Source organism: Saccopteryx leptura, chromosome 1 (genome assembly GCF_036850995.1).
Source record: "Saccopteryx leptura isolate mSacLep1 chromosome 1, mSacLep1_pri_phased_curated, whole genome shotgun sequence".
In the NCBI taxonomy this organism is placed as follows: Eukaryota; Metazoa; Chordata; class Mammalia; order Chiroptera; family Emballonuridae; genus Saccopteryx; species Saccopteryx leptura.
Genome location: NC_089503.1, coordinates 108,110,092 through 108,236,240, shown reverse-complemented (window position 1 = coordinate 108,236,240; position 126,149 = coordinate 108,110,092). Strand labels below are relative to the sequence as shown.

The window sequence follows — 126,149 nt, the reverse complement described above, 5'->3', positions numbered from 1 at the left end:
GTTTAGGAGTAATAAGGGAATGAGGACGGAGACTAAACTAACATCTGTTTCCATCTTGCTCTTAAGGTTCTCCAGCTACCAGCATATTTTTACTTAATATTTAGGATGTGGGGCAGATCTCCTTGGGGGAGTCTCTCCCAGCTGATTGAAAAATTCCTGTCATGCTTAGGTCAAATAATTCTCCATCTATTAATAAACATAGATCATAGCCCTTAGACTTTGAAATGTTTTAATTTACACACAAAAGTTTGAGGTCACTCTTTTCTCCTCATGCTGCCCTAAGCAGTCTTGGAGAATTATAAATAGGAACAAGTCGAATCTTAGCTTTTAGCTCCCACAGAACGGGTGCCAGACTAGAGACAGTGTGTTTCTTCCCACAGCACGCTCCCAGACGGGAGAAACATTCCTCCAGCAGATGACTTAGCCTAGCCCTTCGCATTGCTCCCTGTTTGGAGTCACTTGAAGCAACCTACTAGTATGTGTTAGTCATGTTTGTCTAACAGGTGCCAGGCGCATAGAAGAAATTCAATACATATTTTCACCTCAGTGAGTGAAATGGTATTAGACAAAAAGCAGCCTGGGAAGCAATTGATTAGTAAGCAGGGTAAGCAAGAGTTCAAACTCTAGGCCCCAGCCAGATAGCTTGGTTGGTTAAAGCATTGTTCCAAACACCAACATTGTGTGGGTTTGATCCTTGGTCAGGGCACATTCAAGAACAGACTGATGTTTCTCTTTCTTTTCTTTCCTCTCTCCCACAAATAAATCAATAAAAAAATTATTTTTTAAAAAAGGGTTTAGCCTGACCTGTAGTGGCGCAGTGGGTAAACTGTCGACCTGGAATGCTATTGTCACTGGTTCGAGACCCAGGGTTTGCTTGGTCAAGGCACATACGAGAAGCTACTACAAGTTGATGCGTCCCGCTCCTCCCTCCCCCCTGCCTTTCTCTTTCTCCTCTCTCTAAAATTCATAAATTTAAAAAAAATAAAAAGTTTAAACTCTAGCATCCAGGTTACAGCCTGTAGGGTTTTGTTTTTTTAATATTTTATTTATTGATTTTTAGAGAGAGGGGAGAGAGAGAAGGGGGAGGAAGGAGCAGGAAGCATCAACTCCCATATGTGCCTTGACCAGGCAAGCCCAAGGCCTTGAACCGGCAACCTCAGTGTTCCAGGTCTACACTTCATCCCACTGTGCCACCATAGGTCAGGCCTATAGCCTGTAGTTTTAAATTACTACTCGAATAAAAACTAGGACCTGATTTTTAAAATATATAAATAAAATTATATATTATTGTATATAACATATGGTATAATATATAATTGTTATGATAAATTCTTATATAATTATAAGTAAGTATATTATAGAACATAAATAAAATATAAACTTTATTTCTATATATGATATATGTATATAAAATAATCAAGGACTAAAATGTATGTGTTAGTTAATGGCCCTTTGTCAAACCTCAGTTTTCGCCAGTGGTCCAGATCTGAAGGCTGGCCCTCTTCTTTCACGGGAAACAGAAAGTTCTTAGCCTTGCTGTGACCCTGGGTCTTTCAGCCCTCCTCTGAAGATGGTGAAGAATAGACCTGGATTATGAAGCATTTGGGTTGTTCTGTCATAATATGAGGGCCTGCTGGGGAGACTCAGCAATTATAAACAAGGACTTCCTGGTGATCCCCCCACACATACACAAAACACATAATCTAAGCTGGTCACATGTTGGGGCCTTAATAAACCTATTCTATATAATCTGCATTTTGTCTTCTTAAAAACACATGTTCAGCCTGACCAGGCGGTGGCGCAGTGGGTAGAGTGTCAAACTGGGATGCGGAGGACCCAGGTTCAAGACCCCGAGGTCGCCAGCTTGAGCACAGGCTCATCTGGTCTGAGCAAGGCTCGCCAGCTTGAGCCCAAGGTCGCTGGCTCACACAGTCTGCTATAGCCGACCCCCTCCGGTCAAGGCACATACAAGAAAGCAATCAATGAACAACTAAGGTGATGCAACAAAGAATTGATGCTCCTCATCTCTCTCCCTTCCTGTGTGTCCCTCTCTCTGACTCTCCCTGTCTCTGTCACAAAATAAATAAATAAATAAAATTAAAATGCTTAAAAAAAAAAAAGAAGAATTAACTAAAAAAAAACACATGTTCATGCCCTGGCTGGATAGCTCAGTTGGTTAGAGTATCATCTCGAGATGCAAAGGTTGCAGGTTTGATCCCCAGTCAGGGCACATACATGAACAGATCAATGTTTCTGTGTCTTTCTCTCTCCCTTCCCCCCGCTCTAAAATCAATAAACAAAACTAAGAAAAATAAAAATAAAAACACAAGTTCATGGCCTGATTGATTTATTCATTAAATAAAGTTTTACTGATGGTTCATTTGACTCATCTCTCAGCCTATCCCAATGAGACTGGAAGTTCTTGGAAGCAGAGACAGTCTCCTCTATAACTAGGAACTCACCGTCTGTGCATTAGTACTACCATATTAAGTGAGCCTCAGTGAGGATGGGAGAAACAGGGATTACTATCATTACCATGGAGCAGGGGGAATTAGTGGGGCAAAGGGTGGACAGTTTTGCAATATCCATCAAAAATTATAGCAGGCATTTTGCTTCTAAATATTTATCCTACAGATCCATTTATACATGTGAATTGCCATATGTCCAAGCTGACTCACTGCAGCAATTTCTGTAACAGCAGCAGATTGGAAAAAGCCTAAATATCCATCAAGAGGGACATGTTGAAACAATTACGGCACAGACATAGCAGGGGATTAACATGCATCTGTAAAAAAAGAATGAAAAATTTCTTCAGGTAGGGGCCGTAAAGTTAAATGGTTAAAAGCGAACATTTTGAAGTTGGGCAGCCTGGGTTCAAGTCTTAGCTCCACTGATTACTAGATTGTGACCTTTAGCTAGGCATTTGTCTTCTTGGACCTTAACTTTCTTGCCTGTAGACATGAGGGTTATGAGGATTAAAATGGCATCTACTTCATAAGATTGTTGTGAGGATTAAATCAGTTAATAAGTACAAAGTGTTTAGAGTGTTGGGATAAAAGGTATGAGAGCCAGAATATAGTCAGTGATTAAAGCAGAACAGTATGCAGAATAGGCTAACATTTGCATCAAGAATGGAAATAAAGCCTGACCAGGTGGTGGTGCAGTGGATAGAGCGTCAGACTGGGATATGGAGGATTCAGGTTCGAGACCCCAAGGCTGCCAGCTTGAGTACGGGCTCATCTGGTTTGAGCAAAAGCTCACCAGCTTGGACCCAAGATCACTGGCTTGAGCAAGGGGTTACTCAGTCTGCTGTAGCCCCACGGTCAAGGCACATATGAGAAAGCAATCAATGAACAACTAAGGTGTTGCAATAAAAAACTGATGATTGATGCTTCTCATCTCTCTCCATTCCTGTCTGTCTGTCCCTATCTATCCCTCTCTCTGACTCTGTAAAAAATAAATAAATAAATAAAATCTTAAAAAAAAAAAAAAGAATGGAAATAAAGCCTGACCTGAGGTGGTGCAGTGGGTAAAGCATCAACCTGGGATGCTGAGGTTGCCGGTTTGAAACCCCGGGCTTCCCAGGTCAAGGCACATATGAGAGTTGATGCTTTCTGCTCCTCCCTCCCTTCTCTCTCTCTGTCTCTCTCTCTGTACTCTCTCTAAAATGAATAAATAAAATTTAAAATAAATAAATTAAAAAAAAAAGAATGGAAATAAAGACAACATATATCTAGCTCTTTATGTTTGCATAGGATATCTTTGGCTAAATAAAAGGGACCTATGAGCCTGACCTGTGGTGGAGCAGTGGATAAAGCATCGACCTGGAACTCCGAGGTCTCCAGTTCAAAACCCTGGTTTCCCTGGTCAAGGCACATATGGGAGTTGATGCTTCCTGCTCCTTTCCCTTCTCTCTCTCTTTCCTCTCTAAAATGAATGAATAAAATCTTTAAAAAATAAAATAAAAAGGGACCTATGACATTAAATGCGCTTTTTTTTTTTAGAGAGGAGGGGGGGAGGGAGAGAGAGAGAGAGAGAGAGAGAGAGAGAGAGAGAGAGAGAAGGGGGAGGAGCAGGAAGCATCAACTCCCATATGTGCCTTGACCAGGCAAGCCAGGGTTTTTTGAACCGGCAACCTCAGTGTTTCCAGGTTGATGCTTTATCCACTGCGCCACCATAGGTCAGGCTATTTTTATTTTTTTTTATTTGTTGGCATTAGTTGCTTTTAGAGGAAAGAACTGGATGTTTGAAGAAAAAATTGAAGAGTTTTTACAGGTGAAGGGATTAATAAGTACAAATTGATAGTTACAGAATAGTCACAGAGATGTAAAGCACAGCATAGGGAATATAGTCAATAATATCATAATAACTATATATAGTGCCAGATGGGTACTTGAAATATGAGGGGAGACCCTTTGTAAAGTATTGATTGTCTAACCATTACGCCATATGCCTGAAACTAAAAATAATATTAAATGCAAACTGCAATTGAAAATTTAAAAAAGAAAGAAGAGTTTTTATTGTATACTTTTTTACGTTTGGATTTTGAACCATGAGAATTATTACCTAGCTCAACAATAAATAAATTAAAATTTACACACATGCGTGTACCTATCTGATGTAGTTTTTTTTAATTGAGGCAAAAGTCACATAAGGTAAAATTAGCCATTTTAAGGTGATCAATTAAAACACATTGAATTTTACCCCTGGACAGCAGCTCAGGTGGTTAGAGTATGGTCCTGATATGCCAAGGTTGTGGGTTCAATCCCTGGTCAGGGCAAATATAGGAATCAACCAATAAATACATAAATAAGTGGGATGACAAATCAAAGTGTTTCTTTCCTCTCTCTCTCTCTCTCTCTCTCTCTCTCTCTTTCTGTAAATTCAATAAATATATCAAATTTTAATTTTAAAACAAGAGCCTTTAATAAGACTTTGCCATTTTCTGTCTCTGCTTGTCTTGGCATCTGTCCCCATCCATCAGGGCCTACTCCAAATGCCACCAACTCTTTGACATCTTCTTTAGAGAACATTGGAATCAGTCTAGGCCTCTTCTGAATCCCTAAGCACCCAGAGTCTGCTGTGTGCTGCTTTGGCTGGTAAACTTGAACAATCACTGCAGTAGGTTCAAGTCTTTGTCTTCTTCCCTAGAACTCTGCACAGAGCTTCTCACAGTCAGAACAGACCCTCCTGTGCTTCTTGATATCCCCACAGTATTGTCTCTGAAGAAATTATTGGCTGGACCCATAAGCCTTCAAAATGACTGAGTCTTTGACACTCCTCAACCCTGGGAGCTTCTGAGATAAGGAAACTGTGCCCTCTACAGGACTATTTTAAAAGTGGTGAGCCAGGAGGACAGTCTCAGGCACAAGTTGGGGAGTTCCCACAACTGGGGTACAGGATAAAGGCAAATACTAAAAGAGGCGGCTGGGACTATTCCTTCCTATCCTCCTTCACCAGGCTTCCTCTGGGCACACTTACAGGCCCACAACCACGTGCAGCATGCACCAGAAACTCGGCTTGAGTCAGCTGCTGGGCCGCCCCTAGAGGCTGTAGAACTACTGCCGGAGCTGGACAAAAATTCGTTTCGAAGAGCCAGGGGGCTGGGGGGCGGGGAAGTCACAAGGCCCAGAGAAGTAAGCAACCCGTCCAGAGCACACTGCTGGTCAGTGCCGCCCTGTAGCACAATCTGACTTCTGAACACGAATTCTAATCCTCAGTGGTCTGACTTAACCTGGCTGTTTCTGAGCGTTCTCTGTGTTGTGTCAAGTCCTCTAAGGCAGTCAGAAGCCGTTTCAGCCCCGCTCTGCGTTTGTTCCCTTGCTCTCTGGGCTGGCACAAAGCTCCAGCCAGGCCATGGGTGGGGCAGGGCAAGGTGCACGTGTCCCTGACTTGGTCCCATTGCTTGTCCTGTATGTTCCTGGGCAGGGAAGGTGCCAGCTTGGGGTCTGCAGTCACTGTGCCTGGCCCCCCCGCAGTGGGCTGGTAGGGCAGTTCCTCAGAGACGCAGCTAAGTCCCATTTCGGGGCTGCTTTGTGCCCGTTTCCCCTGCTGGAGCACCTTGGCTCTCTCTTCTGATTACTTTCTAGGGCTCACTCAGGAGCCATGAAAAACTGTGGATCATTTTCAAACTCCTTGGGAGACACAGAAGAGTCAAGGGGCTTTTGCAAGTTCTGGGCAGGCCATGCTGTTGTTTCAAGTACTCTATGCCTCGGAGCAGGAGCGGGGAGAGTATTAGCGGGGGCCACCGCACCCCAAACGTCCCAAACAGGGGTCAAACTCAGGCCCACTCACCTCAGTTCCCATAAAGAATAAGGTAACTGCCTGACCTGTGGTGGCGCAGTGGATAAAGCGTTGACCTGGGAATGCTGAGGTCGCCTGTTCGAAACCCTGGGCTTGCCTGGTCAAGGCACATATGGGAGTTCATGCTTCCAGCTCCTCCCCCCTTCTCTCTCTCTTCCCTCTCTCCCTCTCTGTCTCTCTCTCTCCCTCTCTCTCCTCTCTAAAAAATGAATAAATAAAATTAAATTAAAAAAAAAAGAATAAGGTAACTAACTGTGAGGCAAGGGGATAAGTACAGGGATGCTCCTTGCTTCTCACTCTCCCAGTTCAGCTCTCTCCCCAGCTGAGAGCCCTGGGTGTGAGTGAGTGTGTGTGTGTGTGTGTGTGTGTGTGTGTCTGGAGTGGGAGGGAGAGTGGGAGGGAGGAACCAGCAGGCAGAAAAACCTGCTATTTTGGTTGTCCCTCCATTTCAAATTTCTCTCGACTCATTCCAGGATAACAGCAGTCAAGATCTGGCATCTGATTCAGAGAGGACCAGCAGGAGAGAGGAAGGAAGAAAACTTGTCTTAAATTATTAAGATCGATGTAACATAATGCTTTCCATGTCATTCAATCATCTGAAGGTGATCACAAAATAAAAATGATGTGCTGTTCCTTCTTGAATTTTTACTGAAATCAAAGCACTGGGTTGTAACTCATAGTTCTGGTACAACAGAGCTGGCCGGGGAACAGTGAGGGACCTGGCGTCCAGGCTGTTTATTATCTGATTTGAGGGAAAGTGATACCAAGAGAATCTTCTCTCCCAACTTTTGCCTGGGGCTGAATCTGGTTAGAAAATCTGGCAGGACACGGGGAGGACACCTCTTTTCCACAGTGTTTGGAGTCTCACGATGATCTCAGAGGAGGAAGAAGGAAGTTGTTGCTGTCCTAGGAGCCAGGAGAACCTCCTCCAATAAAAACAGGCCAAGCATGGCTCCCCACTGGGCTGTTTGATCTTTGCTCCAAGTGCAGTCAGGCCTGTTCTGAGCTTGGCTAACCCATTCCCACTCACTGAAAACCTGAAAGGCTGTAAAAGAACAAACACAGGGGTTGTGAAAGATCCACTGTTTAATGTTTGAAACAGTCGTCTATCCCAGGGTTAAAATGTATTGAATGGAAACGGCTGAGCTGCAGAGAAACATCTCAGTCTTTTTTACAGTCACTTTCTCTGAGCGCCGTTAATGATCAGCCATTTCCCCACTTCCCGGAGAACAGTGGTGTTCATTCACCATTGATTCACCTGGTCCCGGGACGGAGTCCGAGGGCAGCCAAGTAAAGCGCCAAACAAGTCCGTCTCAGACTGCAAATATCTCACACAGGTTTAAGAAGTCTGAAAAGACGTTTTATGGCTCAGCTTAACTGGGGGCCCAGAAAGAAAGAGGGGGAAATCTATTCATTCTCTTACCCCATGTAAGACATCAACTGAAGGGAAAATGCTAGGAGAAACTTAATCAGGAACCACATAAAGCCAGTAAAATAACTGATTAAATTTTAGGAAAAAACCCTTTCTGCTCTACATTTTGCCTGCTCTCCTTGTATGCCAGGGACACTTTCCCTAATCTCAAAGGAATTATTATGTAGTAATTATTTAAGAATTATTAGGTAGGCCCTGGACGGTTGGCTCAGCAGTACAGCGTTGGCCCAGCGTGTGGAAATCCCGGGTTCGATTCTGGTCAGGGCACATAGGAGAAACACCCATCTGCTTCTCCACCCTTCCCTCTCTCCATTCTCTTTGTCTCTCTCTTCCCCTCCCGCAGTCAAGGCTCCATTGGAGCAAAGTGGGCCTGGGCGCTGAGGACAGCTCCATGGCCTCCACCTCAGGTGCTAGAATGGTTCCGGTTGCAATGGGGCAAAGCCCCAGATGGGCAGAGCATCGCCCCCTCGTGGTCATGCCGGGTGGATCCCGTTCCAGCACATGCTGGAGTCTGTCTGCCTCCCCACTTCTAATTTCAGAAAAATACCCCCCCCCCAAAAGGAATTTTATGTAGTTATTTACTATTATGGGGTAAAAGTTATAGAAACAGAGATCAGTCTGACCTGTGGTGGTGCAGTGAATAAAGCATTGACCTGGAACACTGAAGTCGCTGGTTTAAACCCTGGACTTGCCCTGTCAAGGCACATATGGGAAGCAATTACTAAGAATTGATGCTTCCCACTTCTTCCTCCTCTTTCTTTTTTTTTTTTTTTTTTTACTTCTCTTTCTTAAAAAAAATAAAAAGAAAATCAATAAAAAAAATTGAAAAAAGAAACAGAGATTAGCAAATCTCCTAATCAGATAGAAAAAAAAAAAAAGCTCCAAACTGAACTAGCCATAATCATACTACACAGAGGTAACCACTGGAAACATTTAGATTTTGGAAAATGGTCTCTCTCAGCTTATCTATTAAAACAAAAAGGAATAATACGTTATATGTGTTTTAATAATTTTTTCACTAAACGTGTTATTCTACTGCTTAGCGATTTTCAACTTCTTTCTAACCTGACATTCCTGAGGGAGCTGATACCTGCTCACGAGTAACAAGGCTTGAATAACAAAGATTTTTTTTATGTATGTATTTTTTACAGAGACAGAGAGTGAGTCAGAGAGAGGGATAGACAGGGACAGACAGACAGGAACGGAGAGAGATGAGAAGCATCAATCATTAGTTTTTCATTGCGCGTTGCAACACCTTAGTTGTTCATTGATTGCTTTCTTATATGTGCCTTGACCACAGGCCTTCAGCAGACCAAGTAACCCCTTGTTGGACCCAGCAACTTTGGGTTCAGGCTGGTAGGCTTTTGCTCAAACCAGATGAGCCCGTGCTCAAGCTGGCGACCTCAGGGTCTCGAACCTGGGTCCTCTGCATCCCAGTCCATCCACTGCGCCACCGCCTGGTCAGGCGAATAACAAAGATTTTTAAGGAAGCTGTACTCCCTTTTAGAATTACTGGTCTATAATATCATTTAGATTGTTGAGCTGTATTTCAGTAAAGTACTTATTGAACATTTCAATTGTTTCTAATCTTTAAAAAAAATTTTTTTTATTGATTTTTACCAAGAGAAGAGGGAGTTAGAGGATCATCGATCTGCTCCTGTATTGTGTCCTCACTGGGGACCAAACTGGCAACCTCTGAGCTTCAGGATGATGATCGAACCAACCAAGCTATCAGGCCAGGGCAGCTGTTTCTAACCTTACACACTTGCCAATAGTGCTTCAGTAAAATATTTGAATTTATAGTTTTGTATACTATTTGATTAGATTTAATTCTTTAAGATAGAGTTGTTGAGTTTAGTTGCTGAGTCAAAGACTCTCCCTCTATCTGTATATATATTTTATATACTTCTCACAAAAATTAGGGGATATTTCAAAATGAATATGAAGTGATAAAATATCCCCTAATTTTTGTGAGCAGTATATTTAAAGGACAAAAAAAAGATCATTTGAATGTCAACTGAGCTGCCTGACCTGTGGTGGCGCAGTGGATAAAAGCGTCGACCTGGAATACTGAGGTCGCCGGTTCAAAACCCTGGGCTTGCCCAGTCAAGGCACATATGGGAGTTGAAGCTTCCTGCTCCTCCCATCCTCTCTCTCTGTCTCTCTCTCTCTCCCCCCTAAAATGAATGAATAAATAAATAAAAATAATTAAAAAAAAAAAAAAGAATGTCAACTGAGCTAATGCTTTTTGCTTTTTGCCTTTGCAATCTTGGCATCCTAGCTCAGACCTGATTATTTTCAATCTTTTTATTTTTATTTATTTATTTATTTATTTTTCTTTTTCTGAAGCTGGAAACGGGGAGAGACAGTCAGACAGACTCCCGCATGCACCCGACCAGGATCCACCCAGCACGCCCACCAGGGGGCGATGCTCTGCCCCTCCGGGGCATCGCTCTGTTGCAACCAGAGCCACTCTAGCACCTGGGGCAGAGGGCAAGGAGCCATCCCCAGCGCCCGGGCCATCTTTTGCTCCAATGGAGCCTCGCTGTGGGAGGGGTAGAGAGAGACAGAGAGGAAGGAGAGGGGGAGGGGTGGAGAAGCAGATGGGCGCTTCTCCTGTGTGCCCTGGCTGGGAATCGAACCCGGAACTTCTGCACGCCAGGCTGACGCTCTACCACTGAGCCAACCGGCCAGGGCCTATTTTCAATCTTTATAATCGGCAATCTGGTTAACAAAAAGTCTATTACCTTTATTGTTTTTTAAAATTTGTATTTATTTGATAAGTTGAAAATTTTTTATATGGCTGTTGGCCATTTATATTTCTTTTGAGACTATACAGTTTTTTAAGAATAGTCCATCCATGTATGTTATTCATTTACTCTTTTCTTTTTTTAATTTTTTACAGACAGAGAATGAGTCAGAGAGAGGGATAGACAGGGACAGACAGACAAGAACGGAGAGAGATGAGAAGCATCAATCCTTAGTTTTTCACTGCGCATTGCAACACCTTAGTTGTTCATTGATTGCTTTCTCATATGTGCCTTGACCGTGGGCCTTCAGCAGACTGAGTAGCCCCTTGCTGGAGCCAGCGACCTTGGGTTCAAGCTGGTGGGCTTTTGCTCAAACCAAATGAGCCTGCACTCAAGCTGGCGACCTCGGGGTCTCGAACCTGGGTCCTTTGCATCCCAGTCCAATGCTCTATCCACTGCGCCACAGCCTGGTCAGGCTCATTTACCCTTTTTAAAAGGTTTTTCTTCTTCCCGTATGCTGCCTGAAGCAACCTCTGAAAATGGTTCACTATTCACTTGACCCAGAGAACTCCCCCACAATCATGCAAATCAAGAAGTTCAAATCTTCATGTTCACTTTAAGAACATTCGAGAAACTGCCCAGGCCATCACTGGTATTCATATCTGAAAAGCCACCAAGTATCTGAAGGATGTCACTTTACAGAAGCAATTCTGTGTGCCATTCCATCATTACAATGGCAAAGTTGGTAGGTGGTGTCCAGGCCAAACAGTGGGGCTGGATGCAGGGTCAATGGCCCAAAATGACAGCTCAATTTTTGCTGCATGTTTAAAAATGCTGAGTAATGCTGACATTAAGAGATTATACGTAGATTACCTGGTCCTTGAGCACATCCAGGTGAACAAAACTCCCAAATTGTGGTGTAGAAATTACAGTGCTCATGGGTGGATTAACCTACACACGAGCTCTCCCTGCCCCATTGAGATGGTCCTCACTGAACAAGAGCTGATGATTGTCCCTAAGTCGGAAGAGGAGGCTGCACAGATGAAAATGATAGCCCAGAAAACACTGACGAAATAAAAACTTATGGCCCAGGAGTAAATACAATATAAGATAAATGTTAATGAAAGTATCAAAAAAGTTTTTCTTACTATTATTACTTGTTTAGATTTTTTGAATTTATTTATTCATTTTAGAGAGGAGAGAGAGAGAAACAGAGAGGAGAGAGAGACGAGGGAAGAGCTGGAAGCGTCAACTCCCATATGTGCCTTGACCAGGCAAGCCCTGGGTTTCGAACCGGCGACCTCAGCATTTCCAGGTCGACGCTTTATCCACTGCGCCACCACAGGTCAGGCTACTTGTTTAGATTTTATTTATTCATTTTTAGAGAGAGAAACAGAAAGAGAGAGAGAGAGAAGGGGGGAGGGGCAGGAAGCATCAACTCTCATATGTGCTTTGACCAGGCAAGCCCAGGGTTTCCAACTGGTGACTTCAGCTTTCCAGGTCGACGCTTTATCCACTGCGCCACCACAGGTCAAGCTTTCTGATTAATATTACCAAAGTATTCCATTTTTGTTGTTAAAACATTTGTATCAGTTGAAAAAGTCACCCAGGATCTAGTAACCCAGAGATAACTAATGCTAACAGTTTTGAGTTAGGACTTTTTCTATGTACATGTGCGTGCATATGTAGATACATGCATTGCACAAGTGGACCCTTACACAGATACTAGTTTTACACATATTTTTTTTTTAAAGATTTTATTTATTCATTATAGAGAGGGGAGAGAGAGAGAGAGAGAGAAGGGGGGAGGAGCAGAAAGCATCAACTCCCGTATGTGCCTTGACCAGGCAAGCCCAGGGTTTTGAACTGGCAACCTCAGCGTTTCCAGATTGACACTTTATCCACTGTGCCACCACAGGCCAGGCATTTTACACATATTTGTGAACATCTCAGCTTGCTGATCAATATGTACTTACATCATTTGTAATGATCCACTATAGATGAATGTCCCATTTTTCCAACTTTTTTTTTTTTTAATTTTTTATTTATTCATTTTAGAGAGGAGAGGGAGAGACAGAGAGAGAGAAGGGGGGAGGAGCTGGAAGCATCAACTCCCGTATGTGCCTTGAGCAGGCAAGCCCAGGGTTTTGAACCGGCGACCTCAGCATTTCCAGGTCGACGCTTTATCCACTGCGCCACCACAGGTCAGGCCCATTTTTCCAACTTTTATTATTATTTTATTTATTCATTTTTAGAGAGGGGAGAGAGAGAGAGAGAGAGAGAGAGAGAGGAGGGAGGAGCAGGAAGCATCAACTCCCATATATGCCTTGACCAGACAAGTGCAGGGTTTTGAACCGGCGACCTCAGTGTTCCCAGGTCGACGCTTTACATTTTTCCAACTTTTTAAAATAATTTCCATTGTTTATTGAGCATCATCAATTTTATTTTATTGGTTTTTGTATTTATTCATTTTGGAAAGGAGAGAGAGAGGGAGAGGGAGAGGGAGAGGGAGAGGGAGAGGGAGAGAGAGAAGGGGGGAGGAGTAGGAAGCATCAACTCCCATATGTGCCTTGACCGGGCAACCCCAGGGCTTCGAACCAATGACCTCAGCTTTCCAGGTCCACACTTTATCCACTGTGCCACCACAGTCAGGCCTTCATTTTTCCAACTCTTGGCCATTTAGTTAGTAAATCTTTATGCCTGTGTCCAATTCTTTTACTAGAGGAATCAGATTCAAATGATTTGAACATATTATTATTTTTTTTTTTATCATTTTTCTGAAGCTGGAAACAGGGAGAGACAGTCAGACAGACTCCCGCATGCGCCCGACCGGGATTCACCCGGCACGCCCACCAGGGGCGACGCTCTGCCCACCAGGGGGCGATGCTCTGCCCATCCTGGGCGTCGCCATATTGCGACCAGAGCCACTCTAGCGCCTGAGGCAGAGGCCACAGAGCCATCCCCAGCGCCCGGGCCATCTTTGCTCCAATGGAGCCTTGGCTGCGGGAGGGGAAGAGAGAGACAGAGAGGAAAGTGCGGCGGAGGGGTGGAGAAGCAAATGGGCGCTTCTCCTATGTGCCCTGGCCGGGAATCGAACCCGGGTCCTCCGCACGCTAGGCCGACGCTCTACCGCTGAGCCAACCGGCCAGGGCTGAACATATTTATTAACATCAATTCTTTGGTCTATTATATTGTAGCAGCTCCGCCAGTTATTTCTTTAAACTTTATTTATTCTAAGATATTGTTAGTTTTATATTTTTAGTAGTAAAATTCTTGTATTAATTGGTTTTTATGTATTAAACCAGCCTCGCATTCTGAAGATAAAGTCCACTTGGTTGTGGTATGTTTTAATGTTTTTGGTATCAGGGTTACATTGAACTAAAAAAATGTTAAGCTCTGAAAAAATTATTCTAAAATTATTCACAAATAACTTTATGGGGTCCCTTATCCCAGCTCCCCTCCCTCCCCAATCTGTCTAGAATGTTCCAGTTTTCTAGGACTGTCCCTTTCTATCCTCTGACTAGATATCTGGGGCTTTGATGACCACCCCCCTATGGCTGTGCTCACATCCAAGGCTAAACAATGAGTTTTCCTCTGGAGGGAGAAATATGGCCAACTATCAGTCTGGTACCTCATTTGTGATCTCCAATCTGTCTGCCACTAATTATATTTCAGAGTCCTCAAGTTGCAGCTTTAAGCATTTTATTCAGATTTTAGAGTTGCATTAAGGAGACAGAGGACAGAGGGCGTTTACTTCATCTTCTCCAGAGCTGAAACTCAATGAGTTTCAATTAGTAATTTAGTTGCATCTCCGTTTCCACTTTACCATATATTAACCTCTCTCTTTTTCATCTTTTTGGATGCACACTAAGATTTCATGAAAAGAAAAAATATTGAAGAACGTAAACAAGAATTTGCCATCTAGAAAGTCATATTCCTTTGTTCTCCTCGACTCCACAGCCTTTATCTTTTACCTCTTTCTCTTCAGTCTAATGAAAGAGCAGACGGGACAAGCAGGCTGCTCTAATGTTACAATGAGATTTTCAGGAGATTGATTTTGGCCTCTATGCCGAAATAAAGGATTCCCTAAAGGCTGTAATTTGCTTAAATTTCAGGCCTTCTTTCTGACATTTCTCTGGAAACAATGAAAAAGAAGTACAAGTTTCTTTATGATTGCCCTTTACATTAAATGGGAGTAATATCAAGTGTACCAGGGTAGGAACACATGATCACGAACTGAAGAATTTTGGAACTGAAAGTAATTTTAGATTCTCTGTGCTTCAGTTTAACAAATGTAGTCACACACTAAAATTGGGCGAGTCCATAGGTAAAATGGCTGGCAACTGAGATGTAATGAAATGAAATGCTCAGAGCCAGCCTGGTAGGCTAAATCAGGAACAACAAAGAGGCTTTGTCACTAGGAAGCGGCCATTATGCTGTTTTAGTTAATTATTACCAAATTGTAACACGTGCCCTGTGTCATCAGATCTTCCAATTTTTCATGGGAAGTCAAATTAGGATTTTTGTGTGAAATATTTAATATTGGCTCAAAGTTTCTAACAGTGCTTGGGCCAAACAACACAGGGCTATATCCTGGATATAGTATGTAAGACATCCTTTCTGACTTCTGGCGCAGGTAAAGTTTAAAACACAGAGCAAAATATAAAATAAAATGCAGAGCAAAGGAGATAGGATTCCCTTTTTTCCCCAATCCTTATTTAACCATTGACCTTAGAAAGAGATACAGCTTTGTAAGTTCTTTAGAATAAAGGGGGATGAGAAAGGCCAATGGGTAGGCCTTTGGAGTAGACCCAAACTGGGATTTTTTTTTTTTTTTGCATTTTCTTTTCTGAAGCTGGAAACAGGGAGAGACAGTCAGACAGGCTCCCGCATGTGCCCGACCGGGATCCACCCGGCACGCCCACCATGGGGCGAAGCTCTGCCCACCAGGGGGCGATGCTCTGCCCATCCTGGGCGTCGCCATGTTGCGACCAGAGCCACTCTAGCGCCTGGGGCAGAGGCCACAGAGCCATCCCCAGCGCCCAGGCCATCTTTGCTCCAATGGAGCCTTGGCTGCGGGAGGGGAAGAGAGAGAGACAGAGAGGAAGGCGCAGCGGAGGGGTGGAGAAGCAAATGGGCACTTCTCCTATGTTCCCTGGCCGGGAATCGAACCCGGGTCCTCCGCACGCTAGGCCGACGCTCTACCGCTGAGCCAACCAGCCAGGGCCAAACTGGGATATTTACAATCTGTTTGCATGCCATGTCTTGAGCACTTAAATTCTACAGAAAGAGGATTGGCTGAAAACACATCTATAAGAGGTACATAGCATAAAGATTAAAAGCTTAGGCTTTGAAGTCAACAGAACTCGCCAAGTATGTAGCTTTCTGACGATCTGACCCAATTCAAGACTATATCATTCAAATGGTCTTTTATTATAGCAAGTTACTTAACCTGAAATGCTGACAAGGTGATGTGTATGTAATAAATACCCACCCATGTGCAATGATGTGAAGATGAACTAATATACACTGTTTAGCACAGTTATGTGGAGTCACGGGAGGGGGGGTGTTTTGAGCAGCAGTAACATGATCAAACATGCTGTAGGAGGACTAACCTAGGGTTTGTAGGCTGAATAGGGTAGATACTGGAGGCAGAAAGAAATAAACAAGACTGGAGTTTGGATAGAGACAATGTTTGGAAATAATTTTAACAAAGGTAGTAGTATCTAAAACTTGGAAGATGAATGACATAATAGCATGAACTTAGAAGATGTTGATGACAAAAGCATGGGAAGTGCCACTTAGAAGCAGCAGCGGCAGCAATGTTCAGAGAGAAGAAAAAACCCCACAAGAACTTCAGTGCCATGGAAAACAAGGGAAAAGTTAAGAAGGTATGTATAGCAAAATCGGCACCTATTTTTCCAAAATCTTATTTTGGATGCCATGAAATAATTCTTACCAACTTTGAGGCAATTGGTTATTTGAATCTTATTCAAGTGACCTTTAACAGGTACATGAACTAATACTATAATAGCATCTTAACCTTGGAAAAGATCCCGTCACCTTATATACTTTCATATTTAATGCCAGGACATTAACCAAAATCTTACACAGGTGGTTAGAATTATGAACATGGGCAACTTCTTCATTAAGTGACCTCCATCCATTTTATTGTTGCAGTTACCATTTTAAAAAAGCTGTTTTTTCAATGGACTTTCCCCCCCATAACTATTCATTTAAGATACAATCCATTCTCCCACATTATGTCTTGTCCTTCCTGTTCTGTAATTCCAACTACACAATATAGTTTCAAACAAATTCACTACACTGGTCATGCTCTTTTGAGTATCACTTAAAAACTAATGCCCAGTACTGAACACCATACTCCAGAAATGGTGTGACCAATGCCAAGTGTAAAATATATTACAGTAGTTCCCCCTTATCCATGGGGAGGAAATATTGATACATTCCACAAGCCCTGGTGGATACCTGAAACAGGCTAGTTCCAAACCCTGTATGTGCTATGCTTTTTCTATACATACATACCTACGATAGCTTAACTTATAATTTCAGCAAGGTAAGAAACAATAAAACAATTACAATATCAGAATAGGAGTTATGTGAATGAGGTGTCTCTTTGATAACCAATCTAACCAAAACAGCTAAGTGACCAACAGGCACAGTGTGGATTTACTAGACAAAAGACGATTCATGTCCCTGGTAAAACGTAGAGAGATGGCCTGAGAGTTCATCATGCTACTCAGAACAGTAAACAACTTAAAACTTATGACTATTTCTGGGATTTCCCATTTAATATTTTTGGGCCACAGCTGACCATAAATAACAATCTGTGGAAAATGATACCGTGGATAAGGGGGTTGCAGAACTGTTTCTCTCATTTTGGCATCATGCAGATAAAGGACACAAGAAAGCTCCTGTTAGTAGGGTTCCAATACTAAAATGAGATGATTGCTAATGTAGGTTTTAACTTTCCTCTGACCCCCCCCCCCATACATGAACAAGACAGGACTTCTGCTTTTGCCTGCATTATATTGCACACTAAAGTGCACTGAAATACAGTTCCTTCTTTTTAAACAGTGCATAGCAAAAGTCAAATAAATGAAAATACCCTCGACTTTTCCTCATCAGGATCCTGTGATACTGCATTACCCTGCATGTTTAATATAGAGCCTGCACTGATCCAAGCCATAGGTATGTTCTCTTTTCCCTTTCTTCGTCTGAACTTTTTAAAGATTTGTTATTGATATATTTTAGTTATATATATTTATATCAATAAAAAATATATATTTTAGAGGAGCAGGAAGCATCAACTCATAGTAGTTGCTTGTCATGTGTCTTGACTGGGCAAGCCTGGGGCTTCAAACCTGTGACCTCAGCATTCCCGGTTGACACTTTATCTACTGCGCCACCACAGGTCTGGTTAAACTCCTTAATATTCATGTATTTTAAGTGATTAGTCAGCTAAGATTGATTTAATTCTCTAGTCTGGGGTTATATTAGGATAGGTGGATATAGTGGCTTTGTATTTAATATGAGACCAGTTTTTAAGTATTGTTCAAAATCATTACACAGGCATTGAAAGACTAAAATTGCTTACAGCTAATTGCTCAGTGGCCCTGACTGGCTACTCGGTGGTAGAGCGTTGGCCCGGCATGTGGATGTCCTGGGTCCTATTCCCAGCCAGGGCACATAAGAGAAGCACCCACCTGCTTCTTCACCCTTACCCCTCTCCTTTCTCTCTATCTCTTCCCCTCCCGCAGCCAAGGCTCCTTTGGAGCAAAGTTGGCCTGGGCGCTGAGGATGGCTCTGTGGCCTCTGCCTCAGGTGTTAGAATGGGTTCGAATGCAATGGAGCCAAGCCCCAAATGGGCCGAGTATCAACCCCTAGTAGGTATGTCAGGTGGACCCTGGTCAGGCGCATGCGAGTCTGTGTCTTTGCCTTCCAGCTTCTCACTTCAGGAAAATACAATCAAACACAACTTTTTAGAGAATGCAGATACAGTATTATGATTTGCTGAATATTCCAATTATTGCTACATATATTGTATGGCTGATAAAACTTTTAATATTAAATTAAAATATAATTTGTTTTTGGAGTACATTACATTCCCTGCTATAAAGAATGTTTATTAAAGCATAATCCATGTACCACTTGCATCAGAACCACCTATAACTAAAGAAAAATCTAATTTGGAATGATCCTATAGTGCTTGTTAAAAGTGCTGTTTCTCTGTGTTCCCTGATATGGAACAATTTCCCAAGATTCCAAGATACAGTAAATGGAAAAAGGCAACATGCAGCACAATGTGCACAGACATGCACAGAATATACAAACAGGCAGCACTGACTGCCTCTGGAGGAGCCAAGGCAAGGGGAAGCAGGAGACCTTTTATGCTATATGCTCCATTATACCTTTTGACTGTCAAGTGTATAAGTGCTTAAGAGAAAGCCATCTTAAAAGTACATTCTCAGGCTTATTCTGGACCTCCTCGGTCAGAATCAGTGGAATTAGGATTTAGAAATCTTAATTTTTAAAATGTTCTCCAGAGAACTCTCATAAACAGTGAGTGATATCTGAGACCACTCTATGAACATTATCTTTCTACGGTACTATGAAGTTTTCCCTTTCTTGGGAATGTATAAAAAAATTAGCTCTATTAAATTCAGTATAAAAATGGTGTTTCTATTAAATGAACCATTTATAACTTAAATTTATAAAGAACAAAGCATGACTATGAAAAACAGAAATCTGCTTTTTGTCAATAAGCAGAAAAATGATTTACAATACTGTTGACTTAAAAAAATCAGGTATGTTTTGCTAGGCTGTTAATGTAATTTTGAACTTTTAATTCAAGCTTATTCAAAAAAATAGAAAAACAGTAGGAGTGAAGACAGAATTCTAATTTGCAATACATTATGTAATTGGGGGTGGGTGAGACATCAATTTATTCTATTTGGTATTATTAAATTACTGTAACATAAGTATACACTAATAACAGGGAAATCAGCCTGAGATGCAGAGAATAACAGACAAGTAAATTAGTTGTTACAACAATTCAGGAATATATCAGCAGGGTGTTAATGCTGCTTTTGACTGGAGGGCTTAGTTTTCTTTAAAAATTGTCACAACAAAAAAAACAGAAATACTGAAACAATTATTTTAGTAAATAATTTAAATGGTGTTAACTGTATATATGGATCAAGACACCTAAACCAAATGCAAGTTCTTGAAACACATAACATAATATTTCTAAAAAATAATTGCAAGATAATGAGAGCAGTAGGGCCAAGTGCTGAGCATGAATGTTGAAACCTCTCAATTTCAACTCTGTGTAACTTAAACTGAGTATGATCTTTAAGTAGCTATTCTGGACTTCAATTGCCTCATCTGAAAACTAAGGAACATAGCATCTTATTTATTGAGTTTTTTTTTTTTAGAAATTTTTAAATTTTATTGATTTTTAGAGAGGAAGAGACAGAGACAAAGAACATTAATCCGCTGTCCCACTATTTATGCATTCATTGCTTGACTCCTCTATGTGTGCTGACTAGGCATCAAACCTGCAACCTCAGCATGTCGGGACGACGCTCTCACCAACTGAGCTACCAGGCCAGGGCCTCAGAATATTTTAAACAGAAAAATATGTAAAAAGACCAAGCATGGTGTCTGTCATTAGTGTGTGATTAAATTTCAGTTCTTTTCTTCTCTATTAAGAGAACTGTTAAAAACAAAATTCCAAAATTTTACTGGGTGTCTAGAATAATTAAAAGAATAAAATGAGACTCAGAAATATTAAAATATAAAAAGGAAAAGGTTTGCCCAAGTTACATAGATAGTATGTTAACAATTTTGGAAGAATTATCTCCCAAAGTCTCCTGGACCTCTAAGAGTTCAGGTGCAAATTCTAACTCAAGAAAGAAAATGAATCCAGTATTGAAAATTATAAAAAATTTTGGAAATCATGTGCTTAGGCAACAAACATTTGTCAGGAATAACAAGATGTAAGTACCCAATACGTTTGAACATGGTTTTACTAAATAAAGCATGAGTCATTTCAAAGCAAAAGTAGTTTATGATATCAATTCTAACATATAATACATTTAAGTCACTATATGAATTTAAGTTTTTATTTGTGTATTTCACTGTAGTGCTGTGACAACAAAATGACATCTGTGTATCAAAGCATACACACATCAACAGTAAGATGTAACTTTACATTACACCACTGCTAGAATATTTAGCTTTTTGTAGGACACATAAGCATGTAAGATGGCCACACCAAATAATTTTCTGTTTTTTTCCCTTAGATAATCTTAATTTTTATCAGTAATACTTTATCAACCTCACTGTTAATAGAACTGTAAATTATCTGGGTGATAGGGAATTGGGGCAGGGGAAGAAATCATTCAACTGTATTATACTATAATAGTTGCTAGAGTAATCTCACACACACCAATAAGGAACTGTCATCATAATTAAGGGCTAGTTACCGTTGTTAGTTGCACAATGATAAAGTTCTCTTCAAAATATTGGTTAGCCCATTTATAGTATGAAAAACACCCTTTCCACTTATGCAGAAGAAAAAAATATTCAGAAAGTTATTTTTGGCCTTGCTATGTCAAAAAGTCAACTGTACAAAGATCTACGTGTCAAACCTAAAATTATAATTTTAAAAGTCTATTAAAAACAAAAATGTCATGCATTTTTATTAATTATGCAGAGGCTTTAAAACTGTTGCAAGACCATATAATATATATTAGTTTTTATATTGCTACTGCACAACTAACAGCAAACCTGATTAGATTAACAGAAATCTGGCTTAATTACTAGCCTTTATATATCATACTAGGGAGACAAATGCCACAAGGCCTGCAGAAATATTCAGTTCTGAGCACTTCAATGGCAGGATAACTTGTGTTATAATCCATCACACACAGAATAACAAAAGAAAAGAATTCTGCAGTCTCACATTACAAAAAAAAATGTACTGCTGTAAAATATTAAGGAGTAAAAGATATCATCTATAATACAAATAACTAGTGTCAAAAAACAAACAAAACCTCTAAATAAAAACCTTGAAATACATAGCAACTGAAGCACAAAACTGCATTAAATACAGTAAAGGTTTAATAAGACTGGTTAATAAAAGACACAAAAATAGGGGAACTAGGGAAACCAGTAAATAAAAACAAAATCACGGGGGAAAAAATCTGACCCATTGTTTTGCCCCTAGGTGGAGCACAATTTCTGGAGGGTGTCTTTCCACTCATATAATACCTAACACTATACATGAATATTTTAATTTCACAGAAAAACTTGGGTTCTCCAATGAAATTCTTGATAAATTTTTTGAAGTAGACGATATTATGAATAAAAGAACGGCCAATAAATGGGCACCTATTGTTTTTAACACTGCAGATTTACAGAAACTTTTTAAAAGTTATCATAATCTTTTTTGTCTTTTTTCCCCTCAGCTTCAAATCCATCAACTCCATCGCTATCCCTTCTTCGTTTCCTGTTGTTGTGGATGTTGAAACGCTGGCTCATTTGGGGTAATGGATCCATGCCTAGAACTTTGTGGATCTGGCGGAATGCAAGGAGTCTCAATGCAAACTGTAACAAAAAGAGTCAGAAGGTAGTTAATTTTAAAAAAACAAAATAATAATCCTTATTGTTTATGCCCTTTATGTAAAAAAGCCTATTCTTAACAAAACAAATACCTTTAACAATATTAGTTTTATAACTGAAATACTCCATATGTTGTGTGGTTTTTATTTTCAGGCTTTTCTGTGTGCATGTTAATTTGATTTTTTTTTTTTTTTTTTTTTTTTTTTTACAGAGACAGAGAGTGAGTCAGAGAGAGGGATAGACAGGGACGGACAGAGATGAGAAGCATCAATCATTAGTTTTTCATTGCGCGTTGCAACACCTTAGTTGTTCATTGATTGCTTTCTCCTATGTGCCTTGACCGCAGGCCTTCAGCAGACCGAGTAAACCGAGAAACCCAAGACCTTGGGTTCAAGCTGGTGGGCTTTAACTCAAACCAGATAAGCCCGCACTCAAGCTGGCGACCTTGGGGTCTCGAAACCTGGGTCCTCTGCATCCCAGTCCGACGTTCTATCCACTGCACCACCGTCTGGTCAGGCTAATTTGATTTTTTAAAATGTAAGTTAAAAAAAAAATCTTTAAACAATTTAGCATTATGTTCATTAAAAAAACAAAACAAAAACAAAAAAACAAAACCCCTGAGCCTGACCAGGCAGTGGCTCAGTGAATAGAGCGACAGACCAGGATGGAGAGGACCCAGGTTTGAAACCTAGAGGTTGCAGGAGTGAGCGTAGGCTCATCTGGTTTGAGCAAGGCTCACCAGCTTGAGCCCTAGGTTGCTGGCTTGAGCAAGGGGTCACTCGGTCTGCTGTAGCCTCCTGGTTACGGCACATATGAGAAAGCAATCAATGAACTAAGGTGCCGCAAAGAAGAACTGATGCTTCTCATCTCTCTCCCTTCCTGTCTGTCCCTCTCTCTGTCTTTCACTGTCTGTCCCTCTCTGTCTCTGTCACAAAAATACCTGAAACAATATACATCAAAAGAAGAGTGTCTCATTCATTGAGTGAAGCCCTCTTTGGGTCACACAGTCACGTCTTCCCACTGTGGATGTCCATGTGTGCAGGCTCAGCACCAGTGGCACATGCACACACACATATATATACATCCCCAGATTTACAGAGAGAATCGCACTTCTTCAACTTGTCACTTCATGAACTAAAAAAAGATTTTCACTAAATGACTATGCATACACAGAAATTTGTTAGGCAACAATGCCACAAGATTCCATAAAATCTTGAAACTAGAGGGACTTCTGAGACATAATTTAATCTATTCCTCAAATTTCTGGGAAAATATATCCCTTAAACTAATTTACAGAGATTTTATAGTTTCTTGGTTAAATGGCAACTTTAACTACATGGTTATAAACTCCAGTATAATTAATTAGCCTTTTTAAATTAAAAAAATATTTTATTTATTCATTTCAGAGAGAAGAGAGAGAGAGAGAGAGAGAGAGAGAGAGAGAGAGAGAGAAGGCAGGAGAGTGGGAAGCATCAACTCCCAAAAGCGCCTTGACCAGGCAAGCCCTCAGTTTAAAACTGGTGACCTCAACACATTGTCCACTGTGCAACCACAGGTCACGCCTTTTTTTTTTTTTTTTTAAAGATTTTATTTCTTAGCCTATTCTTTGAGCTATAGGTAACATAAGATCCATCTGCCCTGTCAATCACTAATCTACTTTTTTGTCTCTATAGATGTGCCTACTATGGACATTTTACATAAAGGGATTCATATGGCTTTTTGTGTCTGGCTCCTATCACTCAGCATGAGGTTTTCAAGGTCCATCCATACTCTAGTATGTATTAATAACTCCCCCCCCTTTTTAAAGATTTAATTCATTGATTTTATAGGGGGGGTGATGAGAAGTAATTGCTTCATTCCAGCTGTTCACTGGTTGCTTGTTGTATGTGCTTTGACTGGGCAAGTCCAAGGTTTCCAATGAGTGAACTCAGCGTTCCAGGTCGGCACTCTATCTACTGCATCACCACAGGCCAAGCTAATACATTTCTTTCAATGGCTGTAATAGTCTAGTGTGTGAAAATATCATATTTGTTTATCCAACCATTCATCAACTGATGAACATTTGGGATATATCCACCTTTTGGCAATTATACATAATGTGATGTACATTCATATACAAGTTTTTGTGTGGACTTGTTTTGAGTTCTCTTGGGTATAGACGTAGGAGTCAAAACTGTTATTCAAAAATGGTTGCTGTGTAGACTATTTTTAACCCTGTATTTTCTTTGGCCGAGAGAGTACATTTAGTACATTTCTGGAATCAAAAAAAGGAAAAGTTATAAGCCATTTTTGTTTTATTAATTTTAGTAAGAGAGAGACAGGAACATCGAGCTGCTCCTATATGTGCTCTGACTGGGGATCAAATTGACAACTTCTGTGCTTCGGGATGATGCTCTAACCAACTGAGCTATCATCTAGCCAGCACATTTCGAACAATGTTTTCATTTATTCATTAGGTTCATGTATTTTTTCCTTTTCCAAAATTTTTCTTCTAATAAGATTGAAAGGATAATAATAATACTAATAATAGCTGACATAGAGCAGGACAGTGCAGGGTCAGGAAAAAAGGTGATTCAGGCCCTGGCCAGTTGGCTCAGTGGTGGAGCATTGGCCTGGCGTGCGGAAGTCCTGGGTTTGATTCCCGGCCAGGGCACACAGGAGAGGCACCCATCTGCTTCTCCACCCCTTCCCCTCTCCTTCCTCTCTGTCTCTCTCTTCCCCTCCCGCAGCAGAGGCTCCACTGGAGCAAGAGATGGCCCAGGCGCTGGGGATGGCTCCTTGGCCTCTGCCCCAGGCGCTAGAGTGGCTCTGGTCGCGACAGAGCATCGCCCCTTGGTGGGCGTGCCGGGTGGATCCCAGTCGGGCGCATGCGGGAGTCTGTCTGACTGCCTCCCTGTTTCCAGCTTCAGAAAAAAAAAAAAAAAAAAAAAGTGATTCATTGTTTCATTGTACATACAGTGTTGGAGAAGAGATCTATAAATACCTTGGACCATCAGAAAGACAAATAAGTGGGCTCTAGAACAAATTAAGCCTGAAACACTGCTGGAGGCAAAAAATGACAACTGAAGTTGTCTTTCTTTGGGCACATTAGAAGGTAGCAAGAAAAGAGAAAGACCAAATAAGAGATGGATTGATCCTATGAAAGAATTCACAGGCATGAGTCCACAGAAGCTGAGCAAGGCTGCTAAGGACAGGACATTGTGGATGTCACTCATTCATACGGTCATGAGGAATCAGCGTTGACTCAACAGCATATAACACACATATTAGTTACAAATATTAATCCTCCCAACAATTCTGCTTGAGACAGATACTGCTTTTATCCCTATTTTACAGATGAGATGACAAAGCTGGTATTCAAACCCAGGGAGTCTGACTCCAGAGCCCGTACTTTTAATTACTATATTACACAGCCTTTCCAAAGGTAGAAGAGGTTAAATTATAATAATTCCCATAAACCAGATAACACATCACTTTTGTACAACCAGAAATACAATTTCTCTACTAATCTTGATATATAACCTAATACTCATATTAAATAACACTTTATTTTATTTTTATATTAATATAATACACTTAATCACACACATATAATTAAAATAATAAAATTTATGATTATATTAATAAAATCTAGTTTAAATTGTAGTCCACTTTAAGGACTTACTTATTAAAGAAGCAGAAGAATGAATACTATACAGAATTTCATCTAAAGGATGAGTATAAAAAAACAAAACCTTAAAGGCAGTGACTCAACAAAACTTTGGGATTAGGAACATACTTTTACCTGTGCACTGGATGTGATGTCCTCACGTTGCTGGTCAGTCATTGTTGCCAAAGTATCAAAGGGATCCTTCTCACAAGGATCCAGAAGTCCAGGACTACCTATAATAATCACCATATGAGAAAAAAAATTAGCTTCTTTGTAAAAGAAAAAAGAGTCCTTATTCAATTATCACACACAAACATTAAAAATGAAGTAAAAATTACCTTTAAGAATAATCCCTGAAGAAATGCACTCAAAAACTCTTCTCAGTGCATCTCCAGGGCTCTGAGGACTAGAAGCACTACTGATCGCTTTCTCTACTAGTAACTCCATAGCCTAAAAAGAAAAACATAAAAAAATGTGTTTAAGAGCTTATACAGACCCAACAACACCAGAATGACAAACTACTTAATAAAAATTTAAAAAAAAAAAAAAATTTTTTTTATTTAGAAAATTAAATTCAATGGGGTGATACTGATCAATAAAAGTGGACAGGCCCTGGCCGGTTGGCTCAGTGGTAGAGCATCGGCCTGGCGTGCAGAAGTCCCGGGTTCTATTCCCGGCCAGGGCACACAGGAGAAGTGCCCATCTACTTCTCTACCCCTCCCCCTCTCCTTCTTCTCTGTCTCTCTCTTCCCCTCCTGCAGCCGAGGCTCCATTGAAGCAAAGATGGCCCGGGCGCTGGGGATGGCTCCTTGGCCTCTGCCTCAGGTGCTAAAGTGGCTCTGGTCGCGGCAGAGTGACGCCCCGGAGGGGCACAGCATCGATCCCTGGTGGGCAGATCGTTGCCCCCTGGTGGGCGTGCCGGGTGGATCCTGGTTGGGCGCATGCGGGAGTCTGTCTGACTGTCTCTCCCCATTTCTAGTTTTAGAAAAATACAAAAAAAAAAAAAAAAGTGGACAGGTTTCTATATAGCATCTGATTGGGGCCCCATCACAATGGCCCCCGATTGTATTATGTGCCCATCACCCAAAGTCAAATCAGAACATTAGTATTTTAAAGACTGAAAAGGTTACACAGAACAAACCCAAAAAACAGAAAATAGAAAGTGCATGTAATACAAAAACAAAGTTAAAATAATAAAACAGCAATTAAAGGCCCTGGCCAGTTGGCTCAGTGGTAGAGTGTCGGCCTGGCGTGCGGAAGTCCCGGTTCGATTACCGGCCAGGGCACACAGGGGAAGCGCCCATCTACTTTTCCACCCCTCCCCCTCTCCTTCCTCTCTGTCTCTCTCTTCCCTTCCTGCAGCTGGGGCTCCATGGGAGCAAAGTTTGCCCGGGTGCTGGGGATGGCTCCGTGGCCTCTACCTTGGGCGCTAGAGTGGCTCTGGTCACAACAGAGCGACGCCCCAGATGGGCAGAGCATCGCCCCCTGGTGGGTGTGCCAGGTGGATCCCGGTCGGGCGCATGCGGGAGTCTGTCTGACTGCCTCCCTGTTTCTAGCTTCGGAAAAATAAAACAAACAAACAAACAAACAAACAAAAAACCCCAGCAATTAAAAACAAAATTCATAAGGCAATATAAAATGTACTTGAGATTTTATAATTTATTCTTAATGAAGAAAAATATAGTTTTTTGTTTTTTTTATTAAGTTATTGCTATTCTTTCCTATTAAAATAGAACAATCTTAAAAATTCTTTAGTTATTTAGGGCTCACATACATTTGTTCTTTAATACCTACAGAATGATGATACTAAGGAGTTATAGGAGGCAAATCTTCAAAGTAGAGAAGAATTTTTTTCTTTAAAAACAATGTACTGGTCCTGGCCGGTTGGCTCAGCGGTAGAGTGTCGGCCTGGCATGCGGGGGACCGGGTTCGATTCCCGGCCAGGGCACACAGGAGAAGCGCCCATTTGCTTCTCCACCCCCCCCTTCCTCTCTGTCTCTCTATTCCCCTCCCGCAGTCAAGGCTCCATTGGAGCAAAGATGGCCCGGGCGCTGGGGATGGCTCTTTGGCCTCTGCCCCAGGCGCTAGAGTGGCTCTGGTCGCGGCAGAGCGATGCCCCGGAGGGGCAGAGCAACGCCCCTGGTGGGCATGCCAGGTGGATCCCGGTCGGGCGCATGCGGGAGTCTGTCTGATGGTCTCTCCCCGTTTCCAGCTTCAGAAAAATACAAAAAAACCCAACAACAACAAAAAAACAATGTACTGTTATCTAAATGTTTATTTAATGTACAACTGAACTTTTATTATCCCCAAGGAAAATACAAATTATGCTTTCCATGCACTTGAGACTTAAAAATCTAAACCACTGAATAAAAGATAAAAGTAAAAGTATAGATTCAGGAAGCAGTCAATCCAGGAAGTGCCTATTAGAACATTTGCTTTCATTTAGATTTAAAAACTGAGGTAAGTCTCATAACATTCACTCTTTTAAAGTTTGTACGTCAGTGTTTTTTGGCTCTGGCAAGTTGGCTCAGCAGAAGAGCGTCGGCCTGATGTATGGATGTTTTGGATTCAATTCCCAGTCAGGGCACACAGAAGAAGCGACCATCTGCTTCTCCACTCCTCCCCCTCTCCTTTTTCTCTCTGTCCCTCCTGCAGCCATGGCTCTGAGGATAGCTCCATGCCCTCATCTCAGGTGATAAAATAGCTTGGTTGCTGAATAACAGAGCAATGGCCCCAGATGGGTAAAGCATTGCCCCATAGTGGGGGGGGGGGGGCTTGCCCGTTGCACCCTGGTTGGGGTGCATGTGGGAGTCTGTCTCTCTGCCTCCCCGATTCTCACTTAGAAAAATAAAAAGCCAGTGGTTTTTAGTATACTTACAACGTTTCAACCATAACCACTCTCTAATTCCAGAACACATTTGTCACCCCCCCAAAAAACTCCATACCCATTAGTACTCTTTCTCCATTCTTCCTTTTCTCCAGACCTGCCACTGACTAAATCACTTTCTATTTCTGTAGATTTTCCCATTCTGTATATTTCACAGAAACGAAACCATGTATATAATGTACTTTTTGTGTCTGACTTACTTTACTTAGCATAAGATGTAAGGTTCACTTAAAATTTAAATAAGGGCCTGACCTGTGGTGGCGCAGTGGATAAAGCGTCGACCTGGAAATGCTGAGGTCGCCGGTTCGAAACCCTAGGCTTGCCTGGTCAAGGCACATATGGGAGTTGATGCTTTCAGCTCCTCCCCCCCCTTCTCTCTCTCTGTCTCTCCTCTCTCTCTCTGTCTCTCCCTCTCCTCTCTAAAATGAATTAAAAAAATAAATAAAATTTAAATAAGACCTCCAATAACAATTCAAAGCAAGTTAATAGACTAGAAATACAATGAAGTCCCTAAAATAATACTGAAACTGAAAATCCTTTGGTAGTTGCCTGCTTAAAAAGCTCATAGAATTAATCAGAGTTAAAAAAAAAGCCCCAAAAACCCCCAAACACAAAAAACCCCACAAAACTAAGTCAAGCTATTTACCCCCCCCCCAAGCCATTACAGTACTCAGGGTCTTTTAAATAGGAATTCTAAAATGTCTAAACATGTAAAGACAACAGTCCCAAAAAAATTAGGAGTAAGTTATAAGAGAGATGGGAAATTAAAGAGACAGTACATATTAATAGCAGTAAAAAAAAAAAGAGCTAAAGGCATGACAGATTAAAAAAAATTAAAATGTTCAAAATGATCAATGTAAATCACAAGTAAAAAAAAAAAGAAAAAGAAATCAAGACAGTTCAGTTCATCCAGTTTAAGAACACAGAAGATGTTCAAGACATTTTAAAAGGGTTTTCATGATAAAGATTTAGTATTTTAAGGAATTCGTTTCAGTTCTCCAAACAATTCTATGAATGTATAATACCTCTCCTTGCCAAACAAATCAAATGATATCTTAAGATGCCCAACAGACTGAAATCCTGAAGGGTAAGATCAATATCATATCTGGAACCCCTCTGCCTACCATAAATGGTCAGCATATATTACTTAAGGCGGTTCTGGCTGGTTGGCTTAGCAGTGGTTGGCAAACTGTGGCTTGTGAGCCACACGTGGCTCTTCCACAAAATACCACATGCGGGCACTACCTCGATAAGGAATATACCTACCTATATAGTTTAAGTTTAAAAAATTTGGCTCTCAAAAAAAAATTCAATCGTACTGTTGATATTTGGCTCTGTTGACTAATGAGTTTGCTGACCACTGGCTTAGTGGATAGAATGTCAGTCTGGCGTGCAGACAACCCAGGTTCCATTCAGGGTCAGGGCACATGAGAGGTGACGACCATCTGCTTCTTTTCCCTGCCTTGTCCCCTTCTCTCTCTCTTCCCCTCTTGTAGCCAGTGGCTCCATTGGTCTGAGCATCAGCCTCAGGTGCTAAATAGCTCAGTTGGGAGCATGGCCCCAGATGGGCAGAGAAAGTATCAGCCCCAGAGGGGGTTGCCAGGTGAATGTAGGTCTAGGTGCATGTGGGAGTCTATCTCCTTTACTCTCACTTAACACAAACAAACACCTTAATAAATATTTGTGAAACAATACTTTTGGAAAAAATGTGAAAATAATCCTGCTGATAAGAGACCAAGTTTAATAAACAAATTACTGATGATGTGCTTAAAATACAATACTGAAGTAATAAAATATGGAACTTTCCATAAATACCTCAAACTTCTGCTATGTACCTTTAAAAAATGTTAAAAGTATTAAACAATCACCTATAACCTCTATGTCAAAATAAAAAAGGTGTTTTTTTTGTTTGTTTTGGGTATTTTTCCAAAGCCAGAAACAGGGAGGCAGTCAGACAGATTTCCGCATGTGCCCGACCAGGATCCACCCGGCACGCTCACCAGGGGGCGATGCTCTGCCCATCTGGGGTGTTGCTCTGCTGCGACCAGAGCCATTCTAGCCTCTGAGGCAGAGGCCACAGAGCCATCCTCAGCGCCCGGGCAAACTTTGTCCCAATGGAGCCCCAGCTGCGGGAGGGAAAGAGAGAGACAGAGCGGAAGGAGAGGGGGAGGGGTGGAGAAGCAGATGGGTGCTTCTCCTCTGTGCCCTGGCCGGGAATCGAACCCAGGACTCCTGCATGCCAGGCCAACGCTCTACCACTGAGCCAAATGGCCAGGGCGGTGTTTCTTTTTTTTAGTGAGACAGAGAGACAGACAGGAAGGTAAAGGGACGAGAAGCATCAACTCATAGTTGCAGCACCTTAAGTTGTACACTGATTGCCTTCCCGTATGTGCCTTGACCAGGCCTGCGATCTCGGGGTTTCGAACCTGGGTCCCCCAGTGTCCCAGGACGACTCTCTATCTACTGTGCCACTACCTGGTCAGGCAAGAATGTGCTTCAAGTAATTCAAAGCTTTTTCAAAAATCTCTTTATTGACTATCCTTAAGAAGTGAGAATTTGTGATTTATACTTGCCTATACAGGTACCTAGAAACTAATTAAGAACCAAGAGAAATGAAATTACTTATAGAAAACAGGAAGCGAATATATTAGTACACACAATGAAACTAAGTCAACTATCTGAACTTCTCAGACCACTTGCTGCAAAGTATGCATTATAATATATTAATTTTCTGCCTGATCAGGTGGTGGCATAGTGGATAGCATGTTGACCTGAGACCCTGAAGATCCAGGTTCCAAACCCCGAGGTTGTCGGCTTCAACACTAGCTCACCAGCTTGAGTGCAGGGTTGCTGGTTTGAGCGTGGGATAATAGACACGACCCATGGTCGCTGGCTTGGCTTGAGCCCCCTGCCCCATATCAAGGCATGCATGAGAAGCAATCAATGAGCAACTAAAGTGCCACAACTATGAGTTGATGCTTTTCATCCCTTTCCCTTCCTGTCTGTGTCTCTATCCCCCCCTTTCACTAAAAAAACCCAAAATATATATATATATTAACAGAGACAGAGAGAGAGTCAGAGAGAGGGATAGATAGGGACAGACAGACAGGAACGGAGAGAGATGAGAAGCATCAGTTTTTCATTGTGGCACCTTAGTTGTTCATTGATTGCTTTCTCATATGTGCCTTAACCGGGGGGCTACAGCAGAGCAAGTGACCCCTTGCACAAGCCAGTAACCTTGGGCTCAAGCTGGTGAGCCTTGCTCAAACCAGATGAGCCCGCCGTGCTCAAGCTAGCAACCTCCGGGTCTCGAACCTGGGTCCTCCGCATCCCAGTCCGACACTCTATCCACTGTGCAACTGCCTGGTCAGGCACTAAAAATATTTTTAAATATTAATTTTCTACAGAACGTGGTTATTCTCCAAGATATCTATAGTTAAAAAAGCAACAAACGTAGAGTACACGTGGTTTATAAAATCTGAAATATATGCATTCAAAAATAAAAGGGCCTGACCAGGTGGTAGCGCAGTGGAAAGAGCGTTGGACTGGGATGCAGAGGACCCAGGTTCAAGACCCTGAGGTCGCCAGCTTGAGCACGGGCTCATCTGGTTTGAGCAAAAGCCCACCAGCTTGAAACCAAGGTCTCTGGCACCAACAAGGGGTTACTCGGTCTGCTGAAGGCTCACGGTCAAGGCACATATGAGAAAGCAATCAATGAACAACTAAGGTGTTGCAACGCGCAATGAAAAACTAATGATTGATGCTTCTCATCTCTATCCGTTCCTGTCTGTCTATCCCTCTCTCTGACTCTCTGTCTATGTAAAAAAAAAAAAAAAAAAAAAGTAAAAAGGATAACAACAATGAAGAATCAAATTAGATTTAAAATCAATGACTGACATATTTGTTGTAAAAAAGTCATGAAGCATATTTTTCCTTTCTATCTCTAGTAGTATTAATGACAGTAATGCCTATCAAATGGTTATGATAAGTACTTTAAATGCATGATTTAATTTTTAGAACTAGATGCTATTATACCACAATGTTAAAGAGAAAAAAAGAAAACAGAGGCTTAAAATAGCTTGTATAAAGTCACACAATTACAAGGTAAAAAGATTAGAATTTCAACCCAGGTCTGTCTGACTCAAATCCTGTTTGTTTTGTTTTTAACTATAACACTATTTCAAAAAATATCCTTTTCTAGCTCTGGTAGAGGTCAAGAGCCATAAAAACAACCACCCCCCGCCCCAACAAAAACCTGTAAGATTGTAGTGACACAGTTATTTTCATCTGGTAGGAGTATAAACTGTAAAACCTTTTTTAGTATACAACTAACTGGCAAGCTCAAAGGCACATACCAGCTATGTCAGTACCAAAGATTTACAACAGGGCTGTTATACTTAAACGAAAACAAAAAAATTGCTATCTGCAGAACAGCATCTTACTTTGTACTCAACAATTGTTAAAAAAAAGTTTACTCACAGCTATTGGTGATTTGGGAGTGTGTGGGTACTTAAGCAGATGGTTTTAGTTAAGTGGTGGCTAAGTGCTGAGTTATTATTTTTAAGCTAAAGTGAATGAGATGATACAGCCCAAGTATAATTTGCTTGTTCTTTTGCAAGCTAAAAGAATACTGGTTGTTTGTCCTGAGATGTCAGTATGTTCTCATTTAAAAACTCTTCAAGCAAGAGAGGAGGAACTCTCTTACTATATATGCCACCATCACTAAAATCTAAATTATTTGCATCTATATAAAATACTCTTGAAAAACAAAATATATGGAAAGAAACGTTAAAATCACGTATTTCAACTGCTATTTGATCAGAAAGTATAACTATGATATTTCTCTCAGCCCCTTCTTTGGGAACTGTTCTTTCACACTTGATAGCTCATTCTTTTAAAAAAATAAAAGAAAAACACATGTGACATAAAATTAATTACTTAAGAAATTTCTTTATAAATAAAGTCCATGCCTTTTTAAAAAAACTGATTTTAGAGAGAAAAGAAGAGAAGAAGAGAAGAAAGAAAAGGGGAGGGAGAGAGAAGCATGGGTTTGTTGTCCTACTTATTTATGCATTCACTGGTTGATTCTCATAAGTGCTCTGACTGGGGAACAAACCTACAACATTGGCATATTAGGATGATGTTATCCAGCCAGGGCCAAATTAACTATGTTAAAGTGAATACTTAAGTGGCATTTAGTACATTCACTATGTTTTACAACCACCACCTCTATCAAGTTAAAAACATTTCAAAGCTCCTGACCTATTGAGCAGTGTCTCCCCAGTCCCTCTTTCCTCAAGCCTATGCCAGCTACCAATCTGTATTCCATCTCTATGGATTTGTCTATTCCAGGTATTTTGCACAAATGCAATCATATGTGTGATCTTTCTGTCTACCTTCATTCACATTTTGGACTTCATCCATGCTGTGATTTCTTTGGTAAAATATATTTCACCCTAATATATGCTTTTAGAACTACACAATAAAAATTAAAATATTAACTACCCGCCTTTTGCAAATTACAGCAGATGTACTGTTTTATATCTATATATATATAAATAAAAAATATATAATATATATTTATTTATTTATTCTTTTAAAGGGACAGAGAGAGAGTCAGAGAGAGGGACAGACAGGGACAAAGAGATGAGAAGCATTAATCATTAGTTTTTCGTTGTGACACCTTAGGTGTTCATTGATTGCTTTCTCATATGTGCCTTGACCGCGGGCCTTGAGCAGACCGAGTAACCCCTTGCTTGAGCCAGCGACCTTGGCTCCAAGCTGGTGAGCTTTTGCTCAAACCAGATGAGCCTGTGCTCAAGCTGGCGACTTTGGGGTCTTGAACCTGGGTCCTTCTGCATCCCAGTCCGATGCTCTATCCACTGCGCCACCGCCTGGTCAGGCAGGTGTACTGTTCTAAAGGGAGGTTGAAATACCACCTCGCAATTCTGATGTCAGATCAACCTTACAATAGAAGTCTACTATGTATATATTTTCTTAACTTCATTACCACAAAATTCAGGACAAAAGAACTAATGTGAAGGCAGACTACTGTTCTTTAAAATTTTATTTATTTACTTAGGGAGAGAGGGGGGTGACGGACAGGAGCATCAATCTGTTCCTGTATGTACCCTGACTGGGGATGAAACCAGCGATCTCTGTGCTTCCAGACTATGCTCTAACCAATGGAAGTATCCGGCCAGGGCAGAGTACCATTTTTAGTACTTATCACAGTGGGAAAACAAGAACCTAAAAGCAGGCACTGTTACTTTTTTTATTTTTTATATCTTATTTTATTTTATTTTTTTTACAGAGACAGACAGAGAGTCAAAGAGAGGGATAGACAGGGACAGACAGACAGGAATGGAGAGATGAGAAGCATCAATCATTAGTTTTTTGTTGCAACACCTTAGTTGTTCATTGATTGCTTTCTCATATGTTCCTTGACTGTGAGCCTTCAGCAGACCGAGTAACCCCTTGCTTGAGCCAGTGACCTTGGGTCCAAGCTGGTGAGCTTTTTGCTCAAACCAGATGAGCCCATGCTCAAGCTGGTGACCTCGAGGTCTTGAACCTGGGTCCTCGGCATCCCAGTCTGACACTCTATCCACTGTGCCACCGCCTGGTCAGGCCACTGTTACTTTTTAAGTAACCTGAATGGTAAAATAAAATTGTAAAAACGAAGTTCCTAAGGCCAGTGAAAGAATATTTCCAAGAAATTGAGAGGCTTGGCCAACTTTCCACGTAGCTCCTACATTGGCTTTCTAGAGAAGATGTGGATAGTGGTGATGGCAATTGAGTAAAGAAATCCAAAAAAATTTCACCAAGTCCATTCCACCTCGAAAAGGTATAACAAGTCATGTTGCAGGTAGTCCCAAGAGAAGAATTTTCCTAAATGTAAATCCCTCTGACCACTTTCTGTTTTATTAGAGGAAAGTAAAGTAATAGAATTCACCATCCTAAAGAAATCTTGTGGAAGTGAGACAAGAAAGAGTAGAAAAATTATCCACATGTGATTATCTCTTATAATAGACATCTGACTAACAAGTAGATAAAAGAAAAAATAAGGTAACGGCCCTGGCTGCTTGGCTCAGTGACAGAGCACAGTCCTGGGTTTGACTGCTGGTCAGGGAACACAGCAGAAGCGACCATCTGCTCCCCCCCCCACAGTTACATCTCCATTAGTTTGAGTGAGTTGGCCTGGGGCTGAGAAGGACTCTGGGGATAGCTTGGTTGCCAGACAATGGCAACAGATGGGTAGAGCAAGGACCCCACCTTAGGGGCGGGCTTGCTGGGTGATTCCCAGTTGGGGCACATGGAATTCTGTCTCTCTGCCTTCCCTCCTCTCACTTAAAAAAAAAAAAAAGTACTATCTTCCAAAGGAGTAAGTTAGGAAAACGTGATACATGGAAGATGGCTGTGAACTCTCAATACAAGTTTCCCAATGTGAGTTCATATCCCTCCAACCCCCTTTGGTTCAGGGAAATAGAAGTTGTTTTTAAGATGGTGAAGAGGCTCAGAAAACAAATACAGCAGATTCTGCATAGGCAAAGGTTCCAGAAGCCCATCCTGGGTTTGAAACCTGAAGCCTAAAGGAGTGCCAATGGAAGCCACTTCATATAGAATGAGAGCACATTTGATAAAGACATAGTTTAAAGCACAACTCATGTCTGTAACAAGGCTGGATGCAACCAAACACTCCTCTTTTCCACATGCAACCCTCAAAGCAGAGCTTGCAAATGAAGCAAATGAGAAGTATTTAAAAAGGTGTGCTTAGATTCAAAGCAATTCTTGTTTGGATATCTCAGGACAAAAAGCTAATTTTGTAATGGACCTGATGATGCTAGGCACTAAGATGATGAAAAAAAAAAAACAAAACAAACCAGGCATGGCATCTTTTTTTGAATAAAACATAGCATGAAAAATCTATTCTACATGGACCCTGGGTGATAATGTGTTAATATAGCCTCATTACTTGCAACAAATGTACTGCTCTGTTGCAAAATATTGATGGGGGGAGCTGTATGTGGCAGAGTATGAGGGAACTCTTATATTTTGCTGTGACCCAAACACTGATATAAAAAATGTCAATTAAAAAAATTCACTCTGAAGAATTTTAATGTAAGAGAATAAAGATATAATGTGCTAATGTTCTGAATAAAAGAAGTTGTTGAATACAAAAGGCTAATAAAATTAAGAGCTACAAATTGAGATGAAAAGATTATAGAGCTAATAAAACTGAATTGCAAAATCACATTATTACAGAACTAATAAATGATTATAAATAGCACAGACATTTGGACATAGCTTAAAATCAAGTTACTACCAAAGAGACTACCACAGGAAACACAAGAGGAAAGAAAACAAAGATTAAAACAATCACTGAGAAGAAAATAGATATGTAGGACAAAGGCAATCCAATATAAGGCTAACTGGTGTCCCTAAAATAGAGAATCATACTGATCAGACATAATAAAATGTAATTAATCAAGAAATAAAAAGGAGAAACCCTAGTTAAAAAAAACACTAGTGGTTAGCATCGAACCATTTAAACATAGATATTAAACAATCATAGAAATAAGACTACAGAATGTAAATATAGCTATTTCTGCACTTAAAAAACAAACAAACATTGGCCCTGGCCGGTTGGCTCGGTGGTAGAGCATCGGCCTGGCATGCGGGAGTCCTGGGTTCGATTCCCGGCTAGGGCACACAGGAGAAGCACCCATCTGCTTCTCCACTCCTCCCCCTCTCCTTCCTCTCTGCCTCTCTCTTCCCCTCTTGCAGCTGGGGCTCCATTGGGGCAAAGTTTGCCCGGGCGCTGAGGATGGCTCTGTGGCCTCTGCCTCAGGCGCAGGAATGGCTGTGATTGTGGCAGAGCAACGCCCCGAGATGGGCAGAGTATCGCCCCTTGGTGGGCATGCTGGGTGGATCCTGGTCGGGCGCATACAGGAGTCTGACTGCCTCCCCGTTTCTAACTTCAGGGAAAAAAAAAAAAATTAAAAAAAAAAAAATTTTGCCGGACCAGGTGGTGGCATAGTGGATAGAGCAACGGACTGGGATGCGGAGGATCCAGGTTCAAAACCCCGAGGTCGTTGGCTTGAGCAAAGGGTCACTCAGTCTGCTGTAGGCCCCCCTCCCACCCGTCAAGGCACATATGAAAAAGCAATCAATGAGCAACTAAGGTGCCACAATGAAGAATTGATGCTTCTCATCTCTCTCCCTTCCTGTCTGTCCCTATCCCTCTCTATCCCCCCCCCTCTCTCTCACACACACACATGTAAGAAAAGAATACGGAAGGTACAGTACAAACAAAATTACTGAGGAAGTCGAATTAAGAGGTATATGGTATATATTTATACACTATACAGTACCTTGTTGAGAGAACATGTTCTAAGTGCCCAATTTATAAAACCCACATATTATTGGACCACAAAGAAAAGTTTAAATTTTAAAAATTGCATATGGCAGAATACATCTGCTAGATTACAATGCTATATAAAAACTAGAAGTCTTTAAGGCCGCCATCCTTCAACATGTAGAATTAAAAAATTCCCTCAAAACTACTCTTGGCTTAGAGACAATATCAAAACACATTTCAGCCTGACCAGGCGGTGGCGCAGTGCATGAAGCGTCAGACTGGGATGCTGAGGACCCAGGTTCGAGACCCCAAGGTCGCCGGCTTGAGCGCGGGCTTATCTGGCTTGAGCTAAAAAAACAAATGCTCACCAGCTTGGACCCAGGGTTGCTGGCTCGAGCAAGGGGTTACTCGGTCTGCTGAAGGCCCGTGGTCAAGGCACATATGGGAGAGCAATCAATGAACAACTGGGGTGTCATGATGTGCAACAAAAAACTGATGATTGATGCTTCTCAACTCTCAGTTCCTGTCTGTCTGTCCCTGTCTATCCCTGTCTCTGACTCTCTCTCTGTAAAAAACAAAAGAAAAAACCACATTTCATAAAACATAGAAAATAATGTGTGTATATATATGACCAAAAATGTGTGTTCAACTTTATAAAATCTCCATAATTAATAGTGTAGGAAATGAATGAAATAAGGATCCCACTCAAGAAGTTTGTAAAAGAGCAATAACAATAAACCCAAGGAAAAAACAAACCAGAAATTGATGAATTATTAAAGAAGAAAATGATAGGTCTGGCCAAAGTAAATGAAAATCAGAAATTAATGAATTATTAGAGGAAATGGTAGATCTGGCAGATAAACTCTAGAGATGCTTCTCTGGGGAGAGGAAGAAAAAAGGTAACACACTGCCTAAAAAAAAATACAATAGCAAGGATAATTTTTAAATGTCAAAAAACTGACAGTTTGTTGTTTGCAACTACTCAAATACTGGTGTACTTTGTTATATGTACATGATTTCAAAGTCCAGCCAGGAGCTCTACTTGCCCTTCCTGACTCCACCATCACTACCCTGCCATGGTGCACGCCCCCACACTTCCTTTCATCTGTGCACCCTCTTTCCCACTCACTTCTTACAGCTCCCCACCTTCAAAGAAGAGAGTGCCCTATGAAGTTGATGGCTGTCTGATAAAGAGGATAAAAAGGGTATAGGGCAGAGCAGGGCCAGATTTCTTAAGTGCCCCAGAAGGAGTGGCCTGAGACCATTCTTTGAAGTACTGAAGCTTGGACTTACTACAACAGAAAAATTCTCAAGGGCACTTGAAATGAGGGGACTGAAGATGAAGAAAGCGGAAAGTAGAATGATGATGTATGATGCCCATGTTTATAAGATTTTAAACATTTGAAGTTATAATGCTTATACTTTTTTATATTTAAGCTCTATTAAATTTTTTGGTCACAAATAAATACTGAAATATCTATTTGTCATTTTGCTCCCATATGGCAGTTGTGATTACTGGCTAATCAGTCAAACAAGAAAAAAATTAAATGCAGAAAAAGTAATAAATATGCTGCAAAATATTTTCAAAACCCGAAGTCAGCAAAACTCTTATTTTATAAAAGTCCAAGTTAACTGGCTGAAATGGTTGACTTTTCTAGAAAAATGTAAGTTACCAAAATTAAACCCAGGAGGGAGAAAATTGGATTATTTTTTTATCGATTGATTTTTAGAGAGGGAGAGAGGGAGGGAGGGACAGGTAGAAGGGTGGAGGGGGAAGAGAGAGGAAGGAAGAGAGGGAGGGAAGGATGGAGGGAGGGAGGGAGGGAGGGAGGGAAGGAGGGAGGAGGGAGGGAAGGAAGGAGGGAGGGAGGGAGGGAGGGAAGGAAGGAAGGAAGGAAGGAAGGAAGGAAGGAAAGAAGGGGAGAGGAGAGGAGGAGGAAAGGAGGGAGGGAGGGAAGGAGGAAGGGAGAAGAAGGGAGGAAAGAAGAAAAGGGAGTAGGAGGGAGGGAGGGGGATAGTGAGAAGGAGAAAGAGACATTCATTTGTTGTTTCAGTTAGTTATGCATTCATTTCATTGGTTTCTTCCTGTTATGTATCCTAACCAAGGATAGAACCTGCAACCTTGGTGTTTTGGAACAATGCTCTAAGTGAGCTAACTGGCCAGTACTTAAAACCTGGGTTTATCACAATTAAAGAAATTTTAAAAACCACTTCTTTCTTTTCTCCCTTCCCTTCCTTTCCCACTTCTCCCTTCCCCTCCCCGCCCCCTCCTCCCCTCCCTTTCCCTCTCTTCTTTACTTTAGGCAGGTGAGATGAGGGGGGATAAGAGAGGCAGACTCCTGCATGTGCCCTAATTAGCAACCCCTTCATGGGCCAATGCTCAGGTACCAAGCTATTTTTAGCACCCAAGGCTGATGTGCTCCAACTAAGCAATTCTCAGTGCCAGGAGGCCATGCTCAAACCAATTGATCCACTGGCTGTGGGAGGAAAAGAGGGAGAGAAGGGGGAAAGGGTGGGGAAGAGAAGCCGAAGATCACTTCTCCTGTGTTCCCTGACTAGGAATTGAACTCAGGATATTTATACACCAGGCAGAAGTTGTATCCACTGAGCCACTGGCCAAGGCCAAACCATTATCCTTTAAAAGGATAGTGGGAACTGGCCCTGGCCGGTTGGCTCAGTGGTAGAGCGTCGGCCTGGCGTGCGGGGGACCCGGGTTCGATTCCCGGCCAGGGCACATAGGAGAAGCACCCATTTACTTCTCCACCCCCCCTCCTTCCTCTCTGTCTCTCTCTTCCCCTCCCGCAGCCAAGGCTCCATTGGAGCAAAGATGGCCCAGGCGCTGGGGATGGCTCCTTGGCCTCTGCCCCAGGCGCTAGAGTGGCTCTGGTCGTGGCAGAGCAACGCCCTGGAGGGGCAGAGCATCGCCTCTGGTGGGCGTGCTGGGTGGATCCTGGTCAGGCGCATGCAGGAGTCTGTCTGACTGTCTCTCCCTGTTTCCAGCTTCAGAGAAAAAATACAAAAAAAAAAAAAAAAAAGGATAGTGGGAACTGATGGTGTAGCATGAAATTTATAAACTAGTTTGGAGAAAGAGCGAAGCTTCCAAATTGTTTTTATAGTTAATTACTTTTTCACAATCTAAGAGGATAAACATAAAACTACAAACAATTATTCTGCTGCTGTCATATTCCTAAATAGACTATCGGCAAACAGAACTAAGATTCCATTAAGACTGTCATATAGTATATGAGATTCAACTCTGGAACGCAAATGTAGCTAAATATGAGAACACCCACTGTATATTATCAGATTAAAGGAGAAAAAACTACGTTTCTGTCAATAAACCTTGAAAATTTATCTGATGAAGTTCAATTTCCATTCCTGACTCAAAATTACTTAGCAAGACCCTGGCTGGTTGGCTCAGCAGTACAGCATCGACCAGGCGTGTGGAAGTCCCGGGTTTGATTCCTGGCCAGAGCACATAGGAGAAGTGCCCATCTGCTTCTCCACCCTTCCCCCTCTCCTTTCTCTCTCTCTCTCTCTTACCCTCCTGCAGCCAAAGGCTTCACTGGAGCAAGTTGACCCGGGTGCTGAGGATGGCTCCATGGCCTCTGCCTCAGACACTAGAATAGCTCCCGTTGCAATGGAGCAATGGCCCAGGTGGGCAGAGCATCACCCCCTGGTGGGCATGCCGGGTGGATCCCAGTTTGGTGCATGCGGGAGTCTGTTTCTCTGCCCCCTTGCTTTTCACTTCAGAAAAAAAAAATTACTTAGCAAACTAGGAAAAGACTGATACTTGCAATATGATAAAGTAATTATCTCATATAAAAGACTATGTATTGAAGCATTTTCAATACAATTAGAAACAGAACATGCATAGAAAAGTACTTCTTTTCTTATTTAGAGAGGCAGGAAAGGAAAGAGAAAGAGAAAATCACCAATTTGTTCCATTTAATTATGCTTTCATTGGTTGTTTCTTTATGTGCTCTGAGCAGGGATGGAACTCGCAACCCTGGCATATTTGGGACTACACTCTAACCACCTGAGCTACCAGGCCAGGGCCTGAAAATATTATTTCTTTTTTTTTTATATTTGTTGTAGAAGTATCAATCAAATTAAAAAAGAAGGGAAAATATTGGGAAGAAAGCAAAATATCATTTTTAGATATGATTCTAAGACTAGAAAATCCAAGAGAATCACAGGAAAAAAAATATTACAAATAAAGGAATGCTGTTAGCTGGTGGATTACAAAATTAATATTCAAAGCTAAAAACTTTATTTTTTCAATTAATCATTTTTAGAGACATAGAAAAAGAAATATCTCATCGGTGGGTTCTTGCATGTTCCCTGAGGATCGAACCCACAACCTTAAATGTATCAGGACAATGCTAAACAATTAAGCAACCTGGCTAGGACCCAAAGCTAAAAGCTTTTACACACATAAACAATAACCAGAGGCTCTGGCTGGTTGACTCAGTGGTAGAGCGTCAGCCTGGTGTGTGGATGTCCTGGGTTCAATTCACGATCAGGGCACACACGAGAAGCTCTCATCTCCTTCTCCCCCCCCCCCGCCCCGCCTCTTCTTTTCGCTTCTCTTTCTCTCTCCCCCTCCTGCAGCCATGGCATGAATGGAGTGAGTTGGTCCAGGGTGCTGAGGATGGCTTTGTGGCCTCAGCCTCAGGCCCTAAGAAGAGCTTGGTTGCTGAGCAATGGAGCAACACCCCAGATGGGCAGAGCATTGCACCCTAGTGGGCTTGCTGGGTGGATCTTGGTTGGGGTGCATGCAGGAGTCTGTCTCTCTGTCTCCCCTCCTCTCACTAAACTAAAAAAAAGAAATAAAAAAATTAAAAAGAAAAATAATAATAACCAGAAATACAATGTGAGAAAAAAATTGAGATAAATTATTAGGTAGAAAAAAAAACACTAAAAACAAACAACATGCACAGATCCTATTCAAATCTAAATAGGTACATTAAATTAATTTCAGTAAGTAGAACATCTGACATCTTTGGCTAAGAAGTTAGTATCTGATAAAAGTGAGGATGTTCCTTAAATTAATCTATTAATTCAATGCAGTCCTATTTAGAAAACATCAAAAGAACTTTAGAGAAAATGAACAAAACGGCACCAAGCTCATTTGGAAAACAAATATAGGAGCCAAAAAAATTCTTCTGTGCAAAATGGTACTTATAATGGAGAGGAAGGAATGTGATGAAGATGCACTTTAAAACACACTATGATGTGAGAAGCAATCAATGAATTGATACTTCTCATCCCCCCTCACACCTCTCTAAAATCAGTAAATAAAATCTTTAAAACACATTATAATGCTTCAATAATTGAGAGTTTTAGTAGGAGAGAAGAAAATGAACTGAGGAATAAAAGACAACCCTAGAAATAGGCCCATGAAAGAGGAATTTTGGTTTATGACAGGGTTTCTCAACCTCAGTGCTACTGATGTCGTTTTTTAAAAAATGTTTTATTTACTTATTGGTTTTAGAGAGAGAGAGAAAAGAAATGAGAGAGAGAGAGAGAGAGAGAGAGATACACATATATTTGTTGTTCACTTATCTATGCATTCATAGGTTGTTTCTTGTATGTGTCCTGACTGGGGACTGAACTTGCAACCTTAGTGTATTGGGAGAATGCTCTAAACAACTGAGCTACCCAGCCAGGGCCTAGTGACCAGGGTTTTTGTTTTTGTTGTGTTTTTTTTTTTTTTTTTCCTGAAGTGAAAAGCGGGAAGGCAGAGAGACAGACTCCTGCATGTGCCCAACCAGGATCCACCCAGCAAGCCTATCAGGGGACGATGTTCTGCCCATTTGGGGTGTTGCTCCTTTGCAATTGGAGCCATTCTAGCATCTGAGGCAATGGAGCCATCCTCAGCACCTGGGCCAACTTTGCTCCAATGGAGCCTTGGCTATGGAGGGAAAGAGGATAGAGAGAAGAGGGGAAAGGATGGAGAAGCAGATGTGCGCTTCTCCTGTGTGCTTTGGCTGGGAATCGAACCGAAACTTCCACACACCGGGCTAATGCTCTATCACTGAGCCAACAAGTCAGGGCCCTAATGACTAGTTCTGACAAAACAAAAATGTCTCTAGACATTGCCAAATGTTCCCCAGGGGGCAAAACTGCCCCTGGCTGAGAACCACTGGTTTATAATGATGACATTTCAAACTGGGAGTTGAAAAAATAGATAATCATTATTAAATAAATTGTTAAGTGGTACTGGAATAATTGGCAATTGGTGTGGTAAAACAGTTTTTGGTTTTTTTAAAAATTAATTTTAACGGGGTGACGTTGATAAATCAGGGTACATATGTTCAGAGAAAACATCTCTAGGTTATTTTGACATTTGATTATGCTGCATTCCCATCACCCAAAGTCCAATTATCTTCTGTCACCTTCTAACTGGTTTTCTTTGTGCCCCTCCCCTCTCCTACCCCCACCCCGTAACCCCTGCACTCTTGTCCATGTCTCTGAGTCTCATTTTTATGTCCCACCTATGTATGGAATCACATAGTTCTTAGTTTTTTCTGATTTACTTATTTCGCTCAAAAACATGGAATGCTTCACGAATTTGCGTGTCATCCTTGCGCAGGGGCCATGCTAATCTTCTCTGTATCGTTCCAATTTTAGTATATGTGCTGCTGAAGTGAGCACCCATTTATAGTTTTTTTTTTTTTTTTTACAGAGACAGAGAGAGAGTCAGAGAGAGAGGGATAGATAGGGACAGACAGACAGACAGGAACAGAGAGATGAGAAGCATCAATCATTAGTTTTTCGTTGCGCTTTGCAACACCTTAGTTGTTCATTGATTGCTTTCTCATATGTGCCTTGACAGCAGACCTTCAGCAGACTGAGTAACCCCTTGCTCGAGCCAGCGACCTTGGGTCCAAGCTGGCGACCTCGGGGTCTCGAACCTGGGTCCTTCCGCATCCCAGTCCGACGCTCTATCAACTGCACCATCACCTGGTCAGGCCATTTATAGTTTTTAAGTCAATTTTTAATTTTACAATCAACAGATACATATTTTATCCTGATAAAAACCAAACATTACAGCTCTCTATTCTAATCATCCCTTGCTCCTACTTTTCTCAGAAACAACTGCTAGTAATTTGGAATATATCCTTTAGGAGCTTTGGCTAGGTATTATAATATATACACATGCACTTGCAGAAAATATAATTTGATAGAAAAAGGAAAAGCTCTAGAAGAAAGATTGTGTGAACTGATTTATTAACCTAAAACACACGAGGATTTTGTAAGCAGAATCCAAAACCCAGAAGTTAAAAAAGATTAATGTTAGAATTTGTAAAAAATTTTAAACTTTTATGTAGCAAAAATTCCATAAAGTTGAAAAGCAAATAAAAAACCAAAAGAAGTAATTTTCAATACAGATGCCAATTTTCTACAGAAAAAATATAATTAAGAAATGACAGTTAAAGAGAAATATAATTAGAAATACCAGGAATCACTCAAAAAAATGTATATGATAATATTCTACTGTTAGGGCATGAAGGAAATGATCACTTCAACAGTTTTAGGAAGTTTTAAATGATACAACTTTCTGGTTAACAATAAGCATGTGTTCTCTGACCTTGAAATTCTAGTCTTAGTAATTTACCATGTGTATAATATTCACAAAAGTTTGACAATAATATAAAAACCTAATAGCAAACTACAAACAACCCAATGGTCCATCAAATAGATACCAGTTAAATAAAATAGGGCATTCCTATACAAAGGGAATACCACCTAGTCAATGCAGAGAATGAGGGAGACCTGACTGTGCCCTTCTCCAAGAGCAATCAAGATACATGTTGTAAAGAAGAATGCAAATAATGTAAATAGCATGATTACTCCCAGGGGAAGTAATCCCAGGAGGGAGAGGAAGTGAAGGAATGAGGGAGTGAGAGAGTGAGGAAGGGGAAAGAGAGTGAGAGAGAGAGACAGACTGACCTTAACCCTGGTTACTCCACCCTTACTAACAAACCCAACTCTGAATCAAAGAGTTCAATTATATTTTTGAATGAATACTTCTCTGAATTTTCTATTCAGAATCCAAAAAGGTTCAAATATCAAAGGGATACTTGTATGTACATAAATATAGGGATATATGGGATGCATACACATGTCTCTTTTCCCTGGAAGAAATCACAACAAACTGCTAAATAATTTGCCTTTAAAAAATAAGGCTTTCACTTCCTTTCTGCATTCTTTGAATATCCTGCCAATATTCCTATTTCTGAATAATGTATATTTCTTTTTCTTTCTTTTTTTTTTGTATTTTTCTGAAGCTAGAAACAGGGAGAGACAGTCAGACAGACTCCCGCATGCGCCCGACCGGGATCCACCGGCATGCCCACCAGGGGGCGACGCTCTGCCCATCCGGGGCGTCGCTCTGTTGCGACCAGAGCCACTCTAGCGCCTGGGGCAGAGGCCAAGGAGCCATCCCCAGTGCCTGGGCCATCTTTGCTCCAATGGAGCCTCGCTGCGGGAGGGGAAGAGAGAGAGAGAGAGAGGAAGGAGAGGGGGAGGGGTGGAGAAGCAGATGGGCGCTTCTCCTGTGTGCCCTGGCTGGGAATCGAACCCGGGACTTCTGTATGCCAGGCCGACGCTCTACCACTGAGCCAACCGGCCAGGGCCTCAAGTGCAGTTTTTTAAGTACTAAATTCTCAAAAAGTTAAAAACCCTAAGACTCCTAGGATTTCTCACTAGAAGAGGAAAATAAAGTATATTTTAGGAAATGAAAATAAAGTTAAGCAGAATATGAGACTATGAAAACTGCAGAAATATTTCCTAATTGTTCATTTTTGACAGCACACAGTGACATACTACTTACCCAGCTTGGAAAATCAGACCAAGTTGGAACTCGCTGACAAAGGTCCCGGAGAATACGTATGATAATCACACAGGACTGCAGACCATTAGCTCTAGCCTTGAGAGCAACACAAAAACCAACTGAATTAATCTTAGAAATATTGAAAATATCCCTTGATGAAAAAAAGTTAAAATACCACTGTTCAATGGAAGCTCAGATAAAAACAGAACAAAAATAATTACACTTAAAATTGGATTCAATGAGCTGCCATTCACAGCAATATTTTATGTCAGGGTTAGTATTTAAAAGCTGGTATTTTAGGACAAAGTAAACAGATTATACAAGAAGAATATTTCTTGATACCCTGTGAACCTTGACCTGTAATCATTTAAATTCATAAACTTAAAAAAATCTGCCTACATTAGAAATAAAAGAAAAAGTCAAGAGCTAAAAAGTTTGTCTAGGGACTGAAAGGTTAAGGAAATCTGTTTGGTTTCCCTTCTGTGCCTTTGCATGACTGCAAAGTCACTAAACCAAACAGCTGCTCCCTCACCTTTCACTCCCTACACTTATTAACTTAGAGAAAGAGGGGGAAAAAAATCTTAGAACTATACACAAAGCTTTAAACACATGTTCCATTATTTAAAGCAAAGTTAATCTGCAGCCTTATGGAATATAATATATATACACAAACATGTGATGTTCCTAAACAAGTCAACGTTAAATATAGCTACAAAAAATAAAAATAAAAAAAACCCAAACTACAAAACACCCCCAAAACCTAAGTTCATTATCAAATTAATAGTAACTGCAATATGCAGATATTCAAACCCAGCTTTCTATGTTAACATATTTTCTGAAATTTAATTTAAAAGTGTTGCTTGGGCAATCTTTTGAAATGTTTAAACACAGTTAAACATGTTGTACTGAACTACTCTCTCATAAGGCTACAATAAAAAAGTAAAATGATGTTCCGAACCTGGAACCACTTAGCGTGGCGTAGAGCAGCCAGAGCGTCAAGGCATTTTTGCCTGTCCAAGACGTCCGGTGGGTCTTTCACCATACCCGAGGTTACATCTAAAATGGATTGAATTGGCAAAATGCAGTGAGGAATGGGTGTTTGACCAGGTAAGCAAGACACTTCCTTAAAGTAGCATCAGTGTCACATGAGCCATTTGAGAATTATTAGCACTTAAATGTTTTCAAGGAATTATTTTCCACATATTTACATAATCCCAACACCACAATGATCAAAAGAATAAAACTCTTAATTTAGAAATATAGTACTTTCTGCAAATATAAACCTTATCCACCAAAATAAAATCAACAGGAAGGATTACTGGATACAGTGCACCAGCACAAAGATGACAAGACAAAAAGGAACACAAAAATCCACCTTAATAAATGAGAATGTACAAAAACTGAGTTGGTTCAGTATTTTAAATGGTCACAGGTTATTCTGGGGCTAATACAGCAAAGAATTAATGATAAATATGAAAACGACAACATAGTAATAATTACAAAAAAATAAAGAGGCAAAAATTGGCATTTTTAAGAGTTCAATATTTTCTCTTCCACAAGATTTTTAGTTGTAAGAAAATAAGAAATGCTCTTTAAAATTCAAAGTTCCCATCAAGTGTTCCAAAGAATAACTGAAGAGAAACAATGGGTAATGTAGAAAAGGGAAACAGGACCTAGCATAGTTAAAAAGAGTAAGTATAGAGTAGAAAAGATGGAGTAAAACAGAATGCTTTGATGATAATATGTAGGATCTAAGGTTATAATAACTGATTTTAATCAGACTATTACGTTAAAACATAGATGAGCAACATAAACCTTGAAAAGAAAATCTGAACCTAAACCATGACAAGAAGTCAACTTTACATTCACAAAAGTAGTTGGAGGGCCAACCTCATGTTTACCTAAACATATCTGTAAAATGTGTTTAACAGTAAATTTGCTAATCAAACTATTCACAAGTAAATAGCAATTAAATCCATCAAACTGGTGTGACTTTAACAGTATAAATATTTTCTAAATATGGGGAATTATATACCAGTCAGGTAATTGAATTTAACAGTCTTCTGTACCAAAACTATGTGGCATTTAGGATATAATTTAATAAATCATTGAGCATACCAAATGGAAGAGGGAAAAATAAGAAATATTTGAAAAAGAAAAAGTTAATGACAATTTTATTTTAAGAAGACTGTTGCAACTCTGGGCAAGTTACTTGATTAGATATTTTATATGACCACTCAAAAATCTTAAGAGATACTTGCCCCTATTTTGAGTAGCTAACATAGGAAAAGTATTTTAAAGCAATAAAAAATTCAATACTCTGTCTGGACATTCTATTTTTCGTTCTTACTCCTCAAATAATCAGATGGCATAGATTTTTCAGAAAATCCAGATCATCAAAGAGCACTACTGGTATTCTGAGAATGAATGCTAAGAGGAATCTGGGTAGTCAAACTATTAAGACAAAAGTATTAGTTACTTTTTTAAAGTGGTAATCGCAAAACCTGCAAGACCAACTAGTGAATTCAGAAATATATTGAACATAAGAAGTGAGCTATTCTGAGATAAGAAAAAGGAACACAGACAAGCTCAGCTAAGAAAGGAAAAAAGGAAAAAAGAACAACAAAAAACTCACTCCCCAAAGCTGGGTTACAGAACATGCTGAAAGGCCCTCTTTTCCATGTTTCTATTTATTCATATTATTTGCTAAAGCTAGAATGCAAATAGGTGACAATGTGCAATCTCTTTCTAAATTTTTTCCTGAATTTCTAATGTTAATTCAGAATGTTATAATTTCCTCCAAAATGGAAGAAATTTTTCTTTCTGCATACAAGCATTCATAACTTTGAAAATTTTAATTAAATGATACAATTTCAAAGATGCCAAGACACCTATTGCAATTTAAAAACAAATTAAGAGCTAGAAAATTTCTGTTAAATTTAGAGTGTGGATTTTTGCACCCATTTTATATTTTAAGTGGATTAACCCCTTATATATACTGTACTAAAATCATACTTGTTGCCTATTACCCAGTTAAAACAAAACAAAAATTAGTTAATTTATTTTAAAGAAAATTCTTATCCTACATGAATGTATTCCATAGATTTTAAGGGGTTAATCACCAGTTAGAAAACATGCTGTGTCCACACTATTTTATAAATACAAGTTAATGGGAATATATTAATTTAAATTAACATGGTTATGTAAAAGATATATAATCCACCCAACCATTTAAAAACTAGTGTGAACACTGCTCAATTCTAAAAGAGACAAAGACAAAAACAGCCACACAGAAGACAATAAATGCCAGGCTCTGCATCCAAAATCCTTTCTTAACCAAATGGCAGGTGTGACACTGAGCTTTTGAAAACCTTGGTCAAAAATCCTTCCGATGTCTTGGCAGCAACCCCTGACAGGAATCAATCCCTCTGCTAGAAGGCTTTGGACCGGGCCTGATAAGCTACAGGTGGAAAGAAACACACACAATACTTGACTTGCTGCAGAAAACACTCTGTAGCAAGGGTTAGAGCATTTTGAACATTTCAAACTTCAAGTCAATTAAACATTTACTTAATATTATTAACTGTCAAACACAGTACCATAAAATAGATATCATGCGTTTAACAGTTATTTGACATTTATTTCCTTTAAATCAGTTTTGGTATTAAATAGGACCATTACGCATTAAAGAGGCTACCACACTATGCGCAAGTCTCAAGTCGCATGATTTACAATCACTCTTCCGGCAAAGCCTTCCTTACCCCTGTACTAACTCCCCAAAGCAAGCTATAGGCTTAAATGATTTTAAGACACAGAGCATTGGGAGCTGCAGTGAGAGAGAATACATACCGTTATTCTGCAGCAAGAAAGAAGCAATCTTCATAATGAAGCTAAAGACATGGTTTACTGCAGTTATCTGCAGCAAGGAACACTCTATCAATGCTTCTATACTTTTGGCATATCCAACTTTTCAGCTCAGTGTCTTGAAGTAAAATCTTTCCATTTTGAACTACCATTTCTCTCAACATAATATTTACAAAATTCAGAACAATAATTCTAAGATAAGTCAAGTCTGGGTCAGACAAAAATATAATTTTGTTTCCTTTAGAGGGATAGATTATTAAACATTCTACTACAAAAATGATAGCACTGACTTTAGATTTTTGAAACATAATAAAATGACTTGATACTGTACAAATTAAACAGCCTAATTATAATTGGACAAAATATGCTCTGAAATAAAATTAATGGTTATACAAGTATTTCATACTAAATACAGCAACTTTTATTTATAACATATCATATTAGAAGATTTATTTTTCTGAATCCTAAGACTCAAATGCTGCATATGAATCGACCAAATTGGCTCAGGAACTATTTTGCCAGCAATACCCACAGCTAGACCTTGAGTGGAAATTCATGTTCATATAAAAGATCCTTTACACAAAACACACTTATTTTAAAAATGCAAATGTTATAGAATATACAAGTCCTGACACATTGTATATAGAAAGTATGCAAAATTAGACAGGTCTTCCAATGGTGTCATTAATAAAATGTTCTTTTCCTGGGCTGTAGAAAGCCCAGTGCCTTAAAAAAATTGCTTTGCTATAAGAAAATAATTTTAAAATGACTGTAATTGATAGACTACTGATGCTATATTAGATAATTTTAATATTCAATATATAGTATTCTTTTCTCCTATATAAATACCACAAAGGAATATTACTGTAGGCTATAACTCCATAATCAACAAGTTAAGATGTACAAAAACAACATGAAAGGAAACAAAGTAAATTTTATCTGACCCATAAAACAACAGAACCAACATACTGCAGACACTGACCATGCTTTTTGGCTTAAGCTTTTGAAGCTTTGAAAATGTTACAGAATAGTCCCTAAAGCAACATTGCTGGCACTGGCAGGATGTAAGTCTACAATTGTGAAGTAAATCTTGACTTGTACTGTCTCTCACTAACTACACCTACACCACTTATTTTCCAACATCTCTAGGATATTAGTGGGGTCAAATGCCCAAATCTATGTGTGTTAGGTATTCTGCATTTATGGAGCACTCCAAACCAAAGAATAACCTCAGAGAACTAGAAATATTTTTACTACAGGACAAGCCAAATTCATAATTACATATAACAATGCATCTAAAAATATAACTTATGGGTATTTAACCAATTTTATTTCTGAAGCTTTTGTCTTTTTTTCTAAGACAAGGCAAGAACTTCTTAAAAGAAGTTAAATTTGTGGCCCCTTACTAGCAACATTTAATTTTTTCATGTGTCGCAACTATACCGGTAAGAATAATTTTGAGCTTATTTTTTTCCAGAAATCTGAGGTTAGCAAGAAAAGAAAAAAATCAAGAAAGTCAATAATACCATGAGTGTTTCATATTATAAAAAGTACAATACTAAAAAGAGCATTTATTTTCTGGGAAATAATCTTAAGTAAAACTGGTCACTATATAAGTCAAATCCATCAACTTCATATTAATGCCAGCATGTTGCCTTCTAGGGCTTAATGCCATCTTAAAGAGTAGATAAATAAAAAAATTAATAGAAAAGTAGAATGTTTAATGGCTTTCCAACCTCCTTCCCTCATGTTCTCTTCTCGAATAATTGGAGATGTAAGGGTGATAGTGACTTGCATTTTAGGTTCCACACATGAATTCAAAATTATTGCCGCTTCAGACACAGCGCATTTTATGTCATACTTCTCAGGACTTATAACCTATGTAAGGAAGAGTACAAAATATTAGTTGGGCCTTTTACATCTCAAACAAAGCAGTTTCATTATGGCTCTTTCTTCTTTTTTTAGCGAGAAAGAGAAGAGGAAGAAGAGAAGAGGAAGAGAAGGGGGAGAAGAGGAGAAAGAGAAAGAGAGAGAGAGAGAGATGAGAAGCATCAACTCGTAGTTGCGTCACTTTAGTTGTTCAATGACTGCTTCTCTTATGTGTCTTGACTGGGGGGCTCAAGCCAAGCCAGTGATTCCTTGCTCAAACCAGCAGCCTTTGGCTAAACTCTATGATGCCACGGCTCAAGCTGGCGATCTCAGGGTTTGGAACCTGAGACTCGGTGTCCCAGGTCGATGTTCTCCCACCAGTCAGGCCATTAGGGCTTTTTCATTTGTCCACTACCATAATGACTTTATAAAAACTAGATCATATAACACTCCCTCCAAGAAACTTTGTAATTAATGCAAATATCACTGAACCATTTGAACTATTGCTCCACTTTCCTTTTACAATTCTTTGAATTCTCTTATACCTATTTCTGTAAAATGAAGACAGTAATTCTATTCTATAGGATTGTTGGAGGATTCAATGAATTAACTACACTGAAGCACTTAAACACAAATGTAAACTATGACAATAATGACAATGAAGAATTCTATTTCTCTTGCTTATCTACCACTTGTATAAGTACAGACTGATAAGGAAAGAATAGTCTACTTTTCTGTTAACTGTTTAACTGGTAATTATTCACTTAGGATATAACATTTCCTGCTTTGTGGTTTTACTAAGGACCACAATTAGGATCAAGAGGTTTCTTGCAAATTTACCTAATTCTGCCAAGGTCCTCAAATCTCTTCCTCTCTCTCATTGCCCAAGCAGCCTCAACAGAGGGGTACAAGTAGATAGTGTCAATTCTACTGGCTCCTAATCCTTAGACTCACCCACAATAAGAAACTTCAGCCCTGGCTGGATAGCTCAGTTGGTTGGAGCATCAACCCAAAGCACATAGGTTGCTGGTTCGATCCCTGCTCAGGGCACATACAGGAACAGATTGATATTCCTGTCGCTCCCTCCCTCCCTCTCTCATTAAAATCAATAAAAAAAAAATAAAAAAGGAACTTCACATCTGAAACAATGGTAATAACAAAGCAAACAACAGTAAGTGCCAGAGTTGTCAGGGCTTAAACTCAAGCGTATTTCATTATTCCCTTGTTATTAGTTCCTCGGCTGTGATCAGGTACTATTTATTCTTTCGCATTACTATACAATACACATTACCAGTAAATGTCAATCCTTGGATTTAGAATGTCTAATTAAATTGAAAGGTTCTGAAATAAGTTTTATACATTAAATTATTAAAGGAATCTTTATTTTAAATCTCAATCTGAGATTCTGACAAGCTAAGCAAAAAACTTTTAAATACTCAATCTTAAAAGAAATTGCTTTTTGTAGGGCCAAAAGGGGATATTTTAATAATTGTGCATTCCCATGATTTGCTAAATGGACACCAGAGAAGTAATTCCTACCATTGTAACAGATGAAAATTGAAAATAATTACAATAAAACTGGGGAAAATCAAATCAGAAAGACTCTGTATTTTATTAAAAACATATTCAACTAAGTAAGCAAGAGGTTCATGATTTTTTTTAAAAAAATTTAAGCTTGCCTGACCAGGCGGTGGCGCAGTGGATAGAGCGTTGGACTCGGATGCCGAGGACCCAGGTTCGAGACCCCGAGGTTGCCAGCTTGAGTGTGGGCTCATCTGGTTTGAGCAAAGCTCACCAGCTTGGACCTAAGGCTCAAGCAAGGGGTTACTCGCTCTGCTGTAGCCCCATGATCAAGGCAGATATGAGAAAGCAATCAATGAACAGCTAAGGTGTCGCAATGAAAAACTGATGATTGATGATTCTCATCTCTCTCCATTCCTGTCTGTCTGTCCCTATCTAGCCCTCTCTCTGACTCTCTATCTGTAAAAAAAAAAAAAAAAAAAAAAAAAAATCAAGCTTGCTATACACAAGCTTTGTTTTTTAAAAAATCTCTTTCTGTTCGGAACAACTTTCTCTCTGGTGATTTAAAACTTGAGAAAAAGAACAGGAAGAGGACATAAAATTTTATATTTTAAAATAAATTTGCAAGATGGCTTCATGCCAAATACAAGCATCATAAAATCTAAAAAGACAAAGTAGAAAATAGCGTTACCAATTTGCACAACCAAGAAAAAATGCATCCCTGGCCAACTGGCTCAGTGGTAGAGCATTGGCCTGACATGTGGATGTCCCAGGTTTGATTTCAGGTAAGGGCACACAAGAAAAGCAACCATCTGCTTCTCCATCCTTCCCCCTCTACTCCCTCCCCTCAGCCATGGCTTGACTGGTTTGAACGCAATGGCCCCAGATGGGCAGAGCATTGGGCAGAGCATCAGGCCCAGCCAGAGGTTGCCAGGTGGATCCCGGTAGGGGAGCACGAGGGAGTCGGTCTATGTCCTCTCCTCTCACTTTGAAAACAAGGAAAAAAATATATAAATAAATAAAATTCAATACAGAAAGTCAAGCCAAAAATTTAAAAGCTGACTTAGGTTTAAGCTGAAGCACATTTAGTCCTGCCAAAACTTCTAAGCTTGACAATGGGTAAAATGAACATTTCTATAATACTTACAGCAAGCTGTTTGGGTAGGTTTTCTGCAATACGGCTTAATAATGTCTTTGAAGGTTTCTCTGAGCATAGCAAAACAAGGTTGACATTTCTATCTCCTCGGAGAAGTAATCCTTTTGCCAATACTCCCACTCGCAAAACTCCTTTTAAAGCTCTGAAGTATAATCAAATTGTATTATGACATTTCTTTTCTCAACAGAACCATGATAGTCGCTGAACACACAAATGTAAATTAAATAACTTATATACTATTAAATTTATCACCAACTACAGTATAAAACATTTAATTTATTTTTAGAAGCACCTTTCATTTAGATAATCTAGTTGAGTCCTCACAGGGATGACTGAAAAGCAAAAAACAATAATGCTTCTGTGTCACATTTTACAAGTTAGAATAGTCATTTCTAAAATTATACAAAAATATTTCCAAATAAAGGGAGCATGAAGTTATAGATCGCAATGCAACACTTGATATAAAAGCTGCGGTAAAGCTTAGGCTTATTCATGCTTTACAGTTAATGTATTAAGGAAAAAAAGTTGCAAAAACAAAGACTGGATGTGGAACAGATGCAATAAATAAATATAACTCAACAGCCGATAAATGCAATTAGAAACTACACAGGTGGCTTTGAAAACAGACTCAAAACAGTTTTATATAAATTTAAATAACATGTGAATTTACAAAATTGAAGATTGTATGGAATTATGAATTTCTCATTTTAACAAAAAGCAGTTCATTAGATAACTAACCAAAGCATGACAAGACAGGTAGACTCACACCAGAGTATTTAATCTTTGCAACTTTTATCTCAAGTGTAAGTCCATGTAAGGAAAAGCAAAAACATACAAAGTAGATAACTGAAAACACACCTGTCTTTACCTCCCTCTTTCTTATCATCTCCCTCTTTGCTCTTGCTCTTTTCATGTTCAGACAAACTGTCTGAAACAAGTTTCAAAGCACGTTCAGTGATAGAAACAATTTTCTGAACTGCCTGTAATTCCTCTTCAGTTGGGTAAATAGTTGCGTGTTTTGTCATTACATAACGGTCATCAGATGAATCAGGACGACGTAGAGGCTACAGAAAAAAATAGTTACTTCATTTTAAAAAATGTTTCCTGAGCAAAAGCAGACTATTTTTAAAATTTACATATTTGTCATATCTTCTCAATAACAAAGTCAATTATGCAAAATGTCCATTTAAAACTATCTTTTCCTTTTTTCCATTTCAACAACAAAGATCAAATTATTGAAAGTTATACTACCTAGAATATGTATGTATGTACATATATTTTCCCTCAAGTATGTAAAATTCTAATACACACCAGCTAAAGTTATAATACTGTTTTACTCAACTTTAAAAACCAGTGATTCTGAAACATTTTTTTGCCTTTAATGTTATACAGATGCTTGTTCTGTGTAAAGACAAATGAGAGGCCCTGGCTAGTTGGCTCAGTGGTAGCGCGTCGGCCTGGTGTGCGGAAGTCCCGGGTTCAATTTCCGGCCAAGGCACACAGAAGCACCCATCTGCTTCTCCACCCCTCCCCCTCTCCTTCCTCTCTGTCTCTCTCTTTCCCTCCCGCAGCGAGGCTCCATTGGAGCAAAGATGGCCCGGGCGCTGGGGATGGCTCCTTGGCCACTGCCCCAGGTGCTAGAGTGGCTCTGGTCGCAACAGAGCGACGCCCCGGAGGGGCAGTGCATCACCCCCTGGTGGGCAGAGCGTCGCCCCCTGGTGGGTGTGCCGGGTGGATCCCGGTCGGGCGCATGTGGGAGTCTGTCTGACTGTCTCTCCCCATTTCCAGCTTCAAAAAATACAAAAAAAAAAAAGAATCAACCAATAAATGCATAAATAAGTGGAATAACAAATTGGGGCTTCTCCTCCCTCACTTACTCTTTCTAGAATCAATTACTAAAACATAATAGGTGGATGCTAGATCACTGCCCCCCCCAAAAAAACCCAGAGGAAATATTCTAAATCAGATGTAAAAGTTACATTGAAATTACTTAGTCCAAGAATTAGTCCTCCAAACTGTTATATTCTAATGCCGAACCAATGTTACATTTTCACTCCCACATAAACAAAGTGGACACTCACTGCAGGTCCCTGTGGCTGAGGAGGCATGCCTGGTCGGACTCCCAGAAGGCCTAGCGGACCTGGGGGACCATGAGGATAGCCACCATCAGGCATTCGGCGGCGATCATCCCAATGATGTTGTTCTTCCTCCATTCTTCTCCAGTACATATCTTCTTCATAACGTCTGAAACACAGAGTGACATTACAAACCTATAAGAAAAATATAATTTGCCTAATCTGTGGTGGCGCAGTGGATAAAGTGTTGACCTGGAATGCTGAGGTCACTGGTTTAAAACCCTGGGCTTGCCCAGTCAAAGCACATGAGAAGCAACTACTACAAGTTGTTGTTGTTGTTTTTTTTGTTTGTTTTTTGTATTTTTCTGAAGCTGGAAACAGGGAGGCAGTCAGACAGACTCCCGCATGCTCCCGACCGGGATCCACCCGGCATGCCCACCAGGGGGCGATGCTCTGCCCATTTGTTGTGACCAGAGCCATTCTAGCGCCTGAGGCAGAGGCCAAGGAGCCATCCCCAGCGCCCGGGCCATCTTTTGCTACAATGGAGCCTCGGTTGAGGGAAGGGAAGAGAGAGACAAAGAGGAAGGAGAGGGGGAGGGGTGGAGAAGCAGATGGGCGCCTCTCCTGTGTGCCCTGGCCGGGAATCGAACCCGGGACTTCTGCATGCCAGGCCTACGCTCTACCACCGAGCCAACCAGCCAGGGGCAACTACTACAAGTTGATGCTTGCTGTTCCTCCCCCCACCCTCCCTCTCTCTCAAATCAATAAATAAAATCTTAAAAAAAAAATAGAACCCAAGAACTTATATCAATAATGACATAAAAAGCAATTAAAAAATCTAAATCAATCTTGCTAACACCGTTTCCCCTTTTGTATCCAATTTCCCTTATTTGCTTTTATTTAGAAGGAAGTAGTGGAAGTGAATGGAAGTGAGAAGAGAAGGTGAGAATACAAAAGGAAAAGCGAAACAAAATTTCATAGTTTGAGGTCAAAGGTGAAAGAATACGCATCAGAAGCTTTAGTTCCTTCCAACTTAAATGCCTACCTAATGTGGCCAAATCAATAATGTGTATGAGTGAAAGATTCAAAATACATAGACATTTAGGAATTTCTTCGTGTATCCAAAAAACTATGCTATTTTTTCCTTAGAGAGAACTCTTAAAGACTATCTTTAATTTCCCCATTTAAGATACAGGTTGAGGCAAAGACATTTCTCTACTATGAGGAACAACAATAGTGTAAGACAATAATAAATGGCACCTCATACTCTGTCTCATTCTAGGGAATATAGTGATAGAGACTGTGGTAAAAGTAGAAAGCACATGTTCTAGCTAGAGACAATGGTTGACTCAGCTCCTACTAATTACTGTCATAATATACTGCTCACAAAAGTTTGGGGATATTTAAAAATGAGTATGAAGCAATAAAATATCATCTAGTGACCTGCGGTGGCGCAGTGGTTAAAAGCGTTGACCTGGAACACTGAGTTCTCGGGTTTGAAACCCCAGGCTTCCCTGGTCAAGGCACATATGGGAGTTGATGCTTTCTGCTCCTCCCTCCCTTCTCTCTGTCTCTGTCTCCTCTCTCTAAAATGAATAAATAAAATCTAAAAAAAAAAAAAAATTAAAATTCAGTTAAAAAAAAAAAAGAAAGTATCACCTAGTTTTTTGTAAGCAGTGTACATGCTATAATCTCAAGGTCCCCAGGATTTTAATGGTTTTAAATGTCTCTGATGTTGGTCATGAATGTTAGTTCAGATTGAAAAACAATCATGTATATCAGCTCCGGCCAGATAGATTGGTTGTTTAAAGCATCGTCCTGAAGTGCAGATTGCCAGTTCACCCGTGGTCAGGGCACACACAGGAACGAATCAATGTTTCTGTCTCTCTCTCTCCCTTCCTCTCTTGATAAAAATCAATAAATTAAAACAAAACCAAAAACAAACACCTATATATATCAAATAAAACACCCACAGGCTGAACTGGACTGTGGGTAGCTAGTATACAGCCTCTGCTTTCTTTTTAAATTTTTTTTTGAAGAGAGACAGAGAAAATCAGACAGTAAGGGAGAGTGATGAGAAGAATCAACTTGTAGTTGCGGCACTTTAGTTGTTCATTGATTGCTTCTCATATGTGCCTTGATTGGGGGAGGGGGAGATCAAGCCAAGCCAGTGACCCCTTGCTCAAGCCAGCAACCTTGAGCTTTGAGCCAGCGATCACAGAATCATGTCAATGATCCCATGTTCAAGCCAGTGACCCCATGCTCAAGCTGGATGAGCCTGTGTTCCAGTTGGCAACCTTGAGGTTTTGAACCTGGGACACCTCAGCGTCCCAAGTCAACGCTCTATCCACTGTACCACTACGGGTCAGGCCTCTGCATTAATGGTCAACATTTTCAGAATCTAACTTCTTTTCTTTTTTCAGTGAGAGGAGGGCAGGCAGAGACAGACTCCGTGCATGTACCACGACTGGGATCCACCAGGCAAGTCCACTTGGGTCCCTGCCCATCTGGGGCGTTGCTCTATTGCTCAGCAAACAAGCTCTTCTTAGCACCTGAGGCAGAGACCATGGAGCCATGCTTAGTGCCCAGGGCCAACTTGCTCTAATTGAGCCATGGCTACAGGAGGGGATGAGAGAGCGAGAGAGAGAGAGAGAGAGAGAGAGAGAGAAAGAGAGAGAGAGAAAGAGAGAAAGAGAGAGAGAGAGAGAGAGAGAGAGAGAGAGAAGGAAACGAGAGAATCAAGAAGGGGAGGGGCAGAGAAGCGATGGGCACTTCTCCTGTGTAACTTGACCAGGAATCAAACCCAGGACATCCACAAACTGGGATAATGTTCTACCACTGAACCAACTGGCCAGGGCCTCTAACTTCTTTTCATCATCTCACCCTCTCTCAGTTTTATTCTTACTTCCAGCTTCAAACTAGGACACCAATAACTACCAAGAGAAATCATGTTTCTTAAGCAATATTTTGTAACAATAAACTTTTACCACACTTTCATGTTATTTAGGCATGAGAGGAAATGAATAAAAACAGCCTGAGCCTGCCCAGGTGTGGTACAGTGGATAGAGCAACAGCCTGGGGCGCTGAGGACCTAGGTTCGAAACCTCGAGGTTACCAGCTTGAGAAGGGGGTCAGACATGACTGGCACACAAATACTCATAGTACGAATGGCAGCAGTATTCATGATAGCCCCAAAGTGGAAACAACATAAGTGTTCATCAATCAATGTGCAAAATGTAGTACAGTCATAAAAAGAATCAATGTACTGACATATACAATAACATGCATGAACCTTGTAAATATTATGCTAAGTGAAAGTAGACAGACAAAAAAAGACTACATATTCTATGAGTCCATTTATATGAAATCTCCAGAATAGGCAAATCTACAGAGACAGATATGTATTAGTGGTTGCCTAGGGGCAGAGGGAGGGGTTGAGAGAAAAACAGTCAGTGGTTGCTAATGGGTTCGTGTTTTTAGGGGGAGGTGATGAAAATGTTTCTAAAATTGATTGTGGTGCATAACTGTGAATGTATGTGAACTGTACCATTTAAAGATATGTCAGTTAAATCAATAAATTGAAGATATCCCTGGAAGATAGTTTTCATTTTTCCTTCCTTATAGCCTCTAAATTTCTATCATAAACTTTCTTTTTAAAAAATACTTTAAGTGATGAGTACACAACACAATCAACAGTTCAAATGCTATAGAAATGTTTACCTGAAACCTATGTACTCTTATTGATCAATGTCATCCTATTAAATTTAATTTTTTAAATAATAAAAAAACAACAACACTAAGATGTCTAGGCTGTACCAAATCTTATATTCTATATTTAGCATGTTATAACCAAATGTTCAATTTTGCTTGTTTTAAACTAAGGCATTTATTTATAATATTAAACTATTTCTTCATGTATTTAGTACATACAAAATACTACTTAAACACATAATTCCTAATAAAAAGGCCATGGTCAAATATCAGAATAGTCAATAACTTAATTTAATGCATTTCTTTTCCAGACCTAGGCTCTTCCTGAAACGTGAAAATTAAAAGTACATTAAATATCCCTAGATAGCTTTGAATGGGAGTTACATACTTAGAATAGCTAAGTTTTTTAAAGAAAAGACTGAACCACTTATCATACTACTAAAGTTAAAGATATTACCTCATTTCCATTCTCCAACGTTCTTCTTCTTCTCTTCTTCGCCAGTACTCCTCTTTCTGCATTTGTTTCCTCATTTTCTCTTCTTGAATCTTTCTTGCTCGGATACTGGGCTTTACTTCTACTTGCAAATCTGGATTGACTTTTTTCTGTTAAGATACAAGACATTTCAAAAACAAGCACCCCCTCCAACAATCTACACATTTAAACATCATGCAACTCCACATATTCTTTCATCATAGAAGCTTTTAGTTGCAAATTTCCTATTATAAAAGAGCACAAACAGTATGTAAGCTGAGTCAGAGGCAAAATTCAGAATACATTAATAAACATTGTTTTTTCCCCCCTCCCACCCCCAAAATTCTTAATTGTCCAAGTATAAAATTACATATTGAGTATGTAAAAAGTACATCATTTAGTGCTGACCAACAGAAGAGATCCTTAGGGGACTAATGGATATTTAATTTTCCTTTATTTTTTTGGAAAACAGATGATTTTAAATGACTGAGTGTGGGGTTAAAGTTTCTTCTCAATGAAAAGTAGTGCCTTTAACAGACTATTTTAATTTTTACCAGCTCTGTTTTTAAGAGGAAACATGGATCTAATGCATTAGATTAGTTCAGCCTAATTAAAAACTTGATACATGCCTGACCAGGCGGTGGTGCAGAGGACAGAGTGTCGGACTGGGACATAGATGACCCAGGTTCAAAACTCTGGAGTCACTGGCTTGAGCATGGGCTCACCAGCTTGAGTGTGGAGTCACTGGCTTGAGCATGGAATCAGAGATGTGACCCTATGGTCGCTAGCTTGAGCTTAAAGGTTACTGGCTTGAGCAAGGAGTCACTTGCTCTGCTGTAGCCATCTTCCCCATCAAGGCACATATGAGAAAGCAATCAGTGAACAACTAATGTGCTGCAATGAAGAATTGATACCTCTCATCTCTCTCCCTTCCTGTCTATACCTATCTGTCCCTCTCTCTGTCTCTGTAAAAAAAAAAAAAAAAAATTTATACACAATATTTATTTAGTTATTTTTTAAATTTATTTTTAACTGAACATTTGAAGTGTTTTCAAAAAATTTCTCACCTCAAACTTCAATTTAGTGGGAATTCTACCGATGTAAAGTAGGTGAAGACTTGACACTTTTTAAAAATTTTTTATTAATTTTAATTTATTGCGTTAACATGGATTCAAGTGTCCCATTCAATATAACTCACTCACGCCACTCCCTTGTCCCCAATTATACTCCCCCCCCTCCACGGGCTTTGCTGTCCTATTTTCTGTATCTCTTGTTATGTATATATAATTTCACTAATCCCTTCACCTGCTTTGATCTTATCCCCTCATCCCCCTTTCCCTGACTGACCTGACACTTCTTTGAAAACACTTCATTATGTGTAGGAACTATCTTTACATGATTACTTGATCCAAGCAATGTTAAAATTTGGCCAGTAGCCAAAAATGATAAAATATAATTATAATCTTCTTACCTAAATATAACAAACTAATCAGCAAAAATCAACCACTGAATATTAAGTAAAACATAATACGCTAATCTTAGAGTAGGAGTTCATGGACTCAATGAGGTATGCTTAAATGTTTTGTTTTACATCAAGAATGTTCCAAACTGTTTAAAAAGAAAATAAAAAAAGTTGGTTGAAACTCTTACTCACTTTATACTGAAGTCTGTGTCTTCGCCCTTTTAAGTGCATTTCCTTAGCATTGGGATCATTAAAGCTGCACTCGCATAATTTACAATGGAATCGAATTACTTTTCCTTCATCATTTCGTACCTTGATGTAGGGGAAAAAAAATCCAAGAATCAAAACAAGAATGCTACAGTTAAATGTTTTATTCATATGGCCTCCCAGAATCTAAATCAAGAAATATAAAAACTGTCCTGGCCGGTTGGCTCAGTGGTAGAGCGTCGGCCTGGCGTGCAGAAGTCCTGGGTTCAATTTCCAGCCAAGGCACACAGAAGCACCCATCTGCTTCTCCACCCCTCCCCCTCTCCTTCCTCTCTGTCTCTCTCTTCCCCTCCCGCAGCGAGGCTCCATTGGAGCAAAGATGGCCCGGGCACTGGGGATGGCTCCTTGGCCTCTGCCCCAGGCACTGGAGTGGCTCTGGTCGCGACAGAGCAACCCCCCAGAGGGGCAGAGCATCGCTCCCTGGTGGGCATGCAGGTGGATCCCGGTCGGGCGCATGCAGGAGTCTGTCTGACTGTCTCTCCCCGTTTCCAGCTTTAGAAAAATACAAAAAAAAAAAAGAAAAAAAAAAAAAAAAGAAAAGAAATGTAAAAACTTAGTCTGAAGTGGTTTTATCGATATGGACATTGAAGTTCAGAGAACTTCTTTATGTTCTATAATAAAGAGTAAAGAATAGGCCCTGGCTGCCTGACCAGGCGGTGGCGCAGTGGATAGAGCATCGGACTGGAACTCGGGGGACCCAGGTTCAAAACTCCGAGGTCGCCAGCTTGAGTGTGGGTTTATCTGGTGTGAGCAAGGCTCACCAGCTTAAGCCCAAGGTCGCTGGCTCAAGCAAGGGGTCACTCTTTCTGCTGTAGCCCCCCGTCAAGGCACATATGGAAAAGCAATCAATGAACAACTAAAGCGCCATAATGAAGAACTGATGTTTCTCATATCTCTCCCTTCCTGTCCCTCTGTCACAAGAAAAAAAAAAAAAAAAAAAGAATAGGCCCTGGCAAAGTAGATCAGTATACAGACCACAGTCCCAGCATGCCAAGGTCACGGGTTCGATCTTGAGCTGGGTGCACATGAGAAGCAACCAATGAGTGCACAAATAAATGAAACAAGTAAGTGGAATAATAAGTTGATGCTTTTCTCTCTCTCCCCTCTGTGTCCTTTCACTCATGTCAATGAAAAAACATATATATTAAAAAAAGAGAGTAAAGAATAGTACTATATTACTGTTAGTCTTTCAACAGCAAATATTTACATCAAGACTTTCCCTCACTCTTCCATTTACTCGAGTTTACTTTCCCATAAAACAAGAATAGTTTCCTAACAGCTTTAAAAAGCAAATAAAAAGGATTTTTCACAATTAAAAATTTATTTTGGGCCCTGGCCGGTTGGCTCAGTGGTAGAGCGTCGGCTCGGCATGCAGGAGTCCAGGGTTTGATTCCCGGCCAGGGCACTCAGGAGAAGCGCCCATCTGCTTCTCCACCCCTCCCCCTCTCCTTCCTCTCTGTCTCTCTCTTCCCCTCCTGCAGCCAAGGCTCCACTGGAGCAAAGTTTGCCCGGGTGCTGAGGATGGCTCTGTGGCCTCTGCCTCAGGCTCTAGAATGGCTCTGATTGCGGTAGAGTGACACCCCAAAATGGGCAGAGCATCACCCCCTGGTGGGCATGCCGGGTGGATCCCGGTCGGGCGCATGCGGGAGTCTGTCTGACTGCCTCCCCGTTTCCAGCTTCGGAAAAAAATAAAATAAATTTATTTTGTCTGACCTGTGGTGGTGCAGTGCATAGGGCATTCAACCTGGAATGCTGAGGTCGCAGGTAGGGGGCCCTGGGCTTGCCTGTCAAGGCATGTGTGAGGCGGCTGCTGCAAGTTGATGCTTCCTGCTTCTCTCTACCCCCTTTGTTGATCTCTCCCTCTCTATCCCCCCACCTCTAAAAATCAATAAAGAAAATCTTTAAAAAAGTAAAATTTTTTGTTAAGGACAGTTGAAGGCTACAATAATGTATCCTTATTAAAAGTTACTTTATATCACAGTGACAGTTTTAGCAGGTTTTGAAAGAGATAACAAAAATATTGTGATGTCTCTTAGGCAAGCTTAAAGGGCGTGATTTTTAAAAAATCCTTAAAAAGATCCCTTAGAATTTCCTTCATAAGTAACCTAAATCTAAAATATAATTAAAAACATTTTCTTTCCTTTGATTTGAGATAGAGAGAAAGGGAGAGAGAGAAGCATCTACTCGTTGTTCCACTTACTGTGTACTCATTGGTTGCTTCTGTATGTGCCCTGACTGGGGGTTGAACGCACGACCTCGGCATGCGGGTATGACGCTCTATTCATTTAACCACCTGGCCAGGGCTGAACATAATTTAATTTTACATGTAAAGCATGCCTACAAAAGAATGACACATTTGTCCCCTTTATCTAATCTCACAGGAATGGTATTCTCAAATCAATACCTCCTCCACATAATCATGGCCCACGGGCTGCACATCACTCTGCAAAGCAGCAAGAGATGTAGGTGTGATTGGCTCTGACACTGTGTCTGGCTTTACTTCTGGAATCTGTACAGAAGTGACAGTAGTGCTTTTAACACATTCAGTTCCTTTTAAGTCTTCTGTTTTATTTCCTGTTGACTGCAGCTTATTACCACCTAGAAAGCATAAAAGAATGACAGCAATTTTAACTTTCTTTTGTGTAAATATATCACCTGACACAACAAAAACTTGATAAAACTATCTTTTCTACCAACAGACCCCTGCTTAACATACAACAGATGAGAAATTTGAAGCACCACATAAACCACTTTGCTTTTTTATTGTATTAATGAAACACATCTGGATTTTTCCTTCACCACCACCCAACAATCCTCTCCACCGTCCCCATCATGGCTCTCAAAACATCAAGTACCTAAAAGTGAACAGCAAGTACCTAACGAGGCAGGGTCTAAGCCTTATTCATGTTTGTATCCCTAGTTCTTTGCCAAGGTAACTGGGCTCTGTCCTATGTTCTGGTAATATAATAAGAGTAAGACAGTACATATATAGCTGTCTTTGAGGTGCCAACAAGAGAAGATACAAGTAATTATAATATAATGTGATAATGGCTGTAATTAAGTATGACTAGAGTATTGTGGGAATGTAAAGCAGCCACTATCCTTTAACCTGAACCAGTCAGAGAAGGCTCACCACAGGTGTGACACAGGAGCTGGGCTTTGAAAGAAGAGCAACAAGTATGAACTGTCCAGGCAGAAAGAAGAGAATGTCTAAACAGAAAGAAGAGCATATACAAAAAAAGCACAACAACAAGGAGTTAGAAGTCACAGTAAATTTAAAGAGGACTCAGTAACTCACTATAAATTACTACCTAGGTAGAGGTAATGATGTTATGAGGCAGGAGCCACAATGTAAAGGACCCTGGATGACACAATTAAAAAAGACTTTCCTATATGCAAAAGAAATGACACTGAAAACTGTTAATCAGGAGACTAATATAATCTGGTTATGTATTTTCACAAAATGATTTTGACAAGTGTTGGAAAAAACGGATACAATAAAAGACAAAGCTCTGAGAAGCAGACTTTGAAGGCTTAAAAATAAGGCAATGGCTATGAAGAAGACATTTTCTTGGGGGTTGGAACATTGTAGTGATACAGAGAAAGGAGTAGCAAATAACTAGAGGAGAAAATAAATAAGAAATAATGTCAGTTAAGTTTTCTATGTGAAAAAGCAGCAATCTTCTGAGATTTCATGGTATTCTAGTGATGAAACAATGAATTAGAATGAGACACTGATAAGCAGTTATAAAGCTGTAGAGATAATCGGGAACACCTAAAATATGGCTTTAGACTCAGATGGAGGTTTCAAGTTTGCCCAAAAGATTTTCAAGCCATAGCACACTGGAATGGATGAGACCACTCATGAATACTGAGTGAGCAGAGTAAGATGAGAACAGAATCTTAGAAACATCACCATTTAAGAAACATGAAGGAGAACCAATAAAGATGCCTGAGAAAGGAGTGGGTATATAGAAAATAGGGAAATAGAGATGTATCTTCAAGTTTAAAGTATAGAGTTCAACAGAACGAAGCTGAAAACTGGCCACTGAATTTGGCAATTAGGTCTCTGTGAAACTCCTGAAAGCAGTTTCAGAAAAGGATAGAGTGGAAACATAACAAACTGAAGACTGGATAGGAAATAGAGAAGTAGACAAAGTAAGAATTAGGTTAAGCAGCTTGAGAGCATAAAATGAATGGGAAAATACCTTTTAAAAATTTAAGACTGGCCTGAGAAGGTGTGGCACAATGGATAGAGCATCAACCTGGGATCCTGAGGACCGAGGTTCAAAACCCTGGGGTCACTGGCTTGAGTCCAAAGATTGCTGGTTTGAGCAAGGGCTCACCCCGCCCCGGTCAAGGCACATATGAGAAAGCAATCAATTAACCGAAGTGCGGCAACTACAAGTTGACACTTCTCACCTCTTTCCCTTCTTGTCTCTCTTGCTTAAAATAAATAAGTAAATAAATAAAATATTTAAGACTATGGAAGACAGAAGTATGGCTGAAGGGGATAAATCCATGGGACTAACTAAAAACTAAAGAAAAAAAATACAGCAACACATGATCAACAAGGTCCCAGCGAAGAAGGGAGGAGATGGGGTAGAAGAGTATAAGCAGAAGGGTTAGCCCTGGGCTGGATGAGAAATGTGACTTTGACGGAGTTAGGAAGAACATACAAAATCTTCAGTACTTGCCAACAAAGTTTATTTTGGGTGTAGATGTCTTCTTGGCAGCCATATTTGTAGGCACTGCTGATACTTTAGTGTTGGATGTGCTATTAAGAGATGAATTTCCTGTAGTTATAAGACCTTTCATTGAAGAAGTTGCAATTGATGAAGTATTCACAGTACAATTGCTTGCTGCAATGCTTGAAGGAGAGGGAGTCGGTTTTGAAACAGACACAGCTGTAGAAGTAGCTTGGCTAACGACGTTTGGTTCTGTTGAAGGAATGGGCTTACCAAGTTTTGTGTGTAATTTAACCACCTACAAAATAAAAGTACATTTATCTGTTAGGAAACTCAGAGTGTAGATTTTTAACTTTGTCTAAAAGACATTATAAAATTAAAATATAAACTATATTTTTCTTTGTTGTATTTTTTTATTATACATTTTCACACATAAATTTATTACTTTCAAAATAATCTCTGTGAAGCAGATATAGATATATATTTCATCGACTACCAGTGAGGATTAACTAAGGCAGAGAAAGACAAAATGACATGGCCATCCCAACCTTCTTAAACATGACAAAAGAAAATAAACACACAATTTTCTAAGGGTAGAATAAATTATCTAGTTCAATTTAAAGAAAGGTCTCCAGTCTTTCCCTTTTTAAGCAATGACTATTTGATGTCAATATATATTAGCACATAAATAAGACTTATAAAACTCAAAGTCTTGGAGCCACTTTTACTTTTATACCTCCTCACCCCTACTGAAAAAGTAAAAGAAAACAGAGTAAGACATAAGGGTGTGTGGGGAAAAACACCTACTTTCTGATGCTTAGCACCACGAATGTGGGCAGCATAAGCATCTGCTCCTGTACAAGACACATCGCAGAGCTCACAACGTAGCTGATTTTGAGTCCCACGAGTAGAATTGTTGCTGCTGCTGGTATTTTGTGAGGCTTTCAATGCAGCTTCTTTTTTTTTATGTTTCTGTCCTTCTAAATGTTCTTTGTAAGTCTGTTTCAAACAATAAGGATAAATTTTGCTTAATTTTCTAGATAAAAATCATTCAAAATTATTCAATTCTCAAATCTCTAATACTCATTTAAAAATGAGTCCTAACCAATTTTAAAAGCAATTTAACAAAAGCATGTTGTTCTCCCTACCCACCTGATATCTGTGATTTTCTGTACCTTGTTTACCAAGAATCCATTTGTCTAACTTTGATTTACAAAGGACTTGCACACAGCCAGGTAACTGTTTTCAATTTCATAAATTTGAATCTTTTACCGCTTATGTAAAATGTTGAAGAGTTGAAGAGATAATACTAAACAACGAAGTTTCAAGAATTTGTATCTTTTTTTTTTTTTTTTGTATTTTTCTGAAGCTGGAAATGGGGAGAGACAGTTAGACAGACTCCCGCATGCACCCGACCGGGATCCACCCGGCACGCCCACCAGGGGCGACACTCTGCCCACCAGGGGGCAATGCTCTGCCCCTCCGGGGCGTTGCTCTGCCGTGACCAGAGTCACTCCAGCGCCTGGGGCAGAGGCCAAGGAGCCATCCCCAGCACCCGGGCCATCCTTGCTCCAATGGAGCCTTGGTTGCGGGAGGGGAAGAGAGAGACAGAGAGGAAGGAGAGGGTGGGGGTGGAGAAGCAAATGGGCACTTCTCCTATGTGCCCTGGCCGGGAATCGAACCCGGGTCCCCCGCACGCCAGGTCAAAGCTCTACCACTGAGCCAACCGGCCAGGGCCAAGAATTTGTATCTTTTATTGCTTATGTAAAATGTTGAAGAGATAAAACTAAACAACAATCATCCCACAAAGAAATTAACTGTAGGATTAAGATGGGGGGCATGTATCTGTATCACAAGAAGGAAATAAAGTTACAGTATGGTAACAAGGCTCTTCATAAATGTTTATAAAATTGACTTTTCTAACTCAGAACATACTTTCACATAAAATTCTTGCCACCTTAAACAAAAGCCAATTTAAAATACAACAGCAAAAACTGTATAGCTGCAAGGAAAAACATTATTGTAATATTAACCAACAAAATAGTGAAGTTATGTATTAAAAATTGTCTTGAAAGCAGACAATTAAGGTAGATTAAAATAAAAGGAAGTAAATACGGATTGCTGGTTAGTTTATTCTTGAGTGAAGCCACATAGTTACTTTCATAATTTATTTTTAAAATTGGTTAAGATAAACATGATCAGCATAAAATTATACAACCCATTGTAGAATTTCAGAGCTGGAATTTTAAAGATTATTCAAAATATTTTCTAATGTTTAAGCAAGACAATTCTTTCTATAAATATGCACAAGGAAAGCTGTTTTTGAAACAAAAAAGGGAGAACTAAGTCCCATACATTTGATTCTTCTCTCATCTTTGGCAGCCTGAAGTAGCTCCATGAAGTAGGTAAAGCCTCAACTGTGTAGGACAAGTCCCTATTACAGAGGTGAAGAAGGTCTCTGACCTGACCAAGGCCACACAGTGGCAGAGCAGGGATGAAACCATGGTTCCTTAAATCTGAAACTAGGATCAGGGTACGTGCAGATACTCTGGTGCTTTCAGCCTTTTGTATAGTGCATTTTCATCAATGAAATAAAAGTTGGTTTTGCATCTCATTTGCATAATTGAACAACTTTCTTTGACTTGTTTGCTTTTCTGATGTTGTTTAATAAAAAAAAATCAAATGCTTTCTTTCATCACTTCATATTCATTTTGAAATATCCTCTAATTTTTGTGAGCAGTACACTATTCTTCCTCCTTAAGACCACATCGAGACTAACAATTTCCGTGCTTTTTTTCCTTAAGGCTCATTAACCTGTTAAGGCACTGCATCTAACTTGCAGGACGCTCACCCATTCAGATACCTCAAGACAATGGCCAGCCATATCTATCTATCTATCTATCTATCTATCTATCTATCTATCTATCTATCTATATCTCCATTCTAAACACTGGTATTAACCTGTCACCCTAGAGCAGTGGTTCTCAAACATTTTGAAGTCAGGGCGCATTTAAAATCCTACAAATAATTGTAGGCGCACTATATACAAATTTCTGAGAAATATGTTGTAATAATTAAGTCAAATATTAAAGAAAAAAGATAAAGTCCAACCATGATTTTATGGTAATTAAACAAAATAAATAAAACAAAATTAAATTTATTCTGACATTAAAAAACATTTGTTACAGTTTTTGAGTTATGCTTTTTAGAATTCGTAAAAAAGGGGGTTAAAAATAAAAAAATGGGGGAGGGAGGGAGGAGAGGAAGGGGGAGGGGAGGGGCACAAAGAAAACCAGATAGAAGGTGACAGAGGACAATTTGACTTTGGGTGATGGGTATGCAACATAACTGAATGACAAGATAACCTGGAGCTGTTTTCTTAGAACATATGTACCCCGATTTATTAATGTCACTCCATAAAATTAATAAAAATTTATAAAAAAACAAAAACATTATCTTTTTATATGTATAGATACATTCTTAGTAAGATTTAGTAAATTCGGCAGGTCTCGGCACCAATGTGTTAAGGTTTTTCATTCTTGCGTTTATGAGAAACATGAGCCTGATGTGTCCTAGCGATTTCTTCAATGTGTGGGCATATATTTGAAAGGCAAACTCTCATTTCCTCATCAATACATTGAAGAATTCCTCTCTTTTACTCTTAATTGTGTTGAGTACAGAAAATCCCCACCATACATATCATCTTAACATTACACTAAACAAAGGATAGAAGAAACTTGCCTCCAGTCTTTCTGGGGAACATGAGGGTAGTGTAAATAATCCAGCACCACAGTTTAACAGCCTTTTGCAACCTAATCAGGCAAGTGAGGTGGGGGGTTGGGCAGACTGTCAGCTTACAACCAATTCCCCACACCTCTGTCCCCCAAAAATCTAAACTCCAAAAACCCTATTGGTGTTTGGTCCCCAACAGGCACATATTTCTCTGGAATACCATAGGGTGCACCTGGAAATCAATGTTGCACCAGTGCACCCTGGCGCACACTTTAAGAACCCCTACCCTAGAGACATGTTGTATCCCTCTATATGGGTGCCACAATTTGCCAATCACAGCATCATCCTCTCTAAACAGCCATCACAGAGTGGATATACTTCTCAACTACTTAGACCAACATCCTTGTTCCTTTTCATGTTTAATCCCAATCATTGTAAATATTCCTAATTTATCCCCTCCTCCCAACTATGCAACTGCAATAAAACCCTTTCCTATCACATACAAAATAAAGAGAAAAAGGTTTTATGTAACTAGCAACATATTAAAACATTCCCTAATTTGATGTCAATAATTCAGGGAATGCTGATAACTGAAAACATCCCCAAAATTCAAAATTAAAAAGTAGGCAGAACTAATTTAGTATATTAAAAAAGAACATACAGAGATGGGGCAGGGGTGGGAAACAGATATAACTGGAAGAACAACCAGAGAGTCAAAATCTGGTCTCAGTCAAATAATATGCTTATTATTTGCAAAACTGTTTTTGAAATTTTTTTTTTTTTTCCCCTGAAGCTGGAAACGGGGAGAGACAGTCAGACAGACTCCCGCATGCCCCCGACCGGGATCCACCTGGCACGCCCACCAGGGGCGATGCTCTGCCCACCAGGGGGCGATGCTCTGCCCCTCCGGGGCGTCGCTCTGCTGCGACCAGAGCCACTCTAGCGCCTGGGGCAGAGGCCAAGGAGCCATCCCCAGCGCCCGGGCCACCTTTGCTCCAATGGAGCCTTGGCTGCGGGAGGGGAAGAGAGAGACAGAGAGGAGGGGGGGGGGTGGAGAAGCAAATGGGCGCTTCTCCTATGTGTCCTGGCTGGGAATCGAACCCGAGTCCCCCGCATGCCAGGCCGACACTCTACCGCTGAGCCAACCGGCCAGGGCCGCTTTTGAAATTTTTATAAAAAAAAACTAAAAACACTTCAGAAAAATACAAAAACAAACAAACAAACTAAAAACACTTGAGGAAAGTATTAATAAAATTGAGGAGGGAGCTGAATCATTAGATTTTACAAACAAATTCATGCCTTAATCACATATTTTAAGGTGTACCAACAGACAGAAAGACCCCCCAAAAAGGGAAATTAAGACTCTATATGTTTTGGGTTTTTTTAGGTGAGAGAAGGGGAGATAGTTAGACCCCACATGTGCCCTAACTCGGATCCACCTAGCAACTCCTATCTTGGACTGATGCTTGAATCAAATGAGCTATTTTTAGTGCCTGAGGCTTACACGCTTGGACCAAATGAGTTATCCTCAGTGCCCAGGGCTGACACTGGAACCAATCAAGCCAATGGCTATGGGAGGGGGAGTCGGTGGTGGAGAGAAGTAAATGGTCACTTCTCTTGTGTGCCCTGACCAAGAATGGAACCCAGGATGTCCATACACTGGGCTGATGCTCTATCCAGAGTCACCAGCCAGAGCCTCTATATATTTCATTAGTTGATATTTTTGAAAAAACACACCCTTCCCTACACTCTTCTCATTCCCTGAATTTCTACTCCAGAGGTCCCCAAACTACGGCCCACGGGCCACATGCGGCCCCCTGAGGCCATTTATCCGGCCCCCGCCACACTTCCGGAAGGGGCACCTCTTTCATTGGTGGTCAGTGAGAGGAGCACATTGACCATCTCATTAGCCAAAAGCAGGCCAATAGTTCCCACTGAAATACTGGTCAGTTTGTTGATTTAAATTTACTTGTTCTTTATTTTAAATATTGTATTTGTTCCCATTTTGTTTTTTTACTTTAAAATATGTGCAGTGTGCATAGGGATTTGTTCATAGCTTTTTTTATAGTCTGGCCCTCCAACGGTCTGAGGGACAGTGAACTGGCCCCCTGTGTAAAAAGTTTGGGGACCCCTGTTCTACTCCCTCATGGAGGAGAAATAATATTTTGTAAAGCATATATAAGTCAGTCTCACTAGAAATGTTATCCTGAAAATTGTAGATTATTAAAAGAACTCAAGGATTTTAAAAATTCCAGAAAGACAATTTTTTCCTGCTATTTTTATGCTCAAAAAAATAATGTATTTGACAAAGTCCTTTCATCTTTAATGCAAATATATGAACAATAATCTCTATGGTCATCCTTTTCAGCTGTAAAATTTTATACACACATTCAAAAATGGTTCTAGGGAACTGTCTTAAGTTGAAAATTTTGTATAAGGCTTTAAAAAGCAAGTTATAGATGCTAAAAAAGAAATAAAAAATTCAATCTTTCCCCCAAATCCCAATTAATTTGAATATAAAATGTTTAAACTGAACTTATTAAAGCTTTATTGAAAGAAAAAAAGTATCCTTCTTTAAAACAGGCTCAATTTGTCCATTTTTCATTTACATTCACAATCATTTTTACATTTTTTTCTTAATAGAATTTTATGTCTCAATACAAATACATTTTTAAAACATGGCCATTTAGTGAACTATGTATGTGTTAGCCAAAAGCTAACAGTTAAAAAAATATAAACCTTGTAGGCACAAGAGTTAGAATATCAACCATACTTAACTATTAAAAATAACCATTGAAGACTTGTGGTAAAATATACAACATAAGTACCTGTGGTCCAGCACAGCTGATCTTACAAACATCACAATAGTGAATCTGGGGTGGTTTGGGAGGCTGTTTTGGTTTCAGTTGCTTATTTTGGAATGGTGCTTTTTTAGTAAAGGTGGTCCCTGTCCAGGCAGCTGTTGCAGCAGCAGCAGCAGCTGCTGCTGCTGCCTGCTTCTGTTGCTGCTGCTGCTGTTGGTAGTAGGAGGATGCAGCTGAATACACTGCTGCTTCATAACCTGAATAAGACGTACCTTACAAACAAAATCAAACAAAGATTATGTTACATAATTATAAAAGGCCAAGTCAAAAGTTATGAATTTAAATTTTTAAAATTCTGCTAATAAAGGTAAGTTTACACATGCACTGTTACAAGTAATGTATATCTCACAAACCTAGAAAACATTTACCTTCTTTTTATAGTATATGGTAATCAACCAAGTATTTACATAACATATACCAGTTGTTAGGAAAATATAATAAAAGTATAAGGTATAAGAATTGGTCCTTGTCTTCAAGAAGCTTATAGTTCAGTTGGAGAAATATGACAGAGTATTTGATAAACTTATATAGTTATAGAAACTGTTACTATTTCTCCAAACAGAATACCTCTAAATACAATTTAAGTGTTGGATTTGAGGAAAGGTCTGAACTAAAATACTAAATAGGAAAAATAAAATCCATAAAAGTAAGATTCCATATGCTTGGTGGCTAAGAAGATGAAAGATATAACTGAAGAGGAAAACACACAGATTATACCAAGATTTTGAATCCCAATTGATGCATTCTGCATCTGATAAAAGCAAGGAGCTGATAGAAGCTGGTTTGGAGAGGCAAGGTGAATGAAGCTTTGCAGAAGTCTGCAATATGAAGCTGGGGTTCAGATGAATATATATATAACAACAGATAAAAAATTTTAGCCTGACCAGGCGGTGGCGCAGTGGATAGAACATTGGACTGGGATGCAGAAGACCCGGGTTCGAGACCCCGAGGTCTCCAGCTGGAATGCGGGCTCATCTGGTTTGAGGAAAAGCCCACCAGCTTGAACCCAAGGTCGCTGGCTCCAGCAAGGGGTTACTCAGTCTGCTGAAGTCCCGCGGTCAAGGTACATATGAGAAAGCAATCAATGAACAACTAAGGTGTTGCAACGCGCAATGAAAAACTAATGATTGATGCTTCTCATCTCTCTCCGTTCCTGTCTGTCCTGTCTATCCCTCTCTCTGACTCACTCTCTGTCTTTGTAAAAAATAAATAAAAATTAAAAAAAAAAATTTTTTTAGAATTAAGGACCACTGGATTTCATTTTTCAAAAGATGAAAAAGCACCATATCTTCTGAATTCTATCCATTTCCATTGTTCAAGGTCTTTAGTGAATAACCACATTAAGCTAGTTATTAACATAATATGTACATGTTATGTTTAATGATTTATAGATTTAAAGATTATAAAAGTTTTAAATTTGACAAAGTTGCTGATTTTATTTATAAGCCTACCTCAAAACTGGAAAACTTGCCTCCTTCTAAACTAAGATCTCTGGAAATTTTGTGGACTCCCTATTTATTATATATTCCAGTAAGATTTCTTTTTTCCCTGAAGTGAAAAATGAGTAGGCAAAGAGCTATGTAAGGTTCAAGAGAGAGATTCCCAGTTGCCAGGATGGCACAGAACTACTTCAGGAAAACTGAACTTTTTGGCCTCTCAATTGCAGACTGTTATACGGAAAAGTAAAGACTATGACCCACTGGCTCCAATATTTCTACACGGACAGGAAAGAAAACATGAATTAGAAAAGTGAGTTAAGATGCACGGAAAATCACAATCACAGGAATCCAAAAGTGGACATATCCAGGAGCGTGTCGTTGGGCAACTTCCATGAAAAGACATCCCAGACTTTTACGTCAAGTTATTAAATTATATACTTCTTATAAAGATACATAGAAAGTGTGATAAAAAAAATTCTAAAAATTATAAGCAGGTAAACATACCAATAATAAGTGTATAATCAGATAAAAAGACAGTTTGAAAACAATTGATATAACTTGTTAAAAAGAAAAATTCTATTGATAAATAACCTGTTTACTGGTCAGTCCTAACAATGTACTCTATTGCTGAAGAATGTAATAAAAAACATAATTAAAGAATTAAAGTCACAGCCAAATGCTTTCAAATTTATATAGGCAGAACATGTACAGTTTAAATTTCATTCTTAAAACAACACCATAAAGTTATCCAATTAAAAATAACAAAGCAATTTTTACATCATTACCAGTTAGGACCATGACTTATAAATGAAATCTTTAAAACAGATACTTTCCAAACGAGTTGTATATAGAAGCCATAAAACTGTCCCCACTTTAACTACATAAATTATGTAACAAGAAAATAAAAAGTAGAATAAGGCCAACAGCATGCTACAATGCTAGAGAACCAGAAATTAAAAAAAAATTTTTTTAACTGAGAATTCACAATATGGGAAGCAGTGATCTAGACATAGTGAAGTCTCAGAACAGATTCTGAAGGCAGGTATTACTATTCTTACTCTACAGATGAAAAACAGGTTGAGAGACTGTGAGATCCTTTAAACACTGAGTTATTTAAACCACAGAAATCAGCAGGTTAATCTTAATATTTATAAAACAATCTCCTTCATTTGTACACATGCAGTCTATAACTAGTGAAAGGCAAGCTTAATTATAGTTACCAGTTAATTTATAAATGATAGCTTACCAGTTAGTCAAAGCATGCACTGAAAGTTGGGCTGAAGATTCTTTAACTTTATTAAGGAGCATCTTTATTTTATTTATATTTTTAAAAAATTACTATTTATTAATTTTACTGAGACAGGATGGGGTAGGGGAGCAAGAAGTATCAACTCGTAGTTGCTTCACTTTATTCATTGCTTGTTTGTCATATGTGCCTTTACCTGGTAAGCCCAGAGTTTCAAACCAGCGACCTCAGCATTCCAGGTCAATGCTCTTATCTACTGTGCCACCACAAGCCAGCAAGAATTATCTTTAAATTTCCTATGACTACCAGCAAATAAATGTACATTTCTGGTAAATCTTTGTGGAAAAACAAATATACAGTTGTGTGTAATTTAAGTAAAAGCTCAATTTTTGAATGCGTCAACAGTTCCATTTAAATAGTTTTTAAATGTACAATAACAGAAACAAAATCATACCATTTCAATAGTAAATCCATCATACTGTAAGTCACTATTTACTATGTACCAATATTCTAAAACTAATTTTAGTAAGATAAAAAGAATAGTTGACCTAAATTATAGCTGATATAAAACTGCAGATATAGAACTCAGATGCCCTAAAAATGATCTTTCTGAATGGCAAAGGTATATTATGTATCACTTTTCATTTTTAAGCGAGACAGAGAGATAGACAGACAGGAAAGGAGAGATGAGAAGCAGACTCATAATTGCAGCACCTTAGTTGTTTATTGACTGCTTCTCATGTACCTTGACCATGGGGCTCCAGTCGAGCCAGTAACCCCTTACTAACACCAGCGACCTTGGGCTCAAGCCAGCAACCATGGGGTCATGTTTATGACCTCATGCTCAAGCTGGTGACCTCAGGGTTTTGAACCTGGGTCCTCAGTGTCCCAGGTTGACACTATCCTCCACTGTGCCACTGCCTGGTCAGGCTGTATCATTCATTCATTCTTTCTTTTTTTTAAGGTGAGAGGAGGTGATATAGTGAGGCAGACTCCTGCATATGCTTCAATTGGGATCCACTCGGCAACCCTGTGGCCAATGCTTGAGTACCAAATTATTTTTAGTACCCAAAGCTGAGCGTTCCAACTGAACCATCCTCAGTGCCCTGGACCATGCTCAAACCAACTGAGCCACTGGCTGCGGAAGAGAATAGGAAGAGCAGGGGAAGAGGGAGGGGTGAGGGAAGAAGATGGTCACTTCTCCTGTGTGCCCTGCCTGGGAATTGAACCCAGGACGTCCATATGTCGGCTAATGCTCTATCCATTGAGCCACTGCCCAGGGCCTATATTACTTATTCTTTAAAAAATGCATACCCTTTGACATAACAGTTGCAAATATAGGAATTTATCCCAGGGAAAAATTGGTAAATACAGAAGTCTTTACATATAAGGATTATTTTACCCAGTGTTTTAAAATTTTTCCATAATATGAAACTAAATGTCCAAAAATAAAAACTTTAAAATACATCCATTCAATAAAATATTATACAGCCATTTAATTATGTATTCCTAAGCATAGATCTTCTAAATACCACTGCCATGTACGAAACCACAGCTCCTTCATAAAATGTTTTATTGTGAGTCTAAGCCAGGAAAATCTTGAAGTGTATCTATAACATCTTACTGTACCAGAAAGAAATACACAAAGGCTAATGATGGCAAAGCCAAAAGATTCTGGAGTGGATTTGAAAAGGATCCCATTGGTAAAATTTGGGACAATGTGTCCCTTAAAAAGAAAAAGGAAAAAAAAGAGAGAGGAATAGATTATATACTACATTGAATAAAAAAGAATGAGTCTACAGTAATACTTAAAAAGGGAGGAGGGTACTATTCTTTAGAGAAGAATGCCTAATAATCAACTTAAAAAAAAACTTCTGTAATCACCACTGCTAAGACCTTGATTCAGTTAAGAGATTTTGAAAGGCTCTAACACCGTAAGAGTGAAAAGTAGATGGGTAATAAGCCCATATTACTTGTTTACAGAGGGAAAAAGATCTTTACAAGTGAGAGAGTTGGTAGTCACCACTTTACCATAATTATACTTGGTATCATCAATAAAGAATAAACTGCTATTTAGTATGTGCTCTTGATATGGAAATGGACAGTTTAGTTTTATTGACTATAAAAAGCTGTGAGAATCTAAGCATTAAGAAATCAGAATCAGATTGTGGGATATTCTACAACTGGCCTCTTTAAAAAATGTCAAGGTCATGCCCTGGCTGGCTGGCTGGCTCAGAGGTAGAGCATCAGCCCGGCATGTGGAAGTCCCAGGTTCGATTCCTGGCCAGGGCACACAAGAGAAGTGCCCATCTGCTTCTCAAGCCTTCCCCCTCTCCCTTCTCTCTGTCTCTCTCTTTCCCTCCCGCAGCCGGGCTCCACTGGAGCAATGCTCCAGATGGGTAGAGCAGCGCTGCGCCCCCTGGTGGGCATGCTGGGTGGAGCCTGGTGGGGTGCATGCAGGAGTTTGTCTCTCTGCCTCCCTGTTTCTCACTTCAGAAAAATAAAAATAAAAAAAATTAAAAAGACGGAAAATTAGAAAAAAAAATTGTCAAGGCCATGAGAGAAGAGAAAATTAGGGGATTATTCTATAATAAAAACAAATAAACAAAACCTCCTCAAACTAAAAAGACATGACAACCACACACAATCCATTATCCTTGATTGGATCCTGAATTTAAAACAAAGCACAAAATACACAGAAAGCCCAATTATAAGAGGCATTTGTGGAAAACTGGAGAAATTTATTAGATAAAAATCCATGTTCAATTTATTTTTATGACATTTGCATTGTGGCTATGTAAAAGCAGCCTTATTCTTAGGAAATACATGCTAAAAAATTATGGGCAAAGCATCATGTCATCTGCAACTTTTGTAAACTGCTTAACAATTTGAAAATATGTTTTAAGAGAAGAGATGATGCAAATGTGACAAAATATTAGTAACTGATATATCTAGGTAAATAGTTCATGGGCATCTGTACAATTTATTTTTCCAACTTTTCTACAAAAGTAAAATTCTCTACAATAAAAAGCTAGAGGCCTGATCGGGTGGTGGCGCAGTGGACAGAGCGTAGAACTGCGATGCGGAGGACCCCAGGTTCGAGACCCCAAGGTCGTCAGCTTGAACGTGGGCTCATCTGGTTTGAGCAAAAGCTCACCAGCTTGAAACCAAGGTCGCTGGCTCGAGCAAGGTGTTACTCAGTCTGCTGAAGGCCCGTAGTATGAGAAAAAGCAATCAATGAACAATTAAGGTGTTGCAATGCGCAACGAAAAACTAATGACTGATGCTCTTCTCATCTCTCTCCGTTCCTGTCTGTCTGTCCGTCTATCTCTCTCTCTGACTGTAAAAAAAAAAAAAAAAAAAAAGCTAGAGAATAACAATCAAAGGACAAAGGAATGATATATATCTTCATATTTAGTGCTACTGAAAGGACAATTCACAAGTAGTAGTTTACACAATAGTATGTACAAGACAAATTATTTTTTATAAAGAAACCTTGATGTTTACATACATATATTCCCGTGGAAAAAAAGTATAGAAAGCTATGCAGTAAAATGTTAATGGCAGTTAGTGTCAAGAAGGAAGTGTTCAGTTATTTATGTTTTTTTCTTTTTTTTACCTAGAGCTTCCAGTTTTAAAATAATGATGTATTATTCATGTAATACAAAGAAAAGCATACTATCGCACTCCATATTCTAAAACTAATGAGGACATTAAAATAAAAAATCTATACATTCAGATTTCATTGAAATAACTCCATTACAGATGTAACTGGTTAAATCAGATAAAGAGAAGCAGAAAAGTTGATTGTGGGCAATCCTGAATGACAGATCCAGGAATAACAACATGTCGCGTCAAGTCGCTTCCCCATGACTGTCACAGTTAACTCAAAATCTGCTCCCACTGCTCCCTTTCGTTAGATCTCTTGGCACCCTTTCTACCAGTAAGATCAAGATAGACACCACAGCAAAGGCTTTATTTCACATTGACATTGCTAGCCTCATCTTACGGTATTATTTCATATACCTTGTATTCCAGCCACAGTGAACTCTCATTACCAAATATTCCATGAATGCTTAATTCACCATTGTTTCCCTAGTATCCATCCAGAGGCGGATTAAGGTTTTTAAAGCCCCAATACAGGAGAAAATATTGGGTCCCTTACATAAGAAAAAAGTACCAAGTTGGGGTTTTGTGGGGCCCTTCAGTAGTCGGGGCCCAGGGCACATGTCCGGTGTGCCCGCCATTAAATCTGCCTCTGCATCCATCAGTGTCTGGCATAGGGTAAAAGATAAAAAACAGCCTGACCAGGCGGTGGCGCAGTGGATAGAGCATCGGACTGGGATGCCAAGGACTCAGGTTCGAGACCCGAGGTCGCCAGCTTGAGCGAGGGCTCATCTGGTTTGAGCGAAGCTCACCAGCGTGGACCCAGGATGCTGGCTTGAGCAAGGGGTTACTCGGTCTGCTGTAGCCCCACAGTCAAGGCACATATGAGAAAAGCAATCAATGAACAACTAAGGTGTCGCAATGAAAAACTGATGATTGATGCTTCTCATCTCTGTTCCTGTCTGTCTGTCTCTATCTATCCCTCTCTCTGTCTCTGAAAAAAAAAAAAAAAAAAAATTATGATAAAAACATCTCTTGAGATGTAAAAAAATATTTAATTCAGTGACTGGGCTTCTAACACTCAAGCTAAAACAAATAATCAAGAGCTAAAAAATGAAATTTACCCATGTGACCTTAAATCCTTCATGGAAAAAAATACAGTGTTAAGGAATAAATAAAATGCAAAACAATAAACCATACAGTAGTACAAGATTAAGTGTCTACAAAAAAGTAATGTGATTTTGATAACTGAAATACTTCAGATATCTCAGCCAGAAATTAGCAAGAGCACCAGACATAATTAAGGTTTTATTGATTCTACTTCTCTAGGAAAAACATGATTATTTAAAGAAAGTTAAATTACTCTATCCTTCTGAGATGGGTTATACTACATAAATATCTTATGAATATTTACAAGTGCTAATGAACATTGTCAAAATTACTTATTCCTGATAATATGAAAAAATAGCTCCTTGAAGGCTGAAATAAATAATAGAATTTGTCAGTGGTTTTCCTTTATTGAGTTTTCATATTCATTTGGAAAAGTCAGAAAGAAAACAAAATACTACTAAAAGACTGTTATTTTTCTAATTGTAATGCTAGACCCAAGACTCATGACTAACTTGCATATGCCCAAACAGCATTTCATGTTTTGCTAAAATCTTCCTGGTTTAAAAAAATAACACAAACAACTTAGAAACATACAACTTAGAAAGTCTTTCTAATTTCTTTCTTTAACACTGTTTATCAGTCTTACCAGAATAAGTAACTGCCGTGGTACTATAAGTAGCACTCTGGGTGTAGGATGGCACCACAGTCGCTGCAGCTGCTACTGGCTGTACTGTGGAAGATACAGGATAAATGGAGAAAGTAGTAGTAGCTGGACTTGGTGTCGCTGGTTTTATGGCTGTCACTTGTCGAGTTTGCTGGGCTTGTGTATACTGAGTTGCACCTTGGCTATAACCTGCTTTGGGGGCTAAATTGGAGAAGAGATATCAGAAAATTAGGAGGATGAACCAAACCCGTAGTATCTCCAAGGTATGCCTGTAATTACTGATGTTGATCTTAGAAAATGACGAAGTAGGTTAAATGTTAACTGTATATTAGATGTCAGCAATTTCTTCTTGGTTAAAAGGGATAAAATTCTTACTACACTGAACAAAATATAAATCTATATAAATACTATCCATCCCAGATGCTTTCCACATATTTCCAAAATGATTATTTTGTAAAAATTTACAACTGAAATACCAATATTACTTAAAACAGGTATTAATAAGTAAATATTTGAAAAAAGGGTATAATATGTATTTAGGTTCATCAGACTACTTGAGATTTAGGCTTAATATTGGGAATAGAAGAGAAAGAGTGCCTCAAAGTATGTATTTCAATTCATAGTAAAAATTTCAATGTTTAATTATATGGAACTTGATCATATGCCAGTCATCACATTAATGATTTATCCATAATTCCAACTCACAAAGTTCTGGCAATTATCCAAATGCAAGAGCTTGAATACAGCTGTTCTAAAATGGCTACCATTAATGTCTCTGCTAAACTTTCTGCTGCCTTTGACCATATTCAAAACAAATGTATACTTTAAGAACAGTATGAGCCTTATTATCAATCACTGAATTAATAATCACTAACTAATGATCACTGAAGAAAACAAATTTAATTTCTAAGAAAGGCCCAAATACCAGGGGCTCAAACTTACTTTATGTTCAATCCCATAAAGGTAGCTGAAATAAATAGCACTCAAGAGTTTATAAAACTGCCTGACCAGGTGGTGGCGCAGTGAATAGAGCGTCGGACTGGGATGTGGAAGGACCCAGGTTCGAGACCCCGAGGTTGCCAGCTTGAGCGCGGGCTCATCTGGCTTGAGCCAAAAAAAGCTCACCAGCTTGGACCCAAGGTCGCTGGCTCGAGCAAGGGGTTACTCGGTCTGCTGAAGGCCCACGGTCAAGGCACATATGAGAAAGCAATCGATGAACAACTAGGGAGTCCCAACGAAAAACTGATGATTGATGCTTCTCATCTCTCTGTTCCTGTCTGTCTAGTCCCTATCTATCCCTCTCTCTGACTCTCTCTCTGTCCCTGTAAAAAAATAATAAAAATTAAAAAAAAAAAAGTTTATAAAACTTTTTGAAAACATTTTAAAAGAGAATTTAGCCATAGTCAATGTCAAAAATTAAGATTAAATCAAGGTCTTCTGACTTTTAGGTAACACCAGTGCTTTTAAGCACAATCTAATCTTGATAATTAACTAGGAAGTTCACTACTGATTGCTATGACCACAAATCATTGGAGATGGAGCTGTAAGATAAGTCAGAGTCATTTTAATTTAGAATATTTTTAAACCACATTTACGAAATACATAAATCTTAGAAACAGAAGTATCCTAGAGAGATTTGGGTCAACAATCTCATATATAAATAAGAGAATCACTTCTCAGCCTTTTGGCTAAGATTAAGTATAAATAAGAGAATAGAGATGAAAAGAGGAAAAAATCATTTGCCTACATTAGTGGTAAAGTCAGCAACAGAATCCAATTCTACTCTTTCCTAAGCCACGGCTTCACCCATACTCTCATGCACCTTCAAAAATTATTAAAACAAAGGAGCTGCTTATTCCTCAAAACTCAGTGAGCTTTGTTTACATGATCAAATCTCTAAGAAAAAAAATCCACCTTTTGAGGCCCTGGCCGGTTGGCTCGGCGGTAGAGCGTCGGCCTGGCATGTGGGGGACCCGGGTTTGATTCCCGGCCAGGGCACATAGGAGAAGTGCCCATTTGCTTCTCCACCCCCCCACCCCTCCTTCCTCTCTGTCTCTCTCCTTCCCCTCCTGCAGCCAAGGCTCCATTGGAGCAAAGATGGCCCGGGCGCTGGGGATGGCTCCTTGGCCTCTGCCCCAGGCGCTAGAGTGGCTCTGGTCGAGGCAGAGCGTCGCCCCTGGTGGGCATGCCGGGTGGATCCTGGTCGGGCGCATGCGGGAGTCCGTCTGACTGTCTCTCCCTGTTTCCAGCTTAAAAAAAAAAAAAAAAAAATCCACCTTTTAAAACAAGTATGTTGGATCCTTTGCAAACAAAACATTCCTAAATCTGAGTCAATGGTAGTATCGGGTGGCTGGTTAAAGAACCAACTGTCATTACAGATCAGAGAAAGATGATTTAAAAATATGAACCCACAAAGGGTTTCTACTGGTTACAAAGGTAGTCAGCAGTATGTCCTAGGTGTTTCTGGCAAAGATAAGAAGGTGGCCAGAAGTTATTACCACAACTTCTTTTTCACAGCATTTCATCAAGAAGTGAGCTGTAAGCTGAAAATCAGAAATGAAATAAATACATTTCTCTGAGAGAAAGGCATGATTAGGAATTGCTTCCATGGCCTTCTTACTGGGACTCATGACATTCTAGAAGAGGAAAAGACACAGAACCTGCCTCTTGAGGTAATATAACACAATGAGTTTAGATGGACTCAAAAGCCTATCTTCATTAAAAAACACCCTGAATAATATATTTCAATAGTTTACAACAAAATTGCATATGCGAAAAAATGTACCTGTCTGATAGTAGGTTTCAGCAACAGAAGGCTGAGGCTGGGCAGCGGCAGCTACAGCAGCAGCAGTTGCTGTTGGTTGTTGGTAGTACTGCTTACTATCATAAGCTACAGCGGGAGCTGTCGATCTTACATATGAGTACGAGTCCTAAGGAAAGGAAATGAAAGAAAATCTTGCTATGAGTGAAGAGGTAGTAAATGCCTCTCATCTTTATAAAAGTATAATAAAGAAAATAAAAAACTAAATATATACATACACCTAGATGTAAGAGTCAAATTCAGTTACAAAGGGGATTCGTTCTGGACTTCTTTAAATAAGGTCAAAACCATTTCAAGTAGCATGTTTAACTTTTAAAATCAGAAATATTACCAAAACATTTAAAAATAATGCTTTTTTAAAAAATTCATTTTAAAAGAAAATTTTATTTATTGATTTTAGTGAAAGAGGAAAGGAGGAGGGGGTGAAAGGGAGGGAGAAAGAGAGAGACAGAGAGAGAGAGAGAGAGAGAGAGAGAGAGATAGGAAGATCTGTTCCTGTATGTGTCCTGACTGGAGATGAAACCAGTAACCTCCGAGCTTCGGGATGACGTTCTAACCAACCGAGCTGTCAGGTTAGGGCTAAAAATGAATTTTACTTAAAAAAAATTCACGGCAGTAGATGAATCCTATAATAAAAGAAGACCAGTAGTGATGAACAGAAGCTTCCAGATGGAGGAAAGGGGAACGGAGATGTCAAGGAGAGTTGCCTGACCTGTGGTGGTGCAGTGGATAAAGCGTCAGCCTGGAAACGCTGAGGTTGCCGGTTCAAAACCCTGGGCTTGCCTGGTCAAGGCACATATGGGAGTTGATGCTTCCTGCTCCTCCCCCCTTCTCTCTCTCTCTCCCCCCTCTATAATGATTTAAAAAAAAAAAAAAAAAAAAAGAGAGGCATGTTAAATATAAATCTCCAGGCCATGAAGATCAAGGTGAGCTGGGTGAATTCTAGTACTGCATAAAGGATGGGAAGGTATGCAGGTAGCAAGACTGAAGAAGGCAAAGCACAGAAAAAGATGGGCTTCATATACCGTTATAAAAACATTGGAACTTACTACATTCTGTCTTTGGACACAATGTAAACAATCACAAAAGTAAAAAAAAAAATTCTGTACTTAGTAACTTGCCAAATATTAACAGCAAATTTAATATTGTTGATTCATGTCAATATCCTTATTTTTTTTTAATTTTTTTATTTTTTTGTATTTTTCTGAAGCTGGAAACAGGGAGAGACAGTCAGACAGACTCCCGCATGCGCCCGACCGGGATCCACCCGGCACGCCCACCAGGGGGCGATGCTCTGCCCCTCTGGGGCGTCGCTTTGCCACGACCAGAGCCACTCTAGCGCCTGGGGCAGAGGCCAAGGAGCCATCCCCAGCGCCCGGGCCATCTTTGCTCCAATGGAGCCTTGGCTGCGGGAGGGGAAGAGAGAGACAGAGAGGAAGGAGGGGGGTGGAGAAGCAAATGGGCGCTTCTCCTTATGTGCCCTGGCCGGGAATAGAACCCGGTTCCCCCGCACGCTAGGCCGACGCTCTACCGCTGAGCCAACCGGCCAGGGCCTTATTTTTTTATTTTTAAAAATTAATTTATTTTTAGAGAGAGGAAAGAGAGAAAGGGGAGAAGGAGCAGGAAGCATCAACTCATAGCTGCTTCTCTATGTGCCTTGACTGGGCAAGCCCAGAGTTTCAAACCAGTGACCTCAGCGATCCAGGTCAATGCTTTATCCACTGCACCACCACAGGTCAGGCTGTATCTTTAAAAAAAAAATTATTTTTAAGTGAGTGAGACAGACAGGAAAGGAGAAAGATAAGAAGCATCAACTCGTAGTTGTGTCATTTTTGTTCTTCATTGATTGCTTCCCATAAATGCCTTGAATTGGGGGCTCCAGCTGAGCCAGTGACCCCTTGCGCAAGCCAGAGACCTTTGGGCTCAAGCCAGCGACCCCGTGGTCAAGCTGGCAACCTCGGGGTTTCAAAACTGGGTTCTCAGACTCCTGGGCTGATACACTCTATCCACTACAGGCATCATATACCAATTTCTTAAAAAAAAATTAATCCCTAAAAAATTAGAATACAGGAAAACTATGCAAAGTCCACAAGGCACTAAGTTTAAAAAACATCCTAAAAAAACAGAAAACAAGTTAATTTGCATAGCAAAGGAAACCATCAACAAAATGAAAAGACAACCCACTGGATGGTAGAACATATTTGGTAACAAAACATCTGATAAGCAATCAATATACTCACAATAAAGAACTTTAAAAAATTCAACAACAAAAACCCAAACAATCCAATAGCTTGTTGGTTAGAGCATCGTTCCAATATGCAAAGGTTGGCGGTTCGATCCCCAGTCGGGGCACATAAAGAAATAGATCGATGTTTCTATTTCTTTCCCCCCCTCTCTCTTCCACTCTCAAATCAATGAATAATTTTTCTTTTAATGGGCAAAGGACCTAAATAGACATTTCTCCAAAGAGGACATACAGATGGCCAATGGTCACTAATCATCACAGAAATGCAAATTAAAATCACAATGAAAGCCCGGGCCAGTTGGCTCAGCAGTAGAGCATTGGCCCAGCGTGTGGGAAGTCCCGGGTTCGATTTCCAGTCAGGGCACACAGGAGAAGCACCCACCTGCTTCTCTACCCTTCCTCCTCTCCTTTCTATCTCTCTCTTCCCCTCCCGCAGCCAAGGCTCCACTGGAGCAAAGTTGGCCCGGGCACTGAGGATGGCTCCATGGCCTCTGCCTCAGGTTCTAGAATGGCTCCTGCTGCAACCGAGCAAAGCCCCAGATGGGCAGAGCATCGCCCCCTGGTGGGCATGCCGGGTGGATCCTGGTGGGATGCATGCAGGAGTCTGTCTGACTGCCTCCCTGCTTCTAACTTCGAAAAAAATACAAAACAAAACAAATCCCACAATGAGATATCATCTTACACCCATCAGAATGGCTATCATCAACAAATCAATAAATAAGAGTTGGCAAGAATGTAGAGAAAAGGGAACCCTTGTGCACTGTTGGTGGGAATGCAGATTGGTGAAGCCGTTGTGAAAGGCAGTATGGAATTACCTCTAAATAAAAGAATAAATTAATTTTTTTAAAAAGGAATTGCCTTATGACTCAGTGAGTCACTTCTGGGAATATATCCAAAGAAACCCCAAACACTAACTCAAAATAATATATGCAGGCCCTGGCCAGTTGGCTCGGCGGTAGAGCGTTGGCCTGGCGTGCAGGAGCCCCGGGTTCAATTCCTGGCCAGGGCACACAGGAGAAGCGCCCATCTGCTTCTCCACCCCTCCCCCTCTCCTTCCTCTCTGTTTCTCTCTTCCCCTCCCGCAGCCGAGGCTCCATTGGAGCAAAAGATAGCCCGGGCGCTGAGGATAGCTCTGTGGCCTCTGCCTCAGGCGCTAGAATGGCTCTGGATGCAACAGAGCGATGCCCCAGAGGGGCAGAGCATCGCCCCCTGGTGGCCATACTGGGTGGATCCTGGTCGGGCGCATGCGGGAGTCTGTCTGACTGCCTCCCCGTTTCCAGCTTCGGAAAAATGAAAAAAATAAAATAAAATAAAAATAATATATGCATCCCTATGTTCACTGCAGCATTATTTAACAATAGCCAAGATCTGGACGCAGCCCAAGTGTCCACCAGTAAATAAATGAATGGGTAAAAAAGTGTGGTACATTTACACAAAGGAATAGTATTAGGTCATAAAAAAGGAAGGAAATCTTACCTTCTGTGACAAAAGAGATGGACCTAGAGAGTATTATGCTAAGTGAAATAAGCCAGTCAGAAAAACATAAGTACTGGCCCTGGCCAGTGGCTCAGTGGATAGAGTGTCAGCTTGGCATATGGATGTCCCAGGTTTGACCCCTGGTCAGGGCACACAAGAGGAGGGACCATCTACTTCTCTCTCTCTTCCTCTCCCCTTACCACAGCCAGTAGCTTGATTGGTTCCAGTGTCAGCCCTGGGCACTGAGGATAGCTCAGTTGGTCCAAGCATGTCAGCCTCAGGCACTAAAAATAGCTCGAATGATTCAAGCATTGGCTCCAGACAGGGGTTGCTAGGTGGATCACAGTCAGGGTGCATGTGGGAATTTGTCTCACTACCTCCCCTCCACTCACTTCAAAAAAAAAAAAAAAAAAAGACAAGTACAATATGGTTTCATTTATATGTGGAATCTAATGAACAAAATAAACTAACAAAATAGAGACAGACTAGTAGCTAGAACAGACTGACAATAATCAGGAGGAAGGCGGTTGGGGAGTTGGGTGAAAAAGGTAAAGAAATTAAGCAAACAACAACAAAACTCTCATGGACACAGACAACAGTATGGTGATTACCACAAGAAAAGGGGGGTGACAGGAGGTAGAAGAAGATGAAGGGGAAGATAAATGGTGATGGATGGAGACTTGACTTGGGGTGATAAACACACAAGACAATATACAGATGATGTATTACAGAATTGTACACCTGAAACCTATATAATTTTATTAATCAATGTCACCCCAATAAATTCAATAAAATAAAAATGAGTTTAAAGGAAATTAGCAATTTAGTACCATACTAAACATAATATTGTAAAGATAATTAGACTTTTATGTTCCCATAAGACTGAACAAAAAGCAACTAGATGAGTAAGAGCAGGATCATTTTCTATTACATACTAAGATAGAACACCTTGAGGGAAGAATGTACGGGCACCAGAAATTCCACCCTGGGTAAGTCTTAAGACGCTATCATTTGTTTGTCCTGTACAGCTTAGTAGATACAGCTTTGTTACCAGTGTAAGATAATGCCACAGTACAAATAATGGGCATTTTCACTACATCTTAATTTTTCTCAAAAACGGTAAATTTAAAATACTTAATGTAAAATCTTCAGAATTAAAGCACATAGACAAAATGGAATGGACTGGGAGAGATTATTAATTTAAAACAGCAAGGAAACTTAATACTTGGACTATGCCCTAAATTACCTAGTAATAAAATACACATTTACTTTTCTCTATCACTACAGGTGCATTTTGAAAGACCCAAGTTTGAGAAACACTGGCTTGGACATCATATCATACACTGAAGGCACTGAGGTCTGAACGGTAAGGCTATTGAAACTAACAGTTTTCTCACCTGGTAGTTTTGTGTAGTAGCTGGGGGTGGTGGTGGTGGTGCTTCTTGTTGTCTCTGGGTATAACCATAATCTGTTGCTGTGTGTGCAGTAGGGTAGCCTCCATAAGCAGCAGCTGTTGCAGCAGCTGCAACAGCTACTGGAGCAGGCCTGGCAACTGCAACTGTGGCAGCTGCTGGTGCATAGGCAGCAGTCACTGTGTGAGCAGCCACTGGAGCCTGATGGACGGTGTAGCTAGCCACTGTAGTTGGATGAGAATAGGCTACACCCGAAGCTGGCTGCTGGCTATATTGTGGAGTAGAAAAATAAACAGAACACAATTTAGTTTTAAAATCTAGCAGTTTAATTAACTTAAATAAAAGTACATTTTCAAGAAATTTAATCATGTACTACAAAAAATCAAGTATTTTATTTGAACTTAATAAACCTCCCAATTAATATTGTATTTGTTATTAGGTAATTTTCATTTCTTAATCTTAATACATTAGATAGTAACACATTACACATTTCAGATCATAGATCATATCACAAAGCAGAAATGACAAACTGGGATAAATAGCAATATTAGAAAGGAAAAAAACTGATCTAACTTGGAATTAAAAAAAGTATTTTTTGTACAGTTTTAAGAAAATCTACATCTAGAGATGTTAAGAAAAATATTGTATTCTAACTCCAATTATGAAAAAAAACTACTGTGGAAACTATTACCCAGTTGACTTAAGCCTGCAGGGGTCCCCAAACTTTTTACACAGGGGGCCAGTTCACTGTCCCACAGACAGTTGGAGGGCCACCACATACAGTGCTCCTCTCACTGACCACCAATGAAAGAGGTGCCCCTTCCAGAAGTGCAGCAGGGGGCCGGATAAATGGCCTCAGGGGGCCGTAGTTTGGGGACGCCTGATTTAAGTAATACTTCTGAGGGTGCTCTATCTAAGTGGTTCTCAACAGGGAGATTTTGCCACCACCCACCTACCGCCAACCCCCAACCAACTTCCTGGACCCCGGAGACATGTGGCCATGTCTAGAGATATTTTTAATGGTCAAACCTCAGAGAAGGTGGTAGTGATGTGTGCTACTGACATCTAGTGGGCTGAGGCCAGTGATGCTGTTACCTTTCCTACAGTGAACAGGACAGCTACTCACAACAAAGAATTATGCAAACAATGTCAATAGTGCTGAGGCTGAGAAATCTTGCTCTAGGGCAGTGGTCCCCAAACCCCGGGCTGCGGACCGGTACCAGTCCGTGGGCCATTTGGTAACAGTTCGCAGAGAAAGAATAAATAACTTCCATTATTTCTGTTTTATTTATATTTAAGTCTGAACGATGTTTTATTTTTAAAAAATGACAAATTCCCTCTGTTACATCTGTCTAAGACTCACTCTTGACGCTTGTCTCAGTCACGTGATACATTTATCCATCCCACCCTAAAGGCCGGTCCGTGAAAATAAAATATTTTCTGACATTAGACCGGTCCATGGCCCAAGAAAGGTTGGGGACCACTGCTCTAGGGTTTAAAACCTACAGTGCAATATCTATTATTTTAGATAAATTTTCCAGATTATAGGCAGAATTTCATTATACACATTTTTCTTTTTAAAATGCAGCAGGATATTGTAAAAGGAGGCCTAAGTCAGATTTTTGTAACCATAACCATTTAAAACTCGAAGCAAATACATTTTCTAAAACTGTAAATAAAAGAATTTGCAGCCCAAGTTCTCATAATAATTTTTACTTTAACTTTTAAATTGGGAGCCTATCGCAGAAAATCAAGGCCTAAAGTTGTTGGCATATGAATATGTTTATTTGTTCTACGTTCTCTGAGTAATACACTCACAATTACATGCTAAAGCTATGTTATCAAGACAGGTACATCCTCTGAAAAAAGGAGAGCTCCAACAGTTATTTAGCTGACTGTAAGTTTTAATGTGAGTTAACAGTAAAGAATAATAGCTAAGAAAAAATACCTGACATAAACTAAAGTGGAACTAACTAACAGTGTGTCTGATTCATGGGTTACATAGTAAGGGGTATTCTTCACTGATGTGCACAAAGAAATACAGCATAAAATTAAATTTTGGGGCTATTATATTTTGATTAAAATCTGTATTATGGCAATCACTGATAATTAGGAATTATTGAAAGGGAATCAATATGAAGCTTCCAAGTATGGGTATTACTTCAAACAAAAAGTGGAAGACCTGGGGACAGTCAGTCTACAAAAGGTGACTGAGGAAGATATGATAGCTGCCTTCTAATAGAAGAGACTTACTCCATGCTGCTCCAGAGAACAGAACTAGAATCAATGGATGGAAGGGTGGCAGAATTCAGCCCAATATGAAAAAGAGAAAAACAAACAAACAAAAAAAACAAAAGCTTAGAACAGAGTCCAAATAAACTCATATTAATTCCTATTTGGATGAAGTTTTCCGTATTTTGACATTAAAAATAGCTAACATTTTCTATATATATGCCAATTATAAGACAGGAAAAGGAAAGTTTACTTGTAGTAATGGGAAACTGGGTTGGGATTGACATTTTCTATGGATAATTTCACATCCTTAAGAAAAAATGCCAGTAACATATTTCTCCAAAATTCTTAAAACTAAGAAAAAATAATCATATTTAAAATATAAATACAGTAGTTCTACAAAATCTGTATTTAACATTTATTGATAAGATTTCACACATCCAGACTACATTGCATACATAGAAGGGGTTTTGGTAATGTAAAAATTCAGATAGTCTTGAATTCCTAAAATATTTCCATCCACCTACTGCTCTTTATCAGATATTTGTTGCCATTTTTTTATCCCCAAAATTTGTCCTACTGGATAAAAGTCAGGGTGGGAACAGAATAGGAATGTCAAATCAACTAACTAGGCAGGCAATCTGACTTAAACTCTTTAATATCCTTAAAAGTCCATGCGACTCAGGATGGGATGACCATATTCTCTGGTTTATGCCCACTGTCCCAGCACAATTATTAACAGTACTCACTCTCACTCTCCTACGCGTCTCAGTATGAACAATAAATTTTATAGTCACCCTTCCAAGAAACAAACAAACAAAAAAGATGCCAGTGCATTTAGCAATTACATCCTTAGAACTGCTTAACCTCCCTCTGCTCTGTATAGCCAGGTCCCTACCCATCATCTGGGCCGATCATATCCTCCACCAGAAGCATCATGAATAAGGATGATCCAGTCCTAATTCCCAGGGGGAATTCCCAGGGCTAACTGCTTGCTGTTCAGAATAAAGATTCTCTGGGTTGTTAGACTCATCTGTGAGTTTCTCATTCAGTTTCAAATATCCTCAGAAAAACTGTTCTTTATGTGACGTAGATGACCAGACTGGGCTATACCAATTAAATTAAACATCCAGTGGTTAAGTTTATATAAATTTTATATGTAATTTTAAAGCATCTTATATATAATTTTTAAAAATTCAGGTCAAATTAAATTCAAATTCATTTAAGTAAAATTTGTCTTAGTAAAAATAGTTCAAATCAAGGTTGCTGCCTAGTTTCGGGTGTTAGAATAAAAGGTGTTAAATTATATCCCTATGTAAGACTACTGTCTTTAAATTATTTCTTAAATAAAGCAGGTTATAAAATAAATAACCCAAATCTTTTTCTTATTTTATTTAATTGTGTTTACACAGATTCTAGGGTCACCCCGAATGTATCCCCCCTCCCCCATATTCCCCTCAACATCTATCTCCCTTGCCCCCTTCCTACAGCACCCTCCCCAATTCCCTTCAGGTTTATCCCATCTAACCCAAATCTTATACCACAAAAATATATTTGTGAAATATGAGATGACTTTCATTTACTAAACATCCAGTAGAGTGTAAACTTCTATTTAGATAATAATGTCCTTTGTGAATAAATTAAATCTAATCAGCCTCAGTCCACGGTTTTTAAAAAAATTGATTAAGATAGAAAGGCGGAAAGAGAGAAAGAGGGAGAGGGGGCAAGAGAGAGAGAGAGAGAGAGAGAGAGAGAGAGAGAGAGAGAGGAGAGAAGCATTCATTTGTTGTTCTACTCAGTTGTGCATTCATTGGTTGCTTCCTGTATGTGCCCTAACTAGGGATTGAACTTGCAACCTTGGTGTTTCACAATGATGCTCTAAACACCTGAGCTAACTGGCTAGGGCCCTCAGGCCATTTCTAACCAGGACTAACTAAATAATAAACGATGAAACAAACATATGTAGAATGACTATAAACAGCTCCCAAATTTAAATATTGCAGTTATTCCAACTCTAATTTCTACATTTCTGACTTCAACCCTAACCTATAACCAATTCTAGACCCATTTTTAGTGCTTCCAAATTCCATTATCATGATCTGGCTTTATAGTATACTAAATTTATTGTCATTACTGAAATTAAAATAACTATATGTACAAATAGCTTGTCCAGCTGAGTGGCATCTCATAAAAGGGAAAACCTCTTTTAATTTCTATACTACAGTGGTTCTCAAAATGTGAACCAAAGACTGCTAAGGCTCTCCCTCCCCAAAGACCCTTTTCAGAGAGCCCAGGAGGTTCTCCCCTTTTAAATCACAGATTTCTTTCATGTAATTTAATCCAAATAATTTATTGCAACAGACTGAATGCAGAAATTTGAGAATCAGATCATCATAACTGAGATAGTCAAAGGATTTATAAAAATGTAAAATAATGTTTCTCCTCTCACTACATTTGGGTTTTTTAGGGAGTGAGACAGACAGACAGGAAATGAGAGAGATGAGAACCATTGACTTGTAGTTGTGGCACATGAGTTATTCATTGATTGCTTTTTTTTTTTTAACACAGAGAGAGTCAGAGAGAGAGATAGACAGGGACAGACAGGAACGGAGAGATGAGAAGCATCAATCATTAGTTTTTCGTTGCGCATTGCAACACCTTAATTGTTCACTGACTGCCTTCTCATACGTGCCTTGACCACGAGCCTTCAGCCAGCGACCTTGGGCTCAAGCTGGTGAGCTCGGGGTCTCAAACCTGGGTCTTCCGCATCCCAGTCTGATGCTCTATCCACTGCGCCACCACCCGGTCAGACCATTGATTGCTTTTCATACGTGCTTTGAGGGCTTAAGCCAGCCAGTGACCCCTTGCTCAAGCCAGCAACCACTGGCTCTGGATTGGGATTGTGTCAATGATCCTGAGAACTCAAGCCACCTGCATTCAAGCTGGCTGAGCCCATGCTCAAGCTGGTGACCTAAGGGTTTTGAGCCTGGAACCTCAGCATCCCAGGTTCCACATAGTGGAACACTGTATCCACTATGCCACAACCAGTCAGGCACTGCTGTTATTTTTTAAATGATTTGATAAGTATATTTAAAATTTTTTATAATAAGTATTATATAACCCACATAGATAAAGGTTCTTTGGGGTCTCCAATAATTAGAAGTGTTAGGTCGCAAAACCAAAAATCCTGAGAACTGCCATTTCATAATACAAGACATTCACAGAGTACTGTAGTCACCTTTACTTTTCCTGCTTTTTAATTACCTTTAGGCACAATGTTTCCTTCCATTCAACAGGGAAACAGTGTTACAAAGGAGCAGTGCATGAGTGACCACAGCCCCAAGCCTGTCATTTACAGCTGCAACATTCTTGTCTAGGGCTTCCACTCTACAGAGTGTGCTGCTGTACAAATATCATTTTACATGTTAGCAGACACATGAAAGGCATTGGGTAGCAGGCTCAGTTAGAACAAGTTGGCCCCAGGTGCTGAGGATCGGTCCATGGCCTTGCCTCAGGTGCTAAAACAGCTTGGTTGCCAAGCAACAGAGCGATGGCCCCAGATGGGCAGGCACTGCCTCATAGGGGCCTTGCTGGATGGATCCTGGTTGGGGCACATGTGGGGAGTCTTCTCTGTCTCCCCACTTCTCACTTAATAAAAATAAAAAAATAAATAAAAGAATTACTGGATACAAAATACAAAATAAGTACACTTAAAGTAAAAGAGCCTAACCTGTGGTGGCACAGTGGATCAAGTGTCGACCTGAAATGCTGAGGTTGCTTGTTCAAAACCGTGGGCTTGCCTGGTTAAGGCACATAACAGAAGCAACTACAAGTTGATGCTTCCCACTCCTTGTACCTCACCACTACCCTGCCTTTCTCTCTTTCTCTCTCCCCTGTAAAATCAATAAAAATGTTTAAAAAAATATAAAAGAGGCTATCAAAACTAAGACCAAGGACCAAAGATTGATCAGAAACAACCAAATTTTTAAAAGAACCAAACAGAATGAATTTTAGTATATAAAAATTATAATTAAAAACTCAGAAAGGTATGGCATAACTAAATAGACATGGCTGACAAAATAATAGTGAACTACAAAGTGTTTATAAAAATTACTTAGAATGTGCCTGACCAGGCGGTTAGACTGGGACATGAAGGACACAGGTTCAAAACCCCGAAGTCACTGGCTTGATCAAGGGGTCACTCACTCTGCTGTAGCCCCCAACCCCTGTCAAGACACACATGAGAAAGCAATCAAAGAACAAAGGTACCTCAGTGAAGAACTGATGCTTTTCGTCTCTCTCCTTTCCTGTCTGTCCCTAACTGTCCCTCTCTCTATCTCTCGGTCACAAAAAAAGAAAAAAATTACCTAGAATGTAAACAGAGAGACAAAGAGATGAAAGATATCAAAGGTTAAAAGACCTGGAGAATAACAAGTGGTAATATATTTAATTAAGAGTAGCAAATGAAGAAAAAGAATGGGAGAAGAAACTAAAAGAATGTCTAAAATTTCCCAGAATTAACAAAAGATAAAAATCTTTTTTTTTTTTTTTTTTTTTTTTTTAATTTTTCTGAAGCTGGAAACAGGGAGACACAGTCAGACAGACTCCTGCATGCGCCCGACCGGGATCCACCTGGCACGCCCACCAGGGGGCGCCGCTCTGCCCATCCTGGGCGTCGCCATGTTGCGACCAGAGCCACTCTAACGCCTGAGGCAGAGGCCACAGAGCCATCCCCAGCGCCTGGGCCATCTCTGCTCCATTGGAGCCTTGGCTGCGGGAGGGGAAGAGAGAGACAGAGAGGAAAGCGCGGCGGAGGGGTGGAGAAGCAAATGGGCGCTTCTCCTGTGTGCCCTGGTCGGAAATCGAACCCGGGTCCTCCACACGCTAGGCCGACGCTCTACCGCTAAGCCAACCGGCCAGGGCAGATAAAAATCTTTAAACAGCCTGACCAGGAGGTGGCGCAGTTGATAGAGCGTCGGACTGGGATGCAGAGGATCCAGGTTCGAGACCACGAGGTCGCCAGCTTGGGTGCGGGCTCATCTGGTTTGAGCAAAATCCCACCAGCTTGAACCCAAAGTCGCTGGCTCCAGCAAGGGGTTACTTGGTCTGCTGAAGGCCCATGGTCAAGGCACATATGAGAAAGCAATCAATGAACAACTAAGGTGTTGCAACGCGCAATGAAAAACTAATGATTGATGCTTCTCATCTCTCTCCGTTCCTGTCTGTCCCTGTCTATCCCTCTCTCTGACTCACTCTCTTGTCTCTGTAAAAAAAAAATAAAAAAAAATCCTTAAACAGTAATAAATTAAAGCACCCACAAACAGCAGGAGAGGTGGAGGAGAACTTCCTACAGAGACTTAAGTGATGATTTCTCAAGAATGAGGAGGGTGAGTTAAAGACATTTTAATATTTTTAAAAAGGTGTTACTAATATAAACCCACATTAAAGGACCGTCTCAAAGATTTACTCTGAGAAGAATGAAAAGGATCTCAGAATGAATGCATGTTAAGTAAAAGAAAAGTGGTAAATGTGAAGGTAAATTTAAATAATCACTATATAAAACAATAATAATTGTGCTCAATGATAACTGGTTGTGGGGTTAAAAAATCTAAAATATTGTACAATAGTGCAAAAATCAGGAGGGGACTGATCAAAGTTAAAGCATTTGTAAGTCTTTGTGCTGTTTAAGAGAATAACAATATGTAATTAACCTCAGACTAAATGAAAAAACATTCATGCTAAAGGACAAAAGCAGAATATTTATTTTCTGATCTTGTAAAAGGAATGAGGGGGAATTTTTTTTAGTGAGAGACAGACAGACAGACAGGAAGGGAGAGAAATGAGAAGTATCAACTCATAAGTGCAGTATTTTAGTTGTTCATTGATTGCTTTCTCAAATGTGCCTTGACTGGGGAGCTCCAGCTGAGCCAGTGACCCCTGTTCAAGCCAGTGACCTTGGACTCAAGCTAGTGACCATGAGGTCATTTCTATGACTCCACACACAGGTCGGCAACTCTGCTCTCAAGTCAGAGGAGCTCAAGCCAGCAACCTTGAGATTTGGAACCTGGGTCCTCCAAGTCCCAGTCTGACACTCTATCCACTGCGCCACCGCTTGGTCATGCTGGATGGGAATTTTAACAGTGATGAGTTGTATGAATTTTATGATGAATAAAAGTTGAGTTCAATAACTTTATGTATTTTTTTTCATATTTCAGGCCCCAAAATTAAGGTGTGTCTTATACATGGCAGTGTCTTATACATGGGGAAATGTACTTTTTCTCCTGTGGAAACACACTGTGTGTGCATTTGTTACAAAATTGAATAATATCAAAAGGTGATTGATAACCTAACCTGTGGTGGTGCAGCGGATAGAGAGTCAACCTGGAATGCTGAGGTCACGGGATCAAAACTGTGGGCTTGCATGGTCAAGGCACAAACAATAAGTAACAAGCAATGAACAATTAAAGTAAAACAACTATACTTCTGCTCTACCCCCCTCCTGTCTCTGTAAAATCAATAAATAAAATATTAAGGTTGACCAGTGGTGGCACAGTAGATAGAGCGTTGACGGGACACTAAGGACCGAGGTTTGAAATCCCGAGGTCGTTGGCTTGAAGCCTAAAGTCTCTGGCTTGAGCAAGGGGTCACTGGCTTGCCTGGAACCCCTTGGTTAAGGCACATATGAAAAAGCAATCAATGAATAACTAAAGTGACACAATCACGAATTGACGCTTCTCATCTGTCTCCCTGCCTGCCTGTTTCTCTTTCTCACGTATGCACAATAAAATAAATCTCAATCCCATGAGGTAAGTAAGAATTAATATAATCTCCAGTTTTTAGATGAAGAAACTGAGTATCAAGAGACTATCTGCCTAAGGTCACATGGCAGGTAGTGTAAACCAGGATTCCACTGAGGTAGGCTGACTTCAGATCCCCATCCATTCTCAATCGTATCACCCAATTCTTACATTCCTGTGTCGGCTCAATATATTTCCTTTGTCTAAAATAATAAATATTCCCTTGATTTTCAGAAAGAAAAACCATAAAGTCTACCTTAAACTCCTGGTCAGATTCCTCCAATTCCTATTTTATTTATTTCATTAAAACTCAGTTATGATTGTTATCATGGCATAGTTATTTGTTGGTATATCTGATTTGTCCCCACTTTCATTCCCCAGAAGTGTAAACTCCTTGTGCAAGCAGGGACTGTGCATATTGTAGGTGTTCATTAAATACCATGTGAGTTACTCCTACAAATGTCTTTTAATATACATACCATATAAGAAGACTAATAATAAAACAAATAAGCCCAGTGTTCTTTAGTTCATACTTTGTGCTCTATAAATATAAATTAAGAACTGCATTGCACACAGCATTAACAGAACACTAAGAAACGCCATACGCAGAACAATGACTCTAATTCTGATAGAGTGGTGGCAAAGACAATTTATGGACAAGCACAGCAGGAACACTCATCTTTAATGCTGTAAGTGATTATAACATACTTTGTCAATTACTACATTTGTAAGCCCAAGGATTGTCTTGATTAACCAGATGGCAAATTTCAAAATAATAATTTGACTGATTCTTTTTTGACAAATACCTCTATTTAAACAGCTATACATTCTAATCCAACTGCCCATAAGCATAAACCTCTCAGATCCCTATTTAATTTTTAATTTATTGATTTTAGAGAAAGTGGAAGAGAGGAGGGAGGGATGGAGAGAGGGGGAGAGAAAAAAAAATTATCAATTTGTTGTTCCACTTATTTATGCATTCATGGTTGATTCTTGTTCTGTGTCTTGAGAAGAAATCAAACCCACAACCTTGGTGTATCGGAAGGATGCTCTAACCCAGTGGTTTTCAACAGACCAGTGCTAGTCCATGAAAATTAACCAACCTGATGTTGTATGAAGATTTTAGACCCAATGATTATAAACTCTATAATCTTTATACTTTATACAACATCAGGGTGGTTAGCTCTTTGTCAGACCAGTGGTTAAAAACCAATCCTCTAACCAACTGAGCTACCCAGCTAGGGCTAGAATCTTTATTTTAAACCAATGATCCATTTGTCAGTATTTGTACCAATACCACATTTTCCTATTTAATAAAACTAGGGCACCTGATAATACAAGACTTTTCCTATCATACCTTACAGATGGTCATGTCTGCTTTTGGACCAATATTCTCTTTAAAACCAACTACAGAAGCCCTTTATCAAGTTACCCCAGCCTGTCCAGGCAGTGGTGCAGTGGACAGAGTGTGAGCCTGGGATGCTGAGGATCCAGGTTTGAAACCCCAAGGTTGCCAGCTTGAGCAGTGGCTCATACCGCTTGAGCATGGGATCATAGATATGACCCCATGGTGACTGGCTTGAAGCACAAGGTTGCTGGCTTGAGCAAGGGGTCATGGCTCGCCTGACCAGGCAGTGGTGTAGTGGATAGATCATTGAACTGGGACACGGAGGGCCCAGGTTCAAAACCCCGAGGTCGCTAGCTTGAGCACAGGCTCATCTTGTTTGAGCAAGGCTCACCAGCTTGAACCCAAGGCTGCTGGCTTGAGCAAGGAGTCACTTGCTCTGCTGTAGCCCCCCAACAACCCCCCAGTCAAGGCACATATGAGAAAGCAATCAATAAACAACTAAGGTGCCACAATGAAGAATTGATGCTTCTCATCTCTCCCTTCCTGTCTTTCCCTATTTGTCCCTCTCTCTGTCACACACACACATAAAAAAAGGGGGCTACTGGCTCAGCTGGAACCCCCTGGTCAAGGCACATGAGAAAGCAATCAATGATCTACGTGCCACAACTACTAGTTGATGCTTCAACTATCTCTCTCCTTTCCTGTCTGTCCCTCCATATCTCTCTCTCTCAAAATAAATAAATAAATAAATTACCCCCCAAAATCCGTTGAGATTTGTATTGGAAATACATTAAATACATGGACTACTTAGGGAAAAATTGGTAACTTGATGGTATTGATTTTTTTCACTCTATGGACACAGTTCATCTTCATTTATTTATGTCTTTTTTTACGGCCTTTAAATCCTAATGTATTTTTCTCCTTAAAGCGTTTTGCATATCTCATTAGTTTTATTTCTAGTTACTTAATTGGTTTTGTTGCTATAAATAAACAGAACTTACTTGACATTGAAACTGAGTTCTACCAATACTCAAGTATCTACTTTTAAAACATTTTGAGATTATGAAGCTATATATTTTAAGTCTATGGTAAACATCAACTAAGGAGTTCTCTAAAAACGCTTATATTCTTCTTCAAATCATCTACTTAAAGAAAACTAGCAGTGTAAAATGCCTACTGAAAATCAGGCACTAGGCTAGGAAGTTTTATATTTAATCTACACCTCAAGGCAAATCAGGTTAAAGAAACCGAGTCTCAGAAAGGTTAAGTGACTTAGCTAAGTGACTAAATAGATAGAGCTGGGATTCAAATCCGAAGTCTGACTAGCCCTTTTCATTACAGTATATTATGAAAGCATAGTCAAGCATACACCAACATTCTCTACAGGGATATTCTGGCTTACCCTACCCTTAAAACTTAATAACATTAACAGTAGGTATCATTCATGTTAACAGCAGCAATCCTTCTGGAAAGAAAATTTTCATTATTTCAAATTCATTCACGCACTATGAATCCTAAGATCTCTGATTCAACAATGGAAGAGCTGATATAATTAGCAGTTGCAGTAATGTTTTTTTGTAGTGCCAGTAAATTTCCATCACCATGATTGGTTTCAAAAACCTGTTCACCTGGTTTTTTTCACCATCTCAGTTAGTGCTTATTCCTTTTCTTCCTACTAGTGTTACTTTTATTCTGTCCTTCAAGATACAGTAGGAGAAGGGGAAAAAGGAATAATTCACCTGCTTGCCTAGTCAGCATACTCAAGAATCATTAAGATGAGATGCTTTCTTTTAACTCGCAAATATTTACTTTGAACTAATGTCCAGAACACAGTCAAAAGCCACTTAAATGGTGGCACAGTGGATAGAGCATTGGACTGGGACACAAAGGACCTAGGTTCGAAATCCCGAGGTTGTTGGCTTGAGCGCAGGGTCATTTGCTCTGCTGGAGCACCCCCCCCTCCCCCCGCATCAAAGCACATATGAGAAAGCAGTCAATGAAGAACTAAGGTGTCGCAACAAAGAACTGATGCTTCTCATCTCTCTCCCTTCCTGTCTGTCCCTATCACAAAAAAAACCCACAAAAAACATTTATCACTTAACATTTGCTAAGACTCTAAGAATATGACATATGGTAATTATTTTGTACCTTTATACAATCTCCAAAGTCTTCAAATTCAGTAAACACTGGATGTAAAAAGTGTAAAGTATTTTGCCAAATGATTATTTTAAACAGCTAATTATACTGACAGTAGAATAACATACAGATATTGATGATTCACTAAAAGTTACATAAGGGAAACTGCCTGTTTAAAATGCTCAAAAACTTATGTTGTTTTAATTGTGAGATTTAATGGGATTACTTTATGTTATATTACATTACATATGTATATGTCACAAATCCCCTTCATAAACTGAAGAACCATGACAACTTCTGTATCACTGCCAATGAAAGTGATAATAAATTAACTTTGATCCTATGAAACTATTAGAAAGTTTTTCTATTGAGAATTATCTTCCCTCACATTTTTTGCTACCTATTTCCCATCTAAAAGAAAGTCTTATCTTTCCAAACTAAATAAGGTACTCTACTGAGGTAGATTACCTACCCAACCAAATTCCCCTTCTGCCATGAAGCCATCGCTATTTTTTCACCATGCTTGACATCTGCTTTGTCCTACATACCTCAAATTATCATTTGTCAGGAACACATAGACACACACAAAATACTTTAAAAAATATTTTTTGATTTCTTCATTCCCAAGAGGGGAAAAAGCAAATGAAGTCAGAAAATGAAAATATTTTATTTGCAAGAATGGCAAATGGCATAGTAAGTTTATTTACTTGCCTTAAAAAATAACACAAAGCAGAAGAAAAACTCAGTAGCTGATGGAACATGTAGCACAAGGGTTAAATAAATGCTTACCAAAAAAATGTTTACTATGCATTATATAAATAAAAAACTTGGTTTATCTCCAAGTTATTAGTAGTAGAACATATGAAACTTTTATAAAAATTTTTTAAAAACCTTGATTTTTAATATGCCATTATGAATCTCAAATATTAATAAGCAATAAAGTCTAAGCTCCAGATAAATTTAATCTAAAACTTTACATTGCTGTAACCAAGAAAACTTAGAACTAGAATTAAATCTAGACTTAGGAGTTACTTTCAGTTATCTGTATTCAATGACAGGTAAAGCAATTATTCACAGCATCCATATAAAAAAATGCTTAGAGATTTCCCCAAGTTTGCATCCTTCAAATTAAAAAAATAAAACTGTGAGGTAGGCCTTGGTCTTCCATGTCTAAAAGTTACATTGCAATAATTTCTAGACAAAAATAAAAATGAGCATCATCACTGCATTTTTTGCATGTGCTTGTATCGTTAATGCTATTTGTTCATTCTTGTTGAGCCAAAGTATTAGCTTTATTGGGCCTGATTTATTCCCATTAAAAGCAAACAATTTCCATGTACTATATTTATATACAAGGACAGAGCATTAATTAGTTTTGTTAATATATGCAAATAACATTAAAAAACTAGTCTTTTCTCAATAGACATACATATAACAAGTGATAACTGAATTGTTAAGTTTACTGAAACTAGGAGATTCAAAGCCAAAGAAAAAACAGGTATAGATCGCTTTAATAGTTTCCTATGTTGGAATAAAATACATACAGGTTAACTATTTTATTTTAAAAATGATTATGTATCTTGGCCCTGGCCAGCTGGCTCAGTGGTAGAGCGTAGGCCTGGCGTGCAGGAGTCCTGGGTTCGATTCCCTGCCAGGGCACACAGGAGAAGCACCCATCTGCTTCTCCACCCCTCCCCCTCTCCTTCCTCTCTGTCTCTCTCTTCCCCTCCCGTAGCCAAGGCTCCATTGGAGCAAAGATGGCCCAGGCACTGGGGATGGCTCTGTGGCCTCTGTCTCAGGCTCTAGAATGGCTCTGATTGTGGCAGAGCAATGCCCCAGAGGCGCAGAGCATTGGCCCCTGGTGGGCGTGCTGGGTGAATCCCGGTTGGGCGCATGCGGGAGTCTGTCTGACTGCCTCCCCGTTTCCAGCTTCAGAAAGGTACAGAAAAAAAAAAAGATTATTTATCTTTACTTTTTTGTGTGTGGCAGAGACAGAGAGTCAGAGAGAGGGACAGACAGACAGAAAGCGAGAGAGATGAGAAGCATCAATTCTTTGTTGTGGCACCTTAGTTGTTCATTACTTGCTTTCTCATATGTGCCTTGACTGGGGGGACTACAGCAGATCTAGTGACCCCTTCCTTGCTCTAGCCAGAGACCTTGGACTCAAGCTGGCGACCTCGGGGTCTCGAACCCGGGTCCTCCCGCGGCCCAGTCCAATGCTCTATCCACTGTGCCACCACCGCCTGGTCAGGCAAAAACTGAGTACAGTATCTTTAAATTGGTTTTTCCTTCCCTCATTTCTATCTGTTGGTTTACATTAGAAAAATATTTTGAAACTACCACAAATAAACCCACTACATCTTCAATAAATAATCAGTTAATGATCAAAAAAGCTATCACACTGCCATAGTAACAGAAAAATACTGGGTAAATCAAGTAAAACTTTTAATGGTTAAATACAGCCTTGTCTAGAACATCAAGTACTTGGTAGCACTGCATGGATGGCACTTATGCTGATTAGCTAGCTGGCTCTGGTTTCCTAGCAAAAGAAAATGGCTATTTTTTTTCCTTCTCCACAAAAATTTTTAGTCCTAAAAGGTTTTAACAAAGTAGTTGAAACTTGATTTGTTGTTTACAACTTGTAAGCAAAGGATTTGTTAATGTTTAAAAGAACTCCCAAATTTTGCCCCAATTATTTGTCATCTATTACTATTTTTTGGATATAGGCCTCAAGATAAAAGAAATTGTGAAAAAAATTCTACATACGTTCAAGAATTTAAAAACCCCAATATCATCAATAAAATGCAGTAACACATTTTAACATCTCTTTAAAAATCAATGGTCTTGAGCACTGTCACATTTTAATATAGGTAGCAATTTCTTAGTGATATATAAAAATATGCTGTCCCTTACAATAAATGGCACCTTAGAATTCCATGAAATATGGCAACTTTCTCAGAATTACAAACTTAACCCCCAAAGATGGCTGAGTATGTCGTTTTATAAATGAGGAAAAAGGAAGCCAAAATAACTGATGCCCCCAACGTCATAAAATCAACAGCAAAAGAGACTGGAGCCCAGATCTTCTCGTTCCCAGTAATGCCCTGAGCATTACACAACCCGCCACCGAGAGGCCAGAACGACGGGGGTTTCGCCAGTAGCTGACATCTGAGGCACACAGACATCGAATACCATTTCCCCCGCTGGAGAAGGCCCATCACATCGGGGCCCTGTGTGCTTACGGCCTGAATCGGAACGAACTGCCTCAAAAGTCACAGCGGCAACAACTAAAAAAAAAAACAAACCTTTTTTTTTTTTGGGGGGGGGGGGAGAAGATAACGACTTACGTACACTTCCGAAATCAAAGCTTCCCTGAAAGTAGGAACTGCCTAAGGGTCACGACAGTAAGCCCGTGCAAGCTCACCGGCCCCTTCTCCTCCCGGGAGAAGCACTCACCAAGGGGAACGACTGGCTCACATGGAGCCGAAACCGCACAGCCAGACCCAGGCGGAGCGCTCACCCGGCAGCCCTAGAAACTTGGCACATCTCTCGCAGTCTACACTACCCGATGCACAGGTGGTTGGTATGTTTACATCGCTCCTCGGAGGGAAAAATGCAGGACCCCAGTGACGGGAGTGACAGCCGCAGGCCGTTCGCAGGGCTCGCGCGGAGGGCCAGGGGAAGCCACGCGCCGGGGAGAAGGGGCCGAGAAGAGGACGCGGCATCTGGGCCCAGAGGCCGGAGCGCCGGGCGGAGGCTGTGCACGGCAGGCGGCGCGGGCGAGGCCGGCGGGGAGATGGCAGCCCCGGCCGCGGTTCCCGCCGTCGGCCGGCCCCCAGGCCGCGGGAGGCCATTTTAGCTGCGGGGCCGCCCTCCACGTCCCCAAACCTCGGCCATCTCTCGTCCCGCCCCCTCGGGGGGCCGCTCCCCGCCGCGGGTCGGGTGGGGCTGGAGAGGCCGGGGGCCCGGCCCGGCCCGCCGCGAGCGGGGCGCGGGGGTCGGAGCCGCGGGCGAGGGCCGGCGCGGGGGCGCCGTGCCGCCGGGGGCCGGTCGGAGGAGCGAGCCGGGGGGGAGAAGGGTGAGGGCGGGGAGCCGTTACCTATACTGGGCCGCAGCCGCCGCCGCCGCCGCCCCGCTGTGGGTGAATCCAAAGTAGTTGCCGGTCGCCATTTTGGCATCTTCCCCCAGCCGGCTGGGCACTGCGGCGGGCACGGAGCATCGGGTCCCATGGCGGGAGGAGAGGCGCGGAGACCCCGAGGGAGGGAAAGGGAGAGAGAGAGAGGAGCTGTGAGAGGCCGCCCTCGCTAGGCCCGGGCCGCGATCGCGGCCGCGTCGCCTCCCCCTCCCGCCTCGCACTCCTTCACTCACTCGCACGCCCCGGTGGCGGCCGCCGCCTCCTCCCCGGAGCCAGCCCCAACCCCCGCGCCTCCCCACTCCCCAGGCCGGGCAAGGAGCTGGGCAGGGACCTCGGCGGGGCACATTATACTCACCATAGGTGAAAGAAACTACAGGGCATATGGGAATCATGGGCTCGGGCTGCTGCTGCTGAACTCTGAACTCTCACCCGCTGCCTCCCTCCTCTGCCCTGCTCCTCCTCAGCGGAGAACAGACCGCCGCCTACCGCCGCATTGCGCAGGCGCCGCCGCGCTCGGCATTCTGGGAACTGTAGTTCCCACCGCCTTCGCAGCTCTACAAGGCGCGTGCCCAGGCCTCTGGCGAAGCTGGCTGGGGCGGGGGGGGGGGGGGGGGGGGGGGGCAGTCCGCAGTGGGAAACAGGCCTCGTCTCCTCCAATGTGACAGTGACAGCGAGACTGAATCGGGCTTCAGAGGAGAGTGCGAGGAGCACTTTGCCAGGCCGTGGAGGAATCCGGGAAAGTGGCCTGAGAGAGTGACTGATGTCTGTTAGCCTTGTTTTCACTCTCTCACTATTGCGCGTGCCTTTGCTCCTCTACCTTTCAGTCCCTCTCGCATGTGCGCTTTTAATTAGAATCTGAGCAGGACTAATCGGGATTCAACTATTTCCCGCGTACCTGCTTCTTGACCCTAGCTTCTAAGTTGGGGAGGAAACGATGGAAAGGAGAAAGAAAAAATGGCAAGTGTGCTATTATGTTGGATTGAAATGACACCCCCAACACCTCTCCCGAACACACCTCTGCTTGTACTCTCTTCCCCACTTGCAACCACTCCTTGACTCATATTGAGACTCCCCCCCAAGTGTCAGGCTGGAGGTACTGGAGATAGAGCAGTGAATAAAACAAAATATTTGCCCACATGGCATTTAGCTTGAGGGGTGTCAGACAATAGCTAAATAAATAGTACCTTCTGGTGATTGTAGCTTTAAGAATAAAGTAGCCCTGGCCCATGCTTGGTTGATTAGAATATCCTCCCCAAGTGCAGAGGTTGCCAGTTTGATCCCAGGTCAGGGCACCTGCAGGAACAGATCTATGTTCCGCTCTCTCCCCCCTCCATCCTTCCTCCCTTCTTCTCTCTAAAGTCGATAATAATAAAGAATAAAGCAAGGTAAGTCCTGACTGGGTGGCTCCGTGGGTGAAGCCTTGTTCTGGCACACCAGGTCTCGGATTCCCCCACCAGGGCACTTATAAAAAGCACAACTAGCCTGACCTGTGGTGGCACAGTGGATCAAGCATTGATCTGGAACGCTGAGGTCACTGGTTCAAAACCCTGGGCTTGCCTGGTCAAGGCACATAAGGGAATTGATTCTTTTCGCTCCTCCCCCCTTTTCTCTCTCTCTCTCTCTCTCATTCTCTCTCTCTTCTCTAAAATGAATAAAGTAATTTTAAAAAAAGCACAACTAAGTGAAACAACAAGTTGATGCTTCTCTCTCGTTCTATCAATGGGAACAATTAAAAAGAAAAAGAAAAAGAAAAGAAAGAGTAGCTTGGCCTGTGGTGGTGCAGTGGATAAAGCGTCGACCTGGAATGCTGATGTCGCCTGTTCCATCCTCTACTTGCTTGGTCAAGGTATATACAAAAAGCAGCTTCTATAAGTTGATGCTTCTCACTCTTCCCCCCTCCTCTCTCTAAAATTCAATCAATAAATTTTTTAAAAGAAGAATAAAGGAGATAGAGAGTGGGGAGAGTCACTATTTTATGTAGGGTATGGCTAGGGTAACCACTTGAATAGCGCCCTAAAGGACTTGGGGGACTACTAGCTTGGTAAGTACCTGAGGGAAAGACGGCAAGTGGAGGGTCCTAGAGCAAGAATGCTTGAGAGCAGCAGGGAAGTTAGTCTCGCTGGAGTTGAGTGATAGGGAGACAGGATCAGAAGGGGCCTCGGGGAGGGTGCCTGCTCTTTCACGGTAAGGACAGAACTATTCTCCCCATGCAAGTACTTATTTCTTCCCTCTTCTTTCTCACCATTTTCTCTTTACTTCCCTGGTCATTTCCAACCATCCTCTTTCCTCTTGCAGTCCCTCTTCTGATTGATGATTTTCTCCCACCTTACCTCTTTCCTACCTTCCATTAATGTATAAGGGCTCCATGTCCTTCAGTGTTGGATGTGAGCATTAAAAAGAAAGGCAGGCCTGACCTGTGGTGGCGCAGTGGATAAAGCGTCGACCTGGAAATGCTGAGGTCGCCGGTTCGAAACCCTGGGCTTGCCTGGTCAAGGCACATATGGGAGTTGATGCTTCCAGCTCCTCCCCCCTTCTCTCTCTGTCTCTCTCTCCTCTCTCTCCCTCTCTCTCTCCTCTCTAAAAATGAATAAATAAAATTAAAAAAAAAAAAAGAAATGCAAAGGGTGAATCAGAACTCACTCATAAAGTTTAGGGCTTTATCCCACCTTCTTAAGCCAGAGCAGAAACAAGCCCTTAATCCAGTGGTTCTCAAACTTTTTGAAGTTGGGGCACATTTAAAATCCTACAAATAATTGTAGGCACACTATATACAAATTTCTGAGAAATATGTTATAATAATTAAGTCAAATATTAAAGAAAAAAAATAAAGTCCAAGCATGGTTTTATGATAATTAAACAAAATAAATACTACAAAATTAAATTTATTCTGACATTAAAAAACATTTTTATGTTACATTTTTTGAGTTATGTTTTTTAGAATTTGTAAAAAAATAGGGGTTACAAAATAAAAAAATGACAAAAAAGTTATCTACATTCTTAGTAAGATTTAGTAAATTTGGCAGGTCCTGGCACAAATATGTTAAGTTTTTTCATTCTTGTGTTTATGAGAAACATAAGCCTGATATGTCCTAGCAATTTCTTCAATATTTGGGGCATATATTTGAAAGGCAAACTCTCATTTCCTCGTCAATACATTGAAGAATTCCTCTCTTTTTACTCTTAATTGTGTTGAGTGCAGAAACCCCCCCACAATACATATTATCGTAACTTTACACCAAACAAAGGATAGAAGAAACTTGCCTCCAGTCTTTCTGGGGAACATGGGGGTAGTGTAAACAATCCAGTACCACAGCTTAACAGCCTTTTGCAACCTAATCAGGCAAGTGAGGTGGGGGCTTGGGCAGACTATCAGCTTACAGCCAATTCCCCACACCTCTGTCCCCCAAAAATCTAAACTCCAAAAACCCTGTTGGTGTTTGGTCCCCAATAGGCACATATTTCTCTGGAATACCATAGGATGCACCTGGAAATCTTTGTGCCCTGGCACACACTATTGAGAACCACTGCCTTAATCCCTATCTGTGCCAACCCATACCTATATCTGTGCTCCCCTATACCTCCTGCAAAGGTACTGTTTCTAAGAACCTGTATGGTTTACCCTTTTATTCGTTTCAAAAAGGAGAACATTTTTAAAAATATAGAACAATATCATTGTACTGATGTTTTCTTAGGCTAAAGTTATCTGTGCTCTAAGTGTGCTACTAGGAAAATATATCTCCAACACATGACATATTAGAACTTCATGTTAAAGATAATTTACCTTAAACTTCATGGAGCAATTGCGTCTTCACGACACCGACTGTAAGTGCTTCAATAAATTTGCACTGTTAATTACCAGGCTATTTGAATAAAATTGGAAGAGAAAAGACAGGTGTTACTCACCTGCCTAAGAAGATTCTTTTTAGGCCAATTTTATGCTTGGTTGCTTGGCAGGCCTTTAGGGAAGAGGGCTGCTGGCACACCCTAGTGAACAAGCAGGTAACGAGAGAGGGAGGCGTGCCTCTTCACTTTGGTAACTGTTCTTAGTGGTCAGAGTAGGAGTGGCATAAGTGAAAACTGTTTACAACAGAGCTCTCTTCAAAAAACGAATCTATAGGAAAGGCCTCAACTTACCCCTGATTTGAGCTTATTTAAAGAAGGAGTTTTGGAATGAATTTGTAATCAAGAAGACTTGGTCCTTTTCCTGGGCATTTCTTAGTGGAATGACGTTATTTAACCTTTTCAAACCTGTATGACAGGAATAACAACTTCTCTTTCATAGGACTGCAGTGGGGATTCAATGAGGTAGCATTTCTGTAAAACAATACTAAGCACAGGATAGTTATGTGAAAAGAACTAGGCTGGTTGATTGCAAATCTTTAAAAAAATGTACCTTCTAGTAAGTGAATGCATTGTTTAGGTTACTCACCTAACCAATCAAAAAGTAGGTGGCTATGCCCTAGAGGGGCTTACGTCCCAGAGTGTACCCACTGTAAGCAACACAGCAGTATGCAATCCTCTGGACCAATAACAAAAGGTGGGAGGCTTGACCGGAAGCAGCTAGTTATAATACCTATCATCCTTCATGTCCAGGAATGGCTGGCATCAGAATACAAAAAAATATGGCCCTGGCTGGTTGGCTCAGTGGTAGAGCATCAGCCTGGCGTGTGGAAGTCCTGGGTTCAATTCCTGTCAGTGCACACAAGAGAAGTGACTATCTATCTGCTTCTCCACCCTTCCCTCTTCTCTCTCTCTCTCTTTTCTCCTCCCACAGCCATGGCTTAATTGGTTTGAGCACATCGCCCTGGGTGCTAAGGATGGCTTTCTGGAGCCTCCACCTCAGGCACTAAAAATAGTTCAGTTGTGAGCATGGCCCTTGTTGTGATCATGGCCCCAGATGGGCAGAGCATCAGCCCTAGACAGGTGTTAATGGGTAGATCCTGGTCAGGGTGAGTGCAGGAGCCTGTCTCTCTATCTCACCACCTTTCACTTGGAGAAGAAGAAAGGAAAAAAAATACAAAAAATTACACTTAACAGTCACTCCCCACACTTCAGCCAGAGTGATGGGTTCAAAACGCAAATCTGGTCAAACCCTTCTGCGCTTCCCTTCCTTCTTATAAAGCAAATTCACTAGTGTGGCCCACAAAGCCCTATGTGGTCTGACTTACCTGCCTTTTCACCCCTTCCTCCTTTTTCTCTCTATTCCAGCTATCTTGACTTGACGTTTACCATTCTCCCTGCCACCATAGGGCTTTGCATGTTCTCCCTGCAGAAAATGTTCTTCTCTTCACCAGGTTGACCCTGGTGCTTCAAGATCTCCACTCAGTAGACCCCTCCTCAGCCTTCCCTGACCCCTTGCTGGCTCAGACCTTTACTATGTTCTCAGAGCACCAGGCGGCTTGGCTTAGTTGCCTTTCTCACAGTTGTAATCTTTTACTTATTGTGTGATTGTTTGATTAATATGTGTGTTTAAAAAAAAAGAAAGAAAGAAAGAACAGGCCAAAATGGAGTCACTCCAGTGAAGCAATGTCACCAAAGCAGAATGTAATAACTAATTTAATTGCAGTTTCAGCCTCTTACAGGAGTAACATTTTAAACCAGTCTGTCTGGAATTTCCTGATTCATGCTAGTGAGGTAATCCGCCTGAGACCCCTGCTTTCCTCTAAGGCAGCTATTTTCAACCTTTTTTTTTTTTTTAATTTGTCTCATTGCACACACAAAGTAATTATGAAAATTCTATAGTACACCAATAATATGTTTTTTACTGATTTGACAAAAAATAGGTATAATTTTGATTTATTCACACCGACAGCTATTGTTGTTGGAGTATGGCTGTTATTATTTTTATTTGACAATCTAAGGGAAAAGAGGTCATTGCCCCCAATGAAATAGTCATGTATTGCATGTTTTAAAAATTCTTGCAGCACAGTCACTGCTCTACGGGAAGGTGTCCCTGTCTGAAATAATTTACACATTTTTTTCTTTAATTTTTTTCCATTGATTTGAGAGAGAGAGAAGCATTTAGTTGTCCCATTTAGTTGTGTACTCATTGATTGCTTCTCCTATGTGTCCTGACGGGGGTTGAACCTGCAACCTTTGGTGTACCAGGTCAATGCTTTATCCACTGAACCATCCAGCCAGGGCTGAAATAATTCACTCTTTTTTTTTTTTTTTTTTACAGGGACAGAGAGAGAGTCAGAGAGAGGGATAGATAGGGACAGACAGACAGGAACGGAGAGAGATGAGAAGCATCAATCATCAGTTTTTTGTTGCAACACCTTAGTTGTTCATTGATTGCTTTCTCATATGTGCTTTGACTGTGGGCCTTCAGCAGACTGAGTAACCCCTTACTCGAGCCAGCAACCTTGGGTCCAAGCTGGTGAGGTTTTTGCTCAAGCCAGATTAGCCCGTGCTCAAGCTGGCGACCCCGGGGTCTCGAACCTAGGTCCTCCGCTTCCCAGTCTGACGCTCTATCCACTCTGCCACCGCCTGGTCAGGCTGAAATAACTCACTCTTTTAACTTCTTAGTCCCACCCTCATTGTGCCTAAAAAAACCTTCCATTTTGTACAAGTCATGGGAGCACCCTCCTAGTTGCTAGAAGGGAGGCTGCCTGATTCATGAATTGCTTAATAAAGCCAATTAAGTCTTCAAATTTATTCAGCTGAATTTTGTACTTTAACATATATTTTCCTCAACAAACTCCAGCTTGATGAAGGCAGGGTGCCTGGTGATAGGCTCCCAATAAGTACTAATTAAGTGAATAAACCAGACTGTGCACAGTGTAATCTCTCTTTAATGATTCAGAAGGCTGTTTAGGAACTTGCAGTCCCTGGGTCATTATTGTGAACTGCAGCGGTATCTGAGGGCAAAAGAGGAAATGTTAATGGGCAAAGGAAGCTGACCAATAACCGTGAGATGGAGCTAGCCTGAGAGAGCCTGCCCCTAGACTTATGGAAAATGCATTTTGTAGCCTTTAGTCACACCTTTGAGTCATGGTCTGGTACACCCTGAAAGGCCTTGTTAAAATAGAAACATGGCAGCCAGAAAGGATAACATGAAAACTACTCTACACCAGGAGGAGTATGGTGTGGTGAATAAGAATATGGACTCTGAAGCTGGACTCACCTGGCTCCCACTCTGTTGTCACTCACCACTGTGTCACCTCAGCCACAACCTCTCTGTGCCTCATTTTCCTCCTCTGTATACAGAGTTGATAAAAGTAGCATCTACAGCAGGGGGGTTGTTAGTAAGGCTTAACAACCTCCAAATGTAAAGCTTCTAGATTAGTGCTTTGCAAACATTTATGTGAGTATTGGTCATTATTCTAATCACCACCCATTCTTAACCAATCAGAAAATGAGACGAAGAATGAGAATGTTTTTTGTAGGAGAAGGGGAAGATCAAGCCCATGAGAGTGTAAAAAGGAGGTGCCTGGATAGGGAGGGGTAGTATGGAGGGTCACAGGGTAGCATGCAAGGGGAGACGAGGGACAAAAGGTCGCTTCACTGTTTGCAGGGGCCCCCAGGCAGGGGACAGGAAGGTTAGTCAACAAGATCAAGGAGAGGAGCTAGCATTTATTTAGTGTTGTTGACACAGCCCAGAAGACGTTGTTTTTGAAATTTTTAATGTGCTGCCATGAAAGCACTTGTCTTCATTCCTCATTACTTAGAAATTTCACATCTCTACAAAGTAGTATCACTTCATGATTTCTGAAGGACAGAATATTCTAGGCGCTTGAACAGTTTTAAACATTAAAGACTCGCTAAGTCCAGGGTTTCCTCCAACTTTTTGATAAAAAAATCACTTAGGGAATCTTCTAATAATATGTCTCATTGTGGTCTCACTAAATTGAAATCCCAGCCAGCTGTGGCCTGGGAAACTATATAGCAAACACATCCTCCCAAAGTGATTTTTTTTTGAGAGAGGCAGGATGAGAGAGAGCCAGGAACATCAAGCTGCTCCTGTATGTGCCCTGACCCGGGGAATTGAACCAGTGACCCCCATGCTCTGGGATGATGCTCCAACCAACTGAGCTTTCCAGCCAGGGCTCCGAAGTGATTGTTATCATTAGGAAAGTTTGGGAGGCATTGGGCTCAACCTCATCGTTCTAAAGATGAAGATGCTGAAGCCCAGAGAAGCTGAGTAACTTATTAAGGAGACCTCTGGGTCTATGCTTATATAAGCACAGGCTGTTCCTGGAGGCACTGTACCTTTCTTTGGGGAAGAGCCCAGAGGACTGGGAATCTAAGAGGTGAAAGAGACTTTATTTTTTCATTATATCCCTTTTGTTGTGTTTGGGGGGAAGAAAAGGTTTTACCATATTATAAATAAATTTTTCTATTAAAAATCTACTTCTAAGTACATCTGATTTTCATACATCTCGGAAATACAGTCATTTGTACCCTGGTTCCCCCTACTCCCACCTACCTTGAGTCTGCTTTCTAGCTGTCAGACAGCCCCCTCACTTCCCTTTCCTCTGCCCAGCCCAGACTTCCCCACCTGTGCAGCAGCCCAGCCATCCCGGAGGCCAGGAGCATGTGAACAACCCCATCTCTGCCTGGAGGGCCTTGGGGTTGAGTCATCCACTCCCTGAGATGTGGTGGGAGCCCCGGAGCCCCAGGGACTGCTGGGCTTGGCTGTGGCAGCCAAGGCCTTTCTCTAGCATTAAGCAGCACTCAACCTTGAATACTGTCAGAAAGGTCACTGTGCTGAGGTGCCCACATTCCCACCTTTCTAGTTTTCCATGGCCACATCCTAAAGCCACACAGGCAAGATTCTGTGTAAGGTGGGGTTAGAAGAATACATTTAAACATGTGAACAGGGCCTGACCTGTGGTGGCGCAGTGGATAAAGTGTCGACCTGGAAATGCTGAGGTCGCCGGTTCGAAACCCTGGGCTTGCCTGGTCAAGGCACATATGAGAGTTGATGCTTCCAGCTCCTCCCCCCTTCTTTCTCTCTGTCTCTCCTCTCCCTCTCCTCTCTAAAATGAATAAATTAAAAAAACAACAACTAAGAATAAAAATCTGAACAGGAGAGTGTGGAACAAGTGAAACTATTATGACTGCTGTGAGTGTGCCAATTATTTCAACCACTTTGGAGAACTGCTAAAAAATTAAAGCTCAACAAATGCATATTTACTACCCATTAATACTATTCCTAGTATGTCTACAAAAATGTATATATATTTACTAAAAGATGTGTACAAGAATATTCATAGGGCCCGACCAGGTGGTGGCGCAATGGATGGAACATCGGACTGGTATGCTAAGGACTCAGGTTCGAGACCCTGAGGTCGCCAGTTTGAGCGCAGGGTCATCTGGTTTGAGCGCGGGCTCATCTGGTTTGAGAGAAGGTTCACCAGCTTGGACCTAAGGTCGCTGGCTTGAGCAAGGGGTTGCTCGGTCTGCTGAAGGCCCGTGGTCAGGGCACATGTGAGAGGGCAGTCAGTGAACAACTAAGGTGTTGTAATACACAATTAGAAACTAATGATTGATGCTTCTCATCTCTCCATTTCTGTCTGTCTGTCCCTGTCTATCCCTCACTCTGACTCTCTCTCTGTCTCTGTAAAAAAAAATAATAATAAAAATAAATAAATTGCTCCCTTGCATTAAAAAAAATAGGAAATTAAGAATATTCATAGGGGTTGACTGGTGGTGGCAGAGTGGATAAAGTGTTTACCTGGAGCATGGAGGTCACCAGCTTGAGCCCAAGGTCACCAGCTTGATCCCCTGTCAAGGCACACATGGGAAGCAATCAAGGGGTGCACAACTAAAGTGGGGCACCAAGTTGATGCTTCTCTCTCTCTTCCCCCCTCCTCGCTAATATTTGTAAGTACAACCATTCATATTGACCAAAATTGGAAACTACCCAAATGTTTATCCATCATCAAATGGGTAAAATAAATTATATCATATTCATACAATAGAATATTATCAGCAATTAGGATGAATGAATTAACGATACATGCAGGAGCATGTTAAAACTATGCAAAAAAACTATGCAAATATGTGTTTGTATGTCAAAGCCAACTTAGATTCTAGGCTTATATCCTTATAAACACGCTTTGCATGCACATGACTGTCCAATTTGATATCATGAAGTCACGTAGAGTGTGAGACAATCCATTGCCATACAGGGCTGTCCTGTGCACTGCAGGATGTTTAACATTTGACTCCTGACCATTAAATGCCAGGGGAGTCATTGAGACAACCACAAACTTCCAATATTTCCCCCAGATTGCAGTTTCACTTTGGTCGAGAGCCATCTGTGTAGCAGATAACTTCTAGGCTATGTGCCATTAATGTTCCTATTCATGGAACCCTGGAAGATCTACAAGCATGAAAATGATTTGATGGGCATAACAATTTGAATATTCTATCTCAGGTTTTCAAGGCTTCTCCACTCATTACACTGTAGACCTGTCCCAAATTAGGCTCCCTGGAATCCCAGGTTAATGAAGATTTGGGTGTTCTGTTTTTGGTGCCTGAGGTTAAGGGTCCAACAGAGGAGATGGGTAGTGTGCTCAGATATATAAGTGAAAATTATGCCTCTAACTACAAGCTATATATTCTACCTCTGCCTTGCAAACCCAACTTCTTTTTTTTTTTTTTTTTTTTACAGAGACAGAGAGTCAGAGAGAGAGAGATACATAGGGACAGATAGACAGGAACGGAGAGATGAGAAGCACCTCTTTTATAATAAATGAGACTCCTCAGATGTTCCACAGCAGAGGGTCCTTTTGTTTTTTTTAGCCTGTATAATCAATGAGTATATGAATCCATGCTGGACATTCTTGTTGGCTAAGTACTGAAGACCCTTGAGTGACTATTATATGCCAGGCTATATATTAACCCTATACTAAGCACTTCACTGGTGTTATCTCATCTTATCCTCACAACTCTCCTAGGTAATTACTATCATTGTTCCTAGGTTTTAATGGAGAAGAAAAGTGAAGCATAGAGAGTTTAAGTAATATTCTCAGGGCCACATACTTAATAAGCTTTAAGAGCCAGGATTTGAACCCATGCATCTGATTCCAAAGCTGCTCTTTAACATTACATTATTTTGTAATGATTACTTTCCATTAGTAAAAATAATTCCTTTTGCCAAGAATCTATACTTTGGGCATAGAGAAATGGTACAGCATTCCATTGGCTAAATACCTTTTGGAATTCAGTCTGCCTGTTGGCCTCCTGTATCAATGAAATTACCTTCAGCTTCGAATAACAGAAAGCTGATGAGTAAGTCTGAACAATAAGGGCATTTATTGCTTATTTAACACAAAGTCCCAGAGTTGGTTAAATGGCTTGATAATATCATTAAACACCATTGGCTTCCCAGTCATCAGGGTATTAGCTTTTCTTCCTCATGTATGCTATCCCTGGCCACAAGATGGCTGCTGCTCCAACTGCACAAGAGAAAGGAATGAACAGAAGCAAAGGCTTTTTAATGACTTTTTATTCCTAGCCAACTTTCTTTTACATCTCATTGGCTGCAAATGATTGATACGCCCACTGCCAAACACATTATTGGGAAAGGAGAATGGTATTATAGCGCTTGCCTTAGACAAATCACTATTCCTCTTCTGGGCTCTGTTACAGGGCTTTCCACCCTTTACAAAATAACAGTTATGTTAGAAAAGAAAGGGAATGGCTGCTGTATTAGTTTGCTAAGGCTAAACAAGAGAAAACTGGAGGCTGGAAAGTCCAATATCAGGGTCCAGCAAGGCTCAGTCTGTGGTGATGATTCTCTTCCTGTTTGGAGATAGCTGCCATCTTGCTATGTGCTCACATGGCCTTTCCTCAGGGTGTGTGCTGGGAAGAGGGAGGAAGGGAGTGGGCAAAAGGGAGAGGGAGAATGGGGAAAAGAGAAAAGAAGAAGAAGAAGAAAAAGAAGAGGAGGTGAAGGAGGAGAAAAAGAAGAAGAAGGAGGAGGAGGAGGAGAGGAAGAAGAAGAAAAAAAGGAGGAGAAGGAGGAGGAGGAGAAGGAGAGGAAGAAGAAAAAGAAGAAGGAGAAGGAGGAGGAGGAGGAGGAAAAGGAGAAGAAGAAAGAGGAGAAGGAGAAGAAGGAGAAGGAGAAGGAGGAGAAGAAAAAAAATGATGGAAGAGGAGGAACGGGAAGGGAAGGAGAGAGAGGAATGGAAGGAGAGCCAGACAGAGAGAGAGAATGTTCTTATAAAGGTATTCATTTCTGTATGGGAGCCCTACCCTTATGACCTCACCTAAATTATTACCTTCCAAAGGCCTCATCACCAAATACCAACACCTTCGGGGGTAGGGCTTCAATATCTGAATTTTGGAGGGGACACAAACATTCAATCCATAACAGCTGCTCAGGAGGCAATGAACAGTATTTGCCATTCCTGTTCTGGGGGCTGACTACGGGGTCCCAGCTTGGGGATCATGTTGCTTGCATGATCCTCTCAGTACTAGTGAATATTATGTATCTCTAGCCACTCAGACCTCACACATTCTCCCTCACAGACCTTCAGAGCTTGAGACTCCTAGTAAATGTGCTCTGTCCACAACAGTGTCCTTGATTATTTCAGTCATCATGCTGTACAATTTCTAGGCACAACCTGTAAATGGGGCATTTCTAGTCTCCTGCATAAAGTAAGTAATATTTCACCAATAGTAATCTACATACTTCCTCCATTGATACTTTAAAAGATCTTCATTACAACCACCTTCACCCCAGAAAGCTAGACCTGAACCACCCACTGCTCTGGGGGTGTAAAAATCACAGATCTTTGATTGCAAGCAATAGAAACAAATTCTAGGTGATGCAATTAATAAGGGACTTTAGAAGAGCTTGTAGGAACGCTCACACACTTAGCAGGAAGGCTGGAGAATCAGGCTTGGATTTGGCAGGAACAAGGTTAGCTCTGGAGGGTCAGGAAGCAGAAACAGTCTGGACAGACACCACTGCCCAAAGTAGTGGTAGTCACCTGGTCCCTGCCACCCACTAGTGGGCATTCCAGCTTTCATGATGGGCGGTAGCAGAGCAACCAAAGTATAAATAAAAATATAGATTTAACTATAGTAAGGTGTTTTATAAAGATTTATTCTGCCAAACTTAGCGAAAATCTGACATAAAATACTTGGTAAGTAATTATTATTATATGCTTTAACTTGCTGTAACTCTGCTTTATAAATTTTATAAAGTAAAGTTACTTCCCTACTTTATAAATCACCATTACTGTGGAACCGGTGGGGGGTTAGAAAATGTTACTACTAATAGAGATACGAAAGTGGGCGGTAGGTATAAAAAGGTTGACTACCCCATCCTAGAGGATGGAAACAACCATTTGCAGTTAAGTTCTTTGCAGAACATCCAAATTGGAGGCAGGGTCCATTTCAGATAGATTGCAAATTTAAATGTGAAAGAAAAATCAATAAAACCTTTAAAGGAAAACAGAGGAGAATTTCTTTGGTCCAGAGAGGGTAGGGCAGGGTGTCAAACACAAGCCAGGCTTTTTGAGAGGAAGGTCTAGACCAGGAATGGGAAATGGAGGGCTTGGAAGGTGGAGTGTGCCCTGGGCTGAGGGGTTTGAGAAGCGTAAGCACAGCAGATACCAGGCCTGTGGCAGCCAGCGCGGGATTCCAGGTCCCTTCTATGGTGGCTCAGGTGTTCCCAATGCACCTTCTTCTTTGGTCAGGGTCAGCTCAGCCTGCAGGGAAAGGGCCTTGGCCTACAGCTGAGCAGGAACAAGCAAGGGCTCAAGCGTCCCTTCTCCCAGTGCAAGTGCTCAACTAGCTGGGGACAAAGGATGAAGAACAAGCCCAGGGCCACAGCAGTGTGGAAATTGAGTGTTCCCAGGGAAGATCTCTGAGAGACCTCTGGACAGCTCTGAAGTCCAGAGGATGAAAGTCAGGGCCACTGGTGACTTCAACAGTAGGATAGAGCAGTGGAAGTAGAAATCTCATCATACTTTGGATATATTTTAGTAAAAAAAACAACTATTACTATTGTGCCAGGCCTGTTCTAAGCATTTTACACGTGCTATCTCATTTAATCCTAACAACTGTGTTGTGTAAATCGCTATTCTCATTTTACAGGTGAGTAACCAGGCGCAGACAGTTTTGAGCTGCTTGCCCCAGGTCACATAGCTAGCTATTTAAGAAAACAGAGCTAGGATTTAAATGTAGGTAATATGGCTCCAGAGATACTGAAACACTGCACCTTATATTGCCTCTCGTGGATGCCAAGCAGAAAAACTGAGACCCTGAAACAGACTCTTGGAGCAAGAACTGGAACTAGAATGCATCAGAAGGCAAGGAGACACAGACACAGGTGCACTCCAAGTGTGAGAACCAGAGAGCCAAAGGGGAGAGCATGGGGGAGTGTCAACGAGTCAGGGGTGGCCATGTGACTGTGCTGAGGAAGGATTCTGTACAGCTTTCATTTACCTTGCACATCCCTCTGGGTTCCTGCAGAATTCCACAACGAAACTTGTCCAGCAAATTCTGCTGCCTGGAGCTCTTCGGCATACACGTGAACTTTTTCAACGACCGCCTTTTATCTTGTGAAGAGTAGGCAGTGTTTCTTGTTTGCCTGATGGACTAAGTACATACTCCTTACCCTGACCTCCAAAGCCCTGCATGACTCAACAACCCCAAGTCTCAGCTGCAGTATGCCCAACCTCCCCACTGAGCCCCACACAACAAATTCATTTTCCAGATGTTTCCACTTTGCTTTCCTGGCACACTCTTTCCTCTTGTCTTTAACCATTTAAATGCCACCCATCTTTCAAAGCCTTGCCTAAGTTCCATCCCTTCCACTTAGCCTTCTGCATTAGTCAGGGATCTCCAGAGAAATGGAACCAACAAGAGATAAGTATATCTTATATATATTTATTACAAGAATTGGCTCATACAATTATAGAGGGTAAGAAGTTTCAAAATCTGCTGCTGGCAAGCTGGAGGCCCAGGAGAGTTAATGCATGATTCCAGATCAGGTCCAGAGGCCTGAGAACCAAGAGAGCTGATGGTGTAAGTTCCAGTCCAAGAGCCAGCAAGCTCGAGACACAAGAGGAGCCAATGGTTTAGTGTGAGTCCAAATGCTAGGAAAACAGAAACAAAAAAACAACAACAATGTCCCAGTTTAAGCAATCAGGCAAGAGGAGTTTTCTTTTAGTCAAGGAAGAATCAGTCTTTTTGTTCTATTCAGGCCTTCAACTGATTGGATGAGGCCCACCCACATAGGGAGAGCAATGTGCTTTACTCATGCTATTGATTCAAAAATTTTTTTTTATTCAAATCTTAATCTCATCCAAAAACACCTTCACAGACACACCCAGGTTATGGTTTGACCAAGTATCTGGGCACTCCATGGTTCAGACAAGTTGACACATAAAATTAACCATCATACCTTCTTTCATTTTTGAATTAGAACTATATCCTCCAAACCCCAAATTATTACCTGTGGTTACTCCTGAAGGGTGGGATTCTATGAGGGTAAGAGAGAACTTCAAGTTTTATAATTTACTGTAGATAAAGAGGATTAAAAGTGGTGAACCTTTAAGTAAATTGTGTTTTCTTTTTCTGTGTGCCTTTTTATATTACCTTTTTTGTGTTTTCCAAATTACCTGTATTAAAATGAATTGTATTTAAAATAACGATCTAATTTCAAGTTCCAGTTACAGAAAATAGAGAGGGGCCCTGGCCGGTTTACTCAGTGGATAAAGCATTGGCCTGATGTATGGACATCCCAGGTTCAATTCCTGGTCAGGACACACAAGAGAAGCAACCATCTGCTTCTTTTTCTTTCTCCCCCCTCTCTCCCTCTTTTCCTCCCACAGTCAGCGGCTTGACTGGTTGCAGCATTGGTACTGGGCACTGAGGATAGCTCAGTTGGTCCAAGTGTCAGCCTCAGGTGCTAAAAATAGCTCAGTCGATTTGAGCATTGACCCCAGACAGGGGTTGCTGGGTGGATGTTGGTTGGGGCACATGTGGGAGTTTGTTTCACTACCTCTCCTCCTCTCACTTAAAAGAGAGAAAGAAAATAGAGAGGACAAAGGAACATGTTTAATAAACTACACAATACAATAAGCAAAATCTATGACTATTGGAAACTATTCAGAATAAGCAATCTGGTTTCTTTAAAAGATAAATTATGTTATAAAAAGAAGTGGAGGGGAAAATTATGCTTAAAAGAGATTTCAAAATCACAGTAACTAGCGCTCGCCAGCTAGCTCAGTTGGCAGAGCATCATCCTGACATGCTGAGGTTTAGGGTTCCATCCTTGGTTAGGGCACATACAAGAATCAACCAATAATGGCATGAATAAGTGGAGCAATGAATCAATGTTTTTCTCTGTCTATCTTTGTGTCTGTCTCTCTCTAAACCTCAATACAAAGAAAATAGTGGTCAAGCTTAAGAGCTGTAGACAACAGCACAGGGTGGCTATTTTATGTCCTTGTCGACTCTATCCCAGGTTAAAAGAAAATGTGTTCATTCAGCAGCAACTGAGGGGAGCTGTACCTGGTCTCTGACCCAGGGCATATGCCAAAGAAGGGTGCTGGATCAGTCAGGTTTCACAGCAGTGATTTTGGTAAACAAACAAGATCAAGTTTCAGTAGCTTAGAACATCAACGGTCACGTTTATGTTTCTCATAGTAGGTCTTCCAGTCCACCAGGGTTTGGCTCCAGCCTGTGGGTCTGGTTCAGGTCAGCTCCATCCACATGTCTCTCATGCTTGGACTAGCAGCTTCTCTTGGCAGGTGACAGAGGTTCAAGAAGCCAAGACAAGCCATGTAAGCATGTTTAAAACTTCTGCTCAGGTGACAAATATTCTGCTGACAAATCGCACAGTCAAGCCCAACATCAGCGGGGCATGAAGATGTCCTGCAGTGGGAGACCCAGCAAAGCTACAGGCTAAGGCTATGGGTGTTTCATTCTGTTGCAGGGAGGGCGGGAAGGAGCAGTATCCCCATCTCCCACAGGGCCATCCAGGCTGTTTGGAGGCACAAGTTAGTTACCATGGAGACACCTTAAGTGAGAAGAAAGAAATCTCAATGGTAAAGGCATGATGTGGAAGACTGTTCCTTTGTTACTGTTACTGTGATATATAATCCTTGACTTTGACCCTCCAGGCTAAAATTTGAGCCTCTTCTACTTTTACCTTCAGGCTAAATATGAGACTGTGGAAACTCAAATTACAGGATAGGGACTTCTACCTGACAGGAAGCAACGAGACTGAGGAGGAGCACACAGCATTTGTGCAGTGTAACGCAGTGTAAGGTAAGGGGATGCACACCCACGCAGTGCGGTGCCCCAGCCAGGCCTGACGTGGGGAAAGATGCAGCTGGGGATTTTTCAGATTTGTTTAAAAATACAGGTCAGAGAAAAGAAAAATAAAAAAGAAGAATACAGGAAAGCTCTTCCTTGCTCTACTTGATCTGCATTTAATGAGCTTGGTTTTCTTAAATACGTCACCTTTATTTTTTTTTCAGTTATTTTTATTATTCATTTTAGAGAAGAGAGAGAGAGAGAGAGAGAAAGAGAGAGAGAGAAGGGGGAGGAGCCCCAGTCTCCTTCCTCCTTTCATTCAAAACCTTCGAGTAGGAAAACCTCTCCCTTTACAACATAACAGCCCTTCCTAAGCAGGAATGCGATCGGCCATCTTATTTACAAAATCTCTCTGAACACTTGGCCTAAATCATAAAACGCCTTTTAAGCCTCTTAGTAAAAGGGGGGGTTCTTATCTCAGCGGCTCCTTAGTTGTTCATTGAATGCTTTTTCATATATGCCTTGACCAGGGGGCTACAGCAGACCAAGTGACCCTTGCTCAACCCAGTGACCTTGGGTTCAAACAGGTGAGCCTTGCTCAAACCAGATGAGCCCATGCTCAAGCTGGCGACCTTGGTGTCTCAAACCTGCGTCCTCCTTGTCCCAGTCTCATGCCCTACCCACTGTGGCATCGCCTGGTCAGACTAGGCCCCTTTACTTTTAAAACAGGTAATAAAGGCTGACAGGTGGTGGCACAGTGGATTGAGCATCAGCCCAGGACTTTAAGGGACCCGAGTTCGAAACCCCAAGGTCACCAGTTAGAGTGTGGGCTCACTGGCTTGAGTGCAAGCTTGTCAGCTTGAGCACTGGGTCATTGGTGTGATTCCACTGGCTTGAGCAAGAGGTCACTGGCTTGTCTTGAGCCCCTCACCCCCTATCAAGGCATGTATGAGAAACAATCAATAAACAACTGTAAAGCCAGTAGCCACGGCCACCATCACAGCCGCCTGGCCCATGCAGGTTCGCATTTGATTCGGACAGACGGTAATGAAACAATGGAGCCAAGAATTGGTGGGCATTACTTTTAATCCTAGCTTGCACCCATCGGGCAAGTAAAAACACACACTGGGCTCCAAAACCCACTCATTCAGTGCTTACAAAGCTACTGACGTATCCAAGTTTCCTAGTATCAAAGGTTTCTAGCTCACTAGCCTTATTCACCTCTGTTCTCCATCTCCTTCTCTCTGCACAAACTCTGCACAAACTGGCTTCTCCTTCAGCATTCTGCCATCTTGGCTGCTTCTTCTCTCCTCCACGTGGCCTTTATTTGCTCTCCTTTCTAATGCTAATCTCAGGAACCAAGAGAGAGCAAGCTCCCGGTCTGCCCCATTTTATACTGTAGAAATCCAAACCTTAAATCCAATATACAAACAAGGAAGTCTCCGATACAAAGTCACTTAGGGTGGGAAAGGCTTAGTCTTAAAACTAACCCTTGGGCTATAATGACCCTGCCTGCTTACAGCCTGTCCCCCACACCCAATGCAAACTATAAGCGAGCAAACATATAAATATATATATCATATTTACAAACTTATTTGACCAACAATAACTAAAAAGTGAAGCAAGTTCAAGTTGATGCTTTTCATTTCTTTCCTCCCTCTTATAAAAAGAAGAGGAAAAAAAGACAGGAGCCTGACCTGTG

At 40.6% G+C, this 126,149-nt stretch overlaps 1 protein-coding gene and 1 non-coding gene across 4 annotated transcripts; both read right to left on the bottom strand.

Annotated features, from left to right (window-relative positions):
• Positions 1–20,619: 20,619 nt before the first annotated feature.
• On the bottom strand, positions 20,620–107,693 carry ZFR (zinc finger RNA binding protein). 3 transcript variants are annotated; one of them, XM_066373778.1, is made up of 20 exons: positions 107,574–107,693; positions 107,183–107,282; positions 90,556–90,838; positions 85,402–85,546; positions 82,599–82,817; positions 74,516–74,763; positions 68,763–68,954; positions 67,965–68,253; positions 65,672–65,865; positions 63,193–63,312; positions 61,524–61,669; positions 57,362–57,524; positions 56,139–56,344; positions 55,272–55,422; positions 52,471–52,612; positions 47,829–47,926; positions 46,871–46,966; positions 26,122–26,233; positions 25,919–26,016; positions 20,620–22,119 (listed from the first exon to the last, which is right to left on the bottom strand). In XM_066373778.1, exons 1-20 carry the CDS (start codon positions 107,608–107,610, stop codon positions 21,940–21,942), a joined length of 3,219 nt encoding a protein of 1,072 aa, XP_066229875.1. In that variant the 5' UTR covers positions 107,611–107,693; the 3' UTR covers positions 20,620–21,939. The 3 variants fall into 3 exon arrangements, with proteins under 3 accessions (XP_066229875.1, XP_066229884.1, XP_066229893.1); XM_066373787.1 differs by lacking the exons at positions 107,183–107,282; positions 107,574–107,693 and adding an exon at positions 92,824–92,846; XM_066373796.1 differs by lacking the exons at positions 20,620–22,119; positions 25,919–26,016; positions 26,122–26,233; positions 47,829–47,926.
• Positions 44,582–44,688, bottom strand: LOC136390174 (U6 spliceosomal RNA). The gene has a single exon (XR_010748609.1). It is a non-coding gene; the product is annotated as a U6 spliceosomal RNA (small nuclear RNA).
• Positions 107,694–126,149: the final 18,456 nt, after the last annotated feature.

Coding starts and splice junctions, on each gene's coding strand:
- ZFR (XM_066373778.1), bottom strand. CDS start 107,610: ATGATTCCCATATGCCCTGTAGTTTCTTTCACCTATG. Junction 68,955..74,515: donor TCAGCTGTGCTGGACCACAG/GTACTTATGTTG, acceptor TGTTTGAAACAG/ACTTACAAAGAACATTTAGA. Junction 63,313..65,671: donor GCCATGATTATGTGGAGGAG/GTATTGATTTGA, acceptor CCCTACATCAAG/GTACGAAATGATGAAGGAAA.